General features: G+C 42.4%; 1 protein-coding gene, 1 non-coding gene and 1 pseudogene across 2 annotated transcripts; 1 reads left to right on the top strand and 2 right to left on the bottom strand.

Moving 5' to 3' along the window:
* Window positions 1-14,277: 14,277 nt before the first annotated feature.
* LOC124727720 lies at window positions 14,278-14,395 on the bottom strand (annotated as a pseudogene).
* A 17,350-nt stretch (window positions 14,396-31,745) lies between these two features.
* Window positions 31,746-115,417, top strand: LOC124777665 (leucine-rich repeat-containing protein 15). The gene is made up of 7 exons (XM_047253149.1): window positions 31,746-31,934; window positions 52,342-52,764; window positions 62,987-63,244; window positions 73,062-73,568; window positions 84,857-85,014; window positions 97,289-97,577; window positions 114,890-115,417. Exons 1-7 carry the CDS (start codon window positions 31,746-31,748, stop codon window positions 115,415-115,417), a joined length of 2,352 nt encoding a protein of 783 aa, XP_047109105.1.
* Trnas-cga lies at window positions 97,788-97,862 on the bottom strand. The gene has a single exon. It is a non-coding gene; the product is annotated as a tRNA-Ser (tRNA).
* Window positions 115,418-119,194: the final 3,777 nt, after the last annotated feature.

The following is a 119,194-nucleotide window of genomic DNA, read 5'->3' as shown; positions in this document are numbered from 1 at the left end:
TATTTATAAAACAAAATTTATTACACTTGCAAATTTTTGCATAAGTAAATGAGAATTTGGTTATTTCATTATAGGCAAATGAGTTTTGATGGTTCTTATTTTCAAAAAATTTAATTTATCAGATTTGTTAATTACAAATAAAAATTTCTGATTGTGGTTATAGGTAAATTTTTTGGTTGGTGAAAACTGCAAAATTAGATTCTTGGTTTGCACCATGGAATTTTTACTCTAAAATGGTCTTTGCGCAAGAATCGGCATAAAGATACTACTTCTGATGAAGTAATAATATGTCAGTTGATCCATCAACTTGGAATTTTAACAATAAATTCCATGACGCCTCTCTGTAGCATTTGCTTCCAGAGTAGAATGAGTACATACGTGAAGTTTTCGCATTTGTTAGCTGAATCCATGACGAACGTTGCTGTTTGGGGCCTTCTCAGTTTCCTGTCAATTTTACCTGGTGAATATCCTGGACTGAGTAGTGATACTCACGTATCTATAGGAGCGTGTTTTGTAAGCTATCTCTTCATGAGTGGACTACACTTCCCGTGTGTTCTACCTGCTAAACTGCACCAAACACTCTTTGTTACACATGCAAATTCATAAAACCAGTCAGCTTTGGGTAGTCGTAATGTTGTAGATGCACACCAAGAGAAAAATCCAGGTAGTCTGCATCACTCAAGTACATAAGCGTCTATCTATTCGGAATACAAAATGGTCAAAGTGAGATCCAACAAGCAGCCTATTTACGTAAGCACAGCATCAACGAAGTACATTCTAGAGCACAGCACGATATGAGATAAGTTCATGCTGGTAGGTTGGCCAGTTTCATTTCCTGCATGATGTCAGACGCCAGGCCCATGTGACTGGTCAGGGACACCTCTTACCAGCTGCACAGGAAGTCTTTGATAGCATATACTACACACTATCAGCTTCTCAATCTGAGAACACAGATATAGCATCTGCCCCCCTCCTTTAACTGGGGGTTCAGTGTGTATCGTCAGTAGGAGCATCGCCATGCTGGTAGGATGTGGGTGGGTTGGCCAGCTCTGCAGTTACGCCATATCCTCTGTTTGAGGCAGGGTCGTCGTCACAATGCTAGAGTCAGTTGGTGCTGGTGTTACAATCATCTCCATGTTCTCACAGACTTATTTGTGCTAGAGATGAGGAGTCCCACTCCTTATTGGACCTGCTTCTTCGTCACAGGACCTCTGGTTCTCGTCCTGTCTCTGTGCGGCGTCTAAAATTGCACTGATCCCTCTCTAGGGCCGATTGTGGTTAGCTGCAGGTGGATCTCTCTGGCTGTGAGCGCAGCCATTTTGCATTCCATACTAGCAGGGGGCCATTGTCTTCCAACATCTGTCTTCCGCAGTCGCCTATAATAATGCCAGGTAGTCATCCTCGAACACTCACGAAGATGCAAGCCCACAATTCTGTGCCCAAGGTCGTCGTCTGTGCAGCAGTTCTGTTTGAGTGCGTCCCTCGATTGGTGTGGTTTTATACAAGGCCAGGAAAGCGGATATGGGCATTGAGTGTGACTGACATAATGTCCCATAACTGCACCTTAGTGGTGTGGACAAACCACTAGGCTTCACCATTGGAGGTTGTGTGGAACGTTGCTGTTGCCAGGTACGTTACGCCATTTCGAGAGCAGAAATTCAGGAACATACTAGATGAGAATTGAGGACAACAGTTCGAAACGACTGTTTCTGGGACTCCTTAAACGACAAATATTTTCCGCAAGACATTTCTTCCTTCCGTTTCTATTGTATTCGACATTCGAATGACAAATGGGAATTTGGTGTATGCGTCGATGAGCCAAACCTCTCGCAAGGTGTCTACATGTGCGTACTCCAATGGGCGCTGTCGGTTTGGCTCCCTCCCTCACCCTAATCACTGTTTCACTGTTTCGCTCTTGGAGCATCTTCATGTTGCCAGTTTTAGTCTTTTCTGTTCATTTGCAAGGGCTGCTCGTTTTATCTGATCAGGCCGACAGAAAATAATATCGAGCAACCTTTGGCATTTAATGGGCAAGACTAGAACTGGTACAACGAGCAACCTAAAGATGTTCTAAGAACGAAACCGCTCGTCGCACAATAAGGGCTGCTCGAGATTATTTCCTGTCAGCCTGATCTGCTAAAACGGGCAGCCCTTGCAGCTCTACGGACAAGACTAAAACTGGCAACCTAAAGATGCTCTAAGAACGAAACATCCCATCGCCCAATGAATGTATATTATAAAGCTGAAGTGGTTTTCATTAAGCATTCAAATCTATCAGCTGTGGTGCTCAACATGATCAAGATTATCTCTAATGTGGTTCCCTGAAACTACAGTAGCTCCTCAGTTTTTCACGAGAACAGTGTCGTCTTCCGTTCACCGACTCACATTTCAGTTTCCTCTTCGCTGGTATTACATTTTCATATAGTCACAAGCTCATCCACAAGTCTTCTCGCACGACCGGCTGTCGAGCCTCTCAGACACTCGTACAGAACTTCTTAATAAGAGGGGCAGACTCCTACACGATCGCCTTTCCTCAGAATTTGTGTCAACTCACTGAACTCTGCTAATTATCATTCCTAAAATAGATTTTACCCCTCCGTATTTTTTCGTGTCTCTCCATAACAGCTTCTGCTGTATACTAAACCTATATGACAGGAGCCGTGTCGATAAGGGTACAGAGAAAATTTGTTTTTCTTTAATACAGATTATATTACACTGATGCGCATTTAAGTCGAGTCCAAGTCTTTAAGCCAAGTGGCATTTATCTCCAAGTCGAGTTACAGTTTTCTACAGCTACTCAGCAATGATACTTTTCTGTGAACAACCTTTCTACATAGTCTTCACGAATAATTTCGTACTGCCACACCTGTATTCAACATTGAAAATAAAAGCTTCTTGGCGATTTTTATGGTGTCGCTCTTTAAGTTTCTTATTCAGTATTCTGTGTTCTGGCCTTCCTGTTGGGATCTTCTCCAGGATTCTTATGAGCGTATGGCATTGTTGGCTGGGAGGCCCCATGCAGGGGAATTCGGCCGCCGTATTTGCAAGTCCTTTTTAGTTGACGCCACTTCGCCGACTTGCGGGTCAATGATGATGGACACACAACACCCAGTCCCCTGCCGGGAATCGAACCCAGGCCCTCTGCGTGACAAGCGGAAACGCTAGCGCTACGCTACGGAGGCGGACTCTGGTAGGGTGAAACACTGAGACGTCTCCAAATGAAACTTCCTTCCGTGCTACTCTTGTCTAGCCTCTGGGCACAGAAACTATAAATAAATACGCCGCGAACCTCCATTCAAACCCAAAAAGGTGTTATGACGCTAATGACAAAAAATATTTCATGTTCATTTGAATCTAAATGTGTACACTCACGAACTTTCAAAAGCGATTTTTTTTTCGGGAGGGGGGGAGGAGAGGGATTCAGATCCAAACAAAAGATACTCCATGTTTTGCAAAACTTCGTCGCCATTTGTAATAGTACATGTAGATTTATATGAAGTATAATTAAACGTAATCCGAGACAATCATTTAAATACGATATTGCAGTGCCTGCGTTATACCGAAGTACAATGCAATGTACATGCATGTATGTCCAAAGGAACAGGCGCTGCGGTGACTACAGCCGTTATGATTTACTTGTATTCGCAAGTGCGTATATGGATAACCATCAGCTGTATAATGGAATGACGACAATTAAAAATTGGTCGCAGACAGGGACTCGAACCCGGATTTCCAGTTTATCGCAAGCCGTTGCCTTGCTATTTGGCTATCCGAGCAGGACTCACTGCCAGACCAAAACTTCCATATGTTGTCAACCATGCATCTACAGCCTGTACTCGTACATCCATTGTGTATATTCCAGTACAGGGGAGACATTTTATTTGAAAGTCGGTTGCCCGATGTCGGTGAATAAATACGATATCACAATGCCTGTATTATTCCGAATTTCGATGCAATGTTCCTTTGGATACGCATGCAATTCCAAAGGAGCATTGCATCGTAATCGGAATAACACACTCACTGCGATATCGTATTCATTCGCCGACACCGGGGAAGCGATTCTCTTCAGTTCATGTTGTGGTTACGTCAGACGGAAACCAGAAGAGTAACTATTTAAACAAGTATGTCACTTTCTCGTGCTATAATATCTGATGTTGATGTGTTACCACATTTGACCAACTGAATGGAGACTGGTAAAAGGAACGGTACGCAATATTTCTTCTTCAAATCTTTATCTGTCATCTTACGTAATCAGTATCATGTGTAAAGTGCCTGCACGCCTTATCGTAATAACAGGACATTGATCAAATATACAACTGCTACTGAACAAGGCAATCCTCTCTGATGAATGCAGTTAAACACTAGAGACATTCGTATCCTGCTCATTTCAGAATAAAAATGCCCCCACAGTTCATACAGTGCAAGTACTGAATGCTTGTAGAGGACGTTTTGGACGTTTCATGAAGAAATATGCGGAAATTAAAGGATTATAACTAGTAAAAGGCTTTATAAAATTCGAAGTAACGTTACAGGAAGGATCAGCAACTACCACACATTTCGCAGTTATCTACATCTACCTCTACATACATACTCCGAAAGCCACCGTACGGTTCGTGTCCAAGGCTACCCTGCACCACCTACTAGTCATTTCCTCTCCTGCTCCACTCAGAAATAGAGAGGGGGAAAAACGACTGTTTGTGTGCCTCCGTATGAGCCCTCATTTCTTGTATCTTATCTTCGTCGTCCTTTCGCGAAATGTATGTTGGCGGCAATAGAATCGTTCTGCAATCAGCTTCAAAAGCCGGTTCTCTAAATTTGCTCAATAATATTCCTCGAAAAGAATGTCGCCTTCCCTCCAGGGATTCTCAATTGAGTACGCGAAGCATATCCGTAAAACTTACATGCTGTTCGAATCTACCAGTAACAAATCTACCAACCCACCTCTGAATTTCTTCTAAGTCTTCTTTTAATTCAACCTGGTACAGATCCCAAACACTCGAGCAGTACTCAAGAACAGATCGCAGTAGCGTTCTATATGTGGTCTCATTTACAGATGACCCACACTTTCCCAAAATTATCCCAATAAACTGAAGTCTACCATTTGCCTTCCGTACCACAATCCTCGCAAGTTCGTTCCATTTCATATCACTTTGCAACTTTACGCCCAGATATTTAAACGACGTGACTGTGTCAAGCAGCACAGTTCTAAAGCTGTACCCGAGCATTACGGGTTCGTTTTCCTACTCATCCACACTGACTTACATTTTTTCTACATTTAGAGCTAGCTGCCAATCATCGTACCAACCAGCAATTTTGTCTAAGTCATCTTGTATCCTCTCACAGTCACTCAACTTCGACACCTTTCCGTACACCGCAGCACAATCAGAAAACAACAGCATATTGCTGCCCACCCTGTCCGCCAGGTCATTTAAGTGTATAGAAAATAATAACGATCCTATCACATTTGCCTGGGGCACTCCTGACGATACGCTCGTTTCTGTGAATACTCGCCGTCGAGGATAGTTTACTGGCTTCTATTACTTAAGAAGTCTTCTAGTCCATCAGATATATCAGAAACTATTCCAATTGATCGTACCTTCTTTAACAGCCTGCAGTGGGGCACCGTGTCAAACGCTTTTCAGAACTCTAAAAATATGGAATCTGTCTGTTGTCCTTTATCTATAGTTCCCGACATACCAGGCGAGAAAAGGGCAAGTTGAGTTCCGCACGAACGAAGCTTTCTAAAACCGTGCTCATTCGTAGACATTTGCTTCTCCGTCTCAAGAGAGTTTATTATATTCGAATCGAGAATATTTTGAAGGATTCTGCAGGAAACCAATGTTATGATTACTGGTCTGTAATTTTTATCTCTTAGTTGCGCCCACGAGGAAATTTACTGGCGACTTCTTTCGAACACTATGATTTTAAACCATTAACTGAATCTTAATCATGAGAACCATCACGAAGTAATTTATTTGAACTGTCGTGAAACGAATGGGTCAACTTACTTGCATAACGTACCGCACATCACTCTACCTCAGGGAGCTGTGTTAGACTCGTATAGAATCCGCACGGGGGATTTATGAGCGCGATCTGGTACTCCGGCCAGACTGTGGTTTTTAGGTGGTTTCCCACACTCGTTTATGCAAATGCAAGGCTGGTCCTCAAATTCCTCTTCAGCAAATGCGATACACAATCAAATAAAATGCAATAACACATAGAATAAAGTTTACATCACTCACAGATAGGTGTTAATGCGACATTCCTCCCTTATGTTATCTTGTCGGTTCAGGAGACATCCGAACACAAAGTTAATAATAATATATAAATTATCAAATTTTCCCATACTAGATGGGATTAAGGTTGGAGAAAAGAAAGAAGGTGTGAGATGAATGAGTGCAGGGTACCTCATTAAGTTAAATATATGAAATATATAAATTTGAACTGTACATGACTATTCTGTTAAATTGGTTCATTACATTCACATAATTAAGGTCCAAGTAATTAGGATTTTTTTAGAAAATAGTCCCTCATACCTTCTTAGTGTAGTAAAAGAATGAAAACAAGGAAAAACTTAGTGAAAAGAAAGTTAAAAAAAAGCAAAGTTGTGAAATAAACGTAAAACTGTTGGCACCATGTGATGTGCCCACTAGCTGGTATGCTAGTTCACTTTTGGAGATCAGTTTTTGTGAGATGCATAGTGGAGAACCATCTAGGCCGTAACTCAATAACACCCAGTTCTTCAATGAGCACATTATCTGATACTAGTCACTAGATCCAGTAACAAGGTGTGAGTATCAATACGTTTCTCTCCAGGTAAACCATATAAATCTGGTAAGAAAGTGTACCTCTACAAGGAGGTTCCTCATTCGACCAGTGACAGAATGTTGTTTGACAGTCTGCGACCCTACCAGTGTGAAGACTATAGATGTACAGTTGCAATGACGACCTCTGCAGTAGGAACCACCACCTATCACCCTGTCTCTTGACTTTTTACCGTCACCCTCTAGGTCAATTGCCTTTTGTATAAATAGTGGTCCAGGATAATTTATTACACTGGGAACCATACTGAGAAAATTTATTACCCAAGTAGGATAATTTATTACTCTGCTGCAACCATATTCTCGTCTCCCTGCCTGATAGCTGAATTAATTGTGGCAAACCACTCACATTTCCCATAGACCTAACTGATGACCAAGCTACTATCTCCCCCTCACCCAAGAACAAAAGGACATCAATATAATGGCGAAGAAGGCATCCAAGACGGCGTCTGGTCAAAAGACGGCGGAACTATGATGTCACAATCCAAGATGGTGAACAAGGTGTCAGCTGGTCAAAAGATGTTGGCCTATATGATGCCACATGCCCACCCACTCTTGACAGTTCTAAAGGATTCCAACACTTTCCGGCTTTCCTCAAGAGGAAACACGGCTTGGAACACATCTGCACCTTACATTACGTGATACAATATGGAGGAGAGTCTAGCAAGCTTGTGTGGTGTCCATTATTATTACAGACTGGTGGATGGCAGTTCAAGCTCACTTGTATGTGTGGGAGATGTTTTCAAACAAAGTACACTGGATTTGAGCCTTTCGTCTGCTTTTGCCTACATTTTTATTTATGTGGTCACTCCTCTTAGCTCGTTTTGTATGGTTACTTGCAGGTATTTTACAACTGCTACTGTTTCTAGCGATTTGTTTTCAATAGCATAATCGTACAGTATTGCATTTATTGGCCTCTTCATGTGCAGTAGGTTACATTTACTTACACTCAGTTTCTGTACAAATTATCGATCCTCTGCAGGTCAGCTACCGTCTTCTGCAGTTGCTATCTTCTTCTAGACAAACATTCACGACCATCCTCTTTAAGCTTCCAATGTTATCCACCAGATCATTTATATTAGTGCAGATGATTTGCGAGTATGCCACAACCAATCAGTCACATAATGCAACATTATCAGTAGCGACAATGCGTTGTCCATGCATTTTTTTTTATTGCAACAGAACGATTATGTTACAACTGCAGCGCCATGTGTGTTTTGTGCGCAAAATATTATGTCTTTTGATAAATATGATACAAAAAATTTAATTCTGACACAGGATCGAATATTTTTGTACGTGATCAGAGCTCTGTAATCAAATTTGTCTATTACAATAACCAATATATGTGTATTTTTTATACACTCTGCCACAAGATACCTACCTGTGTAGGAAATTTAATGGTGTATATTTATTAAAATGAGATCTTCCCCAGTCACAGGTGTTTGCTGAAATGTAATGCCTCTGAACTCTTAAAGCTTTTTAAATTAGCGTTTTACATCTTTATTCTTCGTGACCACATACTATTTCTCACCGTAGTCATCCTGTCAACAAACAAATTTTCCAGACTCTCAGCCAAACCTAGTGTAATTGGTTATATTACAAGGAAATTTGTTTAAAGAAATGAATGCCACATTTCCATAGTGTAACTTTACATAGGAAAAGTGTACACATGAATCACAACACCCTCAAAGAGTGAGTGTTATATAGTAAGAGTGAACTTTGTTTATAAAAGTCTGTCACACATACATGTGAGCTGAATTTAGCATGCACTAGTCTATAATAATAACGAACAGCCCACAAGTGTGCTACACACCCCTCCATATTGTATCATGTAATAATAATAAATCATGGACTCCAGTGTGAGGCAGGACCCGTTTCCTCTTGAGGAGAGGGAGAAGGGGTGGAATCCTTAGAACTGTCAAGGACAAGTGACGTCATACACGCCGCCATATTTTGACCAGTTGCCATCTTGGTTGTTTTCTTGGAATGTGACATCACATTGCCATTATCTTTTGAACTGACACCATTTTTGATGCCTTATTGTTGCCATATTAATGACTCCTTAACCTTGGAGGAGGCGAGCCAGGATCTTAGTCATCAGTTAATTCACACATGTGTATGGCCAACATGGTTCGTCTATCATATAAGAACTCCACTTGGGCTACCATAATTAATCTAGCTATCAGCCAGAAACATTGGGTAATAAATTGTCCTGATAAGGATTTCAGGGTAATAAATTATCCTCGACCACTGTACACATGTATGGTAATTGGGCTAGAGGGGAGTGCGAGGGGAGAGTGTGAATGAGGGTCATAAAACAAGGGAGGGAGTGACAATGTGCAGTCCCTAGTGAACAGGTTTTAAATCATTGCACCAGTGTGTCCGTAGTCCCTCTACTCCTACCAAGTTGGATTAAAGGAAGAAATGGAGAAGCTTCAAAGAAATGTCTACTTTGTCATGGGTTTCTTCAGTGACACAGTAATGCTTTGCAAATACCTCATCATGAGGCCCTAGAAGAAAACCGTTGTGTACTGCAGCGCTGTGGAAACTTCCAAAATTTCTAAAAGTCGTGTACCTAAAACGATTCAAGTAACATCTTGCTTTCTCAAATATACACTGTCTGAAAGAAACTGAAGCCTCGACTGTCATTGTTACTTCATACATGTACCACTGTTACTTCATACATGTACACATCAGAGATGGGTACGTAAATGGTTAGTGAACAGTAGAACAGCTAACAGAAGGCGTTAGTGTTGATCATATTTAGATATTTTACCACGACTGGTACGGTATATAAAGGGCGTGAAAGCTATGCGGTATTGAGTGATCATTGTGAAAGAAATGGAGATGGCCTCATAATCATGTGAGACAGTGTATTGGAAAGGATCTCATTGTGAGTCTCCATGTGGCCAGTAAATCTAATCGTGCAGTATCCAGATTTGTGGGCTATCCGAATGTTAGAGTGGCCCAATGTGCCCCCTCATGGAAATGTCATACCCATTATCACGGTTCTGATCGACAGCGTCTAGACACAAAGGAGGATCGCTGTATTGTGCACCAGGCACATTGTGACCGCTTTAAATCTACGCCAGCTATTCGATAACAAGTAATGGATTCCTTGCACCATTCTACGTCCTACGCTATTGGTCAGAGACTAGTGGCAGCCGAACTAGAAAATGACCGTCCCATGTGTACACTGCTGTTAATACTACATTACAAACGACTGTGTTTGGTGTGGTGTCGTGACCAGGAAGCATTAACTGCTGATAAATAGCATCTCATTGTGGTCAGTGATGAATTCTGTCTCTGCACTACCCCACATGAAGATATTTGGCGTGTATGGGGCCGACCTGGGGAGAGGCCCCTTACTTACAATGTTTTGGAGAGGCACAGCGCTGTTACTGCTGGCATGATGGTGTGGGGAGCCATAAGATATGACTTAAGGTCACAACTGGTGATGACTGAGGGCACTACTATACGTCACTGACGTCCTGCTTCTTCATGAGTTACCTCTCATTTTACTGTATGGCGATGCCAATTTTCAACAGGACAATGCTCGTCCACACTTGGCAGGTGTCTCTGTAAAGCGCTTGCGTAATTTTGTAGATATTTTGGTGGCCAGCAAGATCCCCAGATTTGTTCCACATACATCATATGTGAAACCAGCTCGAACGTCAACTATGTTCCAGTGTCAGTATCCAAGACATCAAGAACCAATTACAAGAGTTTGCCTGAGGAGAGGATACAATGGCTTTCTGACACTCTTCCCAACCAAATCAGAGCATGTATCCAGGACACAGGGGGTGCAATGTTATATTGACAAGTAAGTTCATACGGCGAAGTTCTTTGTAAATTTGACTTTTTACTGTAATCACTGAAATAACATCACAGACTCTCTCAGTCTTAGTAGTTTCTTCCCCCCATAGAGCACATGCAAATTGTTTGGGGGTAGTGGGAAAGTGATGACATTTGAAGACTATGCACCTACCGATGCATATGATCAGGCAGTCTGCAGAATACTAGGTATAGAAACCAAACTGCCTAGGCAGAGACTGCGTCTCATCTTAGACGAAAATGGAAATCTGAAATCCACAAATCAGCGGTCTATTCACGCTCTTTGTGCAGACTGTACAGCAGCGATTATTTTTTAATTATTTCCTCTGAAGGTACTTATTTTTACTTTATGTTACGCCTTTTCTATTCTGAATGTTCTGCGTGTATCACTTTATCAAAGCCAACAAAATTCAGTTACATATCGTTGAGTTGAAAAAAGATATTTAGACCAGCTATGTCCACAAACACAGATCAACAGCTGCCTATTCGCTTGCCTCTTCAACTATACTTGCGAATCAGTTTTTATCTCGTATATAGAAAGATCTAGATTATGACCCTTATCGATTAACATAAATTATTGTAATAATTATTATTGCAGTAACAACTGATCATAAAAAATATGAGGAAGGAAGACTCGCAGTTAATGTCCCATTCACGATTAAGTCATTAGAAAAAGATAATTTATAAAAACAACTACCAGCCATTAAGTTGGAAGCTTGTTAGTTGTGTTTAGAACATTTCTTTGAATACAATTGTGCAACGCTCAAATCAACCACAACGATGGACACACAACACCTCATAATTTCATCTACTAACAAAATAGGTTTCACTAGAAAAGAAATTGTAGCATAAATCCTCTCTGGCTAGTATATAATGTCACAAAACTAGGTTACCACGAGTCAACTGTCAATTGTAACCGTGTTCTCTCCGAATGATGGTGATATTAATGATGATCTTGGCCGTCAGATTTATTTTCCATTTGTTCATCAGACAGGTCGTCGTGTCGTTCATATTGCCGTAATTGTTAAATTACCTAACTATTGAGAAGCCAAATTCTTAAATGGCTGCAGTGTCCTCAGTGGTTCACCACATGGTTGTGGCTACATATGATAAAAAATAAGAAAACAGAAAATTAAATAAACAGCTCTATTTTCCATCCTCTCACTTGCAGGATGATCATAAATCGCTCCTCGCGGGTGACAGCTGACAGAAATGAAAGCCTCTGCTACCAGTATATCACACCACTGTGCAAGAATTTGTTCACACTGTTTTCTCATAAATCAACTATTGCTGCGACCAAAAAATTTATATGTTTCTTGTAGTTAACTTTGGTTTAACATTCCAATTTATCGTATTGAATACGTGAAAGAATAATGATTATTTCAGTCCAGATCGCACAGTGAACAACACACATGTGAAAACAACTTCGCCGGACAGCAACTCTCACTCTACGGAAAGAGTAGGCCTGTCCAGCGTTAGTTAAGATTACAGTGATTAATAAATTGATTTGAATCAATATAAGAGCAGAACTTCGTTCTTGAACAAGGCCGTTTCAATAAAATAGAATTTACTGTGCCGCAAATGGTTTCTTGAAACAGGCAGATGAACGAACGAAGTCGCTGCTGGTGTACGGTACCGGTTATTTGCTATCGATTGTATCCACATACTTATGATGTCTTCACACCAACATTTTCGTCGTGTGGACAGCTGCACAAAAACCCTCCTTGTGATCTATGTCAAATAATTTATTTAAGGAAAAAAAGAACAGTTCAGAAGGCAGCAGTGAAATTAATTTTCTTTTCTTTGTAGGTAGCACCGTTACTCGAACAACCCAATGAGAAATTTCAGAAACCGACCTTGGTGAAGACCAGTTTGGATTCCAGAGAAGTGTAGGAACACGAGAGGCAATACTGACCCTGTGACTTGTCTTAGAGGGTATGTTAATGAAAGGCAAACATATATTTATAGCATTGGTAGGCTTAGACAAATCTTTTGACAATACTAACTCAAACACTGTCTTCGAAATACTGAGCGTGGCAGGGGTAAAATAAGGGAACGAAAGGCAGTTATAAGTATCGAAGGGCTTGAAATGGAGGCAATGGTTGAGAAGGGAGTGAGACAGGGTTGTAACCTACCCACTATGTTATTTGATGTTTACGCTGAGCAAGCAATAAAGGAACCAAAAGGAAAATTTGGAGTAGGAGTTGAAGTCCATGCAAAAGAAGTAAAAACTCTGAGGTTTGCCGACAACATTGCAATTCTGTGAGAGACAGCAAAGGACTTGGAAGAGCAGATGAATGGAATGGACGGTATCTTGAAAGGGGGATATTACGTGAACATCAACAAAAGCAAAAAGAGGATAATGGAATGTATTCAGATTAAATCAGGTGATACTGAGCCAATTAGATTTGGAAACGAGACACAAACTAGTAGAAGAATTTTGATTTTTGGGCAGCAATTTAACTAATGATGGCCGAAGTAGAGAGGATATAGAATATACATTTGCAATGGCAAGAAAAGCATTTCCAAGGAAGAGAGATCTCTTAACATCGAGTATAGATTTAAGTGTCAGGAAGTCTTATCTGATAATATTTCTATGGAGTGTAGGTATGTATGGAAGTGAAACATGGAAGATAAACAGTTTAGACAAGAAGAGATAGAAGATTTTGAAATGTTGTGCTATAGAGGAATACTGAAGATTAAATGGGTAGGTCATGTAAATAATGAGCAGCTACTGAACAGAATTGGTGAGCCAAGAAATTCGTGCCACAACGTGACTAGAAGAAGGAATCGGTTGCTAGGACACATTCTGAGACATCAAGGAATCATCAGTTTAGGATTGGAGGGAAGTGTATGTGTGTGTGGGGGGAGGGGGGTGGGGAAATCGTAGAGTGAGGCCAAGGGATGAATACACCAAGCAGATTCAGAAGAATGTAGGTTGTAGTAATTATTCGGAGATGAAGAGGTTAGCACAGGATAGAGTAGCATGGAGAGTTGCATCAAACCAGTCTTCCGGCTGAAGACCACAACAACAACAAGGTATTACTGAAGGAGAGCCTGTTTCTGTCCTTTAAGATAGCCAATACTGTTCCACAGCCTCTCCTGGACTTATTCGTCTGTATTACCCCAAACTGCTGCATCATCTGCAAGTGCAAATGCGTTGATGTCCTTATTATTGATTTGCTTTAGTTCTTTCATCACTTCATCCATAACAGTAATAAAAGGTAATGGAGAAAGGGAACTGCCTTGTTGAATCCCTATAGTTGTTTGCAACCAACTGGAATTACCATTCTCCATCTGCAAGCAACTGCAGCCAGTTTCGTAAAGAATTTTAACTTTCTGGATTAGCCTTGTGGGTACATTTATGTTTCTTACGCTTTTCCATAATGGCTAAAAACTAAAACTAAAGAACTAAACTCCGTCCGAACAGGCCATGGAGACCCAACGGTACAGACCGCACTCCCTGTCATCCTCAGTCCACAGGCATCACTGGATGCTCATATGGAGTGACATGTGGTCAGCATACCGCTCTCCCGGCCGTATGTCGGGTTCCGAGACCGGAGCCGCTACTCAATCGAGATAGCTCCTCAGTTTGCTTCACAAGGGCTAAGTGCACCCCGCTTGCCAACAGCGCTCGGCAGACGGGATGGTCACCCATCCAAGTGCTAGCCCAGCCCGACAGCGGTTAACTTCGGTGATCTGACGGGAACCAGTGTTACCACTGCGGCAAGGCCGTTGGCCCCCTTAAGGGCTAGAAACAATAAATGCCCAATATGTAAATAAAAATAGTTTCAAAGCGAGAAGAACAGCATAATGTTATTTCTGAAGGTACAAATCATACAAATTTATACGTCATCACTCACACACTATCACATACGATCTGAGTAAGCGTGATAGTAACTTACTTACTTACTTACTTGTCACACCGGACTCGATAGTCCATTACCGCAGCAACGTATTTTCGCCATCTGTCCCTGTCTTGGGCTATTTCCTTCCGTTCACCTTCAATACCTAGGCTCCTCAAATCAGCCTTCACATTGTGCTCCCATCTACGCCTTGGTCTCCCCACTGGACGTTTTCCCACTAAGTGCCCTACCAGTACTCTGAGCGCTGCCCTGCCCTCATCCATTCGAGCTACGTGACCCGCCCATCGCAGCCTACGTGATTTAATAATACTGATTATGTCAGGGCTTGAATAGAGTTCGTGAACCTCTTCGTTATGCAGTTTTCGCCACTCTCCACTAATGTCATCCCTTTTTGCTCCGAAAATTTTCCTCAAAATTTTGTTTTCAAATACTCGAAACGGCTTTTCATTTTGCACAGTGAGAGACCAAGTCTCACACCCATACAGCATAACTGGTAGAATAATAGTTTTGTATATTCTAATCTTTAGATTCCTAGACAATATCCGTGATGAAAGTAATCTATTCAGTGAGAAGTAGCATGCATTTCCCGCCCGTAATCTCTTCTTCAGTTCGGATTCAATCTCATTTCTTGAAGTGATGTCCACGCCTAGATACTTAAATGCGTTCACTTTTTCAAACTGCATGTCTCCAACTCTTAACATTTCCCGATCTACTGCTCTTGGCATTCTAGTAGTAACCAGGTATTTAGTTTTGTCTTCACTTATCCTTAGACCTACATCTTCACTAGCCTTGATTAACGCATTCGCATTTGCTGTTACAGATTGTTTCCTATTGCTAACGATGTTTAGATCATCTGCATACCCTAATATCTTAATATTTCCATTTAACTCCACACCCTCTGATTTATCTGCTGCCATTCGTACAATATATTCTAGGACTAGATTAAAAAGTAGCGGTCCGTTCTTTATTATAAATTTTTCTGACTCCAATTTCCCAACACATACTCTACCTTTTGTGTTTTTCAAACTCGCTTCTATAAGTCTAACATACTTCTTTGGTATTCCAAGTTCCAAAAGCATTCTGTACAATTTTGACTGCAATACTGAATCATATGCTTTTGTAAAATCTATGAAAAGATTATGAACTGGTTTATTGTATTCCCATTTCTTTTCTAAAATTTGACGCAGGGTGAATATTTGGTCTATAGTTGATCTGTTCCTCCGAAAGCCGGCTTGGTAATCCCCCACGATTTCATCTGCATATGGTGTAAGCTTGCTTAGCAGAATATTCGAGAAAATTTTGGAACATACTGGTAATAGCGATATACCTCTATAATTACTACAATCCATTTTGTCACCTTTATTAAAAATTGGGATCAGAATCGACTCCTGCCATTCTTCAGGTATCACCTCTGAGTTCCATACTTTAGTTATCACTTTGTGAACTACTTCCACCAATTTCTGTCCCCCATTTTTAACTAATTCTGCAGTTATGCAATCTGATCCTGGTGCTTCATGGTTTTTCAATTTGTTGATTGCATCTCTTACTTCCTTTAACGTTGGCTGAGGTATCTGGGGTTCTGCTGTATGTATTTCGTACGCCTGCTCATTTCCTGCTTCCTGGTGTACATTTAATAGATGCTCAAAATACGCCCTCCATTTGCTTAATATAGCACTGGGGTCTGTCAGTATTCCCTCGAAGTGCATTTGTCCTAGCCTTGAACCCCTTCCTATACCCATTTATGTCTAGGTAAAGTTCCCTAATGTTTTTTTTGTTTTACTGTTTGTTTCCATTTTTGTAATTTAATTGTTCAAATAATACCTCTTCTTTGCCCGTAGCCTACGACCAACTTCCCTTCTCAAGTTCAAGAACTCCTCTGGGTTTCTGTCTCCCATTCCATCCCAATCTAATCGCGCTTTTCTCCTTTCCTCTACCAATTTCTTGCATTCCTCATCAAACCACGGTTTTCTCCTGTTCTTCTTAATTGTACCTATTGTGACTTTCGCTGCCTCTTTGATATTTTTCCTCACAGTTATTCACTGTTTATTTACATACTCGTCTTGATCTTCGTGTGTCCTGAGAGCATCAAACCTATTTGAAATTTCTATCGTGTACCTCCTTCTAAAGTTTTCATCATTTAGCTTGTCAGTGTCGAACCTAACAAGTTCTGCATTGTGACACCTTGATGTTGCTGTAGATAGCAGTTGGTGAACTTTGGCAACTACACGAAAATGATCAGAATCGCAGTCTGCCCCCCTGAAAGTCCTAACATTTCTATACTAGTGTGCCATCTCCGATCTACAAGAACATGATCAATTTGGTTTCGGGTGTGTCCATCTGGAGAGACCCAAGTTGCTCTATGAATGTCCTTCCTTTTGAAATATGTGCTCTCAACAATAATGCCTTTTGAAACAGAAAAATTAACCACCCTTGTGCCATTATCATTCGAAATGTTATGCAAACTTTCTTTCCCAATTGTAGGCCGGAATGCTTCCTCCTTTCCTGTCTTCGCATTAAAATCACCTATGATTAATTTTGTATCGTACTAGGAGAACTCATCCCACAGTTGATCTAGTTCTTCATAAAAGCCGTCTTTAACAACCTCTTCAGTGTCCTGAGTTGGTGCGTGTACATTGATTACTACTAGTCTATTCCACCTGCCGGACACCACTATAACTGATAGTCGGTCACTAATGAACCTTATATCTCTGATTGCGTGAAGCACTTTTCTCTATACTGCGAAACCTGTTCCGAAACTGTGAGCTTCCGCACCTCCATAGAAAAATATATAGTTACCCCTCTTTATGCTACCCTCCCCCTGCCACCGAGTTTCTTGATTAGCTGTAACGTCTACATCGTATCTATCTAATTCGTCTAATAAGGTCTGGAATGTTCCTGGCCTGTTCAAACTTTTAACGTTCAATGTTCCCAACCTGAAAGTTCCTTTCGACCTGAATCTCTTCGAAGTAGGTTCCGCCCGGAGATCCGAATGGGAACCTAGTTTACCTCAGGAATATTTTACTTCAAAGGGACCCATGCCCATTAATGTTGCTGATTCTTGATGAATAGATTTGATAGTAAGAGAAGAAGAAACAAGGATGGTTCATCACGCCATTGCCTGCTCCCCACCGGCTGTCCGCGACTGCTTATTTTTTGTATTCGCAGCTACCCTTCATATATGAAGGCCGTATCGCCTATCCGCAACCTGGGGACGCGCTGTGCCGTGGTGGTAGGGGCCCACGAGACAGAAGCGTGATAGTAAGCAATCAAAAATTAAAATCTCCTTGATGAGAATGAAACTGATATGAGGGAATATGATATGAAGTTAAGCTGGTTACTGAATCCATGTTGCAAATTATTTCGTTATTCCTGACGTCGTGAGTGACAGTAATGGGACACATCAAAGCACTCGAATTTCTGGAATAAAGCCGAACAATGTGTGGAAAATATCCTTAAAAGCGACACTTACCGTAAATTAGAAGTTTCTTACTTAAGGACATAAAAATATATTATAAAAAATATATTTTGTAGGTGAGTATTTTGATAGTTCATACAGTTCAGAGTTTTTAAAACAATTCCGGAAACTTTTCTGTGATAGCGACGAAAATGTTTCTCGTATTGGTATCCGGAAACATAGAAGGTATGACTCGCTGATCCATTCCATATACAGTTCTGCAGGAAGTGGTTCGCCTCCACTTTATCCTACTTGATTTACCTTGTTCGACCACTCGATAACGAAGACTCAATTGTTGACGGTGTAATAACGTCCAACCCACCTTAAAACTGGCTTTTATGTGGGATAGGAACCAACAAGTTATTGAACTCAGGCTCGGCTTTGAGAGTATCGGCTTGCGTCAATGAATTATTAAGTTAATGGAAGGTGGAGGGGGAGAAAGTAAGGGAAAGGGAAGGAACTATTGATGGCAGCTGCACGGGGACTTTATGCAGAATGAGCGGCGACCAGTGAAAATATGAACCGGACCGAGATTCGAATCCGGGGTTGCCTGCTTGTCAGCCAGTTACCTTAACCACTGCGGCATCCGCACATAGTATTTAGCCGACTTGCGTGTAATATCTCGGCCAACCCACCTTCCCATCTAGCGCCTCCTATCCGCTGGCTCCGTCCACGTTCTCCATGATTGATTCTTTGAGATTAATGCAGAGGTTTAACGTACTTGTGTATCCGCACTGAAGAGGGTGGATTCATTGTCCATTAAGGAGAATCAGTTATATGAACGCGTGGTGTCTCTTCTTTCGGAGTTGTCCGAAGGAACAGACACCACTCATTCATATAGTCAATGAATTATCATATCTTGAGAAACAAGGAATGACAAAGACATTCTGAAAGGATTTCGAGAACGCCATGGCAAGGTTGCTATGAAGTGCAGTGTTATTTGGTTTTCAAACTTAACCAAAATGTACGGTCCCAGTCATTCGTCTGTTGTAACTAAGTTGTGTTTGTGATATAATAAGTGAATTACCCCCATGTACAGTGAACAGGAAAGCCCTGCAATATTAAGCCACGCGTTAAGCGTGAATCTTTAAACCGCAGAATGTAAATGGAAATAAATCTGACCCACAACAGTCAACAAAATAGTCACACAGACACACACTTATATAATTTATGCACACTGGAACTGGATTTTGCATAGCTATCGTTTGAATCCTAAGCAGTACGTAATGATTCATCAAGAAACTCGTGAAAAATTAAATCCTGTAAGTGTTTCTTTTCTGCTTATAGCACCCAGCAGTGCGCCCAGAGGTGGCGGTCCCCTCTGACATCATTGGCTCTAAGCAAGAACGAAATCCACTGTGTTCATAAATTAGGTACATAAAAGTATACTATAATTGTGAAAAGTGTAAATAACTTACGGAAATGTTTGATGTAGCACTGAATGTAGAATTTATTCCCGCCTAACACTCTTAGTTCCCGACGTTCCCGCTAGGTGGCATGGTCGAATAATTTATTCCGATAGTCATCGTGGGGTCGTATAACTTTGCATAAAATGCGCGGTGGTGTTCATAGTTTCATGAAATACAAATCCGCTACTACAGTTCAGAGACAATTCAAGACTAAATATCGCAAGCCACCGTATCAGAGACAAACTATTATTAATTTATACAATCGTTTCACAGAAAATGGCTGTGTATCACATAGGAAGTTGGGTCAGGATCGACCAGGAGTTCCTTCCGCAGCAACTGAACTACATTCATAGTTCGGGTAAATCAGAGAGACGCGCAAGTTGGGAACTACAAATGCGTGGTGTTAAGATTGGAAGGTATTGTGGTAACACCTGTCACTCAAATCCTACAAACTGGAACTGTTGCAAGCTTTGAAAGAAAGTGAGAAAGAAAAACGAAGTGATTTTTGAGTAGACATGTTTAACAAAATGCAGACTGAAGACGATTTTCTTAACAAAATTATGTTCATTGTTGAAGCCACCTTCCACACCTGCGCTAATGTCAATCGGTATAACGTCCGGATTTCGTGTGATCAGAAACCACGACACGTAATCGAACATGTACGGGACTCGCCTAAGGTAAATGTTTTTTGTGCTGTAAGCTGTAACAAGGTTTATGGTGCTTTTTTGCCGAGTCAGCTGTAACTGGCATATCGTATCTGGACGTGCTTGACCACTATCTAACGCAGCAGTTACAACAGGATAAGGGCACCGAATTTATTTTCGAGAAAGATGTCGCGCCACCACGTTATGATTGTGAGGCTGTCGCGTTTCTCCTTAGGAACGTGCCAGCTAGAATTCTACGTGGTGGAACAACATCCTGGTCATCACAATTACCTGATTTAATCCAAATGGACATCTGCGTACGTGGTTTTCCTCGGTGTTACATTAAAGACAGTGTGTTTGTCCCTCAGCTTCCGGGAAACGTCGACGAGCTGCGAAAACGGATAACACAGTCAGTTGTCCCCATACATCAAGACTTGTTTCATAGGACTTGACAGGGAATTGATTGCAGATGGGACATTTGTCGTGTTACAAAATGTAGCCACACTGAACATTTGTAAACAAGACTTGAAAGAATACTGCATTCAGTGCTGTGTAAAACATTTCTGTAAGTTATTTATCTTTTTCATAATTAAAGGTTACTTTTGTCTAACTAGCTTAATATATGAACACCCTGTGTTGCATCATCAAAAAAAAAAAAAGCTTCAAATAGCTCTGAGCACTATGGGACTTAACATCTGAGGTCATCAGTCCCTTACTTAAACCTAACTAACCTAAGGACATCACACACATCCATGCCCGAGGCAGGATTCGAACTTGCGACCGTAGCAGTCACGCGGTTCCGGACTGAAGCGCCTAGAACCACTCGGCCACAGTGGCCGGCTGCTTCACCAAAAATTAACACGTAAATTATCAATAAGATTTCCATATAACATCTCAGTAAGGTGCACAGTTTTCTCTGTAACACATTTAGTGACCACGCAACAGCCGGCCGGAGTGGCCCAGTGGTTCTAGGCGCTACAGCCTGGAACCGCGCGCCGCTACGGTTGCAGGTTCTAATCCTGCCTCGGGCATGGATGTGTGTGATGTCCTTAGGTTGGTTAGGTTTAAGTAGTTCTAGGTTCTAGGGGACTGATGACCTCAGAAGTTAAGTCCCATAGTGCTCAGAGCCATTTGAACCATTTGACCACGCAAAGCCGGAACTCTAGCCTTAACCTATCTTTCAGCTCCTGAAATCTAACCTCCAACAAAAAGAAAATATGATTTGTGAGGTTGCGCACATGCAACCTTACTTTAGTGAATAACCTCTGACATATCAGTGTCTTCAAGGGTAATCATTGTAATCAACATGTTGAAGGCACATGACCCCGTAGCAGCAGGGCACCGTATCATATACCAAAAAAAAAAAAAAAAAAAAAAAATACGGAGGTTTATGCAGAAATAATTCAGAGAGAAGCTTATTAATATCTGCCTGCATTATTATCAAAACGATGGAATTAATTTAAGAACCTTAATTCGTCCTCAAAGCAAGACAAACACGATTTCACAATGAGCAAACGGATGCTAAGTTCTCATTATACAACTTTTAATAAGATAGCATCTCTTAAAATTCAGGCTAGAGTGGTAACTTCGACTTTACAACACGACAAATTGAAAGGACAGTATCGTCTCCGTTGTCAGCTTCCATTTAATTGAATTTGAGCAACCTGTGGATCTCCATTTCGCCACGTGGATGAATACTGCCGCACGCCCTATCGCAAAGCAATAGCGAATACACTGTGCAGTAATTTAGCAAAAAAATTCCAAGATTACCTATCTAATTCCCCTAAGCTTCATAACGGCAGCCAATTCAAATAGTTTCATCCAGTTTCTTCATTCATGAAGCACTTCCAAAACAGGTCAGATCGACAACAGACAAAACTAGTCTTCCGTCCAGACCAGGATTCTCTCAAACCAGCACAGGACACCGAACAGCACTAGAAAAAGCACAGAGCGGAATAGAATGGCGGAAGGTCTTTCAAACAAGGCTACTTCGTCGTCCCTAAATCGCAAAGGCTTTCCATTGGCTAAAAGAGAAACTGGCCTTCTCAAGACGCGAAAGTATCTCAGCGGACATGCAAATACATTGCTCAAAGAGCTTATTCGCATTAGTCGAAGCTGAGTACAGTCGAGGTAACCAAAGTATTACAGAGATCTTCAAAATGAGATTTTCACTCTGCAGCGGAGTGTGCGCTGATATGAAACTCCCTGACAGATTAAAACTGTGTGCTGGACCGAGACTCGAACACGGGACCTTTGCCTTTCAAGGGCAAGTGCTCCACCATCTGAGTTACCCAAGCACGACTTACACCCCGTCCTGACAGCTTTACTTCCGCCAGTACCTCGTCTCCTACCTTCCAAACTTCACAGAGGCTCTCCTGCGACCATTGCAGAGCTAGCACTCCTGGAAGAAAGGATATAGCAGAGATGACGGTAGCGGTCTACTAAAACCAAAATATAGTAGGTAAAGATGAAATTGCGAATGAACAGGCAACTTTCAAAGCCATGAGGTAGAAAAATCGAGCACAAAAGAAAAGTAAGAGTTTAACATAGCTCTTATTCACATGGGAAAGTCGCGGAGAAAATATCGGCCTTGTCAAAGGCATCATCTAGTCATGTGTCCTCGATGACTTAGGGAAAGAACGGAAATTTGGAAACCTCGTTTGCTAGAAAAATCTAGCTGCACGGATAACGTTGTTCCGGAAACAGTGAGATTACTCTTTTCCTGCTATCTGCAGAACTACATATTTTCCATTAGTTTGAAGGGGAGAGGGGGAGGGGATGCTTATCTCTTGTGGGAAGATACTTCCTAAATAGCGGATTTTCGCTATCGTTCGCAACTTACTAGAAGACAGCAAATTTCTGGTTCTATTACTGGAATTGATACGATGTGCAAATGTCATTATGAATGCTGAGATTTGCGTGGATTTAGATGAGCTAGTTGTGTCATTGGCACACCGCCTATCTTATCTACAGTTTTCTCTCATTCTTCATTTCACAGAAATAAATCTTCTGAAGAACTTGATACTAGTGCATGGTGCCTGACATCCTCTCAGATGACAACAATCTGTTGGATGTGTGTCACGTATGACTGTTATGAAGCTGACTTAATTGTAGTTAAGGTTATTTGTTTGCTGTTGTGAAACAGACACTGTCGCCCTTCTAACGACAAAATATTGCCGAACTGATACTACGTGAGTCACATTTATGTAAAGAACTTTTCAAAAGTATACTGCTTAATTGTTGTCATACCGTCGCTTGCCTCAATTCGAGAAGTCCACGCTGAAATTGCTTATGTTCTGTCTATTGACAGAAAAACGTTTCATTGTTGCATTGTTTTCGTAGTATTCATCTGTACTGAATGTTGTCAGCGAGGGCAACAATCTTGTTAGAGGTTTCCTGTGAAATGTTCTTGTTACCTATCTCGTGAGACGGTGCAGTGCTAAGATACTAAACTTAGAAGCTATGGTTTCAAGTCGCCTGCGGCAAAACAGGTTTAGATTTCCCATGATTCCACTAAAGCAGCTAACGTTATAGCTGGATCGGATTAACATAGAGACTGAATTTGAGCATGCAAGAAGGGGATGGGAGGTAATGTTGTCGGTTCGCCGTAACGCGAATGGATGATGCGGCTCGGGTAGCAGCAACTGTGCGCTTCCTACTGAGTACGTTCCCTGGTAACGCGCAGTATTGAGTTCCCTCTGCAGGATCATAATAGTCTCATCATTTTCCTAATCTATTTCACGGTTAACGTCACTCTTCCGCGAAAACAGTACCACACTGAGAAACAAAGAGTATAAGAATAAAGTAGAATAGTCGTGTTGCAAATCGCTAAATTTCGTCCGCATCTGATTGGTTCCCGGCAGCTGGGGTAGCAGAACGTTATGAAGGCTGTGCACAGGGCACAAGGTGTGACCAGAGTCTTGCTCTGAGCAGTTGTTGGTGTCGTACCTGTCCTGTAAACGACTACCTGTCAGGTACTTTGTTACTGTTCTCAAACAAGGCAAGCGAACTACTCCTTTCCCCAGCCATGCTCGTTACGAACAAGCACTTCATCTAAACCCTCCTTTCTTTTGGAATGGTTTCTCTTACTTTAAACATAGCCTTTTCTGTGTTGAATAACTGCGAGAAATTAAAACTGTGTACCGGAAAATGATCTATAGCATTGTACAAAATGTTAGTATAAACTTTAAAAATGGCCAACAGCGTCCAAATTACTTATATTAAACAAAGAATTTTTACAAACATTAAAGTACCAGTGTAGATTTTGTCTTCACAAAAATGTATTTTGAATTCTTTTGCAGAAAATTTTCTCTCTTCTATGTTGATATACTGTCTGAAGTAGTTTTAAATGGTATTTGGAGAAATTACACAGCAGTATACCAATAAGGGCAACAGACCATAAGTTTCCCAATAATCAAAATCGTATATGTACTAGAAGGAAGTGAACACGTGGCACTTATGTCAGTAATATGAGTAATTTGTTAAAATTTGTTGTAAATGAAAGTTATTTGTCCAAATTATCTTAATATATAGGAATTATCAGCAACCAGTTGCATACGAGGAATTTTGTTTTGTTGGCAGGTTTCAGGCATTTAGTGTCCTTCTTCAGAAGGCTTTACAGAAAAATATACCACAAATAAGTAGAATTTAGATAGGATTATTAAAATGAAGAAAGAAAAGTTTAAAGATTTTTAAAAGCTAAAGATAAAATATGGTACATAGTTATAACTATCACATTATTTGCGAATGACAACAACAAGACGCATACGGCGTACAGCTGTGATCCTAAAAATATACAAAGGCAATAAGTAATACACTAATGAATACATTAATTAAAAGGAGCTCGTAAATACTTACAAAAATTGAATAAAGAAGCCAAATACCAAGGGTAAACATCATGCCAGAACTGCAACTAATCAACTAATGATGCGCATATCTTAACGTTGGTCTCAGGGTGAAGTCAAGTGTAGGATAAAATAATAAAACAAACACTTATACATCTACAGTTGTCATAAGACATAAACTAAAATGTAAGTGGAATAAGCAGAGTAGTAAGTAATACATAAAAACCTAATGATAAATAATATAAGTTAATACCAACGACAAGTGGCGCTATGGACGGGAAATTTGGGAATTAATTTCCATACTGCTGTGGTGAGGTCAATAGCAAGCTGGGAGGGAGCCTGTCAGCAAAAAAGAAGTGCGAAGAGCATCAACGGCTGGAACTAGTGACTGGGGTAAGTGTAGAAACAATTCTCTACCACCGACTAATATTAAGTGTCGGAAAGTGAATATAGAGGAAAACAAGCCTGGGCACAATTGTACCATAGTGAAACAACTAATACTGGAACACACTATTTTAGTTTGTTCATAAAACAAATCCACATTCCTTCCATATGAAAACCAAATCACTATTGCAGTACTTAAGTACACCGATTAGAAAGAGAGTATTATTGTATTTTCCTTGAGGTTAACATACGCTTACATTTGCAGTAGTTGTCAACACACGTCACGTTGAAAAAGACATTTTCTATTTAATATGATCAGATACTTTTACTTAATTAGAAACAATGTTTTCCTTACGTTCACCTACCGTGCAACTAGGATTCTTGTTGTTTGAGCTTTCGAAGTTTCATTGTCTTACATAAGCTGAAGTTAAGTCTGTTTCAGACACTGACGTTTGTTTACACTCACAAATGGCACAGTCCTCACGTTTATGCTACTGGCATGTTGTTGCGTGCTTTCAAAAACATAAATGAAATGGAATGAGGTGGTCCTTAACTACGTTCCCTCCGACTCAGAGTTGCAATATTAAAAGTTTTGGCTGGTTTCGTTGTCTACGGGTTGGGATACGTAGTTGCCGCATTACAGGCCAAATACTGCTGTGCCTACAGTATACAATTAGAATACACACATGAACCGAATGGTCGAAGGTTTCTATCACTCGGCAGTTGCGAATTATGAAAGTAACATATAAATTTATAAATGGAAGATTGCAATTAAGTAAAATCTGCAAGTACTATCTTAACGACTTTAAATGATGAGTACGATAGTAGAAGCACTTTTGAGAATGTTGTATATTTCTGCAAAACACGTACTGGTGTCGATGGCCGAGCAATTAAATAAAACAACAGTGAAACAATAGATTCCTGCTGCACGTAATTAGTTATGAACAACAACATAGCTCGCGAGTTATTCGCTTCTAAACGCTCACCACGCCTTCATTGTAGAAGCCACGGAAATCTCACAATTGGACAGGTCAGCACCAAGAAATATTTCTATCTGCCGCGACCACGCGCAAACTGCTCCACACTCTCCAAGTCTTTCCCGCGACCGTGCTTCCCTCGCGCCGTCGCGTCCAGCATTTCTCCCGTGTCCTGTGCGGTACTCTCCAGAACTACCTCGTGTCCTGGTCTCCCGAACTTCCATCCAGTCTTCCCATTCACGAGCGCTGTGACTGGCTAGAGCGCTCGCGCCATGTCTTCAATCCAACGTACACTCACAAACATAGTTAAACACATAGGAAATACTGGAGTTACATTTAAATAACTAGACATTAAATAAATATTCCTACGGCTGGACCATAAGCACGCTCTCACACACATTATTAGATACATAAACAAACTAAATAAACATATATAAAAGGAATAGAACAAAAGGTAGTCCAGTAGCCTAATGTCTTTGTGCTTTCTAAAACAGAGTAAATATTTAACCAATTTCTTCATGAATAGTATATATCGGATATAAACAAAGACATTGATGAATAAATATATTTATAAGCATGTTGCTACCGTTTTCTTCGTGTAACTGTGGAGTACTTATGGCCTGACGAGATCAATAGTAATCGGCCACTTTGACCTCCAATAACGCCTGTAATTCATACCAATTTAGGTTTACACTAATAGCTTTCTAAAGACACGGCGATCAACAAAATCTGATGAAGCGTTTATATTTTAGAAATTCATTACTGGATTTTACTTGTATGGTTCACCGTCAGATACTAAACTTTAAACTAATAAAGATATTGAAAATCTGATTATACCATCAGAAACGTCGTGCAAATAATAGTAATGTGCATGTTTCTTTTTGAGGTACCACGATTCATCTGGCTACTATTAATTTCTATACGAACTGTGAAATGACTGCCAGTAAGGTTTCACAAATTCCGCCATCTTTGGCACTCCCGGCGTGTCTCCTTCACCGACTGAGCGTCATTATAGAATTCCCAGCCACGCGGCCGGTGGACCAAGTGGTCCGGCCGTGGTGCGGCATAACGCCGTTGTTAACGAGCCGCGGCTTGCCTAGCGGCGGGAGCAGTGGCCGCCAACTCTGAACTTAGAATATTTCCAGAGCGCCACAACTCGCCCATTACCTCACATTGTACACGCTTTATATATCTCCACAAACAAAACCTCATCGTCCTACAACTCGTCGTACTGGGGGAGTATGGCGGTATCTTCAGTACTAGCAATGCTTGAAAAAAAAAAGTAATTGTTTGTAAGCAAAAAGCAAAGTAGGCAAAGTAGATGCATTTACCCCGAGTCGTGCAGTTCTCAGACTAAGATTAACGTGAAGCTATATACATTACATTCCACCACCGAAACAACTGCTACAATGAGTTCTTGCTAACGCTGTTTTCATATTACGTGTAAACATTTTAAAAATTTACGATTCTTCCAGGATTCAAATCTGTGCTTTTTCGTATCGCTAGTCACATGCGCTACTCGTTGCGCCACGGAGCACGTGGTGCTGGCAGTATCTCTCCTGTGTATCTCGTATAGCGGAAATCAGCACTAAGATTTGCCGAGAATAACTTTATTGTGCCTTGGGTCGTACTTGTATAAGATACGGGCCCATTTGCCAAACTTACACAATTCCTTCGTTTTGAACGGGTTTAATGATGTTGCAGGTAGCAAGGAAAATATTGACCGTCCTTGCACATATCGCCGCTCTAAATGAGTGGAGGATAAACGCATCAGTGTTCGTAAGGTTTCCACTATCAGCGTTCACAAAATTCCTTTCTATTGTTAATTAAAAGTTGTAAAAGCATTTTCCATCACTAAATAGCTAAACTATTTGCAGGAAAAGTACGGAAAAGCCTAGTGACTTCGACTAACACACCTGTAACACATGTATAGCTTCGTCTTACTCCCAGTCTGTGACGTCTCCAGAGCTTCAGCGAAAAACAAAGCGTTTTCGATCATTGGACCAAATCTCGATTCTAAAGGACTTTTAACCTTTAGTTACACAGCACTGGAGACCATCAACCAATAAGCCAGAGAGCATACCGTGTGTCAGCAACGGAACCTCGAATAATTCACAACGAGGTAGAGAAAATGATGAACAATGTCATCATTCAGCCTTCGCAGAGCCCATGGTCGTCACCAGTGGTCCTCGTCAGGAAGAAGGATGGCAGTTGTGTTGATTACAGGAAGCTTATAAGAAAACTAAAAAGGACGTTTATCCTCTTCCACGAATTGACGATTCACTAGATTGTCTGAAGGGAGCTAAGTTTTTCTCAACCATGGACATGTACTCGGGATACTGGCAAATCGAAGTAGATGAGGCTGATCGTGAGAAAACTACATTCATCACCCCTGAGGGCCTGTATGAGTTTAAGGTAATGCCGTTTGGTTTGTGCAATGCACCAGCAACTTTTGAACGAATTATGAATAATCTTCTAAGGCACCTGAAGTGGACGATGTGTCTTTGTTATTTAGATGACATTATAGTGCTCTCAGAGACATTTGATAAACTTATAAAAAGACTGAGGGCCGTTCTTAAGTGTCTCCAGCGAGACGGACTGAAACTTAATCCAATAAAGTGTCTCTTTGGAGCAAACGAAATCAAAATACTTGGACACCTTGTGTCAAACGAAGATGTGCGGCCAGACCCAGAAAAGGTGAGATCTATAAAGGAATTTCCTATTCCTAAAAGTATTAGAGATATGAGAAGCTTCCTCGGATTATGTTGTTATTACCGTTGTTTTATCAAAGACTTTTGTATCAAAGCCAGGCCACTCCAAGAGTTGTTAAAAGCTGATGCTAAATTTATCTGGTGTGGTGCTCAACAAGATTCTTTCGATGTGCTGCGAAAAGCTCTGAAGTCTGATCCTGTTCTTGGTCTGTATGATGAGAGAGAACCTACAGAACTACACACAGATGTCAGCTACTAGGGGATTGGTGGTGTCCTGGTGAAAATTTCGGATGGAAAAGAGAAGGTTATAGCCTATGCTTCTAGGACACTTAGAAAAGCCGAGAGAAACTACTCAACAACAGAAAGAGAATGTCTTCCTGGGATCTAGGCCATGTGCAGATTTCGACAGTGTCTCTATCAAAAGCCATTCAAAGTTGTTACAGACGATCATTCACTTTGTCCTTTGACAGGTCTTAAGGATCCAACAGGATGACTCGCCAGGTGGGCACTACGTCTTCAAGAGTATGAAATTATCATAGTATACAAAAGTGGAAGAAAACACCAAGATGTCTCTCAAGAACGCTGTGTAAGACCATCAAGACTTTGATGAAGATAGTGACTGTCTCGCTGCAGTCCAGGATCTCTCTGCTGAGCAGAAGAAGGACGCAAAGATATTTCAAATTATGCTTGCCTTAAATCGGTCATAAGATGTGAAAGGACAGTTTCAGGTAGCTAATGGATTACTTTGCTGGAAAAACTTTGATCCGTTTGGAAAGAGGTGGCTACCAGTGATTCCTAAACATATGCGCTTAGACGTTCTACAGATTTTCCATGACACATCTGAGGCCAGACATTTATAATTCATTAAGAAATACGATAGAATGCGCAAGAGATTTTTCTGGCCAGGTTTATTTGTATCATTTTCAATTGGAGTCTATTTTACTGGATTAATAATGATGCTTGTATCATCAGTAAACAGTGCCAGTCCAGCTTCCTGTTTCAGATAGGAAGGGAGGACGTTCACATGTATCAAGAACAGAAGGGGACCCATGATTGAACCCTGTGGAACACCTAATGTAATTTTACCCCAGTTACATGAAGTGGCAAACTTATTTAAATCACTTGACCCATATAAGGAAACTTTTTGCTTCATATTCTGTAGGTATGACTTAAAGCACTCATATGCTATTCCATTTATAATATTTAATTGTAATTTCTGTAACATAATGTCATGGTTCACACCACGAAATGCTTTGGACAAGTCACAGAAAATTCCTTTTGGTGACATTTTACTATTTAAAGACTCTATTATGTGCACAGTCAAATTGTATATTGCTGTCTCAGTGAAACAGCATTTTTGAAATCCAAACTGTGATTTACTAGATATACCATTACTTTCTCAAAGATTTTTGAAAATGCTGTAAGCAAGGATACTGGCAGGTAATTATTGACATCTGAAGAGTCCCCCTTTTTGTAGAAATGCCTGACAATGGCATATTTTACCCTGTCTGGGAAAATACCTTGAGTTAGCGATGCATTACATATGTGACACAGAACATCAGCTGTCAATGCTCCACATTGTTTTAATATCTTATTAGAGATGTCATCTACTCCAACAGAACATTTATTTTTCAAAGATTTAATAATTTTACTTATTTCACAAGAGGTTGTTAGGAGAAACTTAATCTGACTAAATTTTTTGAAAACAGACTCCTCCATGTACTCCATGGCTTTTTCTTTTGAACTGTTCTCACCAATTTTTTCTCATACACTTACGAAATGGTAGATACATTATCTACTTGTGTACTGTTCGTTAGGATGGTCTCGTTCTCTTTAATAGTAATACTACCTACTTCAGTGGTTACTTTTCCTGTCTGCCTTCTAACAACATTCCATATTGATTTGATTTTATTGCTGGCGTTGTTAATTTCTTCTCTAACAAACATATTTCTTGATTTCCTTACTACTTTTCTCAGTATGTTACAATAATATTTATAGTGTAAAACTGCTTCTGAATCTTTACTAGTTCTTGCTGTCTCATACAGATTTCTTTTTCATTCTGAAGACAGTTTAATACCTGTAGTAATCCAAGGTTTCTTTGAAAAGTTTATGATATTACATTTAGTAATTTTCTTTGGGAAACAATGTTCAAAAAGGGATATAAAATTATCAAGAAATATGTTGCATATGTCATTAGCATTTGGCTCATCTCCCCAATTAACATTTCTTAAGCTTTCTCTGAAGTGCTCTATAGATACCAAGTTGAGCGACCTCATACTTTTACTTAATGGTTTCCAAACTGTACACCCTGTTAGATTTTGTAAGTTAATCAGTTGTGCATCATGGTCTGACAATCCATTTATCACAGGGTATGCACGTTGGAACCCTTGTTTACTGGACTATTTTTTATTGTTTTGCTCAATAGTACCATCCCTCAAAAATGGAAAGCAATGATCTTGCAGTAGAAGAGGTACATTTCACAGTATCAAAGATGAAATGCTCTCTGCTCTTAAGGTATATTCGGGTATTTTAAGAGTGCATGGTTACTATACTTCTTTGCTTCGAATGATCTTTCCTGTCGTATCACTGAATACTGACCTTACGTCCTGGGCAACGTGTATATGTACAGAAAGTAAAGGCATTTGTTCTTGTTGTTTAATAGACAGAAAATTAAAAAACACTGATGATGCTCTAATTTCAGTGAAACATGACTGGGTATAAGAGGAGAGAACTGTTTTGCCCTAGGCGAGACCATTTTGGGAGTGTCGCACCTTTGTTTCAGGAGCAGAGTGACGGCGAGCATGCGGTCTCGCCTGGCAGAGAGGACGGTGGCCGCGGCGCCGCCGCTGCTGCTGCTGCTGCTGGCTCTGGTGGGCCCAACGGAGGGCTACTCGTGTCCCTCAGAGTGCAGCTGCCACCCGCCGGACGGCGCCCGAGTCGACTGCTCGTCGCAGTCACTCACAGCCATACCGGAAGGCCTCGACCCAAATGTAAGCCACGCGCAGTTTCCACACAGTATGGGACCGTTCAGGGCTGGTTATAATACGTCGATGAGCAATTATAACAATTACATAGCCATAAAGCGTGAGTAGGCTGACCACATTCAGTTGCAACAACCCTATCCGAGGCTGGATAACCCTCACGATATCGGAACACGACAGAGATCAATGTCGGAGTAGTCCATTACGCGGGGAAGTAGATGCAGATATCCTTCATCACCGTTCTAGGCGAAGCCCTAGTGGAGATGGTATACCATTGTCTCCCTTCGAGCTAAAAACTGTCCTGTGACTAGGGCCTGCCGTCGGGTAGACCGTTCGCCGGGTGCAAGTCTTTCGATTTGATGCCACTTCGGCGACTAGCGCGTCGATGGAGATGAAATGATGAAGATTAGGACAACGCAACACTCAGTCCCTGAGCGTAGGCGCGCACTGGCGATTTTCCGTCGTGCGATTTATTTGTCGCAAGAATGAAACACAGTGGCTCGAATTGGTGCGAGCGCAAGCGCGACAAAAAAGTAGCGGCGACTTAAAAGACGCAACCGGCCCTATTTCACGCGCGATGCGACTGTCGCAGGTGTGGAATGATTCACAGGCACTGGCATGGGCCCGCGCGCACTAGCGACGCTCTGCTCTGTGTTGCATACACAAAAGTTCAGTGCGCCAGCAGCATGTGTGATAACGGGAGTTGCGCTACGGATGACATTGTAAGTTGTGTTGTCGATTCAGAAAGACTAATTGCAGAAGTAGAAAAGCGACCAGCTCCCTAAAATAGGAAATTAAAAGAATACAGTGATAGCAATTTGAAAGAGAAACTATGGGGAGAAGTACGCTGCAGCCTAATTCGGAACTGGACTGAATTGCCTGGACCAGAAAAGACTAACAAAGGTATTTCATGGTTCACTTACTTTATTCATTCATGTAGACATCACAGTTACAACAATTTAAATTTTTTCATATTGCCAAGATACTGATCCTTGTGTAATCACAAAGTAGTTTGCAAAATAATCCCTTATCTGCATACCACACGCATAAACTCTTATTCCTAGAGGCTTACAGCCTTGCAGAAGGCATTCGTACGGCTCGTCCTCAGTTCGTACAACTTCATTTCGTCTTACGAAATTATGCAGAATACAACATGCTTTCATGATTATGTCTGAAAAACCAACATCCACATCCAACGGTCGATGAAATATTCTCCATTTGTTAGCCAAAATCCCCAAAGTACATTCCACCATTCTACGAGCACGACAATGTCTATAATTAAAAACACGCTGTTTCATTGTCAGGTTTTTCTTCGAGTACGGCCGCAGAATATGTCTAGACAGTGCAAATGCTTCATCTCCTACAAAATTAAAAAGTTGAGGCTCTCCTTCCTCGTCGTCTGGTAATTTTTGAGGATTTGGAATATTTAACTGATTAGAGTTCAGTTTTTGATAGAAGCTGGATTTCTTAAACACATTATAATCCCCATTGGCTCCGTACGAGCCCACGTCTATCACAGTGAAACAATAGTCAGCGTCCACTACGGCCAAAAGTATTGTCGAAAAATAATTCTTGTAATTATAAAACTCTGAGCCACTGTCAGCAGGCGTCTTCAGTCTCACTTGTTTCCCAACCATAGCACCAATGCAATTTGGAAAGTCAGTTCTGTCTAAAAACTGTTTGGCAATAATCTTCCAATCATCTTCAGTTTTTTTTCTGCCATATGAATAGGCTGTAGACATTGCCACAACTGCTCGCATGTATCCTTCACAATTTCTCTGATTGTATTGGCTCCCAGTCGATATTCGTAATGTAATGAGCGAAAGGTATTTCCAGTTGCAAGGTATTTGGAAGAAATAATATTCAGTAACAGCATTAATATTTATTCATAAAAGTATTAAGGTACATTACGCGAAAATAGAAATACTGAATGTGATGAGGAACGCCAGATATTATCAGCTTTCACCGATTTTTCCACAGCATCCGAACATGTGTTATAACACAACTCAAGCGACTTATAACACCACTCAAGCAACTTATTCTTCAGCATCTTCATTCGTTCAACCGTATTCTTCAAATGTCCTAAATGAAACGGAACCTCCACAAAATTTGTTCGTGTGCCCCTCTGCTGACAACCGCAACAAGACCACAGAAACCTCTATGCGCAACATGGTTTTGCAGTTTTCTCATGAAACAAGTTCGCCAGTTTCGACTTGCAGTAGTGATTTTCTTGATGTATCTGATCGATAATGTAAAATGGCAACAACAATTGTTGAATGAAATGATTCTCTTGATGTATCTAATAAATAATGTAAAAGGGCAATAAAAACTGTTGAATGAAATAATGTGTGCTCACCTCAAAGTCACCGATAAGCGCCCCTCAGGTGGTATACACTTCCTCCATGTCGTATCTTGTTTTGTTATATTCGGTCCTACTGTCTGAAGCAGTGTATCAAAACTATTCTTATTCATTCGATAGTATTGAAAGAATTTATTTGGGTGATTTTGTAACTCTTCGTGTAATTTGTAAGACTGACCTTTCACTACTCTCTGACTTACAATCAGATGCACCCAGTAACGACATTTGACAAGCTGTTTCGATGAAATCCATGCTGGTACTGAGAGTAGTTGCGATTTTCCTGCCGCTGTGTGCGCACCACAATGTACTTCAGCGACAGCGATTGTTAAGTCGCGCCGACTGAAAAATCGCTTGTGCGTGCCTAGCCTAAAGGATTGACATTCTGTCGCGCTGACCACTCAGCTGCGGGGGACGGACTCCTTTCGAGCTGATACGAAGAGTCAAGTGTGTACCTGTGTCGTTCATATGAGAACTTGTAGAATTTAGTATTGTGTTTCTGTTGTTATGGTTGAAGGGAAGGGAGATGATGCAACCGCCACATAGCCTATTCCTCGGAAATAGAACCATCGAATTAACGTCCCCATCCAACGAACGAAATACCATCAACGGTGCATGTAGCTTAACTTTCAGACGCTGCAGAATTGCACTGGAATTTAATTCAGGACATTGACACAAAACTGGTGAGCAGGAACCTTACATTACCATCTCACCTTCCCTTGCCCGCCAAACATTGGTAGCGAAAATTCTCTTCCACCAGGATTCCAACCAGCTTATCTCCGAGTCGAGCTCCACCACACAGGCGTACGTTAGCCACTTCGCCAATAGAGACGGTTGATGACAGAGAAGGTAAAGATGCAAATAAACTAACTGGAAAAAATATTAGGCACGCCCTTAAAAGACCACAATGATCGCTCTGGAGTGTTGTAGATGGAGCAGAACCGGTACCTGGAGGTTGTGTGACTCCACCTCTGATGTATATCATGACAGTGAACTGATGTGTACACTCATAAGCCAAAACATTATTATCACTGCCCACAGCAAGGTTGAATGCCTCCTAGTGCTTTTGCGGAAGGAGACGAATGGACAGTCATTATAGAGAAGATATGGGCCGCAAATGCGGAACTCCACTGACGTAAGCAGCTTTGACAAAGGGGACACTGTTGTGACGCTGCGGCTGCAAACGAGAATCTCTGAAACAGTGATGCTGGTCGCCTGTTGGCGTACTACTATCGTGAGCAAGTATGGAAAATGGTTGAAGGGCGGTGAAATAACGAATAGGCCGTATGGGACTGGATGACCATTTCTCATCACAAAACGGATCAGAGGATGCCCCACTGTGTAATCCAGGATAAGAAGCGATCTGTGGCAGATCTTACGACGAAGTACAATGCTGCTGCAAGCACAAGTGTTTCGGAGCACACCGTTCAGAGCACATTGTTGAACAGAGAGTTCCACATCACATGACCCCTACGTGGTCCTGTGTTGACCCAACCACAGAGTCATATATGACTTACACGCCGTCATCCAGGCGAATGGCTGCACGAAACAAGCACCGCGCCACAGATGCAGGTCAGTAAGGGCAAAATTACGCTATGAGGTACAAGAGTTGGGCTTCCATGGGATATGTGGTGCTAACAGAAAGCATCACGACAGCAGTGAGCTACGTGAACATTACTGCGGACCACCAGCATCGCTTCATGCTTGAAGTCTCCCCCTTCAGCGATGAGATCTTCCAACAGGATAACTGTCCGTGTTGTAAGGTCAGAATCGAGCTGCGGTGGTTTGAGGGGCATTATAGTGAACTCCCATCGACGTCTTGGCCAACAAAAGTGTCTGATATGAAGCCATTGAAAAACATATCGGGTACCATTTGCCTGCCCATGAACCACCATCCCGTAATTCGTAAGAATTGCCTGTGGGTAGACATCTGATATCACATACTTCTGTAAACGACTTGTAGAATGCATACCAAGTAGAATCTCTGCGTACTGTGCTTGAAAAGTGGAATAATATCCTATTACACAGGTAGTCATGATGTCTTTCCTCAACGGTGTATATGATCTTGCCTTTAAGGAATCAGTGCAGCAACGCGGTTTGATGCGAATACGTGACAGAATGTCAGAAAGCGTCTATCGTGTTTGGACGTACCTGTAACAACACCGTGAATTAAGTTGTCCGATTGCTGACGTGTCAACTCAGGCTGTCGAACTTGTCTACAAGGAACTGTGTACCATTCGCAGTAACGTAAGAACAGTCCTAACTGACCAGGACTGTATTCAAGTGTTACTCTCCGTCAGTTACCAGTAGGTCTCAAACGCGACAATAATTGTGTAGCCAGTGAATGCAGGTTCGCCTCAACTAGTTTCAGAGCTAACATTGCAAAAAAAACTCCATGCAATTTACATTTGCTGTTGGCCGTTTCTCACAGTGGTTCGCAAAGTTCCACGTCTTCAGAGGGCCAAATAATACATAAGCTTGACAATAGCTGACAGGAAGATGTTAGTTTGGTCCGTCACATCTACGTTTTGCATGTTTCTAAATTATGCAAAGCATCGAGTGCTTTGACATCCCAATGAGGCATTTAACCTGCAGTATTTGGAGATTGCAGATTGGGCTATAGTCTGTTCTGTAATGTTGTTGGAGTGTTCGTCGTTCTGTGATCTGAGCCCACTCATTTCGTTAACCATGAAGAAGAACCAGGATGTTTACTTCAGCATTCTCGGCAATCTTTCCTCGATATCTTCATGAGGAGTATGCTGTGGACAGTTCCATCTTCCATGGTAATAACAGCTCTGTTCACATAGCTACATGCACAGGTTTCTGGTTTGATGAAAACTCGGGCTTCCCATCGCACTTCATTTGGTCCTTTAAACAAAATGATCTTAATGCTGCAGAAAATATGTGGGACTTACAGTTCCTCTTTCACTTCAAGTAAAAGATTAAAGGTTAATCATTTAATAACTAGCAAGAGGGGAATGTGAAATTATCTTAATGACGAGAGCTGAGGAAGAAATAGGCGTAATCAGTGTTTGCTGATTTTCTCTAACAGGATGATGCGTGACTGCGAATTGGTATTTCAGTGACTGTATAGGCCTTGCAATGCAGTGATTCTTTATAACAGACCAGACTTCGTGTAATAAATTTAGAATATATGCAGGTTCTGTGACCATGTGATATCCATTTAATACTACTGCAATGGTGGTCAGTCAATGGTATCACCGTAATAGCACCGTCCAGCTTAACTCGTTGCTCTCTATCACAAAACCTCGAAAAATATTCCAGAATCGATGTTGAGGCAAGGAATCATGGTAATATTTAATAAAAAACATAAGCTCTCTCAAGACTGTATTATTAATCTAACAAATACAAGAACTACTATATCATCACCTAATATTAGCCGGATAGGAAAAGTGGGAAAAAGAGAGTGATATAGGAAGCTAAGTATTATCTAAAACTTGTTTTTTAAAACAAAATCCCAGCGATTCTCCAACACTTACTTACTTCACGAACGTTTATAATATTATCTGGTGGGTTTTGAGCACACATAAGTAAGTGACACATTCTTGAGGATGCATACAAGGTGTGATCACACAGACAGAGCCATACGCACGTGAGTACAATCAACAGAACGTACACAATGTCAGCGCTAGGATTGTATATACCCTCCTTATGCAGCAATTCAGGCTGTACTTCGCCCATGGAGACGATCGTAGAGGTGCTGAATGTAGTCTTGGGGAATTGCCTGCTATGCAGTTTCCACATGGTGCCTCAGTTGGGCCAGAATTCGTGCCGGACGGGCAGACCACGCAGGATGACATTTCATCCAGTCCCAAACACGCTCAGTGGAGGACAGTTCAGGGGATCCTGCTGGCCAGGGTAGTTGACCTTCACGTTCAAGAGCACGTTCGGTGGCACGGGATACATGTGGACGTACATTGTCCTGTTGGAAAAGCACATCACCTAGCTGGTCCATGAACGGTAGCATGATGAGTTGGATGATGGTTTGAATCTACTTTGCACTGTTCAATGTTTCCTCGACAATCACTAGAGGAGTACGGCCAGTGTAGGGTCTTGCTCCCCACACCCTGATGCTGGGTGTTGGCCCTTTCCTCCTTTGTCGTATCCACTCCCGATTTTCGCTCCCACCCACGCGTACAACCATCATTGGCACCAAGGCGGATCGACTCTCATCACTGAAGACGACAGGTCACCATTCGTCCTTCCATAAACACCTATGTTGCGACGTGAGCGGAAGACGCCCTAACGGTACGCGGGACTGTAGCCCTGCTTCATGGAGACGGTTGCGAATGGTTCACGCTGATATCCCTGTAGTAATCGCGTCCCTAGGTTGTTGTGCAATGACTGCTGTCCAGTACGCCACTTCGTCGGATACGACCGTCTTGGGGTGCATCTGTGCGTCGCAAATGTCCGGATCCAGGTCGAGGTGCACGTGCACCTACTGCTGACCACTAGCGACAACATCTATCCACTGTGGGTACTTCACGCACCACATGTTGCGCAGTTCTGCGGTACATCCACCTGGCCTCCCGCAGGCCCGCTATACGCTGTCGATGACTCCACCAATTGCACAAACGGTTTACGTATGCGCTGTCGCACCATGCTAACAATGTTGAAGACACAGACGGAGCTCGGTCAGCTGCGGCTAACTGGCTGCAACTGGCCAGCTAGCAACAATCCACGGCCGATAACGCGGTTCCTGGTGTGTCCGAAGCTCTGCGCATTTCATCATCGCATGTACCGCCCGTTCGTAGCGTCCAGTGCAAGTAAGGCGGGTCTTATTCGCTTCCGTCAGTGTGTTCGTTTTTCATTTTTCAGGAGAGGTATTACGAGGGATTAGCGTGATGTCTCTCGGGGGCGACTACGGTTTTTGTCCGGTACGTTTATTTTTGTATGAGTGTAATCTGTCATCATTATCCCGTAGAGATACTTGACAAATGAGTCTGCTTGGACCTTATCTTCTTCGTAGCTTGCTCCGTGGAGGGTTCTACATCAAGTGTACGTCACCTGTCATAGTATTCTGCGCTGGTATTTAGAGAACGGTTCTTGTGGCTTGAACATCAACGGGTGCAAAATATTCTACAAGAGGTGGAAAATCTGAAGCGATTATACGTGTATCTACTAGCCATTTTGACTGTTTCAGGTAAACATTAATACGCAGATGTCTTGTGCATCTACATAGATAAGTGACAGTTTCAACTACACTTCTGAAATAGAACATCGTTCAGATCACTGTCTCAGAAAGTCACATGCAAATCCGTCTCTCCCCATATGTCTCCGCTGCGTTGTTACACACAAATGTGCGTCTTATTAGCACTTATATCACGCTTGAAACGTTTGAGATGAATTTTTTACATCCTGTATGGAAATGTTGAAGATCGCATATTATTAGCGGCAACGGTTTTATCACTTCAGTTCGTCAGTACCAGACGTCAGAAGTCACGCACTTCTAAAATATTAACGGCGAGTAATGGATGTCGTCAGTGAATGTACTTTCTACGAGGAGTATCGTGAAATTACAGCACAATAAACGCAAAACTGTTCCGCATTAGTGTATGTGCAGAAACGGATTGCAGGGAAACAGATCAAACGTAAACCCCACAACGGGTCATGAAAATGGCGTTCCTGTATGATGACAGATGTATTACCTACATGCCAGTGACAGTCTGTACAGATTTACCTCGCCTGCTAATACGATGTCATAGCACTGCTACTATTATATGTTGGTAACAGTGAACCGTCGAGATCGCTGTGAACTCCGCTGTCGTAAATAATTACATAAATAAAAGATCAGAGGCCACTTTTGAACGTTTCCTGCTATTATAAATATAACTGCAGTTACCTTAGTGTACGTTTTAGCGTCGTGGTAAATAAGGCAGATACCAGAATGAGATTCATTTGATATATCCTCAGGAAATGTATCCCAGGCACACAGGAAGTAACTTAACAGTACTTGAATATTCCCCGTCAGGCTGGGATCCGTAACAGATAGAATTGAGAGAGGAACAAGAGAAGCTCTAAAGAAGAGCAGCGTGTTTCGTTACAGATTCATAAAGTGAGCGCGAAAGCGTCATAGAGATGCTAAGACAACTGCAGTGGCAGACGCTGCGAAAGAGACTTCTGTGTGAATGTCTAGTGTCAAAGTTTCGAGTACTTTCCTAGAAGAGTCCACCTATATATTGTAACGTCCTACGTATATCTCTCTAAAAGACTATGAATGTAAAATTAGAGAGATTGGAGCCCATATGAAGGCTTACCAGCAATCGGTCTTTTTTCGAGCCATTCGCGAGTGGACGAGGGGGAAGTGATAGTGGTCCACAAAGCATCCTCCGCCACACACTGTAAGATGGCTCACCGAATGTAGCTGTAGGTGTAGATGTAGAACGTATTTTTCTGCTCGTGCTTGCAGTTGTAATTTCAGGCCCAATTTCACAAGTGAGAATGATATGAAAAGAGTGCATTCTAGTTCATTAATTCTATGGTTTTATAAAGCAGGTCAGTTATGTTTTACGAAAATTGTATGTTATTGTTCCACTGGTGTGGCTGTGCTAGGGAAGAGAAAAGGTTGCTCAATGAGACTCTTCCATTAAATTTTATATTATGCCAGAAAGACAGAAAAATCGAGAACAGGAGATCATGATTTGTGTCTTTCAGGTAGAGTTTGAAAATGTGCAATATAAATTACGATAGTTGAAGTTGAAAAAGAGAAGGACAGCTGGGAAAATATGACAAGTAAATTGCAGGCTGGAGAAAATTTTGTTAACGAAATTAGACATTCAACTAAGCAACATATTTCACTTGCTGCCGGGATTAGAGAGGTAAGAGTCTCTTATAGATGCGCAGGAATGTAGGATGCAACAGAGGAGTGCTAGCGAAAACAGAGGAGGAAGATTTCTACTGCTAGACAGCAGTCATTGAAGGGGTCTGCATCAACAGCTACACCAAACACACCGAACATTAGCTGTAGGGTACGAAGTCAGAAGTTTTTTATAATCAAGTGCTAGTCTTAGCGAGGTAATAGGAAACTTAGGAAAAATGTGTAGGAGTTTAACAAGAAATATCAGGTGCTGACAGTTCAGGGAGCTGCAAACAATCTGGCTTAAAACGAAAAAAACAAGATGTGGACCATATGGGAGCAGCTATTGTGCAGACAGATAGAGTTTTGTGGGAATTCTGTGACACCATTACCAAAACTGCATTAACTATGCTGTTAAGCGAGCTAACATGAGCTGAGGGGCACCTTCGGACGTGTGTTGTCCCAGTATTTGCTGTAGTAAGATGGGCCAAATCTGAAAGGGATATGAAAGGACAAGTTGGCAAAGCTATTAGCAGAAAACGTAATGGTATCTACCAGCAAACAAAGGCTAATGCCCGAAATTATTTGCGTCTGGTGTGACACTGACTTTAGGACAAATTCAGAGTTCACACAGACAATATTAAAAGAAATTTAATTGACAAATCATCCTAAGGTACGTTAAATCAACTTGCTTCACCAGAATATTAGAGGAGGCTAACATAAAATTAATTTTTTTGCAGAATCATTTTATTTGGAAAGAAAATGACGTCATTTGTCTGTCTGAATATAATATAAACACATGAATACAAAATTTTAATGCAAGTGGCTGCAGATAACGTGCTTATTCATGTAAATCGAATATGGATAAAGGAGCTTTTGACCCCCTTCAGAAAAAAGGAATCTTAATTCAAATTTTGACAAATAACAGTCTTCATAAGAAGACTACAGTACAAATTTATAGATCGCCTCCTGCAACGACGGATCGTGGCAGGAAACCACAAAAATATAGAAATAAGTAAATACCGTATAGATCACCGCTAGTAAGTTACTAATAGAAAAGTAATACTTGTTTTTGCTGCCCTGTACTGTTCTTTACTACGTAATACAGAAATACTCATTAAATTTTGTGTTTTCTATTATACAGGAAGAAAGGTTATTAATTTGTCGTGATTTCTATGTAATTTTTTGGAGAACTATGATAACAAAAGTGATCTAGAACTGCGTTTAGCCACTTAAAAATTTGTATCAGGCATAAACTTCCCTACTTGCTTTGCTACAGGTAGTAGTAGCCTTTTAGATAATGTATTCATATAGCAAACAGGAGTTAAAGAAATGCATGCTATCCAATAGTAAACGGGCTGTCAGATCACGATGTACAGTTAGCCACATTACGTTACTTAGATCCGCGTGCGGTTCAGAAATACTCGAAGAAAACAGTGAGGCTGATTAATGACAAAACTACTGAAGATTTTAAAGAAAGCTTAAAAATGGTGACTGAGGTGAATTGTCAATAGGCTTAATGCTAGCTAGAGATTCAACATCTTTGTTATTAGTTTTTATCCATTTTCTAAAGCAATTTTCCTAAAGGATAGTCGAGTGCAATGACGTGAAGTCGCTAAAGAAACCTTGGATCATTACAGGTATCAAAGTCACTTCACAACAAAAAAGGGGAAACTAGATAATACTCAGAGCAAGTAAAATTAGTCAAGGACTAAGCACACCTTGTCTTTAATTGTTTGATCAGACAATAAAATAAAATCAGTATCGAGTACTATTAAAAGGGACACAGGGAAGCAGGCCACAGAAGATGACATTATTTCTGTTGAAGAAATGGCTCTGAGCACTATGGGACTCAACTGCTGTGGTCATCAGTCAATTTCTGTTGAAGAAGAAAAGGTCATTGTAAGTTCATATGTAGTAGATATTTTTTAGAATTATTTTTTTTTAAATAGTACAGAAAACTGGTGCATTTAATTCAGAACAGAAAGCTAAACAGTACACCAAAGAAGCAATACAGAGAACATTTAATGACATAAAAATTAATCTGACACCCCTATCTGAAACATGACCGATTATCCTGACTCTAAAAATCAAAAATTCATATGGAGTGAATAATATCTCCAATATGGTACTTAAATGTTGTCACTCTAATACATGTAATATTATTAGTCACTTGTCCAATTCATCATTATTCCACACAAATTGAAATGTGCCATAGTTAAGTCTCTATAAAAAGTGTGACTCTACAGTCAACAAATACGATCCACTGTCACTCCTTACACCATTTTCCAAAATTTTTGAAAAGGTGATGTATTCAGGGGTTGTCACCCACCTGTGAAGTAATGATCCAGCCAATCACGATTTTTATTTCAAGAGGGTCGCTATACATAGTCATTTATTTATACATTTATGGAGAAGACTTATAGAAGGCATTTCATAGTGTCAATCAAAACATTCTATTAGAGGAGTTAAATTTTTGTTGAGTACATTAGTCATGACATGCCTGGCTTAGTTCCTATTTAAGAAAAATGCAGAAAGTTACCCTGACTGTTCAAGTAATACAAGGAGGTATGCCTCTTCATCTGCATGGGGAGAAATTACTATGCAGAGTCTCACAGCGTTCGACCATTGGCTCTTTACTGTTCTTGCTTTATGTTAATGAACTGCCAGTTTATGTAAATGAATAAACTGAAATGGTCCTGTCTGGAGATGATAGAAGCATTTTTGTGAAGATGAGCGAAGAAACATCTACGTGAAAATAGTAAATGTTGCTTTTGTGAAAGTTGCTGGCTGGTTTTACGTAAGTGATCTAACTTTAAACTCTGAAAGAAAAGCTCACATCCAGTTTTGTACTGTCAAAAATATCCAACCTCCTGTTAAATTAGCACATCAACAAGAAATAATAAACAGGATAAAAAGTTCTAAGACCTTAGATGTGCATATTGATAAAAACTTAAAACTGGAAAAATAATAGACCTCTTAAAGCTTTTAGGTTCAGCTATTTTTGCCATATGAATAATACGAACTTCCTGGGTAGAGAAGTCATATTTCGCATTTTTCTCATTCTGTGATGTATAATGGGATAATTTTCTGGTGCAGCACTTCCCTTCAGTAAAACGTATCCATTGCACAAGCGAAAGTAATTGGAATCACATGCTGAGGTTCAGACGCACACAACTTGCAAGCATCCCTTCAAGCAGCTAGGGAAATTTAGCACAATTTTAGAGTACATTTACTTATAAAATTTATTTTCAACAATCCATTGCTACTTGAGACTAATAGAGATTTTCGACAATACAAAACTAGATCGAAAAATGGTCTGCAGTTCCTTGTAGCGAATATAATTCTGACAGAGAAAAGAGAACTATACATCTCTTTGATATCGAAATAAATGTCTAAAAGATATTAGAGGTGCTTTCAAATATGGGTGAAAGTTGTTTCTCCTTAATAATTTCTTCTATACCATGGGGGAATTCTGGATTAAAAATAATTAGTCATTTTTGCGGAAAACCCTACAAATGGCCAGTATGCAGTCATATATATTTTTTCATATTATATGCAAGTGTGTTTGTGTGTGTGTGTGCGGAAAACCCTACAAATGGCCAGTATGCAGTCATACACATTTTTTATATTACATGCAAGTGTGTGTGTGTGTGTGTGTGTGTGTGTGTGTGTTCTATGTTTGTTCTGTTAACAAGTTACACATCACAGCGTATATCGTGAATATGATGTATGTACCAAGTAAATAACTAACTATAGTTGTGTCAATACATATCCAGTATGCTCACCAGCGTGCTTTGCGACGTGAAACACATGTGCATATTCCTTTGCACAGAATAACCTGCCATCAAATAAATCTTCTGCGCTGACAATGTGTGACGAAACAGCGTAAATAGTTTACGCAGTTGTCGATGTTGAGACAACTAGAGTACAGACACATGTGTGAATTGTAGAGTCATACTAATTCGTTGCGGCAATATCATTATGTAAATCAAATATAACACGTTAAAAACAATATCCTACGACTCTTACAGGTGGTTAAAGACGAAGACGTTGCAACAGATGTCAGCACCCGTGCGTCACATTAGCACCACACGGGGTTACTATAACTTTTAGTAGTAAATGACTACACGATATTCATTATCGTCACAAGCAGCAGAGACATATTTGTAAAGAAGAACTGAAGTTCAGGGAGAAAAAAGAAACAAACAATCTTCAATTACACAGATTGCTGTTTATTTTCGTGCAAATCGTGTTTATAATACAGTATACTGATGTGCCGGGTTCACATGAGAATATATGGGGCTAAAAACGAACAGAAAGGGAAATATGTAAAAAATTAAAAGCAAACAGAACGTGTTTCACTTATAGATCAATTTTAATCATAGACAACAAATCTGGACTTTGATTTTTCCATGGCAAAGTAATTAGTAAGTTATCGAGTCATTAGTATCATTGTTTTAATTAATTAATATTACCCAGAAAGGTCTTTTAGACGAAGCCGGTTACCTGTATCGAGGTAGTTCGACCAATTACATCGGCCGTGGCACTTCTGCCGCTTCAGAATGCTTTTTAAAAAGACTGTTGACAAAGAAATCGACCAGTACTCTCACACCAGGATATGCAGGGTACGTCCATGAACGTTATCCCCCACAAAACCTGTGTCACTGCGAATAACAGATTGTTCCGACATACAGCCATATCAGTAACTCAGATGATAATTTCTGAAGCAGAACCGAAGTTGAAGCAATCATAGAATGTTGGTAATGTAAACACAAGTAAAAAAGTTCGACGTTGAAAGAGAAGGGTACCAGAATTCCATTTGAGTTGTTGATGTATCAAAGCACTGTACTGTACAGGTGTTTGAATGTTGGGCAGGGGCAGCTGAATTTAGTGAAACTAAACTTCCAATTGCTGTTATTTATAGGTCTCCTAACACTGACTTCAGAGCATTTCTGCTCAAGCTAGAGAGGGTTCTTGGTTCACTTAATAAGAAGTGACTTTAATATTAATTTTGTATGTGATTGTGCAAGAAAAAGGATGTTGGGAGATTTCCTAAATTCATATGATCTAATCCAGACTGCATTTTTTCCAACCACGGTGCAGGGGAACAGTAGCCCAGCCACAGATATATATTTTTTTTTCATTCTTCATTACTAGATGGGTATTCTGTTACCAAAAGGCTGAATGGTCTTTCGAACCATGATGTACAAATTTTAATACTAAAAGGTTTTTGTGCTCAAACAAATGTTATATATAATTACAAATTATGTAGAACAGCTAATCCAATGTCAGTAGGGAGCTTTTTAAACCTCGTTAAGGAACGAGAGCGGCAGGATGTTTATAGTGCGGATAACATAGATGACAAATATAAAGTTTGCCTCGACACATTTCTCATGCTCTTTCAAAGCTACCTTCATTACAGCGTTCAGAACAGGGTACCAGCAGTTAAAGGCAGCCTGAGTGGCTGAGTTATGGGATAAGGACATCATGTAGAAGAAAATGAAATTTATCTCGAAATGTTAGAAGTAGTCACAATCGAGTTACAGTAGCCCATTGCAAACAGTGCTGTAAGGTGTTTGAAAATGTTATTAGGAAGGCAAATATATGTGGTATGCAAACACAATAGCTAATTCACAGTATAAAAGTGAAACCATATGGTCAGTCGTGAAGAAAGTGTCTGATCAGCAGCACAAGGTCGAGAATATAAGAACAGCACGTAGCAAAAGTGTTTCTATTACTGATAAGTCAGATATATATACAGTGTTGAACAATCGCTTTCTGAACTCACTTTGTACAGGGAATCATATGAGTCTCTTGGAAAATGGCTTCCTTAGACTGATATCTGAAATACACCTCCATGATACTGACAATGTGGAATTTGAGTTAATAATTAAATCACTGAAGACTACGGATATGATGGAGTGTCTAGCAGAATAGTAAATTACTGTGCTGCATATGTTAGCTCTGCATTTAGTCATATTTTTAGTTTTTCCTTTAGGGATGGTCAGTTTACTGAACGATTAAAGTACTCAGTAGTGAAGCAGCTTAATGAAAATGGAGAAGGGATAATGTAAACAATGTTAGATCTATTTCTATGCCATCATTGTTTCAAAAAGTTACTGAAAAGACTGTGTATGTAAGGAAAATTGATGCTTTCGTTTCACATAATGTGCTGTCAAACGTAGTTTGGTTTTAGAAGTGGTTTAACAACTAAAGCTACATTCTCTTTTCTCTGTGAGGTACTGGAGGTACTGGACGGATTAAACGAAAGTTTTTGAACGACAGGCGTCTTTTATGATTTAATTAAGCTGTTCGATTGTATTGATCACAAAATATTGCTTCAGTAGTTGGACCATTATGGAATACGGGGAGTGACTCACAATTGTTGCACCTCTTGCTTTAATAACAGACAGCACAAGGTGTTCTCCATAGTATTGAGAGAGGCCATGATGTGTTTGCTTACGGCACTAGCTTGATAGTAAAGGATGTTGTGTTCAACGATGGCACTGTTTCAAAAAGCTCAGTTCAAGACATAAGCTTATAGCTTCTAGAACATAAACTAACGCTAAGCCACAGTAAGACTCAGTTTTTACAGTTTCTAACATACAATTCAATACAACGTGGTGGTTTAATTACACAGAATGGGCATATGATTAGTGAGATCGAACAGTTCAGATTTCTAGGTATTTAGATAGATAGTAAACTGTCGTGGAAAATTCATGTTCAGGATTTTGTTCTAAGACTCAATGCTGCCACTTTTACTATTACTATTAGAACAATACCTAACGTAAGCGATAGCTCAACACGAAAAGTAATCTACCTTGTTTATTTTCATTCGCTTATGATGTATTGCATCATATTTTAGCGTAACTCTTCCTATTCTCAAATGGTATTTTTGTTCAGAGACAGACGGTTCGGGCAATAAGTGATGTAAGTTCTTGGACCTCTTGTCGAACCCTGTTCATAAGCCTGAGTATTCTGACATTGGCTTCTCAAATGTATCACTTCTTGTTAATAATGTAAGCTTATTCCCAAGAATTAGCAACTTCCACTCAGTTAATACTAAGCAGAAGTCCAATCTGCATCTGGGTCGCACCTCCTTCACTCTTGTGTAGAAAGGCAGGCAGTAGCCTGCTGCATCTATTTTCAGTAAACTACAACAAGAATTCAAGAATCTTAGCAGTAATACAGGAGTTTTCAAATCTAAGCTGAAGAATTTCCACATGGGTGGGTCACTTCTTCTGTTGTGTCAAGGAGTCCCTCGAAGAATTAAGCTGATTCCTATGTTATATTGTTGACTGCTCTTAAACAAACTTATAACTTGTTGTGTCTTTAGGACTCATAAAACATTTTATTTTGTCCTTTATTACTTTTCTGTTGTAATTTCATGTACTGACACGTTCCAAGACCAATGAGATTTTGTCATCAATTTGTCCTACGGAACTGGACATGTAAAATAAAATAAATAAAAGAACTCCTCGCAGTTTTGTGTAGTAGCCAGGGGTGTCTCTTACATTTCATCAGAATGAACTATTATCATGCGAAAATTTAGATTATGATGAGCAAAGAGCTTAGGAATAGATCAAGTGGTCGCAACCTATATTTGAGTTACGAAACTTGTGGAGTATTCAAAAGAACATCGTAAGCTAAATAAAATTTCTTCGTACAGCAGGCTACAACAACAAGATAGCCGAGACCTATTACATGGGATGGTCTCACCTGCACAAATTTCGTGGGTCGTTCTCCGTGTCGTAAAAACAGAGTAGCACTCTAAAGCTGTATTCGAACAGGGAAATACTTGTTCCCCTGTTGTGACGAGTTTTCGAGGCTTTAATGACTTTACCTGATAAGCCACTCATTGACAAAAGTCTTATCAGTTTGCGATTCGCTCTTATATCAAGTCAGAAGCGAATAATTTGCACTCATTCAGAGGCGCTTCGAAAGTACACTTCCACGGTGGCGTTGAGCAGAATTTTGGTGAATTTTGGCGCCAGTATGACTTCATTTTCAACACCAGCTTCTTTTCGTTTATATCGACATCTTAATTTCTGAAGCGTCGTCAAGCCCGATGACGACGTCTCCGGGTGCCAATGCTTTTTCGGTAGTACATAGGAAGATTGTAGACACCTTCGAGCTAAATTTCGAACTTGTGCGTCGCAATGGAATCACGGGTTTCAAAAAAGAAATTCTTTAATTCTTTTGCGCATTGTGATTCTAAAGCGATGTGTTCACTGGTGGTTTGAGTGAATGGCACGACGTGTAAGAAGTCCCTTTCACACCGTGAGGTGACATCGTCAGACTATAATGTTTGGCTTTCGGTGTCCCTTTACTGTTCAACACATTTTACTTTGTCCATCTATATCACATAAAGACCCTGGTAGCTGGGTGGTCAGCGCGACAGAATGTCAATCCTAAGGGCCCGGGTTAGATTCCCGGCTGGGTCGGAGATTTTCTCCGCTCAGGGACTGGGTGTTGTGTTGTCATCTTCACTTCATCCCCATCGACGCCCAAGTCGCCGAATTGGCGTCAAATCGAAAGACTTGCACCCGGCGAACGGTCTCCGACGGGAGGCCCTAGTCACACAACATTTATTTTAAGTAAGGACAAAGCTTGTTTTTCATGAATCTATATAGTGCACATTTTTTCACACACCAGCGCATTTTATTTACTTCACCGTTTCGATATAATTTGTTTTTCTGGGTTCAGTAATACGACACACTAACAGTTATTAGGCTTATGCATAAGCTACTCTCAGCACATTGTTGAGCTGACCAAAAGGAAATATTGACACCCACTAAAATATGAATGCTGTCAACTAAGAAACATTAAACTTAGATCTATTCATAACAGACAATTAAAAACATGGTACAGTTACGGAACGTCAGTTCTTAATAAAACATAAATACTGTTTTATGAATGTATAAACATCTTAGCACATGATCAAATGAATTTAATTTCTGAGAGTCTCATGTTTTATTGAAAAACTTGTACCGAACTAGTTAGCTGTGTTGTCTTTTAACATGTCATGGCCGTCAATCGTTACTGATATAGTCAGCTGACTTGTCTGTTTTGTGCGTGCCGTGGTCGGGGAGGCAACGACAGTGCGAACACTCTGATCTACTCTGCTACATCCATACATAAAAGTGAATGTATGTATCTAGGTATATGCCACATCTTCTCCTAAACCAGTGGATTGATTTCAACCAGACTTGGTACACATAGCGCTTATAATCTGAAAAAAACACTTTGGCGTAAGAATTACCTCCGTCTCAAAAGAGTTGGGGTGAAGGTCAGGACTTGTTCAAGTTCATGATGCGCAAACAGCCAGATGATGTTCATCCAGTAATTGAGAGAGAGAGCCCTTAGTGACTTGCAACAAAATTTACATATATGCCAAACCTTTAAGAGACTTTTTCTTGCTGACACCCCCTATAAAACGATGAAAAGAAAAAAGTTAATCGTTTATTACGTTTCCTCGATTATTACGTTTCTGCTATTCGTGAGTAAAACTGCCGCATCAGGTATGACGTTACAATTTATTACTTCTTTACTACAAACTCTATTCGCAACGTATTTTGGAGACAGTAGTCACACGTATCACTGAACGTACCTGCAAAAATCTGTGATTATACGACACATTGTTCAGAAGATACCATGTTATAAACACTGAGCTTCGTGAAAAAGTGCCGCAACATGCACCACGTTTTAATCTATTGCTTCTTTAGTGCTATATTCACAACACATTTCGCACACAATATCCACAAATACCACTGGATGTACCTGCAAAACATGTCATCGTACGACACATAGTTCAGGAGATACGATCTGCGTGAAAACGTAACTGAAGAGCGTAATTCGCTAGAGATACAGGAGAAATATGCGTGCAAATATGAGTGAAATATGTCGAATGTATGAGAAATTTATGTTACAAGTTCTTACGCGAGGAACCAGCAACCTTCTGTCGGGGTGGGGTGATAATCTGGAGAGCAAGGAGGAGGAGAAGATGGACAGACAGAGAGGGAAAAGGAGGAGATGGATACAGATAGGGGAAAGAGGCGATGGACAGAGAGAGGGGGAGGGAAAAATGGACACAGAATGATCGGGAATGAGGAAGCAGACAGATAGTGGAAGGGAAGGATATGGTTCTAGGCGCTGCAGTCTGGAACCGCGAGACCGCTACGGTCGCAGGTTCGAATTCTGCCTCGGGTATGGATGTGTGTGATGTCCTTAGGTTAGTTAGGTTTAACTAGTTCTAAGTTCTAGGGGACTAATGACCTCAGAAGTTGAGTGCCATAGTGCTCAGAGCCATTTGAACCATTTGAAAATCGTAGGCACGATGTATCCTGCGGCGAGGGATGCTGCCGACTATGCGCCAGCTACCGGAAAAACGCTATTTATTTCGAGCAGCCGCGGTGCGCTTATCCCGCCGTCGCGCTGAGGAGCGCTAGTCAGCGCGACGGCAGCTGGGCGCGGCTGGCACGCGGCTATACAGGCGGGCGGCCTAACTACAAGGGGCCGGAACTGACGAGACTTATCAAGATATGAATAACTGGAATGTTTGGGATGGGTCATTCATACTGACCCAACAGGTTTCTTTTTTGCTGTCTTGTGATTTATTAAAGTAAAGGATACAGCTCTATGTCTACAGTTCAGAGGATGTACCACCACTTTATTACATACTATTATATACAGTCATATCGCCAACTATTTTACATTTTATATCAACACCTCTACCACGGATAAAGACACAGATATTATCATCATGAGACAGTTTACAAGACCTACGGGTTCTAACACACAAGTCATATCTGTTTTTCGAGGAGGTCGTTTTGATTATACTTTTTCTGTTACTGACAATCCTGTTGGTTAGTGTTGGTTAACTGTTGCGATAATTCGTATTGATACTACTACTAAGTCGACTGCAACGTCTTTGGAGCAGATACCTCCTCGTGATGTTCTCGGTTATCGGACGTTCATGGTCACTATGTCTCAAGTTCGTGGTGTTGGAGAAACATCTCACTTATCACTTGTTTGATCTCTGGCATTGGTTGTTGATGTGAAGGAAGTTGAGTTACACCGTTGTTCAGAATCCACGTTTAAGTCTACACCCTCTACAACCAGCTGGGTAAGTGAGTTCAGAGGAAGGCAACGGTGTACCACCCCCAACAGGACCGTGCCTAGTAAAGCACTGCGGTCTTCGAAAAATCTTCGGGTTGATGACTGCTCTACTTGTTACGTAGGTTACTTACCTCGACCTGTCGAGGAACAACATCATGACGGTGGACCCGGCGAAGCTGTCGGGCCTGACGCGCCTGACACGGCTGGACCTGTCGGGCAACTACATCTCGCTGCTGAGCGCGGCAGCCTTCTCGGCGCTGGTGTCGCTGGAAGAGCTGGACCTGAGCGGCAACCGCATCTCGCGGCTGGCGCACGTGGCGGCCGACTCGCTGCTGGCCAACCTGACGAGGCTGGGCCGCCTATCGCTGGCCGGCAACCAACTGCGCGAGCTGCAGGAGCTGGACGGGGGACTCGTGCTGGCCAGCCCCTCGCTGAGGGAGCTCGACCTCAGCCGCTGCCAGCTGCAGAAGATCGACCACCGCGCCACGCTGGCGCGCCTGCCGCGCCTCCAGATCCTCAACGTCTCCGACAACCCCATCAAGTGGGTACGTCTCTCTTGCGGTAGCTATGGTCACCTTTTCCAATTTCCCGTTTCCATTTTTGTTTCACATGTTTGCCCTTTTCGTATCCTCCTCTTCCACCTCTTCTTCATGTCGTTTCTGGAAACCCAGAATCTACTCCGTAGGAATCAACGTATGGATTCTGGAAACAGCGATCGTCTGAGACCCAACTCGCTTTATTTGTTCATGAGACCCAGAAAATATTAGATACAGGCTCCCAGGTAGATGCCATTTTCCTTGGCTTCCGCAAGGCGTTCGATACAGTACCGCACTGTCGCCTGATAAACAAAGTAAGAGCCTACGGAATATCAGACCAGCTGTGTGGCTGGATTGAAGAGTTATTAGCAAACAGAACACGGCATGTTGTTCTCAATAGAGAGACGTCTATAGACGTTAAAGTAGCCTCTGGCGTGCCACAGGGGAGTGTTATGGGACCATTGCTTTTCACAATATATATAAATGACCTAGTAGATAGTGTCGGGAGTTCCATGCGGCTTTTCGCGGATGATGCCGTAGTATACAGAGAAGTTGCAGCATTAGAAAACTGCAGCGAAATGCAGGAAGATCTGCAGCGGATAGGCACTTGGTGCAGGGAGTGGCAACTGATCCTTAACGTAGACAAATGTAATGTATTGCGAATACATAGAAAGAAAGATCCTTTATTGTATGATTATATGATAGCGGAACAAACACTGGTAGCACTTACTTCTGTAAAATATCTGGGAGTATGCGTACGGAACGATGTGAAGTGGAATGATCATACAAAATTAATTGTTGGTAAGGCGGGTACCAGGTTGAGATTCATTGGGAGAGTCCTTAGAAAATGTAGTCCATCAACAAAGGAGGTGGCTTACAAAGCACTCGTTCGACCTATACTTGAATATTGCTCATCAGTGTGGGATCTGTACCAGGTTGGGTTGACGGAGGAGATAGAGAAGATCCAAAGAAGAGCGGCACGTTTCGTCACAGGATTATTTGGTAAGCGTGATAGCGTTACGGAGATGTTTAGCAAGCTCAAGTGGCGGACTCTGCAAGAGAGGCGCTCTGCATCGCGGTGTAGCTTGTGTCCAGGTTTCGAGAGAGTGCGTTTCTGGATGAGGTATCGAATATATTGCTTCCCCTTACTTATACCTCCCGAGCAGATCAGGAATATAAAATTAGAGAGATTCGAGCGCGCACGGAGGCTTTCCGGCAGTCGTTCTTCCCGCGAACCATACGCGACTGGAACAGGAAACGGAGGTAATGACAGTGGCACGTAAAGTGCCCTCCGCCACACACCGTTGGGTGGCTTGCGGAATATAAATGTAGATGTAGATGTACTACTCTTCTTCATCCTCCTTCTTCGCCACAACTTCTTTTTCCTCCACTTACTCTCTTCTTCATCTTCCTGTTTTGGTGATTTTGAACGGACAGAATATATCTCATCTCTTGTTGAGTGCCTTGTGTTCAGTCCATTCCATACCTTAGCTAGCAGTCACCCAGTGTGAAAGTGCCACAGTGCAGCTGGGTTCAGATTATGACAATGACGTTCGTTTTAGAGCGTGCTAACTGGATATCAATGGGCACATCTCACGGTGTGAGCAATTTATGTTCTCATGAACGAAAGTTCGCCCCAATTCCCCGGGAACATTTATTAACAGATATCACCAGAATGTCTGGCTATTTCGACACATCTGTGTTGTTCGTATGTGTCTTTTATTATACACTCCCTCTTATATGTGTAAACAGGGAATAAGGACCAAGCCATTCAGCCAGGGGTCATTGAATTCCTCTCTCCGATACTAAGGTACAAGACTTGACAGTTTACAAATTTAAAAACGCATTTTACACCACTGTCGTTGTCAGCTGTGATAGTGATTGCCCGTATGTCAGCACATGATAAACATGTAGTTAAAAGATACAGGAAACTGGATTCCACAAATTTCACATATTGCTGGATCATCCCGCCAGAGGATAGTGTGAACCACTGCCTTCCACAAGCATAGTTCTCCTTGCTCCCTGCCTCCCCTACACAAGATCTCTAGGTCTACAGTTGGAAGTGCAGTGATAGATCCTGTATTTCCCGTAAACGAGATAGTTGAGTTACCTTAAGAACGCTCGTACATTCTCTCGTGATTTCACCCAACGCGACCCGTATAAGCAGCTTCCATTCGCTAGGCAGCAATCAAAGCGATCTCCCGCTGCTTTTGAACGTCAAATAACTCATCACCTGCACAGAAACAGGTTCACAAAACGCAATAACACCAGACGCCGGTTTTATAGTCCCAAACAGCCAAGTGGAATACCCTAGGACTTGTCCAGGAATGATACGTTACAAAATTGTCGTACACTATCCATCACTCAGCCTTACTATGAGGCACAAAGGAGCTATAAAAATCTTTGTCCTTTATCGAGAGTGTGAAGAACCTAATACATAATTAACTAAACACGCAAATTTAAATCATATCTACCCTAAAACTCCTTTACTCTATATAATAATTTCTAAATGTGTAGTACTAACTTACAGTGTGTGTGTGTGTGTGTGTGTGTGTGTGTGTGCGTGCGTGTGTGCGCCCTCTTCAAAGAGAGAGAGAGGGGGGCATAGACAGAGCAAGAGCGAGGGAGAGAGAGAAATGGGACATATTTAATTATGGATTATTGTGTGAAGAAAAATTTAAGCTTGTTTACGATTAACGTAAACGTATCATATAGTGATCATCATGTTGCCATGTTTTTCACTGAGAAAGTGTATTGTAAACTAATTCGTTCTACTTCATAGTCAGAGATCGCCATTATGCTCCATGAAAAATGCAAATAAACTAACTACACTATGTGAGGACGTAGAGTCTCATGACGGTTCCATTGAATAAACTTTTCTTTGGTTTCCAGTTGCGTCAAGTGTTTTAAATGCCGCGAGCTTGCGCCCAAACACTCTCTGGCTTTTGTCAAGCGGAATGACTTCTGATGCGTCTTCGATGGCCCACTGGGCTTTGCCCGTATCACTTCATGTCTGAAAATTGGTTTTTGCGATAACGTATTTATGGATCTGGATGTAGGTTTCAGGGAATTGCATACTGAGAATAGAAAGTTATTATGAGATCGATTGTTTGATGACCAAAGGCCAGGACTAAATGAAGAAGGAATGTGGCCAACGTCTACTGCTCGGGGTCTTTTTTGATTTCTATCTTGACATCGCTCCCTATCAGGCACAGAATGCCTGCGCGTCATTGCACCAGTCGTCCGTGGAGATGGACCGGGACCGTGATCCGAGATTCCTTATCTTCTCGTCGATATCTCGCCACCCCTGTATTGTCATGACGACCGGCTGACGCATGTCTGGGTGACCGCAGCGCAGACTTCCCACTCTTCTTCGATTCTCTCGACCTCTTTTGTCATCTCTGGCGTCTCTGTAGCGACGGCGATGGAGATGGAGGCTCGTTGGTCGGTCTGTGCGGATGCCCTGACGCGCGTCGGCCCTTCAACGCCGCCCTTCTCGGCGCGGCTTGCACCACGCACAGCTGCTTCCCCAGTGTCTTCTTTTGTCCGCTCTTCGTTTTGCTGAACCGTCTTGGGAGTTGGCGTCTTTCGGCGCCTTCTACTTCGATGACGCTTCTTCTTTACCGTGCCCCCCCCCCCCCCCGCACCCCCCTTCCCCCATTTTTGACACTGCTTTGTTGGGAGAAACCAGACAGCCGCAACAACTTGCGACGTGTGGCCTACCGCAGCAGGCGCAGGTTGGCTTGTCTTCTTTTCTTGTGTCGCAGTCGCGGATGTTGTGCTCTCATGAGCACTTGACACAGCGGAGTGCGTTGCGGCAATGTTTTACCACGTGGCCCTCGTCCTGAAAGTTGAAGCACTGTTTCTCTGCGTCCATGTGGGGCGGGAGAGCTTCTACCGTCATCGGAAAGCCTAGCAGCTTCTTCTGGGAGAAGATGTCGTTTGCCGTTTGCACGAGCACGACAAACAGCGCTGGCTTCGTCCGATTTGTTTGGCTGTGCAACCAGACGGGTTGTATCTCTGCATTTAATGTGTAGAGACGGAACAAGTGTACGATCGTCTTCTTCCCTTCTGCGATAGGAAAACTCGCTGAGTTCGACGATCGAGGACCCCTTCACTGCTTTGGTTTTGCTCTATTTTGCTCGTGCTGCGGCGCGAGAACACGACTAAATTTGCCTTGTGTCGTTAAGACAATGCGTAAGAACTCGGCTTTGTCCCGTGGGAGCCGAAGCACGTCCTCATAGCTCTTCCGCAGCCGATCGACTGGATGACCTGATGGGCTTTTGGTAGATCCTTATATACTCTAGCTGTCGGCTGTGACGTCACTGATGCTCACAGCATCACCATGTACAGGAACTTGACTCCGCGTTTGCTGCGCCCGCTCCAGCTTAGCAATCACTGGATCCCACGCCACGCCACGCCATATCTGATCCAGTGACTGTTTTTCAGAGCTTGCTCAGCTAAACTTGTTTTTTCGGGATAGCGTAGGCGATGAAACCTTTCATGCTCCTTCCTGCGTTGTTCTACAAATGGTTCAAATGGCTCTGAGCACTATGGGACTGTGTTTTTAAACTTTCTGGTGACTTTTTTAACTGTCCCCCATGATCGTCTCCATGTCAGTCTATTTTTACCTCGCTTTTCTGCCTTTACTCTGTTTTATGTGTCGCCTTTTTTATCGCCTTATGTATGTAACATTTTATTCTTATTGTAGTTGCCATGTCACTCGGCTGAAGAGCGGCGGATTGTGTCACTGACAGCCCTCCCCTGCCCATATGGGGCAGGGGAATGAAATCACAATAAAGAAAAAAAAATATGGGACTTAACTGCTGAGGTCATTAGTCCCCTAGAACTTAGAACTACTTAAACCTAACTAACCTAAGGACGTCACATATATCCATGCCCGAGACAGGATTCGAACCTGCGACCGTAGCGGTCGCACGGTTCCAGACTGTAGCACCTAGAACCGCTCGGCCAAAAGCGGCCGGCCGTTGTTCTACACTGCACACTGTTTGTCCGACATAGCACTAGCCACACTCGCAGGGTATCTTCTAGACCCTAGGTGTTCTGAGACCTACGGCATCTTTAACTGGCCTGAATAAGTGTAGGATTTTTGTCGCAGCTCTGAAGATTGATTTGATTTCGTGTCTTTTCACCAGGTGGATTATCTTGGCTGACAAGGGGCCAAGGAACGGCAAAAACCTTGTTCTTTTCCAGCTCCTCGGCCCTGGTTTTATTGTGATACTAGCTTGAGATCACTTCATTTTTATGGTGAGCGTTGTACCCCTTGTTCATGAAGACCCTGCGTAGGTGGCCCAGTAGGGGTAGCTTTATCGGCCTGATACAGCTCTTGTAAGCTGTACCAATGTTTGTAACGCAGTGCGCTTCTGGGACGTGTGATGATGGCTGCTGGTGTGCAACTAGAAATCAAGGTGCGTAGCTTTTCTGTACGCGCTGTGGCCAAGGCATCCGTTTAGTTTTCTGCGGACATTGGCGTCGAGGAAGGACAATGCATCGCCTTTTTATGCTTTCCTAGAGAACTGGAGGTTACTGTTAATGCTGTTGAGATGTTCCAAGAACCTGTCATGTTCTTCGCGTCCGTGGGCCAAATGACGATCGTGTCTTCAATTTATCGGAAAAAGCAACTAGACATTAATGGGACCGTATCAAGACAATATTTTCGAAAGTTTTTGCAACAGCTGGAGCTAAAGGGTTTTCCATTGCAACGATGTCCATCCAGTCGTGAATACTGGCCGCTGAACAGAATACAGAATAACGTAAGAGTATAGCTAAATAATTCGAGCGCGAAACTTTCAGAGAACTGGGATATTAAGTCCAAGAAGTTTTTTATACCCGTATTCATAAACAGCTCCACCGCATGAAAACTGACAATAAGGTTACCCTCGTTAAACTGAAGACGGTTTATTCAGCAGATAAAGTCAGCTGCTTTCTTAATACAATGTTCACAGCGGAGTAAGGAGATTGGGGAAGCACTTCGCCAGCTTGTGTGTGTGTTTTGACGGAAGCCCATCTTCTTCAGAAGACGAACCCAGAAATGTAGTCATAATGGACGTTGGAGTCTAGGCGAAGTCAACGTCCTAATTCATCCCAGAGGTGTTGCATTGGGTTCGGACCGTGAGTCTGGGCAGGTCATTCCATTTTTGGAATGTTCTTGATCACAGTCCATTGCCTCAGGGTTGCTGATTTATGACTGTGTGCATTGTCTTGCTGATACAGTCATCGTCTCCGAACTGTTCCTCTACTGTACCCAATGCACATTACTGTAAAATGTGTCCATATCTTTCCGCATTTACCGTTTTCTTAACGCTATTAAGGGAACCAGCGGATTGCCACAGGGTATACTGATATTTACCACTCCAGATCACTCGATACCAGTCATTCGTTGTCTTGTGGCGTCCCTCTTAACCACGCCTTAAGTATCGCTTAGCACTGACTGCAGAAATGTGGGGCTTAAGAGCAGCTGCTCGTCTGATTGTACCCCATTCCTCTTAATTCGCTGGCACAAGGACGTAGCCAAAGCGATGGTCCAGAGGGTTCGGACCCCCCATCCCCTCCCCTATCCCCTACATGAAGTTACACACAAATTAGTTCCCACATAGTTAAACTGACAGATAAAATGGAAGATCAAAAATATCCGTTTGAGGGTGTTCCTGAAGCGTACGTGCATTGTAGTGCGACTCCGATGCGGGTGTATAAGAACAACCATGAAGGTAAGGGATTAGTGTGGCATTCGTGTCTTTGCGACTTGTGTGAGGTAATTGTGCAAACGTGAAATATGGCGACGTTATTACCAAATGCGTCCAAACAGGACCAGCGTGCTATTATTTTCTTTCTCGGCTGACGAGGGCAAACAACGGTAGTCATCCATCGGAGAATGAAGAACGTACATGGGGCAGCATGTCTGTCGAATACAACCGGTGTGGAATGATGTGCCAGTTACCGTGCTGCGCGTTGCTGCTTCATGATAACGCACCTTTCCATATCGCAAATCAAATGGTTCAAATGGCTCCAAGCACTATGGGACTTAACATCTGAGGTCATCAGTCCCTAGACTTAGACTTACTTAAACCTAACTAACCTAAGGACATCACACACATCCATGCCCAAGGCAGGAATCGAACCTGCGACCGTAGCAGCAGCAGCGTTGTTCCGGACTGAAGCGCCTAGAACCGCTCGGCCACAGAGGCCGGCCATATAGCAAATGTAATTACGGAGAAGTTACGCCAACTCAATGCGGAGAAACTCGACCACCTGCCCTGTAGTCCCGATATGTCCCCATGCAATTATCATGTCTTAAGTCCCTTGAAAAAGTTAATAATTGGCAACCGATGCTGTGCAATCGCAATAAAGTCATGAGATGTTCAATTGACCCTATTTTTAGAACAAGTTTCAGGATTATATCCATTTTCAGACATCACAAACTTCAACTCCTTCCTAATGAACCAGGCGTACAGCCTTGACAACTCAAAGAAAGTATCTAATAACATATGACTATAACTGCGACACAAGCAGTCTTGAAGCAGAAAGTAAAAAAAGGCAACAGGCTGTTTAGGATCTCTTCACGGTGTTTTAGCAAATGGGTATCTTCGACCTGACTCTTTGGTCGTATGATTGCCTCAATACTCACGCCGATTTTGCCTGATGGGCATACCGATTCTGAACTGTACAGTCTTGGAACGTAAACTTTTAGGTCGCCCCTTATGTAAAATGTATAATTCTGGTAACAATTTCGTGTGGCTCTGTGGCCTGCTGCAAGCTTTCAGTTGGACGCCACTTCAGCGACTTCCATGTCCCTAACCTACCCCAATTGTCCAACCAAGTTTGGGTTGGGTTGATTTAGGGAGGAGACCCAACTGCGAGGTCATCGGTCTCTTCGCATCAGGGGAGAATCGGGAAGCCCTTTCAAAGGAACCAGCGCGGCATTTGACTGAAGCGATTTAGGGAAATCACGGGAAAACCTAAATCAGGATGGCCGGACGCGGAATTGAACCGTCGTCCTCCCGAATGCGAGTCCAGTGTAGTAACCACTGCGCCACCTCGCTCGGTCTCCAACAAAGAACATGGGTAGCTGTAGAAGATTTGTTAATGTCTACGACAGATTTGGTACACAAGTGATCTCCCAAGAGTAGTCGACATTCAAAACCGCTGAGCTCTTCTGACCGACCAATACTACAATACTCCCCATCTTCTTTTAAACTGACAGTTCCGCCTCTGGTGACTTTTGTGGAGAGTTCTGCAATGCATGGGATTGTCCAGATACTTTTGATGAGATAGCGTATACGGCAATGGAGGTTTTCTCGGCGAATTTCAATGAGGAAACCTTCTGCTGAAGATAACAAATAGGAGAGTTATGGAAACATTGTGGCAAACGTTGCCACGACTCGGTTGTTAACACGAGAAGATTTTGTGAAATTTTGCACCATCTAAACAGAAAATTTCAAAAAATTATGTATGCTTAAAAACTGAAAATGTTCGGTGTAGAACAATTTCCGCTACCAGTCACAAAAAAAGATTATTTATTCGTTACACACCTTGTATCTGTTTAGCCACCAGCAAATAATTTTCTTTGTATTTATATAGTTATCTCCAGCAATATAAACATGTACATGAATGTACACTACTGGCCATTAAAATTGCTACACCACTAAGATGACGTGCTACAGACGCGAAATTTAACCGACAGGAAGAAGATGCTGTGATACGCAAATTATTAGCTTTTCAGAGCATTCACACAAGGTTGGCGCCGGTGCCGACACCTACAACGTGTTGACGTGAGGAAAGTTTCCAACCGATTTCTCATACACAAACAGCAGTTGACCGGCGTTGCCTGGTGAAACGTTGTTGTGATGCCTCGTGTAAGGAGGACAAATGTGTACCATCACGTTTCCGACTTTGATAAAGGTCGGATTGTAGCCTGTCGCGATTGCGGTTTATCGTATTGCGACATTGCTGCTCACGTTGATCGAGATCCAATGACTGTTAGCAGAATATGGAAGCTGTGGGTTCAAGAGGGTAATACGGATCGCCGTGCTGGATCCCAACGGCCTTGTATCACAAACAGTCGAGATGACAGGCATCTTATTCGCACGGCTGTAACGGATCGTGTAGCCACGTCTCGATCCCTGAGTCAACAGATGGGAACGTTTGCAAGACAACAACCATCTGCACGAACAGTTCGACGACGTTTGCAGCAGCATGGACTACCAGCTCGGAGACCATGGCTGCGGTTACCCTTGACGCTGCATCACAGACAGGAGTGCCTGCGGTGGTGTACTCAACGACGAACCTGGGTGCACGAATGACAAAACATCATTTTTTCGGATGAATCCAGGTTCTGTTTACACTTTACAGCATAATGATAGTCGCATCCGTATTTGGCGACATCGCGGTGAACGCTTATTGGAAGCTTGTATTCGTCATCGCCATACTGGCGTAACACCCGGCGTGATGGTATGGGGTCACCTCTTGTTTGCATTGACGCCACTTTGAACAGTGGACGTTACATTTCAGATGTGTTACGACCTGTGGTTCTACCCTTCATTCGATTCCTGCGAAACCCTTCATTTCAGCAAGATAATGCACAACCGCATGTTGCAGGTCCTGTACGGGCCTTTCTGGATACAGAAAATGTTCGACTGCTGCCCTGGCCAGCACAATCTCCAAATCTCTCGCCAATTGAAATCGTCTGGTCAATGGTGGACGAGCAACTGGCCCATCACAATACGCCATTCACTAATCTTGATGAACTGTGGTATCGTGTTGAAGCTGCATGGGCAGCTGTACCTGTACACACCATCCAAGCTCTGTTTGACTCGATGCCCAGGCGTATCAAGATCGTTATTACGGCCAAAGGTGGTTGTTCTGGGTACTGATTCCTCAGGATCTATGCACCCAAATTGCATGAAAATATAATCACATGTCAGTTCTAGCATAAGATATTTGTCCAATGAATACCCATTTATCATCTGCATTTCTTCTTGGTGTAGCAATTTTAATGGCCAGTAGTGTATAAACACTTGAGGATGGACACCAAGCCCGAAACCGAATGAATAATGTGCTATTGTGACTGGTAGTAGAAATTTTTCTGTACCCTATAAAGGAAGAGCCGCGGAGTTCAGCAGCATCCACTATGTATAAAATTCACTGAAAATGTTTATGGTTTTGCACGACCGGTGTGCTAAGAGCAGCAGTGGGGGCGGCGCGCTGTCGGCAGATCCGGGAGGTGGTGTCGGCGTCGCTGCACACGCTGGACGCGAGCCGCTGCGAGATGGACAGCCTGGGCAGCAGCGCGCTGCGCGGACTCAGCGCGCTCGTCTCGCTGCGGGTCAGCCTCAACCCGCAGCTGCGGCTGGGCGAGCCCCGCCTCTACGCGGCCACGCTGCGCCGCCTGCACGCCGACCACTGCGCGCTCGACAAGCCCGCGCTCCAGGGCATGCCGGCGTTGCAGTACGCATTCCTGCGCGGGAACAAGGTACGCTCTCTCGCTGTCTTACAGAGCAAACAGGGCATTCACGTTAGCCTCTTCGTTCCTTCGGTTCACATATGTGGACCTTGCGATGCCACTATCCGAATGTACTGTAATATTTTTAGACCATGCGGCATCGGACGTCTGGAAAGCGGCTATCGCATGTAATAAGCCTGAATAGCTTTGCTATGTAGTGCAGACTACTAGACGGAATTACTGAATAAATATTGGCGATGGCGTACAAGAAATCGAATGTTAAATGAATTCTGGATTGGATTGGATTGTTTTGCGGGAAGAGACCAAACAGCGAGGTCATCGGTCTCATCGGATTAGGGAAGGACGGGGAAGGAAGTCGGCCGTGCCCTTTCAAAGGAACCATCCCAGCATTTGCCTGGAGCGATTTAGGGAAATCATGGAAAACCTAAATCAGGATGGCCGGACTCGGGATTGAACCGTCGTCCTCCCGAATGCGAGTCCAGTGTGCTAACCACTGCGCCACCTCGCTCGGTAAATGAATTCTGATTTTCATTAACAAAAATAACCTCTTTGAAGTGACTGAACAGAATGCACTAACCGGTGTACGTTAATCACGTTTAGCAGGCGAACAGCATTTACGTAACACAATACACACACACATATGATAAACACTTGAACTTGCTGTAAGTTAGATTGATCTACACCAACTGTCAGTAATGATTTTAATGTTACTGAATTTGCATTGTACTGAAGGTACAATGAGTACTGTGGTGGCAATAAATTCTTTAATTGAATAATCAGTAAACACTATAGAACTGATGGTAACTAGAGATGTTAAAAACATTACTTTAGGATCATTTTGTTCTAATGAAACTGAATGAGTTTTTACATTGATAATGTACTGAAAAGCCACCACATCGAGTTGAATTGTAATCAATGTGGCACAGTACCTGGCGTCTTCTGTCAGTTGTATAATCCGGCGTTTCTTGGAAATTTTCGGCGTTAACTCCGATTATATCCTCTTGTTGCATTAATACGCCGATACTCACTAAGATAGCCTTTTTACTGGTATTGCTGCACACACAGTGATGGATTTGGGATAATAATGAACTATTTTCTGTAAATAATTGATGACGGTGATGGAATGCACTTTGAATCACAAACTTATTATTTCACTCAGACATTACACTGTAGAGAACTTGACTTGATAAATACATAAGCTGGTTCGCTACGGATAAATGTACTTGTTATGGCGGCGGTATAAAATGCACTGTTCATAAAAACACTGTCGTACGATAACTACTAGTTCGTTGCTTGTGCTGGCGTGAGCTCATCAATGGATCTCATGTGGTAGTAAGATCACATTGCAACATTAGCTGCAGACACTGGTCACTTCATACCTTGCTGCTGGTCGCTGCAGTCCATCGTTAATCACGCAGACTTCCACAAAGCGTGCCATGTGCTTTTTCAGCAGGAACACCAACTATATCGCTCACAAGCCGTCTCCGTCGAAATGTTGCATCCTGCAAGCCTTATTGTCCATTTGACTTGCTGACACACCATAAATCCAGGTCGTGTTTGTTGTAATCTCACTTCTAACTGTCTATAAGCAACGTTACCGTACCGTACTAACACAATTACTTTCACGCCGCGTAATCTCTGTTCTGCATCTGAACAGTTCGAGAACACATCTCTCTCTACTGCCAGATTCACGCGCCAACCTGCATTGTCCGCATTCTCGGGGATTTCCCTTACATTTAAACATTAATTTACACTATGCCAAGTTCTCTATTTACAAATCGACATACCATAACATTGCCATATTCAATTACAGTCATTACACACACACACACACACACATATATATATATATATATATATATATATATATATATATATATATATATATATATATATATATATATAAAACTAATATTAACTTAATATTTTTACTATACGTAAGAATATCATCCTAGTTTAATGCTTCTTTGTTTCATCGTCCGAGCGCAGCACTATTCAGATACTGTCTTATTCGTAGCGCTATTTCATTTGACTGCTGTGCCTTGGCTATGCTTCGTTGTGGCATTACAACCTCTGTTCATTTTTTTCTCCCTTGTTCTTGTGTTGTGGTCTCCTGTACAGAGACTGGAATGATGCAGCTTTCCACGCTACTCTATCCTGTGCAAGCCTCTTTATATTCGAGTAACTACTGCAAGCTACATCCTTCTATCCCTTGACGCCTCAGAATGTGTCCTACTAACAAATCCCTTCTTCTAGTCAAGTTGCGCCGCAAATTCCTTTTCTCCCCAATTCTATTCAGTACCTCCTCATCAGTTACGTGATCTACCCACCTAATCTTCAGCATTTGTCTGTAGAAGCTTCTATTCTCTTCTTGTCTAAACTATTTATCATCCATTACGATATACTGATAATTTTTACTTATGGACCGTCTGACAGCAACTGAATAAAACACAATTTTAGTGCCATACGCGTTTCGCCTTTATTTTCTGCAAGGCATCATCAGTAGCCTGGAATATGTGCATATGTTAGCTATTTAATATACATTTTTGTCACTGTGCCTATAGGTTATAAACAGTTCTGGTGGTTGGTATTTCCTATTAAGTAGTAATGGTTTGAATTGTACTTACAGGTTGCGTGGACAATTTCTTACATTTGACAGTCGCCAACAGAAACCAAAACTTGCAGTGAAACAAGCGTTCAGTTCATAGCGCTGTGGAACGTGGGGAAAAACCGCAAATTGGCATTCATAAGAAGAAGAACAACACCAAAAATGCAACAGGAGTGTAATATGTAAGAAATTGTCCACGCAACCTGTAAGCACATTTCAAACCATTACTACTTAATAGGAAATACCAACCACCAGAACTATTTATAACCTATAGGCACATTGACGAAAAAGTAAAGTAAATAGCTAACATATGTACATATTCCAGGCCACTGATAATGCCTTGCAGAAAATAAAGGCGAAATGCGTATGGCACTAAAATCGTGTTTTATTCAGGTACTGTTAGACGGTCCGTAAGTAAAAATTATCAATATACCGTAATATTACACGCAACTGAGGAAGACAGGACTACAAAAGTTGAAGATATTTATCATCCATGTCTGTTTGGCGACAGGGACTGATCCACAAGCTACTGCAAGTTGTACCACGTCGAGAAATTGTGGATCTAATATCCAGCATGCTTAGTGAAAGACAATCTGAAGTGTTTCTAGGCAGCTCTAAAAGCGACAAACGGAAACTAAATAATGGACTACCACAGGGATCTGTTTTAGCCCCATCACTATTTAATTTATACCGGATGATCAAAAAGTCAGTATAAATTTGAAAACTTAATAAACCACGGACTAATGTAGATGAGAGGTAAAAATTGACACACATGCTTGGAACCACATAGGGTTTTATTAGAACGAAAAAAAAACCATATTGTTAGATGCGTGAAAGATCACTTGCGCGCGTCGTTTGGTGATGATCGTGTGCTCAGCCGCCACTTTCGTCATGCTTGGCCACCCAGGTCCCCAGGCCTCAGTCCGTGCGATTATTGGCTTTGTGGTTACCTCAAGTTGCAAGTGTATCGTGATCGACCGACACCTCTAAGGATGCTGAAAGACAGCATCCGACGCCAATGCCTCACCATAACTACGGAAATGCTTTACAGTACTGTTCACAACATTATTCCTCGACTACAGCTATTGTTGAGGAATGATGGTGGACATATTGAGCATTTGTTGCAAAGAACATCATCTTTGCTTTGTCTTACTTTGTTATGCTAATTATTGCTATTCTGATCAGATGAAGCGCCATCTGTCAGACATTTTTTGAACGTTTATATTTTTTTGGTTCTAATAAAACCCCATGTCATTGCAAGCATGTGTGTCAATTTGTACCTCTCTATCTACATTATTCTGTGATTTAATTTTCAGACTTATACTGACTTTTTGATCATCCGTTACATTGATAATTTATTACATTGATAATTTACCAACCACAATATCAAATAAGTTCATCTATGCTGATGACATTGCAGTGGTAGCACAGAGCAGTAATTTCAAAGATGGTGAACGAATTCTTGCGGAGGATCTGGAGAAGATGTGATCTTTCTCTAAGACCTGGAGATTGATCCCAAACACATCAAAAACTGAAGTCTCTTGTTTCCATCTAGCGAATCGTGCTGCGAACTACAAACCAAGAGTTCTGCTCAATGGACAAATGTTGAGGTACAATCCTTTCCCAAAATATCTCGGAATCACTCTAGATAGAACCCTGAGTTACAAAGAGCACATCACCAAGCTTTCTCATAAAGTTGCTGCAAGGAACAACATACTGGATAAGCTCAGTGGTACGACCTGGGGAACCTCTGCTGACTGTCTGCATTTAACTGGCATCAGTCTTGTGTACTCTGCTGCCGAGTACTGTACACCTGTCTGGTTGGAAAGTGCACATGTGAAGAAGGTAGACACAAAACTTAACGACACAAAGTGCTGCATTAATGGTTCCATCAAATCAACGCATGCCACTGGTTACCTGTACTTAGTCACATCCCTCCACCTCACTTAAGGCGGAAACAAGCTCTACTGAGGGAGGCCAAGAAAATTTCTGCATCACCCTCTCTACCACTGCACCAGGAATTCTGTCATCCGCCACAGCAACGATTGCGATCAAGAAGACCAGCAAGTGTTACTCATTGCGGATGGTTTTGATCTAAATGAAAGCTGGAAGCATGAATGGTCAACAGACACATTGGGAACAACAGCCCATCTCCTTGATCCCACAAAGAAGCCAAAAGGTTCTGACCTACCGAGGAACCTCTGGTGCCGCCTCAACAGGTTAAGGACTGGACATGATTGTTGTAGCTACTTCAGGTACAAATGCGGCTGGATCAGTTCACCAATGTGTGAATGTAATCAAGGAGAGCAGACAATTGAACATTTAGTCCAACGCTGTCCACTTCATTCATACCCTGCAATTCCCGACGACTTGTTCACTCTCACACCAAGCTTAATTAATTGGTTGAAAAACACGGACTTTAAGATTTAATCTTGTCTTGTATTATATGTATATTATATAAAATCACTTGCTTTGTATCAACCGTATATTGTATAAAATCACCATACGATTAGATAAATCATCCACGTTTCACTTCCATACGTGGCTACACTCCATACAAATACTTTCAGAAAAGACTTCCTCACACTTAAATCTACACTCGATGTCAATAAATTTTTCTTCTGCAGAAATGCTTTCCTTGCCATAACCAGTCGATATTTCAAATCCTCTCTACTTCGACTATCATCAGTTATTTTCCTTTGCAAATAGCAAAATTCATCTACTACTTTAAGTTTCTCATTTCCTAAACTAATTCCCTCGGCATCACCTGATTTAATTCGGCTACATTCCCTTATCCTCGTTTTACTTTTGTTGATGTTCATCTTATATCCTCCTTTCAAGACACTGTCCATTCCATTCAACAGCTCTTTCAGGTCCTTTACTGTCTCTGACAGAATTAAAATGTCATCGACAAATCTCACCGTTTTTATCTCTTCTCCCTCGATTTTAATACCTACTTCAAATTTTTCTTTTGTTTCCTTTACTACTTGCTCAGTACACAGATTGAATAACTTTGGGGATAGGCTACAAGCCTGTCTCACTCCCTTCTCAATCACTGCTTCCCTTTCGTGCCCCTCGACTCTTATAAATGCCACCTGGTTTATGTAAAAATTGTAAATAGCTGTTTGCTCCATGTCTTTTACCCATACTGCCTTCAGAATTTGATAGACAGTATTCCAGTCAACAACGTCACAAGCTTTCTCCATGTCTACAAATGCTATCAACGTAGATTTGCCTTTCCTTAACCTATCTTCTAACATAAATCGTAGGATCAATATTGTCTCCCGTGTTCCATCGTTTCTGCGGAATCGAAACTGAACTCCCCCGAGGTCGGCTTCTACCAGTTTTTTCATTAGTCTGTAAAGAACTTGTGTTAGTATTTTTCAGCTGCGACGTCATTTCATATCATTTACCATCACTTTTGTTGCTTTTTCTCTAATGGGATTTATTATCAGACTACACTACTCGCCATTAAAATTGCTACACCACGAAGAAATGCGGATGATAAACGGGTATTCATTGGACAAATACATTATACTAGAACTGACATGCGATTACATTTTCACGCAATTTGGGTGCATAGATCCAGAGAAATCAGTACCCAGAACAACCACCTCTGGCCGTAATAATGGCCTTGATACGCCAGGGCATTGAGTCAAACAGAGCTTGGATGGCATGTACAGGTACAGCTGCCGATGCAGCTTCAACACGATACCACAGTTCATCGAGTAGTGACTGGCGTATTGTGACGAGCCAGTTGTTCGGCCATCATTGACCAGACGCTTTCAATTGGTGAGAGATCTGGAGAATGTGCTGGCCGGGGCAGCAGTCGAACATTTTCTGTATTCAGAAAGGCCCGTACAGGACCTGCAACATGCGGTCGTGCATTATCCTGTTGAAATGTATGGTTTCGCAGGGATCGAATGAAGGGTAGAGCCACGGGTCGTAACACATCTGAAATGTAACGTCCACTGTTCTAAGTGCCGTCAATGCGAACAAGAGGTGACCCCATACCATCACGCCGGGTGTTACGCCAGTATGGCGATGACGAATACAAGCTTCCAATAAGCGTTCACCGCGATGTCGCCAAATACGGATGCGACTATCATTGTGCTGTAAAGTGTAAACAGAACCTGGATTCATCCGAAAAAAATGATGTTTTGTCATTCGTGCACCCAGGTCCGTCGTTGAGTACACCACCGCAGGCACTCCTGTCTGTGATGCAGCGTCAAGGGTAACCGCAGCCATGGTCTCCGAGCTGGTAGTCCATGCTGCTGCAAACGTCGTCGAACTGTTCGTGCAGATGGTTGTTGTCTTGCAAACGTCCCCATCAGTTGACTCAGGTATCGAGACGTGGCTGCACGATTCGTTACAGCCATGCGGATAAGATCCCTGTCATCTCGACTGCTAGTGATACGAGGCCGTTGGGATCCAGCACAGCGTTCCGTATTACCCTCCTGAACCCACCGATTCCATATTCTGCTAACAGTCATTGGATCTCGACCAACGCGAGCAGCAATGTCGCAATACGATAAACCGCAATCGTGATAGACTACAATCCGACCTTTATCAAAGTCGGAAACGTGATGGTACGCATTTCTCCTCCTTGCACGAGGCATCACAACAATGTTTCACCAGGCAACGCCGGTCAACTGCTGTTTGTGTATGAGAAATCGGTTGGAAACTTTCCTCATGTCACCACGTTGTAGGTGTCGCCACCGGCGCCAACCTTGTGTGAATGCTCTAAAAAGCTTATCATTTGCATATCACAGCATCTTCTTCCTGTCGGTTAAATTTCGCGTCTGTAGCACATCTTCGTGGTGTGGCAAGTTTAATGGCCAGTAGTGTAGTATCGTCAGCAAAAAGTACCAATTTTGCTCGTTGAATATTGAGTGACAGATCATTCAGATGTATAAGAAATAGGAGTGGTCCCAAAATTGAACTCTATGGAACTCCCTCATGCTTTATTCACAGTAATTAAAATTTTCTATCCTTGTGATCATGTTTGAGTTATTCAGCACAATCTTTTGCATTCTGTTTGTTAATTCTGATTCAGACTAGCTGAGCATAAAACCATTGATTTCATAAAACTTGGGTTTTTCTAAGAAAGTAACATGAATATCACATTCAACACGTTGAAGATATTTCAAAAAATACCAGCTGGCGATGTTTAATTATTTACGCTTCTACTGTTTGCTGACTGGGTGTATAAGTAGTATCCCCAATCGAGAACCTTTCTGAAATGGTGATACACTAAATAAACTGTTTCTATTTAACTGTAAGACTACTTTTGATTGTATTATTTTTATCAATATTTTGGAAAATTTTACAGTGAGGAAATTAGGCGATAATTATTTCAGTCTTTCTTGTCACCTTTCTTATGAAGGAGTTTTAACAATTGCTTATTTTAATATGTCTAGAAAACTTTCCTGTGCCAGTGAGGCATTACAAATATCACTAAGGACATTATTTATTAAGTTGGAACAACCTTTCAGAATTCTGTCTGAGATTCCATCAACATGGGCTAACTTTTTGTTTTTTAGAATGTTTAGAATTCTGTTAATTTCAGTAAGGGTTGGTGGTGCTACTTCTAGTTGCTTATAGTTTTGAGCAATGACATCTTTAATATATACTCTTGTTTCACAACTGAAACATTTAATCCTATTTTTGCTGCTACATTTACCAAGTGATTGTTAAAAGTACTCACAGCTCACAACATTGTCATTCAGTTTAATTGTTGTTGTATATTGAACGCTGACTCTCTGTCCTTCTCCCGTTTAGTTGTGCTTGGGTAGCTCAGTTAGAAGAGCACTTGCCGCGAGAGGTAAACGTCACAGATTCGAGTTCTGGTCCGATACTCAGTTTTAATCTGCCAGTACTTCTCAAATCAGTACACTCTCTGCTGCAGAGTGAAAAACCAGTCTGGGAACAGTTGTATATTACAGTGTGAGCCACCAGGATATATCAGACATTTCATAACACCTATGATTCCAGTCATCACTAAGTTCGTCAACATCTTTGAGGTTAGGCCTTGAATGAATGAAGAAATGTGACCATAGATGAACCTTGCTTCAGACTGCAGGGGGATTCTCGTAGCACACTTGTCTGAAGGAAAAGTGGTGGCCCTTATGTTTATGCGAATATCATTGAAACATGTTTAATGGTTTACATCTCTGGCTTTGTTCAGATTAATGCCGATTACGCCCAGAGGTATGAGAATGAAACACTGCGATCACATGTCCTACTTTCCAGAAGCCAAGTTAGTTCAGTTTCTTGCCGGCCGTGGTGGCCGAGCGGTTCTAGGCGCTTCAGTCTGGAACCGCGCGACCGCTACGGTCTCAGGTTCGAATCCTGCCTCGGGCATGGATGTGTGTGATGTCCTTAGGTTAGATAGGTTTAAGTAGTTCTAAGTTCTAGGGGACTGATGACCTGAGATGTTAAGTCCCATAGTGCTCAGAGCCAATTGAACCAAAGTTCAGTTTCTTCATCAACAAATTATGATGCCTGTGTCCATCAAGGTACACTGGGGGACAAATTTCTCACCATTGAAGATGGCTGTCACATGTGTTAGCCAGACAAGTCGCCATACCTGAATGGTATGGAGCATGTTTGTGATGCACTGAGGATATGTGTTACGTATTGTAGCATATTATCCGCCACCGAGGACTCTCCCAGAGCAAGAACACCTCCTTCTCAGGAATGGCTTCAGCCTGGAACCGCGCCACCGCGACGGTCGCAGCTTCGAATCCTGCCTCGGGCATGGATGTGTGTGATGTCCTTAGGTTAGTTAGGTTTAAGTAGTTCTACGTTCTAGGAGACTGATGACCTCAGCTATTAAGTCCCATAGTGCTCAGAGTCATTTGAACCATTTCTCAGGAATGGGATAACCACACAACAGAGATCACGAACTTCTTCATTGCATGCTACATCGCTGCTAAGCATGTCTGGTAGTCAGACGTAACCATATCCCCTATTTACTGTACTGTTAATGTACAGTGACATTTTTCCGGTTTTATTTCCTTTTTAATTGTATGTCCTTGGTTTCTGATAATTTCAGATAATATATCCGGAAAGCATGCTGTCGTTTATTGATTAACTATTGAAGACTAGTGTAACACTGCATGGTACTTGCAAGAAATGTTGTGGAAATTTCCATTGCAACAATTTATTTTGGTAACATCTTCCTTCTCATCAAAATCCTTGTGGGTTTCATTTCAGGTGGAGACACTTACTCAGAAAGACTTTAATAACAGCGCCCAGCTGATACGGCTGGAACTTCCCAGGAACTTAATACGTTTCATCGAGAAGGATGCCTTCCGACCACTTGTCGAGCTCGAGAGGCTCGATCTGTCTGGGAACAAGCTACACCAGCTCGCGTGGAACGCCTTCGTGAACTGTAAGAAACTGAAGTGGCTGTACCTATCCGAAAACCCGCTAACCGAGTTGACGAACATTTCGTCCGACTCGATTCGTACCATCGACGCCAGTCAATGCAAGATCAGTGGACTCCGCAGAGACGTGTTGACGGGTGCCCGCCAATTGCTGGAGCTCAACTTATCGAGTAACTGGATCGAGAGTATACCCAAACGACTGCGTTCTGTGTCGCTCGTCAAGCTGGACCTCAGCCAGTGCAGGCTTTCTGCAGTCACCAACGAGACGTTCGTCGAACTGTACCAGCTTCGGTACCTCTACCTACACGGCAACAGGCTTACCAATGTTCCCAAGGTAACTCAACATTTTTAATTAATTCATTCAATGCTATCTCTATAATTACTACATCGCACACGTTTTTCAGTTGTTTCACTAAAAAATCATGAAGCATTTCTTATGTCTCTCATATAATTTACCGTATATTAACCAGCTATCTTGTTGCTCTTTACCATTATAAGTCATCTTTTCAGTTTTTATACCGCTAATGTTGCAGTTTGAAGTAGCAGCCTGGAAATTAATTAACAATGTTTGTTAAAAACGATTGAAAATGAGGAACACACTTTGTATGCCGCGATCGCAGTCTATACACTTTTATTGGTCCAAGAGCGTCAAATTTATAGGCTCGGGCGTCTATAAATGTACGTATACACGGGGTAATTCCGTGATGATGTTACAGACTTTCTAGGATGATGCAGAACGATAAATGTATTAATTTGAAGTAATGATCCCTGTACCGGAAATCAACGAGTCGAAAGTTACAAACAAAAGCGTTCTGATACCTCTGACGGTTGAATACATGTACCAGTTCTTGCGTTGCGAAGAGTGTAGAGTTGGTAACTTTCAGTGGTGGTGGTGTGGATAAAAACGAGAAAAAATGTCCAGTAAACGTAGGCTCTAAAGTGCGTACCTTAACAGCTATGAACAATTGCTCAGTAGAGGAGATGTGTTTCACATTAGCGTAGATGAACGAATGGTCATAGCTCCTCAGGTATGCAATTTAGAGCCCACGTTTATTGGACATTTTTTCTCGTTTTTGTCCACACTACCACCACTGAAAATTACCAACGCTACACTCTTCGCAACACAAGAACCGGTACATGTATTCAACTGTCAGAGGTATCAGAACGGTTTATTGTTTGTAACTTTCGACTCGTTCATTTCCGGTACAGGGATCATTACTTCAAATTAATTCATTTATCGTTCTCCTTCATCCTAGAAAGTCTGTAACATCATCACGGAATCACCCCGTGTATATGTACATTTACAGACGCCCGTGCCTATAACTTTGACCCTCTATAGTCTCGTTGGATGACGTTTCAAGACATGAGTTCCTGTTCAAAATACGCTATACCCTCTACAAGTCCTAGAAGTCAGAAACGGGAATTTCGACCACCCCGTGTATGTGTGTGTGTGTGTGTGTGTGTGTGTGTGTGTGTGTGTGGAATGCTTTTGTTGCTATTACTTCACATTATGTAACATGGCACATTCATAACATGTTCCATAAGATCAGATGATGGGCAGCATGAGGCTGTTGAAATCGGTCCTCTTGGGACAATGGAAGTCTCTATACCGCAAGCACGACGTATACAAAGTGCGTTCTTCATCTCCAGCCACACAGATCGCCCCGCACCCACAGCAGTTACTTGGCAAAATGTTTTATAGGAACCTCACACAGTACAGTTATCGTCAAGGCACATTTCTTATTATGTAACACCACAAGAAAAGAGACAATTAAACCAACTACCCAAAATGTTCGAAAAGCACCGCAACTCTTCGGGCCTAAACTACACCTAATGCACACAATAAGGAGGCAGAACGCCATTTCATTTCACAAGACTGAGAGAATGTCTTTTAGCGCTTCCCACCAAACTCTAGAACCTATAACGTTCAAAAATGACATCCAGAAAGAAGAAGGCCCTACAAATGTATTATAACTGAAGGTAAAATCCTTACATTGGAATTAATACAGCGAAACTGTTCAGCTACGTCTGTAGTAACATGAAATTACTATAGATCATTTAAAAATGAAGTAACTGTTTTAACATACAAACTAGTTTATTCATTATATTTTCACCTTTCTTTTGGAAGACTCAACTTTCATGTACATAACATTTTCGAAATGTAGAGAGGAAGGTTAGGGTCTCGTGTCCCGTCAATAACGCGGTCAGTACAGATATAGTAATAGCTCGAGATGGAGAAGGATATCGATCTTTTCTCTTCAAAAAAGAAAAGAAAAAGCGCCGTCCTTCAGAATGGGAGTAGAGTCTCTTACCACTGCGCCACCTCACGGATGACCAGGGAACTGTAAGTAGTTTTAGTCCTAGAAGGACACCTCTTTAATCGGCCAGCTACTTTGATAGCTGCTTATATAGTGTGTCTCAAACACTTTGGATCAAATTGAAACAGTTGATAGCGGGTCCACAACCGATTATATTTAGACATGAAGCCATGTTTACTGTATTATGGACGTACACAGCGTACAAAGCGTAACAACAACGTAACTCCTAATAATTGTTCAAAGCGACGACCGCCAGTCTCAGTGCATGCGTGGTAACTGCGCATGAAGTTCTGCCGCAGTCTCTCAAAGATCCCTGCTGTCTGTTGTACCAGGAGACAGGCAGCTTTCATTCTTGAAAGCAGATCTTCATCCATTTCTATGGATGTTTCGTCACCAACGTCTTGACGTAACAACAACGTAACTCCTAATAATTGTTCAAAGCGACGACCGCCAGTGTCAGTGCATGCGTGGTAACTGTGCATGAAGTTCTGCCGCAGTCTCTCAAAGATCCCTGCTGTCTGTTGTACCAGGAGACAGGCAGCTTTCATTCTTGAAAGCAGATCTTCATCCATTTCTATGGATGTTTCGTCACCAACGTCTTGACGTAACTCCAGAGTAAAAAGCCCAGCGATTGCGTTGGGCGTGGGATAGAACCTCCCCTACCAACCCAACGATGAGCGTACGTATTGCTCAGATGCTCTCGGTCATTAACATCGAAGTGGGCTGATGCGCCGTCGTGTTGAAACAACATCATTTCGCGTACAAGGGCTATAGTCACCAAGAACTGTGGTAGCCCATCTCGCAGGAACACCAGGTAACGTGGACCTGTCAAACGGAGAGACAGCAAATAAGGTCCTATTAGGTGATCTTGAGCAATGCCCGCCCACAAGTTGACAGAGAATCGTTGCTGGCGGCCAGCAATGTAGCTGGCGGGGCCATTTTCCTCACTCCAGACATGGCTTGTGTGGCTGTTGAAGCCACCATCACGGGTGAATGAGTGCTTGCATACGTTCTTTGTGATAGCGGTGTGGTACCTGTTCCACCAGTACTCTCCACGCTGTATCCTTCGAAGAGTGTTTTTTACAGACAAGTTGGCAGTTGCTTATTGCTGGATGGTCGGCCACACGATTCAATACCATCTCCTCAGAGTCTTGTTTTCGGACTTGTCTTTGGCGGGAACCGTGGCCGGCATTCTGTGGCATGAACCACCACATCTTCCGTAACGTGATATCCACGGAGATAAACTTCTTCCAGTACTAAGGTGACCCTTGTTGCGAAAGATTTCTCTGTACATTTGTGCTGCTTTATGGGCATTACATCCTGCAGCACCGTGCATCAAACGCTTGTCTGCCACTCTCGTGATTAGTAGCGTTCCGCCTTTACACGTCATGCACTGTACGTAGTAACACACTCACCATGAGCACATCACAAGCTGTCTGATGCAACAGACAACTGACATAAAGGATCGTGGTGTGAGTGTACCGTAGGTTAATGCGCCGGTGCGAAGCGTGCGGTCGTCACATGTCATGCGTGCTGTGAGCTAACTTGTCTGTTTGGTGGTCAGAGGCGTTCCAGTGTGTAACAGACACCCGGGATCTTTGCGAGAGTGATACAGAACCGCATACTCCGTTGCAATACATACACTGAGACTGGTGGTCGTCACTTTGAACGATTACTATGAGCTGCACTTTTGTTATGAGGTGTATCCTGTGTACGTCCATAACACAATAAATATGCAGTTTTGACCGTTGGTCCCCTATCTCACTATAATAGATTGTGGACCTACTGTCACCTATTTCAAACTGACCTGAAAGTTTTGAGACAACCCGTATGTATAGTCACTAAACGATATTTGTCATTAGCAGTATTTCTCTTTTCTCAAAAATACTGCACAAAGCGCGTTTTAATACCAGGTGTAATTAGTACACAAAGAAACGGATACATGGATGTGCACGCATTCAATAACGTGTCACAGGGTACTGCGTGTCCTGAGGGAAATAAAGTCAAGTTTAAGAGGCAGTTAAGGAACTTTCTATAAGTCAAGTCCCTCTGTTCCATTGAAGACGTTTCCATAGTCAGTCATGTAACTAATATTTCTAGTTATAAGACAAGTTGTCTCAAACTGTACTGTAATAATTGAACAGATTTTAATACGGGGAATAATTAGCACATAAATAAAGTGATATATACCACAAACAAACAATTTCGACATAAGGAAATACGCAGGTATATCTCCATTTACGAGAGGCGCTGAATAAATAATGCAACTTTTTTCTCATCCAATTTGTTATGGGATATCGAGGAGTATTCCTGCTTCAGCCCCTATAGTTTTGAGAAGTTCCGATAGGTGGCGGGGCTACACGTAGCCTTCAAAACGGCGTCTGTAACTGAGGTGCGTTCGAACTAAAGAGCTGTCACTGAGTTTCTTTTGGCGGGAAACCAGAGCATCGCAAATATTCATAGGCACTTGCAGAATGCCTATGGAGATTTGGCAGTGAACAAAATCACGGTGAGTCGTTGGGCGGGGCATCTGTCATTAAAATTTCATTGGACTGTTCTTCCTCATCCAATCTACCTCACGACTTCCATCTGTTTCGCACAATGAAGGACGCATTCCAGGGGAAGCAGTATGAGGATGAGGGGGAGGCTATTAACGCAGCAAGACGCCGACTCCGACATCGACCAGCGGATTGGTACCAAGTGGGCATTCAGGTCCTCCCAGTAGAGTGGCGTAAGGAGGGTGTAACACTATCGACCTCTAGGGAGTCGAGAGACTTTGCACTAATGAAGCAAAAAATGAGAACTGTACAGTATGTAGTGCATAAGAGTGTCTGCAGAAGAAAGTTTTCTTTGACTATGTGAAGTTTAATGTTTATATATAATTAGCAAACCTTTATAATGTTATGTAAGTAACAATAACTATCTTTTATTTAAATGTATAGTTGTTTGTAAAGTGAAGTCAGCACCAGCTCAGGGCTAAAGTTAAATATAGGTGAAAACCAATAGGGATCTACCGACGTTCTGGAAGGTCGTAAAAGGTGGATATTTTTTGCTGCTAACAGAAGCAGGTAGGAGAGGGGAGAAGCGGAGTGGGTCAGTCAGGCGCAAAACACTGTGGAGGCAGGTGGCGAAAGCTGATGCTCGCTGTTCTCCGCAGTATTGTTTAAACAAAGGCAAAAGTTTAACTGCTTAATAGACGCTAATGAAGGGGAAGTGCTAAGGTACATGTTTGCAACGCTTTAGAGGAGATATAAAATTACGCCCGCAACGAGTGTTGGTTCCTGAATGGGAAAGGCTTAAGGCATCCATTACTTAGACCCCTGCACATTGAAACAATAAAAGTTTATTTAGCCAAGCAAGAGAATCCTGAAGAGTATAATAGTACTCCCAAACATTTGTGGAATGAGAATAAAAAATATTATCTTCTGAACCAGAACACAATAAATTTTCTATACCATGTAAATCCAATTCATTTATGGTTTTTTTATACAATTCTAAACCCATATCGAAAAATCGTTTGAATTTAGGGTCAATCAAATTAATAAAATATGGATGAGCAGATGGTATTACAGTCACTAAATTTTCTGGTGGTATGCAATTGTATGACATTAATATGGAAAGTACCTTTTTTGCCGTCGTTTCAGGGTTGCACCTTTGGTAGTCAGAGATTGGCTTGCGCTTTGTATGAGGCCAATTACGTGAGCCATCTCTGGTGAGTTCTTGTTGCAACTGATCATTAATTCAAGGGTTTTCCCTTTCCAATACTGAGAGGGATCCCTCGATGAAACTGACCCATTGTACAATTTCGAATTCACCAGGCACTCTCTTATGGGTTCCTCTAATCCAAACTTGTCCCCGACTTGGCCTTTTTTGCAAGAAGAAATATATGAGTATATTGAACCAGTCGAGGTCGGACATGGCTGTGATTGCTCTCCATCGTCGTGGACATTTCTTAATTCTGGTGGCAATAAATGGGTCAACCCTAAATCGGCATCTACATCGTCTAGAGGAGTATGTGCAATCGTGGACGAGGTGGATGTGGTCGTCATCATGTTTCCATATGATAATTTCTCCAGGGTAGACTGATGCGATAGAAGCAATTCGTCTACTAAATTCATCAATATCGTTCGGTCCTCTGATGACAATGACATCAGTGTAATACCATCGTTCTGAGATTTCAGATATTCGCAAAAGTTCTGGCAACCAAACGATAATTGTGAACAGGAATTTTCGAATTTCGTCAAACAATTCAAAATGGTGAATATGTATGTCCCTAAGGGTCCATCGGTTGCTCCCAACTGGCAGTGTAATCTCGCAGCAATCCAAATGAAGATTTTCAGGGTTGGATTCGTCAGGTGAGCTTGAACCAGCGTGAAGATGGACTGAAAGATCTCCGTCAGCGTCTCCATTAGAGGTCTGCAAGTAATAAACCAGGTAAATCATCATCGTCGTCTTCGGAATCAAATACTTGGCTTAATGAGCCACCACAACGTACGCTTCTGAATAAAGGACTATTGGCACAGAACATGCACCAATGGCTATATTGCTTAATTTGTGGAGGACAAATTACACCATTTGAAAAATATGGTGGCTTGGTAACCATATTAATTTTCATATCAATTAGAAGTGGTTGTAGTAGCGGATTTTGCCAGGAATCTGATAATTTATATAAGCAATTTTCACAAATGGTAAATACGAATTGCTTATAAGTAATTTCATAAAAAAACATTTTAATTTTAAATCGACTTTGCCAGAATGTAGTAGTATCGAAGAAAGACATTGTGGTTAAAGCGAGTGTTTCCCATGGAACTGGAATTCCAGCTCTTATTTTGGAAGCTGCTTCTATTGCATCATTTACAATTTCGTTAATCATTGGGACATTTTCACTTCTATCAAAAATATAGCATTCTGGCAGTCTATATGAATTCAGCATTAAATTGAATTTTGAATATCTCAATTCCAGTAAAATATCTTCTCGTATGGTTTGTGGTACTTCTAATTCATACACATCTAAAGCATTTGTAAGTCTTCCACAAACAGCAATTCGTGCAAGTTTGTACAAAGTGTCCATTATACAGAAATGTACTTACTGTTTCTGGCAGCTCGTCACAGACAATAGACGTTTTCGACGTGTGGTCAGAGGACATACTGTGAAGACAACAATTTTATGCCGCTTATATACTAGATTGGTTGCTAAGCAATTTCAGTTATCAATACTTACATTTCTATCACTCCAAAAAGACAACTTTTACACGCGCAACCTTTTGCTGGCGTGGGTGCTTGCTCAGATAATTGTCCTAAAAGGACAAATTATCTCGGCGGGACAGTGACGCCGCCATCGCGACCTTGGGATCCGGGGGGCTCCTTTTTTTTATCAGTTGCTGACCCTCATGAATCGAAACATGACTGCGTCGCGTCGTTTCATGATTCGAGGGTCAGCAAAACTCATAATTCGATGCCACGAAGACAAGTAATAATCTCCGTCACTGCAAAACGGTACGTTTTTGCACTGGTATAAGTTGCATAATTCGATGCCACGAAGACACTGCAAAACGGTACGTGCTTTCTAAGCACCTAAATCGTGTTTTGTTCAACAATCATTTCATTGTTTTTAAACGCAAAACGACTCATTTTACCTAAAGTGTTTCAAGTAGGGGTCCTTTCCTATACTCAAGGGAAAGAAACCGAGAATCCACTGGTGTGAAACATTATTCCGCAACTGTTTTCTTTCAAAGTAAATTTAAATTATCACTCAACTGCAGCAATTAAAGTAAATGTGGAGATTTGTAGATTGCATTGAAAGTACTTAAAGTAAATAACAATTCTACCCAGTTCTGTTCAAAAAACTACATATAATCACTATTTCAATAAAACTGAGAAAAACCAAGTATAAAACCTTTTGCAATTATCCGATACTTAAAAAAGTATCGTAAAATATTTCTTGTGTATAATACACGTTTTCAGAGGCAGTGTTGTTGATCTTACGTTCAGAAACGTAAGTAGGTATTATTGTCGTTTCGGTGTTGTTTTAGGGACCAAAACTTTCTAAGTGTGTGCGTGTGACCTGTTCTGAAAGCAGTCGTTATTCATCTATCTACGTGCATAAGCCTGTTCACTCAGTGATAGAAATTATCAAAAGACAAAAGTTTTAATAAGAACCAAAATATAGTAAAGACCAAATTTGGTGAATTTGTTGAATAACGTCAATCGATTCGTCATTTTGGGTGGCGAACGTGTTTTTCAGTATTATTAGCACTCGCAAGAAGTAGTTAGAATAGAAAATCTGCAACCAAGACTATACAATAACTTCGATTTGATCAAGCTTTATCTAATACGCAGCATCTGAGGTCACTAGCGGTTGTTAAGGAGGTAGTTGTGTTCAAGTGCTTCAATTACCGAAGCTAGAATAACATCTGAAGTACTAAACGTACTTGCAAGAGTAGAAACCGTGGGTGTTATAAGCGGCCTTTAGAAAGTGACAGAACAGCACTTTACATCGCCATACTACCGTTATAAGGGTATGTAGAAAAATAGGATTTTGTAGCCAGAAGAGAAGGGATTAACATGGTTTATTGGAATCCTGAATAAAACTAACCTGATTTCAGAAAAAAAGTGTTGCAGTACTTATTGAACCCCCCTCGTACATAAACAATTTACATCTTACGGGATTTTTTCATAGTGATGATTGACAGTCTAAATACATCCATTATATTGGCTCTTAAAGTTTAATAGAGTTGTTTCAAGCAATCTTGTTGTATGAAGAACTAGTCAGCTAGTGGATTACTAACCAGTTCATCACAATTCTTCAGGCTTCCACTGCCACTTCTTGGCACGTTGCCTGTTGGTGCCCGTCTCGGGAATTTCGGTCAACGGTCCTTTAGTGGTTTTCCGACGTTCCACCAGCGTGAGTGTCTAACACTATCAAAGATTCACCCTTCATTCCTGGTGGCGCTCTCCCCGCGGCTTCAGCGCTGCAGTTTTCCCCTGGCTACCTGCAACGGTCATTCATTGCAGAGAACAAATCGAGGCTCCTTTTCCTCTATCTTGTTGGAACTGTTGTCATGCTTGTGAATTTCGACGGCTTCCCTGAAAAAGACGTGCGTGGCAGTTCTTTGTCAGTGAGAACCGGTGTGTCGGCGCATTTTATTACATGCTCGGTCTCACACAGTACGTGCTCCGCTAGGGCTGATTTCTCGAACTGTCCCCAGCTGCAATGCCGACTGTGTTATATAAACCTGGTACTTGTGGATCGTCCGGTCATTCCAACACAGACTTATTCACATGTCTGTAGTTATGTGGTATATTTCCGGTCCTGCGAGTGAGTTCCGTTTGTTATAAGCTAATCTGAGACATTCTCTTATCATGTAAGATATAAAATGGAGTGCCAAGTGGAGAAACCAAAACATTTACGACATATTCTTCTGTCTGAGTTCGTTAAAGGGCTTACAGTAGAGGAGGCAGCCATAAAAATTTCCACCGTGTATGGGGATAGTGACACTGGACACAGCACGGCAAGAAAATCGTTTCCTCGCTTTAAGGAGGATCGTTTTCACGTTAGCGACTCTCCACATTCAGGAAGACCTTCGGGCTTTGATGAAGATCGTTTAAACGTATTAATCCTTAATGATCCACGCCATTGTTCTAGAGAACTGGCAAAAGTGATGAACTGTGATCATTTCACCATCGTGAAACATTTGCATGCAATGGGGACGGTTCAAACGTCGGCTGTATGGGCAATGAATGCTCTAAGCAAAAATCACAAAAAATTGTCGGGTGCCTCGTGGGAAACACAGCCATTTCTATCCTTTATCGTTACTGGTGACGAGAAATGGTGTCTTTATGCTAACATAAGTCAAAGAAGGGAATGGCTGAGCCCAAACAAAGCAGCAACTCCCCGTACAAAGAACTGCGCACATCCACAAAAGATAATGTTATGCATCTGGTGGAACGGCACGGTGTGATGTACCACGAATTGTTTGCCCGAGGTGTAACCGTCACTGCTGACATTTATTGTCAACAATTGGGACGTCTTGCAGACGCAATCCAAGAAAAACGACCACGAACACTGCGTGAAATCGTACTACTCTACGATAACGCCCGCCTGCATTCTGTTAGACTGTCAAATAATACTGTACAGAAGTTGGGTTGTGAAGTCATTCTTCCCCAATCTTACCTACCTGGTCTTCCGCCCTCAGATTTTCACCTCCACCGTTCTCCAGGGAACAACCTTTAAGGGACTTCCTTCTTGGATGAAAATATGCTCTGAACATAGCTCGACGAGTCCTTCCCCCTAGAACCACACGATTTCTACTCTCGCGGGATCGAAAAGTTACCCAGGATTGGCAGACTGTTGTAAGATTAGATTAGATTAGATTTACTTTCATTCCAGTTGATCCGTAGTGAGGAGGTCCTCCAGGATGTAGAACATGTCAGAAAAAACAACAATACATGACAAATATTTACAACTCAAACAAATAAGCTAATGTACCATTCCACAGGTCCCAAGTGGAATGATCGTCATTTTTTAATGAACACTATATGAAATGATCATTTTACAAATACTAATGCACTGAATTTAAAATAAAAAAGTTTTTTATTTATTTATAAGGTAATAAACGTGTAATACAACTACTATAATACTTATTTACAATTAACACATTACTGCACTGATATGGTGCAGAAGTTAGATTGTACTTAAACACACACACACACACACACACACACACACACACACACACACACACACACACATACACATACATACACACGCTTATTTACAATGAACACATTACTGCACTAAAATTGTGCAGAAGTTTTATATATATATCAATTGGTTCTACTGAGAAATTCATCAATGGAGTAGAAGGACCAATAAATCCTTCAGGCTTCTCTTAAACTGAATTTCATTTGTTGTTAAGCTTTTTATGGCTGCTGGCAAGTTATTGAAAATGTGTGTTCCTGAATAATGCACACCTTTTTGTACAAGACTAAGTGACTTTAAATCCTTGTGAAGATTATTCTTATTTCTAGTATTGATTCCATTAATTGAGCTGTTGGTTTGAAAAAGTAAACAGTGAAGGAGAGTATATTGTTGTTGACTTAAGTCTTTGTTATGTCCATTTGTCGTTAAACATACGAAAAAACATTATCAACTTACGCACCAAGCCGGTAGTTCTCAACCCATGTATTTCTTCTGTTATTTTTGTTTCAATGTCTGTCCATGCGTGGCCCTCAACTCCACCATATAATATCGTTAGCTGACTTGTGAATTCACTGTTAATTTGTGCTGTTTGTACTATTGCAGTCGTCAATGGTGACTGGCCTGAAGAACCTGGTGCACCTGACTCTGCACGACAACCCGTGGCGTTGCGACTGCGGCGCGCCAGACTTCCGCTACCTGTGGGACAACCTGACGGCGTCGTCACCGCCCATTCTCACCGTCAGTGAGAGGCAGACGGTCAAGTAAGGCTCATAATCACCCTAACTCGCGTAGATCATTTAGAAGGGTTACTTTCAAAAAGTAACCACTTCACTTTCGATTTCTTATAGAACCGAATCCCCATGTATAAAACAGTGTCAAACGTACCGTCACTTCACAAATGAGTGTAGCACCGGGACTCGAAACCAAGTTCCAGCCTTTCGCGGAAAATGCTCTTAGCAATTGTTTCCAGGAACGACCCAAAATCGGTTCGCACTGCTTAAGTTAAGTTCATCAGATAAAGCATTACCCATTCCCTTAAAAGAACACACTGTTCGGTTCGGAGCGCTGTGGGAGGTGTAGAGCTGATTCCGATTCCTCTCGTGACTCTCGACGCTGAAGTACGTCATGAACGTGGAGGAATGTGCATGTGTTAGACGCTTGTATGGAATCAATGCAGTAAAATACGTCGATGTGGAGGCGCGAGAGAATAGTACACACTGGGGTGACAAAAGTCGTGGTATAACGAAATTCACATACACACAGCGCGTTAGTATCGCGTATAAATGGCATAGAAAGGCAGTGCGTTGGCGAAGCTTTCATCTGTACTCGGGTGATTCATCTGAAACGGTTTTCGACGAGCTTATGACAGCACGATGGGAATTAGCAGTCTCCACGGAGAGTTTAATTTTTTATGCCTCACATTAAGGGGAAAAAGTGTTTACCTGTCAGTCAAATTCTGAACTCAAGATTTTCGTATATAATGGGCTCACAACCTCGACAAATATTGTAAAAGAAGTCATTTTCGGCTCACAGCTGCTAATTTTATTCCTGTTCATCTCTGTTGGCTAGTCTCGTCAGCGTCATTATCAAGCAGCGGAACAAGGCACTAAACTGTATATGTTAGCGTCGTTGTCAAGAGACGTACGCAGCACTAGACCATATTATTCTCACACTCCAAGAAGACACTCGGCGACACGGCTGAAGACAGCAGATGAATCGATAACGTTGGCAACAATAAGAAAGCAACTATTTCCGATCGATGTCATTTGATTTCTATCGATGCAGCTAGTCCAATCAGACATCGAACCGACTCTTGCAGTGCGCAGATAAGAGGACGTAGTTGCAACGTGATAAAGAATATGTCAAATAGCAGAACACAGTAGACGAACAACATACGTTCCTGTAATGTGAGACACGTTATGACGATTATATTATCGTTCAGACTCCTTGGCAGATGAGACCTGTGTGCCAAACCAGGGCCCAAACCCGCATCCTTGCCTTTCGAGGACAGTGCTCTTATTGGCTAAGATATGCAGGCACGACTGACGACACGTCTTAAGATTCAGTTCCTCCAGTACTTCGCTTCCACTGTAAATATTCACAGAAGCTGTCTGGCACACCTAACTGGGCTAACATTATTGGCAGGAAGGATATTGCAAAGAAAGGACTTGGCCTCAGCCGAAGACTTGTTTTCAGAATTAATATCTCGTTCTGTGGTGAAATCTATTCTGTTTTCAGACTTTATGATATATTAGTATTGTGTACCAAACAGGGAGTGTTGGTCAAGAAAGATATAAATAGAACTTCCTGAAGTCTGGAAAACACTATGGATGTACAGACAGACCTGCAGTGGTGTGAACCGATTGGGAGTCTTTCTTGGATAGCTCAGCCAATAAGCGCATTGCCCAGCAAAGCCTAGGATCTGGCTCCACGTCCCGGTGTGGAATGCAGCCTTAACCTCGCTGGAAATTTCAAAACAGCCCGCATTCAGCAGTAGAATGAAAAATTATTTCCTGAAATATTGTTCTTCACGTTGCAACAACATCCTAGTGTTACATTCTAGTGCTACATATTGCTGTTTTACAATGATGCTAAAGTCAAAATTGCCTAATAGCATATTAACTTGAGCAAAATTAATAGTTGTAAACGGAAAATTGCTGAAATCGCTTGTGTTAGTTACTGACCCCTTGTAACACTTTGTTGCCGGACGTTGAAAACGAGAGGGACATACAAGCGACAACCGGTGCACCAGACTTTCCCAGAAAGCAGACAGATATGGATGGCTTAACTGGAGCGTAAATTGAGGGCAGACAGGTGAGAAAGGAAAGGGAAGAAATTGTTGTTGTTAGCTGCATCGAACTTTATACGGAAGCAGTGGCGACAAGTGAAAACGAGTGCCGGATCGGGATTCGAGCCCAGGATCTCCCGCAGTTGCGTCACCCGGGCACAGTGTTTATTACAATTGGGCGGAACATCGCAGTACGCCTCTCGACCGACCGACATACCTACCCATCGCCACTTATGCACAGTCCTCGACCAAGTCCTCATGCTCGCTACTTTGAGATTCCCACAGGAGGTAGAAAGTAAATGTGCATCCGCACTGAGAGTAGTGGATCCATTGCCCATCGAGGCGAATCAATTACATGAACGTGTGATGTCGGTTCTTTCGGAGCCGGCCGCTGTGGCCGAGCGGTTCTAGGCGCTTCAGTCCGGAGCCGCGCGACTGCTACGGTCGCAGGTTCGAATCCTGCCTCGGGCATGGATGTATGTGATGCCCTTAGGTTAGTCAGGTTTAAGTAGTTCTAAGTTCTAGGGAATTGATGACCTCGTTTCGGAATCTGATTTCCTTATCAACACCTGATATAATTCGACTACATTCAATTATCCTTGTTTCGATGTATTCATGTTCGTCTTATATCCTCCATTCAAGACACTGTCAATTCCGTTCAACTGATTTTTCAAGTCCTTTGTGTCTCTGACATAATTAGAGTGTTACCGACAAACGTCAAAGTTTTTATTTCTTCTCCTTGAACTTTACTTCCTGCTCCAAATATTTCTTTGGTTTCCTTTACTGCTTGTTCAACGTACGTACTGAATAACATCGTGGATATGCTACAACCCTGTCTCACTCCCTTTTCAACTACCGCCTCCCTTTCACGCCCCTCAATTCTTATAAATGTCGCCTGGTTTCTGTACAAGTTGTAAAATATCCTTTCGCCCCCTGTGGGTAATGGCGGTGAGTTGAATGATACGATACAATCATGTATTCAAGAAGAAGGTGAAACGAAAATTTAGCATCTATTTCTAGAAAGAGGATGTAGTATAACTGAATTCAAAAGGGATACAGGGAATGACAAATCAGACGCCCCAACCTAGGCGCCTAAATATAGCAAACTGAAGAAACTGAGATGCAAAGTAATTTGCAAATAAAACGAATTAATTAAAGGATTAAACGTGGAACACATATGTTTATTTTCATATCATTAACACAAATATAAAACTCAGGGCTGATTTGATTGGGAATAGATAAGAGTCAGTAACTGGGCAAGTAGAGAGAGATTTCACTATGTCATCTCACCACTCGACAAAGTCAGTTTTCCATAGAAACGTGTCTGACATATGCGATGTTAGGGCAACACGTCTCTCATGACTAAGAGCTGGCGGCTTGCACCTTCTGTGTTATGTGGCTTTCCGTCTTATCTCGTCGCTTCTTCCACGCTGGATCACCACCCGCCTCAATCCCGCAGACAGCGCGTGGCTGTCGTCAAATGGCTCTGAGCACTATGCGACTTAACTTCTGAGCTCATCAGTCGCCTAGAACTTAGAACGAATTAAACCTAACTAACCTAAGGACATCACACACATCCATGCCGGAGGCAGGATTCGAACCTGCGACCGTAGCGGTCACGCGGTTCCAGACTGAAGCGCCTTTAACCGTACGGCCACACCGGCCGGCGGCTGTCGTCCGACGCTGTGCTATTATGCTCGCATTGCTGCCGACTGTGTTCTGCAGTAAGTGCTTGGTGTTTGCGTAATGTATGGAGGCTGGGGTCAGACAAGGAAAGTGCAGTCACATGATTAAAGATCCGAGCACCAGACCACAAACGTTCGTCCACAGAACCTGGAGCGAAATTGAATGTCACAAAGAGACGATAAACATCAGGATGAAAGTAGGGACCTGACTCAAATCTGAAGACTGAGTTGACAATTGGATGACATAATTACAGAAGGCAAACTCACTGTATCTATTGATTCCTCTAAATCCGCATTGCTGACTTACTGACTGCTTCCTCCTCACATTGCTCAATGACTAATTGACCTATTGTTTCTCTCACTGTCTGTCCGACTGGCTGAACCTCTCTTAATCTCCTGTAGCTGCTCCTGCCTCACAGTTCCGTTCCTCGTCTCTTCCTCGTCTCCCTCATTTCCTCCCTCAAAGTGACAAATTTTCTGCTGCAGTGCTTTGTTATTGGTGGCTCAGTTTGGAACCCCATCCAATGACCAACCACCTATGCGTGCCAATATTCGTACAGGTTGAAAATTTCCGATCTTGTGATGGCTGACTTATAACTCAGGGACATCCGTCTCATCCTCACGTGTTTCATGCTGTGGCAATTCCCAATGCAGTTACCTCACCGTAATGTTTGTACTGTTTGTGTTCGTTCCTGAGTAGTCAAGAAAGCAACCGCACAAAAACAAACTCACTCACTTGTAACGGGAGTACCTGTGCTTTGTTTAGGTATCTCCAGGTGCTTGTGATTTGGTGGCATCCTTCTTGCTTCCTTTTCAGACTTCACACAGGGGAACCCTTCCTGAACGAGGCAAACATTTCAGTTAAGTTATATGACTACGTGGTGCCTGTTTTTTTCGGACGTATCCGAAAGAACAAAAAAAATGTTTCAAATGGCTCTGAGCACTATGGGACCTAACATCTGAGGCCATCAGTCCCCTAAAACTTAGAACTACTTAAACCTAACTAACCCAAGGACATCACACAAATCCATGCCCGAGACAGGATTCGAACCTGCGACCGTAGCGGTCGCGCGGTTGCAGACTGAAGCGCCTAGAACCGTTCGGCCACACTGGCCGGCTTAGGTAGGCATTTTTGAAGGTACCTACCCGGAGTGTAGCCACGTATGGAAGTGAAACATGGACGATAAACAGTTTAGATAGGGAGCAGAAGCTTTCGAAATGTGGTACTACGGAATAATGCTGAGCGTTAGGTGGGTCGATCACGTAACTAATGAGGAAATATTGTATAGAAGGGGGAGACAAGAAATTCGTGGCACAACTTGACCAAAAAAAGCCATCGGTTGACAGACCACGTTCTGAGACATCAAGGGATACCAGTTTCGCGATGGAGGGAAGTGTGATGGGATAAAAATCGTAGAAGGAGACCAAGAGATGAATACAGTAAGCAGATTCATAAAGGTGTAGGTTGTAACATTTTTTCGGAGATGAAGAGGCCTGCAAAGGATAGATTAGCATGGAGAACTGGATCACACCAGTCTTCGGACTGAAGACCACAACAATAAGAACAACAACAACAACAACAATAACAACAACAACCCACACCTGCTCAAACACCTGGGACACTACAGTTTGTTCTATTTCTGCCATAGACTTGAATTCTAACATTCCATCGTATCTCCCATCGTTGAAACTTCTGACCAGGTGTCTCCACTTCTCACCTTCTCTCATTTACAAACACTGTACATAGTTTCCCAGAGAAATTTTAATCGCTCTCCACTCATATAGCGAGAAATAAGACCTTAACTGTATCCATTTGTGAACTGTAACATATCCCACTCGTCCCTTCCCAGAAAAGGCTACCCCCTTCTTTCTGTCTAACTAGAATCCTTCACATCCTCCGTCACCCACATTTCACCTCTTAGAAACTACTCCTACATCTCACATCATTTTCATGTACCATTGCTTTCAATTTGTCCCAACCAAATACATAACCTACTTGGTCCTCTTGTAGCAGAACGTCATGGTTGATCACTGGAACAGCGAAAAGTTCCAAGCGACTGGAAAAAGAAGCGGGACGTTATCGTTTTCGAGAAGGGAAGCTACCATCAGATCAATGCCTTGTACAGCCCTTCACTCATATAAGATTTTAACGCCCCAACACCGCTAATCTTAGTCGCGAACTTTTTCAGTACTCTGTGCCTCGCCTTACCACACGGGAGCTGTGAAATCTGGCCAGGATAATCTGGATGGCCGAAAGCGACAGTTAATTATTCCCCAAACGGATGCACTACGGTAAACGGTATTTCGCAACCACACTGTCTTCAGCGACGTTCTCAAAACAACACTTGAGTAAAGCACAGCCTACAAGAGCGCCGCAAATCACGTGCACTGCGTTCTCAGACGTGGTATGACGCAACCAACATTCGCTTGGCTCTTCGTTTGCGTCTAAACTCTTCAGTTTATCACCAGCAAAATACACTTACAGCGCGTGTTCAAAGTCGCTTCCTACGCGAACGTAACTCACACATTTCTCGCTCGGGATGAGCGTTAACAAAGGTAATTCGATCATTTCGAGACAAAATCACTTCCACTTGTCTGTCCGGGTAGAGCGATCCACCGCTTCTCCTCTAACAATGGTCGTCCCTCTCCTCACCTATGAGCGCTGAGCGTGAAGTCAGCCACATTCATTTACTGGATATCAAATAGACTTGCAGCTCTGATCTTCATTATCATGGTGTATAGAGCAGAACACGAAACCGAATTTTAATAAAGGTGGCCATTCCCCCACCATCCACCGGAATGCGACACCTCACGGACTCAAGCGTCCGAAGCCAAGTGAAGGGATGTCCTCCCTCTAAAAACACATCTTAACTTGTTGCTTTACACTCAGGTGACAACAGTCATGGGATACCCCTTAACATCGTGTCGGACCTCCTTTCGCGAGGCGTAATGGAGCGTGTACTCAACAAGTCGTCGGAAGTCCGCTGCAGAAATACTGAGCAATCCTGCATCTGCAGCCGTCCATAATTGCGAATGTGTTGCCGGTGCAGGATTTTTTGTCCACGAACTGACCTCTCCATTACGTCGCATAAATGTTGGATGGGGTTAAAGTCGAGCGATCTGCTTGGGCAAATCATTCGCTCGAGTTGTCCAGAATGTTCTTCAAACTAATCGTGAACAATTGTAACCCGGTGACATGAAGCATTGTTGTCCATAAAAATTTCATCGCTGTTTGGGAAGTGATAGCCGAACATAACCACTTCCAGTCAATGGTTGGTTCAATTTAACAAGAAGACACAGTTCATCCCATGTAAACACAGCCCACACCGTTATGGAACCACTATCATCTTACACAGCGTCTTGTTGACAAGTAGGGTCCATAGCATCGTAGGGTCTGCGCCACATTCGAACCCTATCATCAGCTCTGACCAACTGATATCGGGTCCTGTCTGACGAGGCAACGGTTTTCCTGTCGTCTAAGGTTCAACCGATGTGGTCACGAGCCCAGGGGACATGCTGCAGCCGATTTCGTCCAGGTAGCAAAGGCATTCGCGTCGGTCTTCTGCTGCTATAGCCCATTAACGTATTTCCCCGCGCTATCCTAACGGATGCGTTCGCTGTACGTGCCACATTGATTTTTGCAGTTATGTCAGGCAGTTTTGCTTGTCTGTTGGCACTGAAAACTCTACACATACGCCGCTGCTCTCGGCCGTTAAGTGTAGGCCGGTCACTGCGTTGTCCATTGTGAGAGATAACGCATGAAATTTGGTATTCTCGAAACATTCTTCACGCTGTGGATCTTGGAATATTGAATTCGCTAACGATTTCCGAAATGGAATGTTCCATGCGTGTAGCTCCAACTACCACTCCGCGTTCATAGCCTGTTAGTTCCCGTCGTGCGGCCATAATCACGTCGGAAACCTTTTCACATGCATCACCTGAGTACAAACGACAGCGTCGCTTTTTTTTATTTTACTTTGTTGTCATTTTGAAACCTCATACAAGGTAGGCCGGCAGCGGCAAAACTACGCCGCTATTCGGCCACAGATAATACGTTCAGTACAAGTGGAGACATCGAAAAACGAAACAACACGGTGGATAGACAACAGTAGACACACAAATTTAAAATACATGAAGTCGTTTGCAGGTGCAACGTCCAAATAAAAACGTTCAGCACTCGGACACTAACAGAGACGACAGAAACGACACACGTGAACGAAGGAGCACAAACGACAAAACACTGAATCAGTAACACGATGGCACACACAAACACTGGCGACGATCTCCGCGCGTGAATGTTCACTGTACGTGTACGAGTCCGGGAACCTGCCAAAAGGGGAAAAGGTGGGGGAGGAGGGAGAGGGGAGGGTGTAGATGCCAGTGGCAGAGGAGATGGGTGGGGGAGGAAAGAAGGTAGGGAGTAGGGGAAGCCTGGGGAGCAGGGAGGGAGGAAGAGAGAAGGGAGAGAGGGTGCCCTTGGAAAAAAACACAGAGGGTGGAAGGGGAGGATCAAAGTTGGTAGGAGGCGTAGATGGAGGGGTGAGGGCATCATCAGGGAGGGGGAGTTGGTGGAAGCCACCTTGGGCGAGGGTATGGAGAGTGGAGAGATGGAGTGCAGGTGGGACGTGGGAATAGAGGAGTGGCAACGGATGGGGGTGGGAGAGGATGGGAGAGACAAGCAGGTGAGGGGGATCAAGTTTACAGGAGCTATAGAGGATCTGTATCCATTCGAGGAAAAGGAGGAGGTGCGAGAACGGAATGAGGTCATACATGATCTGCATGGGGGAGGGGAGACAGATGTGAATGGCGAGGCGAAGGGCATGGTGTTCTAGGATTTGAAGGGATTTGTAAAAGGTAGGAGGAGTGGAGATCCAGGCAGGGTGGGCGTAGGAGAGGATAGGGCGGGGGAGGGATTTATAGGTGTGGAGAGTGGTGGAGGGGTCCAGACCCCATGTGCGGCCAGAAAGGAGCTTGAGGAGACGGAGTCGGGAGCGTGCCTTGGCTTGGAAGACAGTGTCGCCAATGCACTGCACTTTTATACCTTGTGTACGCGTCACTACCGCCATCTGTACATGAGCGTTTTGTTATCGTAAGACTTTTGTCACCTCAGCTAGACCTCCTTCTGTATCTCTGCGCACCTGTCTGGCAGCTACGAGCCCCTCGGCCACCAGCCCCACGCGAGCTTGCAACATTAGGAGCTGGGCTGTCGGCACGCCAGTACGTCACCCTTACTCTGATACGCCCACAGAATTAAACTGAGTGGTTCTCTTATACCTACAGTGATCTTCAAGCTGATTTCACCGTTTTACTTCTCATAATTTGCTGCTTTACTGACAAGGGGAGGCCGCCAATTGTGAAATTCAGATTCGATTCATACTTCGCATAATAAAAGCTCATGGCCAGAGGTGTAATGTGGCAAAGCACCAAGATGCACTTCTCAGCCGTTGTCGAGAAAATCGACAGTTAAAAGAAACCGTTGCGGTGAAATACTCTCTACGATTAATAATTTTATACAGTGTCGTGGCGCAGCGGTAAACGCTCGGGGTTGTAATCCGAGGGTCGCCAGATCGAATCCCGCGCCATGCAACTTTTTTTTATTATCTGTTTTTGTAATTCCCGGCAATCAGTTGCATCACATATGCATATAATAAGTTGTTGAAAGTCGTTCGTCGTGGAAAAATAATACTTGAAATAAAACACAATATCACAAATTATATTCAAGTGGATACAATTTATTGAAAAGTTCGGTATACACTCGCAAGTAATTAACAATTAGTGACCAGAAGTAGCTGGAGTATCGCACGAACCAGAGTGATAGTTATCATAGAAACATGGAAAGCAGAAAACAGCACGACATCGAGCACATCTGATAAACGATGCGTTTTTACAAGAACAATTGTTGTTTAAATTATCTGTTGAGAAACACACCTGATTGACATTCTGAAAAATTGTTCTATCGTTCGTCAGGTTTGATGCATACCACGCGTACCGTACCATATCGGCAAAAATCGGAGAAGACAATTGGTGGTGGACGATGGATTGGATTTTTATACAGTCGTCTCTGGAGTTGATGTCACGGTTTCGCTCCATTAAAAGAGCACAATTTTGAAGGCGCTTGATCAAATTTTTTACCTGTCGGTAAAAATACACGTCACACGGTTGGACGAGAGGAGTGCACTTTGGAGGAATGACTTTCATAGCGCACGTTGGTAACTTCTTATCGTCCTGGAACATCTCATCGTATAACGGCGGGTTCGTTTGCCCACCCCAAGAGTCGATCAGAAGGAGAAATTCTTTCTTTTGTACGTATGGTTGCAAAGCATTACGCAAGAAGTCCATGAACAAACCCGTTGTTAGTTTACCGGATTTGGAGGATGTAATAACAACGTTGGTATACTTCTTGGCGTACTCGTCGACTGTCTTCTGTAGTCTGGAGGCATACGAAAACAAGAGGCAAGACTGGTCCAGACATCGTGATTGAATATTTTGCCGTGTACGAATGCGTCACCTTGTTCATGTCGTGTCGGGTTACCAAGACAGCCTTTGACCCTTTTTCGGCGAGAGTTCTGTTGAACGTGGACTGGTACTGGCACCCTGACAAATAAAATATAAAAATATCGTTTATATAAGAAATATACGAAATCTGTGTTTATCATATATCAGATTATCATATTCTATCATCATGTCATATGACATTTGTGAACAGCTCTTTAGATACCTGTTTGATCAGTATTAATTATGAAATATTTGTCGAAGTTAGTTATCAACGTTCGTGTCTGGATCCGAAATGTGTCCGCTGCGGCCAAAATTTAGTCTTGGGTAGCCGTCTCTTTCCGGGAAACAAATTTTGTGATTTTCCGTTGCCGAATCCCATGCTTCTTTTTAAATTCGGTGACCCATGTTTTTGAAGCTTTGAAGTTGAAATCTGGGAACTGACTTTCAGTGCCCAAGGCCCACTGCTGCAGGTTTCTGGTAGTAACTCGCTGGAAGTTTTGTTGAGCTTCTACGAAACGATCATGCACCCATGAATCGATGGTACAATATTTATCAAATCTGCTACCGCCACGTTTGATTTGCTCTTCCCACCTGGATAAATAGCCCATATTTGTCAAACGAGAGCACCCCTTTTTTGAAGAGTTTTGAGACTCCAGCCTGGATGTTCTTTGGCCAGATTGAAAGCTCTAATTTTGTAATCCAGAGAAATATAATCCTACCCTTTTTTTTCTTCTCGTCCAACTCGTATTCGTCTGATGATTCGTTCGCAATGGGACTCGTTTCAACGTCTTCGTAGGCATTATTATCGTCGATTTCATTAATGTCTATCAGTCCCTCATCATGAACGAGGGTTTTTTTCGGCGAGCATTTGCATCGTATTCTGGAACATTTCTTCCCCAATTACCATGGCTTCTTCGTTGATTGATGATGACGGTTCTGCTGTGATGCGAATACTCTTACGAAGGAGGCTTCAAAATACACCAACGCATCTTTCAATTGTTGTTTCGCCACTTCACTGTGTATAGAATCTTCTTCGATCACATCACTTTCATGCGAAGGGCCCGGATCGCTCTCCAATTGTACCGCCTCCATTTTTCCGTTTGTTTAACAGGTTGTACCAAAGCTCTCGCGTACGCACTGATTTTCGACGATGTTGTAAGTTGCGCTAGGGACCGCATCTACCTACTTTCGAAGTTAGCGGGCAACTACGCTGTTATGCGGCGGCTCGTTTCGGCCCATTCAACATCTGTCCTTCAAGTGTAACGAGCGAGTAACGAAGTTTATATTCCATACCTGCCACAGCAAATTTGTGTTCGTGGGGTCTCTATTCTAATTCGAACGTTTGACTTACACTATACGTATTCGTTTCGGAATATCGTTTCTACGTCTTCCGTTAACTATACGTGGTAAACATTATGAAGACAATTAATAACATTTGGAAATACAACTTTGTTTGCGGAAAACATAATGATGTTCGAAGTCGCCAGTTTTTCCACGACAAACGACTTTCAACAACTTATTGTATGCATAATTGTTGCAACTCATTGCCGGGAATTTTATATATATATATATATATGTATATATATATATATATATATATGTGTGTGTGTGTGTGTGTGTGTGTGTGTGTGTGTGTGTATACATTTGAATTACAAAAAACAAATACTAAAAAAAAAAGGTTGCATGGCGCGAGATTCGATCAGGCAACCTTCGGATTACGAACCCGAGCGCTTACCGCTGCGCCACGACGCTGTAGAAAATTATTAATCGTAGAGAGTATTTCACCGCAACGGTTTCTTTTAACTGTCGATTTTCTCGACAACGGCTGAGAAGTGCTTCTCGGTGCTTTGCCACATTACACCTCTGGCCATGAGCTTTTATTATGCGCACTATGAATCGAATCTGAATTTCACAATTGGTGGCCTCCCCTTGTGAGATGGAATGACTCGATACATAAAATCTTCCTTTTATGCAGATTTTTGTGGCAATACACTGCCACGTCTCATGCGTTTCCCATTTCTAGTCTTTAGTTGGTAGTGGGGGAGTAAGAGCGCCCCTGTGTGGCAGGTGCGCGTCGCCCGAGGCGGTGGCGGGCCAGCAGTGGTGGCTGGCGTGCGTGGAGAAGTGGTACCCGCCGGCTCAGAGCCAGGCCACCAACACGATGAGCCGCAACGGCGCGGCGGCGCTCGGGCTCGTGGCCGTCATCGTGACCGCCGTGGCGCTCTTCTGCTTCCTGCGGCAGCGCCTGCACGAGAAGAAGGAGGAGCGCGCAAGGGAAGTGGACCGCATGGCGCGCGCCGCCGACGAGGTGCAGGACCGCCTGCGCAGGCAGCACTCCGAGGCGCTGCTGCACCAGGTGCGTACGGCGCCACAGTCTGCTCTACACCAGACGCTTTCTTGACAAAGTCGCAATCTTCGTAATATGTACCAAATCGTCCATTACTAACTATACTGGGCAAAAGAATTAGGGGAACACGACTTTCGGGGTCTGCCGTCCTCCATTCAGCAGGACTGGGTATGTTATCAAATTATACCTTTATCGAACTTCCTGGCAGATTAAACCTGTATGCCGGACCGAGACTCGAACTCGGGACCTTTGCCTTTCGCGGGCAAGTGCTCTACCAACTGAGCTACCCACGCACGACTCACGCCCCCTCCTCACTAGCTTTAATTCCGCCAGTACCTCGTCTTCTACCTTCCAAACTTCGCAGAAGCTCTCCTGCTAAAGGCAAAGGTCCCGAGTTCGAGTCTCGGTCGGACACACAGTTTTAAGCTGCCAGGAAGTTTCATATCGGCGCACACTCCGCTGTAGAGTGAAAATTTAATTCTAGAAATAACCCCCAGGGTGTGGCTAAGCCATGTCTCCGCAAAAATTACTCCAAATAATGCTGCCTCCAATCCAGGAGTGCTACACTACTCGCCTTTAAAATTGCTACACTAAGAAGAAATGCGGATGATAAACGGGTATTCTTTGGACAAATATATTATACTAGAACTGACATGTGATTGCATTTTCACCGAATTTGGGTGCATAGATCCTGAGAAATCAGTACCCAGAACAACCACCTCAGGCCGTAATAACAGCCTTGATACGCCTGGCCATTGAGTCAAACACAGCTTGGATGGCGTCTACAGGTACAGCTGCCCATGCAGCTTCAACACGACACCACAGTTCATCAAGAGTAGTGACTGGCGTATTGTGACGAGCCAGTTGCTCGGCCACCATTGACCAGACTTTTTCAATTGGTGAGAGATCTGGAGAATGTGCTGGCCAGGGCAGCAGTCGAACATTTTCTGTATCCAGAAAGGCCCGTACAGGACCTGCAACATGCGGTCGTGCATTTTCCTACTGAAATGTAGGGTTTCGCAAGCATCTAATGAAGGGTAGAGCCACGGGTAGTAACACATCTGAAATGTAACGTCCACTGTTCAAAGTGCCGTCAATGCGAACAAGAGGTCATCGAGACGTACCCCATACCATCACACCGGGTGATACGCCAGTATGGCGATGACGAATAGACGCTTCCAATGTGCGTTCACCGCGGTGTCGCCAAACACGGATGCGACCATCATGATGCTGTAAACAGAACTTGGATTCATCCGAAAAAATGGCGTTTTGCCATTCGCGCACCCAGGTTAGTCGTTCAGTACACCATCGCAGGCGCTCCTGTCTGTGACGCAGCGTCAAGGGTAACCGCAGCCATGGTCTCCGAGCTGATAGTCCATGCTGCTTCAAACGTCGTTGAACTGTTCGTGCAGATGGTTGTTGTCTTGCAAACGTCCCCATCTGCTGGCTCAGGGATCGAGACGTGCTGCACGATCCGTTACAACCATGCGGATAAGATGCCTGTCATCTCGACTGCTAGTGATACGAGACCGTTGGGATCCAGCACGACGTTCCGTATTACCCTCCTGAACCCATCGATTCCATATTCTGCTAACAGTCATTGGATCTCGACCAACGCGAGCAGCAATGTCGCGATACGATAAACCACAATCGCGGCAGGCTACAATCCGACCTTTATCAAGTCGGAAACGTGATGGTACGCATTTCTCCTCCTTACACGAGGCATCACAACAACGTCTCACCAGGCAACGCCGGCCAACTGCTGTTTGTGTATGAGAAATTGGTTGGAAACTTTCCTCATGTCAGCACGTTGTAGGTATCGCCACCGGCGCCAACCTTGTGTGAATGGTCTGAAAAGCTAATCATTTGCATATCAAGGCATCTTCTTCCTGTCGGTTAAATTTCACGTCTGTAGCACGTCATCTTCGTGGTGTAGCTATTTTAATAACCAGTAGTGTTGTTACGCAAGGTTCGCAGGAGAGCTCTGTGAAGTTTGGAATGGCTGAATTTAAGTTGTGAGGAGGGGGCGTGAGTCGTGCTTTGGTAGCTCAGTTGGTAGAGCACTTGGCCGCGAAAGGCAAAGGTCCTGAGTTCGAGTCTCGGTCCGGCACACAGTTTTAATCTGCCAGGAAGTTTCATATCAACGCACAATCCGCTGTAGAGTGAAAATTTCATTCTATACCTTCACCTTTCACAAATTAAGTACACTGTAAAGCGTCATTACATCCTTGATTGTTTACGTAAAAAGATCTGAAATGTCCGACAGGCGTAGAAAATAAAGTGGAAACAATCATTCATTCAGCAACTATTCTTTAAAATGGTTCAATAGTCGTATAATAATGAAGTCAGAAGGTAAAATACGCAAAGCTGAGTAATTGACAAATACTGACTGAAAAATTGTCGAAAACAAAGTGGAAACAATAATTCATCCCGAAAGTATCCTTTGAGATGGTTTTAACACTCTTATAATTGTGAAGTCAGCAAAGCTGAGTAACTGGGAAATGTTCACTGGAAATATTTGAACCTTTTTTGAGATGGAAATATGTAAAGCTCACGCTACGCGATGTGAATCCAGAGTAACCGGTCGATCAAACAACACAACTTTGAGGTTAGATTAGATTAGATTAGATTATTACTTGTTGCATAGATCATGAATACGACACTTCATAATGATGTGGAAAGTGTCAGGTTAATAAAAGGTGTCTATACAAGATATTACATTACACAAAATATTACATGACAATATTTTTAATTTATTTTTTTTGTTGGGGTTGGGGAAATTACTCACTTACTATATCCAAAAATTCATCTAATGAGTAGAAGGAGTTGCCATTAAGAAATTCTTTTAATTTCCTTTTAAATGCTATATGGCTATCTGTCAAACTTTTGATGCTATTAGGTAAGTGACCAAAGTATCTGTTGGTTGGTTGGTTGGTTGGTTTGGGGAAGGAGACCAGACAGCGTGGTCATCGGTCTCATCAGATTAGGGAAGGATTGGGAAGGAAGTCGGCCGTGCCCTTTCAGAGGAACCATCCCGGCATTTGCCTGGAGTGATTTAGGGAAATCACGGAAAACCTAAATCAGGATGGCCGGACGCGGGATTAAGTATCTGTTCTCAATAAAATTTACGTACGCTATCTGTCACTGTGACAAAATGAATTTGTATTAAATTTTGGCCCTGAATGTTGCGGATCGTTGTTAGTTTAGAAAAAAATTGCTGTACCAGAACTATTATCGTAATAACACTACAAATGACCACCGAATAAACGCATCTGCCTTTGTCTATTAAATTTGTTTGATATCGTAGTGAAGCACTTTCATGAAATATTTCACTCGCATTAAACCTCTAAACTTTTACTGATATTATTTTTGTAAATGCACTCTAATAATGACTGTGCCTGATTCTGAATATGAACAACAATGATGATGAAATTGATGGCTTACCTGTGCGCAGTGGAGCGCTCGTCTGCTCTGCAACCTTGTGTTTTACAAAATAATAATCTGACTGTCAGATTCAGTTTCACTCATCGTACTCGCCATGTGCAATGCTAGAAGAGATTTCATCAATACTCAAAAATGTTATTTGGGGCAGAACTGGTGACGTGCAGAGCGAGTGTGCCGTAAAATAAAACCATGAATTTAAATGAGAAATCGGGAACTACCCTCACGACAAGAAAATAACTGAATCGACACTTTTAAAGTTTTAACTGAGCTTCATTAAGTCATAGTAACAATACAACTTTCCACATTTCTCACGCATGAACTAATTAGTAAAACGTCTCTTTAGCATTTATCACTGCAGAAAAGACAGTATCATATAACTTCATTACAAAAAACCTTAGAGAAAATCTAAACCATAAGCATTGTTATAACAATCAGCCTACTAAGTAATTGAAAAAAAAAAAAAACAACCATCCACGTTACCTTTAAATGTTACCTTTTGTCATTCATACAATATTATAGCCCTTTTGCTTAATATCTCTCTTTAAACGCCACATTGCAAAAATTACTCCAAATAATGCTGCCTCCAATCCAGGGCAGTCCAGCTTCCGCCCATTTCAAACGAAGTACATTACTAGCACGCTCTGATTCCCTCTGACAAAGTAAAGCTAACCTCTCTGACCAACATCTCTGCTCTCGAACATGCAGTAGTTCAAAGTGTATAGTTATAAAGGTAATGTTAAATCGAAGGCTTGAGAACATTTATCAAATTTAGAAATTATGTTCGTGGTCCATGACATACTCCAAATTACCATAGCAAATAGGACAGCCACCTTTCAACACCGTCACCCTGGCTGCTTTTCATTGGACTTTGAGGCCGTCTATCATTGCCTGACACCTACGCGGCATGCACCATGTCTACAGAGGCCATCCTCCATGTCCGTTCCCACTGTTCATTGGGAGCCCATGGCAGTCCTTGGAGAGTCTGTGGTGAAACAGGACGTCCACGAACACGTCTGTCAAGCATGCTCGACTGTATAATATTTTGCCTCGAGATATGTAATATTATTCCAATTTGCTTGTGTATTTTATTCGATATGAGATCGTGATTTACGGTGGGTGATCGGGTAGGAGATCTTTCCTTCGGTTGACACTGGGTAGCTCCAAGTACTGACATTTTCTGTAGTGTTGCATTCCTGGGAATTAATTTCAGCTGGACGCTGACAGCAGGGAGCAGTGACCGTTTTGTATTCCCGTGAAAGCGGCAATCGGCAGAATGGAGTATAGAAAAGACCCCGCGTCACGTTCGACCGCGAGGGATCAGAGCTGAGGTGAAGGCTTTACAGTGCTGCTGGGGCCTCCCGTGGGGAGGTGGGTTATCCGATGCAAGACGTTCTCCAGGCGTTAGAAAAAAATCTGTGAAATGGTCAGGTGCTGGATGCCGGCAGTGGAGAGAGCGATAGCATCTTACGAGAGAAGGCGGCATCCTTTTAGTACGAAGGAATGTGCGGGATCACGAATGGCGGACGCGAGTTGACACTTCACAGATCTCATGGGAGACGGCAAGCCACGATTCCCGCCAAAAAGCAGAGAAGTGAATTTGATTAGCGGAGTCGTTAGTCGTAGGAGGAGTTTTACAATGTTAACACTTTTCTAGAACATTGTAAAACTCCTCCTAAGACTAACGACTCCGCTAAGGAGTACGAACTGGAGGCGATTGGCTGTCAGCTCGCAACCCGTGCAGGGGGGAGACGCTGCTTTTGCAACAGGCATGGCGATTCGTTGCAGGAAGTGCATGGGCCTTGCAGAAAGCAGTGTACAGCATGAAAGAGGACTCTCCAGTACTTGTTGTTGATCGAGGACAAAAAAATTCAAAAGTTTGTGAAATCTTATGGAACTGCTAAGGTCATCAGTCCCTAAGCTTACGCACTACTTAACCTATTCTAAGGACAATCACACACACCCATGTGCGAGGGAGGACTCGAACCTCCGCCGGGACCAGCCGCACAGTCCATGACTGCAGCGCCTTAGACCGCTCGGCGATCAAGGACACTTTGCGCAGGAGTGAGATAGAGACTTCGACGACAAGAGCGTCAGTGAATTTTCGGAGTGTCGATTTCGTCACTAGCAATAAGTTAAGTCGTTTCTCTGTAAGTAGACTGACAATTCTTTGCTTCTCTGTGGATTCTGAGGCATACTGAAATGCTTCTGTACAAACGAATACTTCATTTGAGTTTCTGGTCGTTCCTCATGAGCAAACAGGAATCTTGATCGCGTACTGTGTTGTACTGTAGTAGTTTCAGCTCTAGGAATCTGTAGGAGGTATAATACAACCACCGTGTAGAAAAAATTTATAGAACCACGGCATACATCCTCTGCACAGCGACTAACGGCGCCGAGCAAATCGACACTGCAGTACAATTCTTCACACCACTGTGATCCGTGATACACTCCTGGAAATAGAAAAAAGAACACATTGACACCGGTGTGTCAGACCCACCATACTTGCTCCGGACACTGCGAGAGGGCTGTACAAGCAATGATCACACGCACGGCACAGCGGACACACCAGGAACCGCGGTGTTGGCCGTCGAATGGCGCTAGCTGCGCAGCATTTGTGCACCGCCGCCGTCAGTGTCAGCCAGTTTGCCGTGGCATACGGAGCTCCATCGCAGTCTTTAACATTGGTAGCATGCCGCGACAGCGTGGAAGTGAACCGTATGTGCAGTTGACGGACTTTGAGCGAGGGCGTATAGTGGGCATGCGGGAGGCCGGGTGGACGTACCGCCGAATTGCTCAACACGTGGGGCGTGAGGTCTCCACAGTACATCGATGTTGTCGCCAGTGGTCGGCGGAAGGTGCACGTGCCCGTCGACCTGGGACCGGACCGCGGCGACGCACGGATGCACGCCAAGACCGTAGGATCCTACGCAGTGCCGTAGGGGACCGCACCGCCACTTCCCAGCAAATTAGGGACACTGTTGCTCCTGGGGTATCGGCGAGGACCATTCGCAACCGTCTCCATGAAGCTGGGCTACGGTCCCGCACGCCGTTAGGCCGTCTTCCGCTCGCGCCCCAGCATCGTGCAGCCCGCCTCCAGTGGTGTCGCGACAGGCGTGAATGGAGGGACGAATGGAGACGTGTCGTCTTCAGCGATGAGAGTCGCTTCTGCCTTGGTGCCAATGATGGTCGTATGCGTGTTTGGCGCCGTGCAGGTGAGCGCCACAATCAGGACTGCATACGACCGAGGCACACAGGGCCAACACCCGGCATCATGGTGTGGGGAGCGATCTCCTACACTGGCCGTACACCACTGGTGATCGTCGAGGGGACACTGAATAGTGCACGGTACATCCAAACCGTCATCGAACCCATCGTTCTACCATTCCTAGACCGGCAAGGGAACTTGCTGTTCCAACAGGACAATGCACGTCCGCATGTATCCCGTGCCACCCAACGTGCTCTAGAAGGTGTAAGTCAACTACCCTGGCCAGCAAGATCTCCGGATCTGTCCCCCATTGAGCATGTTTGGGACTGGATGAAGCGTCGTCTCACGCGGTCTGCACGTCCAGCACGAACGCTGGTCCAACTGAGGCGCCAGGTGGAAATGGCATGGCAAGCCGTTCCACAGGACTACATCCAGCATCTCTACGATCGTCTCCATGGGAGAATAGCAGCCTGAATTGCTGCGAAAGGTGGATATACACTGTACTAGTGCCGACATTGTGCATGCTGTGTTGCCTGTGTCTATGTGCCTGTGGTTCTGTCAGTGTGATCATGTGATGTATCTGACCCCAGGAATGTGTCAATAAAGTTTCCCCTTCCTGGGACAATGAATTCACGGTGTTCTTATTTCAATTTCCAGGAGTGTATATACCCCACGGTTCGGCAGATAGGGAATAATTACAGTAAATATGTTGAATTCCATTTGTTTGTTATCTGAGCTCTTTACTGTCAGTGCCGGCCAGGATGGAGGTCTTTTGTTCCAGGGGGCTAACTGCTTAAGATCACGTTTAAATTTCTTTGGATGGTTTTGAACGGTCCCTAGCTGTTCCAGCCTGTACACGAGAGCTCCAAATGGGTACGATCACAATCGCTGGGGATGCAGTTCTACAGTGTCCTTAGAGAAGGTTTGAAACTGTGTAGGGTGTCACGAGTGTCAAAAGTTGTGAAGAACGTCTTCCTGTTGCTCATCGCACTGCGAACTTTCGTTTCGACACTGAGATGTGTGGGATTCAGCGCCACAGGGTAAGGAGTGGTTTCATTGACGCCCTTTATGCGACCCCTGAGAGTTTTTCGTGTCGATTCTGAAAGGCGATGTGTCTGGAATGTTTTCCCACTCGTAAGAAAACCACGTGATTTCAGCGCTGGGTGTCGCGGTTTTTACCTCCATCGCAGAGGCGGCAAAGAAGGGGTGAAATGTGAGTAAGAGGGGATACGAGATCCTTCTGATCGTATGACACATCCACAGTGGCTGTCGACAGAATGTAGAGAAATTTGTTGCCACTTTGACGTCATTAACCCACCTTACACGCCACACGATCTCCTGGCCTTCGTTGCATGCACCTTGGAGAAAAATTTCACATTTAAGCGTCGCAGTGGGTGAAACAGTGATTTTTTCGTCTGTTGCGTAGTGTAGTATCCGTGGTTGGTTCCTTATGATACAGTCACCAACTACACAGCAGGGAGCCGAGGATTGCCTTCCTGTTTAAGCGCCCGCTAATTAACGCAACTTATCCTGGTTGGGACAGCCACTGCTGTACCTAGGGGTCCCACAGCGCCACTGTTGCCGGCATTAGATTGCATACGCGGACCACAGTATTCCTCTGTCGGCCGGCTTCATAGAACACCGCCCAGTAGCTGGCCATTCGGGCTGCGAGTGTGCAAGTTCTAGTTCAAGTTCGCGAATTCAACATCGACTTTCACCGACTGCCATTTGTCAAAGCGCAGGGTTTGTCGATCGGAACCAAGACATGGATAGTGTAGCAGGTAAGGACTTTGCCTACGGTAGTGTTTCCTACTCAAACTGTACCTTCAAGAACTGTTATCGAGTGGTCCAGATTCTCATCAGGTCAGGGCAATCTTTCAGTTCCATCCGTGAAGAAGCGGTTCAGTTGTTATTCAGACCTTAACTTAGTGCGTTTTCTCTGTGTCAGTAATAAATTTCTGTTGTTCTTGGTTACCTGGGTACAACTTTCTTCTTGCGTGCATCACGCACACAGCGGGATACAAAACTGGGAAAGCATGGCGCATCCGCAAATGAAATCAAATACAAGACGCTAGCGCGACCAATCCTAAAATACTGTTCCAGCTTTTGAAGTGCTTATCCAGTAGGCATGACATCGAACTAAGAGATGTGTCGCTAGCATTGTACGAGGGCTATTCGGAAAGTAAGGAACGATCTTGTAACATTCTTGTAAAAATGAAAAAACTTTACGATTACGTTGAATGAATGTCTGAACTGTGGAATGGGTACTGAACTCAAATTATCGCGTAGCGTGTTGTAAGTGCAAGTGGTGTGCTTACTCTATGTTATTGTTAGTAAAAACTTTATAGGAATTGATTGGGCAATGCAACTCCCACTACCAATAAAGAAATACAGTCACTGCAAAATATATTCAGCCCCTTAGGCACTGAATCCTCTGGCCCTGTTTAAAACTGATAACTTTGGTTCCTGTTCACATAACAAATGAATTAAATTGTCTTACCTCTAAAGCAACAACGGTGGAACGCGATATATTCTGGTCTCTCACAGAAAATATAAATATGGTAGCTACAGGCTCAGCAGTGTGCAATAATACTTGTAACGCACATTAAATTCTTTTGCTGATAAACAGGAACATTTAAGAAAAACCAACTTCTTTAAAAATTATGACCTGGGCAGGGAGGCGGTAATGATTATGGTGAATTACTAACACTGCGTTTTTTAGTAAAAATTATATTGCAAGTTATGTTTGGCTTTTCATAAACATCTGACAATTGAAGTTACATTACTCACAATTGAGTCACAAACAATGAGATTTAAACAGCAAGTATTATTATCTAACCTCACTAATCCAACATAAATGAAAATCATCAAATTACAAATAGCTCTGTTAACAAATGTTAAAAACATTACAAAAGTGAAGTATCTAACTAGCCCTTTTACCAAAACGGTTTACGTACATTCTGGAGTTACTCAACAATTACAAATTACCAGCCAACTCATCTATACTAACGCGCTGGCAAAAACAGAAATCATAATTATTTAACATCTTTACTTTGCTTGCATGAAGACTTGTGCTTCCATGTTCAACAATACTGACATACCTACATTAATGTAAAACTAGGTGGCTTCACACAGCACACCACAAAAACTGCCTAGTCCATCGACTTACGCTCACAGATTGCTACCTACAACTGTGCGCCAAGCACTCTCTTACTCCAACACTATAATAATCTCATACCAGAAGCAGTATCTCTGGGTCTGCGATCTTACACAGTCAGCTATACAAAGCCTATCAAAAACATACATAGTTTATAAAATCATATTCGGGTGCCACATACAAATGTGCCCCAGTAGACTCCTTTCAGAGGATTGTACGAGGGCTATTCGGAAAGCAAGGAACGATCGCTAGCAAAATATAAACCACAATGAAAATCCGTTGAAGCTTTACACAGATGTGTTGGTCAGTGCCTGTTGTACGCCCGTAGATTGAATCACGTCGCTTTTCTCAGTTCCGAGCTCACAGTGAACGCTTAAATATGCCTAGAAAATCTGACTCCCGCCAGTTATGGATGTCTTCCGAGAGATTTCTCCTGATTGCATGCAACTCTACATAACGTGTCATCCAGTTCCTTCTTCATGACAGTTCTCGCCCGCACACTGCACGGGAAATGGGGACTTACTGCAGCGTGTTCGATGGGAAGTGTTTGATCAGCCACCATACAGCCTCTCATTTTCTTCTCAGCTCAAATGAATCACTGACTATGAAGACAGCAGTTTGGCACAGACAACGACCTGCAGCTCAGCTAGAAATTATCGGAAAACACAGGAGTCTGCATAGACATACGCGGTACAGGATAATAGAATCTCTTGTAAGTGAAGGCGGTTGACTTTATAACTGAGCTTTGTGTGAGTGTCATCATGAGACGTTCAAGGAAGAGTTTTCAACGTTTCACAGTGCATGCCTGCTGCTGGAATTTTTACTTTTGACAGTGCCTAATGACATAGCAACTTAACTCTCGTAATACGAATTGGCTGGGGTATATTTTATGCCAAACCCGAAAAAATAGCACTCTAGTCTAGTACCTTATATTTTAAAATTTTGAAAAATATATTTATTGTTTTTAATGAATTCTTCAACCAAATTCAATAAATGTTTTAAATACTTCAGTTAATCTTATCGCAAAAGTTTGAGTCTTAGTAGTAGATGTGACTTTTCACAATGAATGCCGTATTCAGTATCTTCAAATTCTGGGCCCTACTTACACATCAATAGCTATTTAAAAAAATATAGTGCAAGTAAAAATCAACAACAATTAACGAAATTTGTATTTCAATTTTTTTCATCATGGAATCCCCCCACCCTCCCTAAATAGTACACATTATTGAAAATACTTTGGTTCTGCTAAGAGTGTGCTATAAGATATTTTCAGTTTCTGGACCCCACTTGCACATCTGTACCTCTTTAACAAGTATTTTGTTAGTTAAGTCAGTAGCAATTAACAAAATTTGTTTCATTTTATATATTTTTTAGTGCAAGCATAAAGTATCCCCCCCCCCCCAAACACCGCCTTTTGGTAGCAGATTTTAGGGAAAATGCATTGGTATAGCTAGTGTTAAGATATGTAACAGTACAGGACAGTACAGATGATTCCCATGGTTGTTAGTATGTGCAATGTTGCAATGTAATGATCGCTAATAAAGTTTTCTACAGGTGGGAAGCCGATAAATATTTCGAAATAATCTGTTTTTGTGCCAACAGCTGTACAGTTTTATTTATTCCGTATCGGTTATGGTACTGGCTACCATCGTCACAGAAGATACTGCAAGGTACAAAACAAAATAGCACAAGTATGTGAATTTCTACAATCTTACAACATGAAAGTAGGTGCAAAAATGTTTGAAGCATCGGATACTTACGTAATGTACATCAATTGGTCAAAAAGACATTTCTGCCAACTATAGAAATATCAAGTATAACATGTGACGAATTGTCACAATAATTGCTTCTCTGGATTTCCACTGTAGTAGATCCTCACAATCGAAGTGTGATAACATGTAGATACTTGATCTTAACATCAAATATCCCCCACCTATTTCGTCAATACAAAGGGTGAACAAAAATGTCACACTTGGCGGTCCGCATCCGATTCCTCATCCCAGTTCAAGACAAAAGCGGTGCTGGGTTCATAAAATGGAAATCTTTCAGAAATTATTGAAGACTAGAAAGATGAAATAGGTCATTGGGAAAAAAAACGTTGATAGACTACACACTATTTTACTTTATTTACTATTCGTCTGCCCATTAAAAGTTGTTAACTAATTTTTTTCTGCGTGATTTGAGTTCCTCAATGATACACCGCACTCATGCCAGGTTATTTAACATGCAACAATTTTTCTCGGTACGATTGTTTTACTACAGCTATTTCATCTAGACCGCGGGACCTCTACGGTTGCAGGTTCGAATCCTGCCTCGGGCTTGGATGTGTGTGATGTCCTTAGGTTAGTTAGGTTTAAGTAGTTCTAAGTTCTAGGAGACTGATGACCTCAGATGTTAAGTCCCATAGTGCTCAGAGCCATTATTTTATATAGACCCACAGTTTTCTACTGAACTTAAATCTGAGGATTTTCTCTGGACATGGTCTACATGAATGTTCACCTAATTGCCCCGTTATCATTCGTTAATGGCTTCTGTTAATGAAGAAATATTTCTCGAACTGCAGTATTTAAGAATAATTCGACAATTCAGTTGCACATGCAATATAACATGGTGCTAGGCCATACAAACTTCAGCTGACCAACAAAGTCAACACCCACAAACAGGGCAGTTGAGACAATATCTTCTGCAGCAAAAATATGTAAGGAAACCATAACAGAGACTGTTAAAAGATCAGCGAAGTCAGGGTTCCGATAAATAGGTCAAAAAGGGGAATATCAAAATCCTGCCGGTGTAATTGGAGAAGAACATGCAGAACGCTTAAAATATGGGTAGAAAGTAATAAAAAATAATAACAAAGATACGTTAGTCATCACCTTAGTACTTCCAAAGCTAAAAGACAATAATAAAGGAGGGAAATTTCTAAAAAAGTAATATTGAAAATACTAAAAATAATGGTAGAAAGAGCCAGGGGAATGAGTATGTGGAATGTTCTGTCAATAATAAATTTAAGAGGGAACAATGTCCTAGCACATACTTTCATTAAAAAGGCAGAAGCAGTTAGAGAGTCTCTATGTTCAATTATGCAAAAGTTATGGTTCCCATCTATGTTTCCACAACCATTCCATGAAAGACATATGTAGCACAGTTCATGCGCCTCTCACCTTCCGGCCACTTGGTCGGTTTTTCCACTGCTCTGAATTAGGCTATCAGAGCTGTGCAGCATACAGAGGCTGTGTAAACACTCGCTTCCTGAGATAAGATACACTTCCCAGTTAACAAGTTTGGCTCTATTGATCGACAAATATGTACATGTGTGGTTCTCACTTAAAAATATCATGCAAGCATTTCTGTAATGAAGAGGGCATGCTTGTGTGAACTGTACTGATTTAGAAAACTGGTGCTACCTTGCGTCGTAGGTTATTGCCAGACAGCATACATGCGAGAGTATTATCCGAATTCTGTCAAATTTTTGAAAGTACACTATTGCTCTAGAGTAGTCACACATTTATGTGGAAACAATTTATTTAGTGTGTCACAGTCAGGATTCCAGAAAGGTTGCTTGACAGAGAAGCAGTTTATACAATCGTTCATCAAATAGTACAAGCCTTAAATAATAATAATATATCGCCTGTTGATATTTTTTGATATCTCGCCAAAGCCTTCGGTTGTGTAAACAGAAAAACTATGGTTTTATAGAACTCATGGCATTTCACACGTCACTTGACAAACAGAATGCAAAAGATTATGCTGAATAATTCAGACAATGTCGGAAAGGTAGAAAAGTTTAGTGACTGGGATAAAAATTACAAAGGGAGTCCCACAGGGTTCAATTTTGGTTCCACTTCTATTCATTATATATGTGAATGACCTTCCATTTTAACAGGCAAAAAACAAAAATGTTACTTTTTGCAGATGATACTAGTGTTATAATAAATCTCATCAGAGAGAAAGCAACAGTAGAGTTAGTAAATGATATTTTCCAAAGAATTATTAAATGATTCTCTGAAAATGGACTCTCCTTAAATTTTGAAAAAAAAAAACACACTATATTCAGTTCTGTATAACAAAGAGAGACATACCAGCAATAAAATGATATAGTACATGAGCAGTTGGCAGTATAAAGGGTAGACTGCTCCAAAATTTTGGAAGTACATATTGCTATAAACTTGGACTGGAAGGATCATATTGTTGAGCTTCTCAAACAATTAAGTGCAGCTACTTTTGTTCTTTGTATAACTGTTAATCATGAAAGTAAATACATATTTTAGCTAATGAAATTCGTCATAAATGAATGGTCCATCACAATTTGAGAAAAACCATGTGACACATACCTACAACATTAGAGGGAAAGGTGATCTTTATTATCTATTGTTAAAGCTTAAAACTGGTATGAAGTTTAAAAAACTAGTTTTTAAGTGTATTTGCATGAATAGGAATAAAATGATTGCCTTTCATTAATGTTAACACTAATCATGTGTATATATCCTGTAAACTGACTCCTTCCACATCATTTCGATAAAATAATCGTTTAAATGACCTATAGAGCTTGTTAACTACTGACTACTACTACTAAAGCTTGTAAAAATTGTAGCGGTTAGAAGGTGTAAGCTTTGTGGGACGGTTTTTTATATCGGTATCTACCTCCGAGCATAAGTCGTTAACGCGGTTGCTCTCCGTTTGGACATTGCCGGTTAGAGTCCTGAAAATAGAAATTAGAGCTACACACTTGAGAAATGTTCTAGGATATGTTAAACGAGTGTTTCGTAAACAACGTCGTTTGTGAGCAGATCGCATTTTCCCGGTGACCTACTAATGAATCGAAACCTGTCACCTGCTTTACCTACGACTGCGCCTATGTGATCATCCCATATCATGTCCCTATAATTTGTTACACCCAGGTGTTGATGATTTCTTGTAGAGAGGACGAAGTACGTTTTCTTTGTTGGGGACTCACTGCCAAACGTAGAAGTAACGTCTGGTATACCCCAGGGAAGTGCATTGGGACCCTTGCCGTTCATGTTGTATATTAATGACATGGCAGACAATATTTTTAGTTACTTCAGACATTTTGTGGATCGTGTGTTGTATGGGTTGGCTTATTTCGGTTATGGATCACTGATACTGTAATCATAGGATACTACTTTTCTACATTTTGTGAAATGTATAATTTTACATTTCTGCATACTTGACGCAAGCAGCCCATCTTTACAGTGCATCGAATTTTTTCAAGGTAATACTGATCATTTTTGCAGTTTTTTTCAGATAGTCCTTCATTGTCTGCCTTGTCAGTAATATACAACATGAACAACAAGGATCCCAATACGCTTCCCTAGGGCGCACGTGAAGTTACTTCTACCTCTGGCAATGACTCCCCAACCAAAAAAACGTGCTTCGTCCTTCCTACCAAGAAATCCCCAGTCCTATTACTACATATGAACCGGTGACTACAGAACTACAAGTCAGGAATTGCAATAAACTAAGAAACAACTTAATTCCTTCAGAATGCCTAAAGGAAGGAGTAGCCGCTGACCTTGCCTATGGCGCCATTTGAACATCAGTGTATAGGAAAATTAGCGCTATCCAGAACGACAGTTTCATAGCATTTACAGGCATCTGGCGTGGGTGGTGGTCTTTGCGGTTTAAATTACTTCTTCAGTTTTCCACACTAAAGCTAACCTGATGAATGAAAATATTGTGACCACCATCAACCGCGAGAGTGAATGGCGCCACGTTGCGGGCACCTAATATAATATATATTGACGTGGGAAAAAATCACAGCACCAAAAAATAAGTAATGTAGGGCAATTAAATTTCAGGAATACATTTGTCTAGGTAACATATTTAATTGATTAACATTGCAATATCACAGGTTAATGTAAGGCCGAGATAAGCCATTGCAAATGTGAAATACCGATGCATTAATAATAATCAGTGTAACAGCCGAGAATGTTGAATGCAAGCATCCAAACGTGCATCCGTTGCGTTGTACAGATGACTGATGTCAGTTTGTGGGATGGAGTCCCATGCCTGTTGCACTTGGTCGGTCAATACAGGGACGGTTAATGCTGGTTGTGGATGACGCTGGCGTAGTCGTCCGATGATGTCCTATACGTGCTCGATTGAAGACAGATCTGGTGATCGAGCATGTTGGGTCACAACAGCGGTATGTGGGCGAGCGTTACGCTGTTGGAAAACACCTCCTGGAATGCTGTTCACGAAATGGCAAAAAATGATTCACATGGCTCTGAGCACTATGGGACTTAACTGCAGAGGTCATCAGTCCCCTAGAACTTAGAACTACTTAAATCTAACTAACCTAAGGACATCACACACATCCATGCCCGAGGCAGGATTCGAACCTGCGATCGTAGCGGTCGCGCGGTTCCAGACTGCAGCGCCTAGAACCGATCGGCCACCCCGGCCGGCTCACGAATGGCAGCACAACAGGTCGAATCACCAGACTGACGTACAAATTTGCAGTCAGAGTGAATGTGATAACAAAAAGAGTGCTCCTGCTGTCATATGAAATCGCACCTGACTATAACTCCAGTTGTAGGTACAATATGTCCAACACGCAGACACGTTGGTTGCAGGCTCTCAGCTGGTTTCCTTCTAACCAACACACGGCCATCACTGACACCATGGCAGAACCAGCTTTCATCAGAAAACACAACAGACCTCTACCCCGCTTTCCAATGACCTCTCGCTTGACACTACCGAGAAGTTACAGATGACGGTTGTTTGGGGCCAGTGGAATGGACGCTACAGAGCGTCTGGCTCGGAACTGCCATTGAAGTAACTGCGTTATCCTGATAGTGGCGCTATTAGCTTCACTCCTGTGCGACTATCGCTAAATTTTCATGGATATCATCTTTCAGATGTAGAAAACGCCTGCCACCTGTCAAAATGTTCAAATGTGTGTGAAATCTTACGGGACTTAACTGCTAAGGTCATCAGTCCCTAAGCTTACACACTACTTTACCTAAATTATCGTAAGGACAAACACACACACCCATGCCCGAGGGAGGACTCGAACCTCCGCCGGGAGCAGCCGCACAGTCCGTGACTGCAGCGCCTAGGACCGCTCGGCTAATCCCGCGTGGCTGCCACCTTTCATTTATGATTTTATTCCGTCGTATGTTTACAGACAGACGTTAATAAGTTTCTTTTTTTCAGATATATCTTTTTCTTGCTTTGCCAAATTGCATTTTATATCTTCTCTACTACGGTCATCATCAGTTATATTGCTGCTCGAATACTAAAATTGATCGACAACATTCCATTACCCCTTTTTTTTACTTTTGTTTATATTTATCTTATAGCCTGTTTTCACGACACTGGCAATTTCTTTCAACTGCTCTTCCCAGTCCTTTCCCAAAAATTTAATATCGTCGACAAACATCAATTCCTTCTCCCTGCACTTTAAACCCATTTCCCTATATCTCCGTGGTTTCCATTACCGCTTGGAAAAAAATATAAACACATAAATGAAACAACTACGTTTCCATTGTGCAGGAGCTGGAGGCGATCGCCCGGTCTCGTTCACATTTGTCTTCGCCCCCGCGGCAACGCCGTACTGAGAGCCAGCTAACGGAGCCGCCGACGTATGAGGAGGCGTTGCTGATGGCGCGATCTGTGGAGGAACTGGCCGAGAGGAATGCCGCAGCTGCGCAGGCGCAGACGATGACGCACGTACCGAGGCGGCCTAGCAGCAGCAGCAGCAGCGGCAGCAGTGGGGACAGCCTCAACCTCAGTGGCGACGACGACGGCCAATATGCCAGAGCTGCTGGCTGGAGCGAGCCGTCGGGTCGCCGTCACCGAGAAGATAGTGAAGGCTCTCTCTCGGCTAGTGACAGTGCTGGTGACGTCTATAGACACTCAGAGGATCCCTCCGCGAAGCGCGGACCTATCCCGGGAAGCCCTGGAAGCAGCTCCAGTAGTTCCGCACACAGCTTCGTTGCCACCGCCGGTACCAGTTCTGATGACGAGGCTAAGGCCACTCGGTCATCCGCTGCAAGGGCACTGAACCACAGACGCTCTTAGCTTCGAAAATAGCTGTATGCCTCTGCTAGAGCTACAATACAGTGAGAACTTTGGCGGACATATATATTGGTGATAAATCGCTCGTCATTGCCGGAAAGAAAATTATCTCAGGTGCACATCAAAAATACGTAGCCAGTTTTTTTCCTCACTTGCTCAGAAGATTCAACGACGCAAAACAGCAAACTCTTTGTTCAGCTTCTTCGAATTTTCTGAGTAACTCGCGTGAAATCCAGGCGATCTCACAATCGCTCAACATCAGTTATTGGGCTGTGGGTCCCGTGTAGCAACAGTGCAAGAAGCCTGTTTCGACTACCTACCTAGTCCCCTATTCAGTACAAAAGCGGGTGGCATCGGATGAAGCCAAGAAACTGGCTTAATCTCGTTTGAATCATAGAATTGATTCTCGAAATGTCACCTACTCACTTTAGTGCAGAGTGTATGAAAAGCGCCGTAGCACGGAATGTAATTGTCTTCGTCTATTATAGCGAAGTTCACTACTTTTTTGTGGACATGGACATCGGGAGAAATTTATTCAGAAGGGGGGCGGGGGCGGTGGTCAATCCTCTAAAATAGCCATTTATGACACAAATGAGTTGATCAGTTTGGAGACGTGGCAGTCCAAAAGAGCTAAATCTTATAGACCTAGACGACTGAAAAACTTATTATACACAAGAGAACTTATAGCTCAGTATGTGAATAAAAACTCTGTACTCCACATGCCGGAGGCGGGGAGATGGGGCAAGTGACCCCCGCCCCCTTCCACACCGCTCCCCCCCCCCCCCCTCTCGCCATGGCCTTGCGGACACCATTGCGGCAAGGCCTGTGGGCTACACTGTAGCAGAACAACATCGTTGATCCAGGGCCTAACAAAGGACTTATTTTGTTTTAAAATAGATAGTTTTCACATGCAATTAACGATTAAGATGGACCATAAGAATATTCAGTATTGTATTGTCTGAAGGACGCAAGCAAACCATGACAATTTTAATGTGCTCTCCGGACATCTTCACCTTCATTTAATAAGGTTTCATGTAACGATTACGTGTGTTATTCACTTCATTGGCATTACTGAGAACTGCTAAAGACGGGAACAACGCAGAAGTCTGAAATGATCTGCACACTGCGAAGTATAATAATACTACTAAAGCATAGAATGATACTAATATCAAGATCAAAAATGTAATTATACCGGGAAACAGGTTTTGCTCTTCATCCGCAATGCACCTAAGAAAAGTAATTGTGTAAATAACATTACAACTCTCTCAGTTATTTTTCATCCCGGTTTTAACGTGATGAATGTAACATTTGTTATTTAGACATGTGATTCATGACAGAATTAATCAGTTTCTATGTATCATGACTCTGAAAAACTTTATTACGTACAAATTTCAAAGAATAAAGTGCAAGATATGCTACATCAACGTGTTGACATGAAAACGCCTTGTGAGTAATCGCTAACATAAAAAAATAAAATTTTGAAAAACATCTGTACCTGTACCATATTAAAAAAGATATTTGCTAGTTACAGCTGTTTACTGTGCAATGAGTGGATGTCCAGCAGTTGTCATAGGCATAAGGGAGTGTGTTGTAGTATGAAGCACATTCATGAAATGTTATTTGGGCTAAAATATGAGATTGATACTGCATAATTTTTAAAAAATCGGAGATAGTACAAAAATGTTTAGTGAGTTACAATGCTGGAGCACTGACAATAACGAATGTGACATTAAAATTTCAACTTTCTATAAAGTTTTACTTAGATTCTTTAGAATTTAGTTTTGCAGCTTAAAACAAATTGCTGCTTCTACTGTCAACAATGTTTCTGAATAACATCTGAATGCAATGGAGATCCAAATTGGCTGCGGTATTGTTATAAAAGATACACATTTCCAGAGCCAGTACATCCATGGGAGAAACGTTGTATGCCGTAAGTTAAGCATTTCTCTCTCTGAGTATATACGTGTGGAAAAAGATCTAACTTTCTTCATTTAATTTCTTTCCCATCAGCCATCGTGCAGAATTTCAATTTGGACATATGCATCAAAGTATTTGCCAGTGACTTTATTTTCGTACAAGTTTTTTTTTATACCCACTTGGAGTTTTAGTTTTTCAAATGCCAAGTATTGTACGTTAAATATGGCAAAGTGCCTGAAATATGGCGTGAAAGTAGGCGTCATGCCGTGCCACAGGAGAGTCTTGTCACCACAATATTTCGCGTGCACGTTCAATGGCTTCGTCGCCTCACAACCAGATTGTCACAATCCAGCGTAACTTACACCTCAGGTTATGTTGCAGAACAATGTATACCACAGCTTGGATTGGTGCGGGAGAAATAGATCAAGGCACTATTCGTTATCCATGACGCCATGTAGTTGTTGCAGGATTTGTGTTAATGTGTGTCACTCAGTGTTGCATCCACATGAGATGTGCTTTAATGCCATTAAAGCGGGTAATGTCAGAATTATCTTATAATCTTGCGTAACATGTAGCACTACAGTTTTTGTTCTGGCATATCCATAATAAAACAAGAGCTACCGTATGTGCCGGGAAACTGTGATGGTTTTTACGTTTATCTTTTCGTTACCTCTCATATTCTGTAACATTTAAGTGTAGACAGACTTGACAGAGATGAAAAATTTTTTATAACTGCTTGGAAAGATTTTTGAACTCACGTAACACGTAAGTTAGGCTGATTCTACAATCTGAATTAAAAATGAACCATCATTAAACTCCTATATTCTGTTTCAACAAAAAATTTTGAATTGAAATGTTAATATACTGTTGTCCTTATTGTACCCCCTTCGCCAACTTACAACGAAACTGTCACCATCGATCATGACCTAGACCTTGGGCTGCATTGCAGATCAGTCAACACAACCAAGATTTCAGAGAGGTAGGGGATCCAGTATGTAACTTTAGCCATTGTCTACAAGCAGTGTTGTCCTCATCATTCATGAAAATGGCAAGATTGGACTGAGCAAAAGTTGGGAATTTGTACGGGCGCTGATAACCACGCAGCTGAGTGCCCCACAGACCAAACGTCATCATCCAAAATGACAGTAGACGAAGTGACTGAAGGCAGTAACCATGAAGGTGTTTGCCGTTTACACTCACTCTCACCAACCAGCACAATGAGTGTCAATTTGAACTGTGCATATAGTACGGAGAATATAGGGTCTGTAGCTAACATACAAGTTAATTGGCCCCTAGATTGTCAACATTACTTTTCAGTAACATTATGCAATGTTGTTTAAGTACACTTTAAACAGCTCAATAAAAATATGCAGTACTGGTTCGAAATTTTAGATGCTCAAGGTGCTGCTGTGGGAATTGATCAACCAGAAGGAAGAAATGTGTAAAGAGGGTCAGAAATTCACAAATTGAAGTTGAATGAGTTAAATGATTATCAATATAATAATTGATTACCATTAATATCAAAAGGATAGATTTCTACTGATTGTATAGAGGAGAAGTTGGAGACGCAGACAGGCACGACAAAAAGGCTGCTAAACATGTGAGCTTTAGCCCAAAAGGCCTTCTTCTAAAGTAGCCAACACACAGTTCATGGCTTGTAGGAAATAAACTAATGCTAAATCACAGTAAGACACAGTTTTTACCATTTCTAACACACAATTCAACAAAACCTGACGTTTTAATTTCACAAAATGGGCATATGATTTTAGTGAAACTGAAAAGTTCAAATTCCTAAGTGTTCAGATAGATAGTAAACTGTCATGGAAAGTCCACGTTCTGGATCTTGTTCAAAGACTTAATTCT

This window comes from Schistocerca piceifrons, chromosome 1, assembly GCF_021461385.2.
Source record: "Schistocerca piceifrons isolate TAMUIC-IGC-003096 chromosome 1, iqSchPice1.1, whole genome shotgun sequence".
NCBI lineage: Eukaryota > Metazoa > Arthropoda > Insecta > Orthoptera > Acrididae > Schistocerca > Schistocerca piceifrons.
The sequence above is the reverse complement of the archived record's forward strand: the minus strand, read 5'-3'. Positions and strand labels throughout refer to the sequence as shown.

Excerpts from the sequence above, each read along its gene's own strand:
- LOC124777665 (XM_047253149.1), top strand. The coding sequence starts at position 31,746 with ATGCGGTCTCGCCTGGCAGAGAGGACGGTGGCCGCGGCGCCGCCGCTG. Across the intron at positions 63,245-73,061 it reads CATTCCTGCGCGGGAACAAG|GTGGAGACACTTACTCAGAA; the intron begins GTACGCTCTCTC and ends GTTTCATTTCAG. Across the intron at positions 97,578-114,889 it reads CCGAGGCGCTGCTGCACCAG|GAGCTGGAGGCGATCGCCCG; the intron begins GTGCGTACGGCG and ends TCCATTGTGCAG.